At 35.9% G+C, this 144179-nt stretch overlaps 1 protein-coding gene across 1 annotated transcript; it reads right to left on the bottom strand.

Annotated features, from left to right (window-relative positions):
• Window positions 1-24489: 24489 nt before the first annotated feature.
• LOC139703066 (zinc finger protein 420-like) lies at window positions 24490-143839 on the bottom strand. The gene is given in 5 exon segments (XM_071605980.1): window positions 24490-26192; window positions 68154-68159; window positions 130591-131051; window positions 137107-137228; window positions 143798-143839. Coding segments are annotated over 5 exon segments (2334 nt in total).
• Window positions 143840-144179: the final 340 nt, after the last annotated feature.

Here is a 144179-nt window from a genome sequence, read left to right as displayed (position 1 = left end):
TCCTGTGTGCACATCTGCCTTGAATCTCCTTAATTCCAGCAACATGATGAGCAAAACTCTGGACAATATTTGGACAAATGAATGGCAGCTATTTTTCAGAAATAGACGTGAGATTTATCAGTTGCTTTTGTATATTGGCAGAGTAGTAAATACAGCTTAGCATTCACTTATACTTGTGCTATTCATATTATGCTATTTAAAGTTTCTCATGAGAAAAGCCACTAGAAGAGAAAAGGTTTTTTTTTTTTTTTTTTTTTTTTTTTTTTTTGTAAAGAAATAAGAAGACACAGAAGTGCTTCTTCACAGATGCCAAGATGTCATTACTGGGAAACCCAAGGAGAATTACAGGGCAGTCTGTCCCCCTAGTTGATGTAGTTATTTAAAATTCAAGTCCTGCTTCCCTTCCCCAAAACTTTGGCTTTTCTGTGTCATCTTTTTTGTGTGTTTCAGTGACTAGAGAAGAAGATAGGTTCACAGTGATATGTTTATGCTAAAGACAAAAAAGAAACAAAACAAATCAAACAAACAACAACTGAGTTTTTGAAAACTTCAGAAATTTAAGTACAATGATCAGGGTAGGATGGGATTCCACTGACCAAAATGTACCTTTAAACAAAATCAGATTCAGACATTTTCACTGTGACAGAAATTGGAAAGGGTATATATATATATATATATATATATATATATATATATATATATATATATATATAATTCAGGTATATATATATATTCAGATATATATATATATATATATATATATATATATATATATATATTCAAGTATATATATTCAAGTATATATATATATATATATATATATATATTCAAGTATATATATATATATATATATTCAAGTATATATATATATATATTCAAGTATATATAAATTCAAATATATGTATATTCAAATATATATATATATATATATATATATATTCATATATATATATATATATATATATATATATATATATACACATACATACACATATGAAACTAATACATAAAGAACTAATGAACACTATTCTTCCTCCAAGCTTGGAAATTGTATTCTTGGGTATTTCTAATCCAGAAATAGGAAACTACTAGCATGATCATTTGATTTTCAAAAATGTTCAGTGTGCTTCCAAATCTTTTAATCATGATTCTCTCTTTTATCATTTTCTAACCGAGAGAGTTCAGGATCATGTAATTTTTAATTTTTTGAGTTAAATTTGATCCAAACACTTCATGAGAAATTTAAGTAGTTTATAGCATTGTGACATTGCTCTCTATAAAATGAAGTTTTGAACATAGAATCTTATTTCCTTCTAAAAATTTAAATTCTTATAATTAATTAAGTTATAGAATTCACCTCAATAATATTTCTGTTTCATTTATGAATATCACAGAAGCAAATTTATAAGTAAAAAATTGCTAAATTAGAGCTGGGGTTATGGCTCAGTGGTAGCGCACTTGCCTAGCATGTGTGAGGTCCTGCGTTCAATCCTCAACACCACATGAAAATAAATAAAATACAGGTTTATAAAATATTAAGTTAAAACTCATGTTCTCCTTTATTTTATATATATATAAAATATATAAACAATATATATATATATATATATATATATATATATATATATATATATATACATATATATATATATATATAAACAATATATATATTTGTATATATATATACAAATAAGTAATGTTTGAAATCTCTAGATGACATTCCATATATAATTTATATCATTAGAAGTCATTAAACTTAGAACAAATGGGAAACTAAAATTAATCAACATTCCCTATTTTTAAAAAATGACTTATCTTTTGAGGATACAACTTAAAGAAGCAAACATTGTTAAAAGAAATTATCATCATTGTACCATACAGAACACAGTCCTCAGGGCTAAGTAGAACTGTTGGAGCTGATGTCTCTCTTCTGCAGCTACAAGTAACCTCACTAGTATGCTAAAATTTCCTCCTTCCACAGCCTTTCCATGACACAACTGCACATTACTTCTGAATCTGAGAATGGAGAGGCACTCATCCAGATGGATGAGGCCAGGGAAGATGTGGTGCAAGTAATAGCGTAAAGAGTTGCAGGTTTTAAGGAAAGGACATCTTTAAATTCTGTCTCTGCAGGCCTGTAATTTTAATGTCTATAAAAGATGACAAATATCCCCCTGGAAAACACAGAACTGTGGCTTTCCCAGTGGAACATGTTAGCTATCTCTTAATAAAAACTGTAACCTTTACAGGTAATATTTCACATGGTTGGCTCTGGGGTAGTTTGAAAGCTGCAGAAAAAAAATTATATGGAATGCCAAAGCATAAGACCTCCAAAGCCATGTGCAAAATAAATATAAAATAGGAGAAAATCATAAATAGTTGAACAAGCATATGTGTGATAAGGCAAGACTCATTTGGGGGAGGAGGAAGCCCAGGACTTCATGTGCTGTGGAAAATTTTATCCCCTAGGCCTGCCCCCATCTTTACCAGCACCTCACTTTTGCTGAGGTTGGCTTTGAACTCACAATCCTTCTGCTTCAGTCTCCTAAGCTGATGGGATTGCAGACATTTGCCAATGCACCCAGCTTGAATATATTTTTAACTTCTCACAACATCTATTTATTTATCTGTAAGATGGGGTTGATGCCACTTGTTTCCCAAGACTATGATAATAAATAAATGAAGTCATAGATAGTTGGCACTTGGTGCATAGTGAGTGCTCCATAAGTCAGGGGGAGTACAGGACTTTGTATCTTTTGCTTTGTGGGCACCCAGCTTTAGCTTTTTTGGCAAAGCCCTGAACAACTTACCAAAACCCTGTTTAAAAAAAAAAAAAGGACTGGTGATGAAGATATGGCTTAATGTTGAAGCATGCTGAATTTCAGTCACTGATACCAAAACAAGTCATTTTTATTAGGACATTATAATTATTTTAATAGTATATTCATAGTGACACATACATGTATGGGCATAACATCATCGATCAGTCTCTTTTCTCAGTTCCTGAATTATCTATCTTATCCTCTCTTCCATCAGTCTAAACTCAACTATTCTCCCTTCAATTTTTGTAAGATCCACTTTTTTTTCATTTCATTTTTCCTTTTACCTTTCACATATGAGAGAATACACTTGACAGTGGACTTTCAGAGTCTAATTTATTTTATTTAGTGTGATGTTCTCCAAGTTCATTCATTTCTCACAAATGATATAATTCCATTCTTGTTGGTGGCTGAGTAGAGTGAGTAAACTTGTGAAAAGATGTATAGATGCTATTTTCAGGGGATGTCACCTGCCAGCACACAGGACCTTCCATGTCCAAGCTCAGACTGCCATGGTGTCAGCCAGAGAATGAAGATGCAGGAAGCAAAAGGTCTCATGTGAACCATTTGAGGACCTCCTATCTCTGGCTTTGACTGCTTGTACATGCCCTAACCAGCTTGGTAACTTCCAGCATGTCCTTCATTGTCTGAATTGATGATGAATCTATATCAGTGGTCTATTTTCAGTACAATATTATTCTCAAGAGAAGTGAGTTGATGTGAAGGTAAAATCTCCTGATTCTCCAGGTCAGATATAGGATACGGCTCCTTTCCATAATTCTTTCCCTTTTGTCTATTCATGAAACTGTCTTTATCAGCTTAGTCCTCTCTTCATGTGGCACCTTTGTATTCATCCTGGCCCTGAGCTCTGGTTGAGGGCAGGTAATCTGGAGTCAGAGCAGACCTGAGACCACTGGCCAGGTAAATTTCATTATTTTTTTTTCTTTACTTTCAGGGATTCATGTTTCCCATGTTGTGAAGTGGGTTTGACAGCTATATTGGTGACACTTAATGGCATCAAGAGCCATTGATGACCATATACTGGACTATTGTGTTTGGGACTTTTATATCTTCTCCCTTCACTGGCAATAAGAACTCCATGAGCAGAAGCCATGTTTACACCCACCTTGCAGGATAGGGATACTGAGCTGTGTAGAGTTAACTTGCTTAAGGTCACACAGCTAGCAAATGGTAGCTTCATTATAGCTGTGGGAACAGAGGGGAAAATGCATAAATGAGCATCATAAAGTGATAGCAAGTAATGTTCAGGTCATAGAGCAGGAAGAGGAGGTGCAGGTGTAATGGAAGGCCTGGCTATAACCAGGATACAGGCAGGGCCCCTGAGGAGGTGAGAGCAGAGGCTAGAGTACAGGGTAGAAGCAGGCTTCTCTCCTATATTAAAGAGATGGCTCAGCGAGTAACACCACAGGATGCCGGGGCCTACCTGACTGCTCACTTGTAGAAATGAAGCCAAGTATGTGGTTTCCAAATTTGACATGTAGAAATGCAGAATATGAGGAGGGGGCTTGGTGGAAAACCTCAAGCTCTTTGCTGTTGTATGTACCTGTACATAGACGCACACATGGAGGGATGTCCAGAGAGTTGATAACCTGTGTAAAATTCAGAGAAGTGTTCATATTGGAGAAACCATTGAAAAGAGCATTATCACTTGAAATATATATTTAGTCTGTTTGAATTGCTCTAAGAAAGTACTAGAAACTACATACCTTACAAGCAAAAGAATTTTATCTGTGAACTTCTGAAAGCTCAGATGCCCAAGATCAAGTTTTCACATGTTTATAGACTATTGAGAACCTGCTTTTTTTATAGACAGCTCTAGTTGGAAGGTTTATGTCCCCTCGAGTACCTTGGTTGAACTCCTCTCATTAAGGTGATGCTATTAGGAATTGAGTCTTTGGGGAGGTGATGAGGTCCTGGGGATGGAGACTTCATCAATGAAATGAATGTTCTTATGAACAGGTGCAACAGGCTAGCTGGCTTCTTCCACCACATGAGGACACAGCCAGAAGCTTCCATCCATTAGGAATGTTCTCACAAGCCATTGAATTGCCTTGGTTCTTGATCTTACAAACTGTGAAAAATGACTGTCTGTGGCTGATAAACCACCCAGGCTACCATAATTTATTATACCAGCTTGATGAGAGTAAGGAAGTGCACCATCTGTGTCCTCACAGGATGAGGTGAGAAGTTTCTTTGTGGCTCATTTTAATAAAGGACAATAATTTTATTCCATGATTCTATCCACATGACTTAATAACTTGGAAGACCCCACCTTTGTCTGCCTAGGCTACCATAACATTCAAATATGTACTCACACAGGGTCTAGGACTGGTCACTTTTCCCCAAGTGTGTATAGCCAAGCTTCTGAAATCTGGACCTGAAAGTAAGTCTCAAGTTCTCTCTGTGTTCTTGGCATTAAACTGTCAAAGAATTCTTCAGTGTGTATTAATAGTCATATCTGTGTATCCAGCAGGCTGCTCATTATAGATAAGAAGTGGCCCCTGCCCTTGTAAACTCCAGCCTAATGGAGAAAGCATAAAACCCATGTGGTCCATTGCTGTGCTGACACTAAACATTGCATATGAATCCTGGCATCCTTTATTGCCAATTACTGACCAGTAAAGTTTACACCACAACAAGAGTTGCTACTTTAGGTAAAAATTTTGTTCACATTACAGAAAAAGGTTCTGGAAATCATTCAAGCTTAAGAAATTAATTATTCACAGAATAATATGGTTCATGTTTGGGTGGTCAGACTCTTGCCTGTCTGTCGGGCTTGATTTTTGTTCTTTAATTTAATTCTATGTTTTGAACATGGTTGTTGTTTATGTGACTCAAATATAAACCCATGTTAAAATACACTGAAATATCACCTATACTCCATCCCCACTAATCTTTTTTTCCATTGCCCCTCATGAACATATGTTTTAATTTATTTCTAGTATATATTCTTACTGTTTCTTTTTCTGGTAGGAGACAATAATAATAATATGTTATTATGTAAATTTCTTTCTTACCCAAAAGAGAGTGCTCCTCTATATCCTGTCTGCACTTTATTTTTCACTCAATGAAACAACCTGGAAAACACTCCACATATGCAAAAATCTTAACTTTCCATGGTGTAGATGGACCAAAGTTGGAACTAACCAAATGATGGACATTTGGGCTACTTCTGAACTTAATTTCCTAACAATATTTCTGTACTGAATAGATCTGGGCATCTATTTTATATTCTTGCAAATGTACCTTCAGCTTTCAGCCCTACAAGAAATATTGATTTATCAATGCCTAATTTTTCTATAATTTCAAATAATAAAGCCCAATTAGCTGGAGGATTGCAACATTTTTCTTTCTCCCAGCAGGTATATGAGTTCCTGTTTTCTGTAGATGCCCCAGTAGACAGAGGCCACATTTTGGATATTCTGTGCACTATCACAGTGTGCTTGTAATTTTTTCTGTCTTTTCCAGAGGGAACCATTTCCTATTTCTGTTATTTTTTTTCCTTTTTACTTATGATTGATGCCATGTCATGGTTACAGAAGAAAACAGCAGTGTCCTACCCTTAATAAACCCATAGCTTGATGAGAATCCAATGCTGAAACCAATAATTTCTTCCTAGTATGATGATCACCAAGAACACAATGCATTTTGGTAGTTTGTGTCTTCCAACAAATTATTCTATGTAATCTAAGTCCTTATACCTATGGGTTCAGAGTTTTAAACATTGTTTATTTATTTTAATGTTCAGGTATTAATAGTGATAACATCATTTATTTTTTAGTTAGAGGTTCATCTATTTATTGACTTTTAGAAAGAACTGAGGACATGAGCCCTAGAAGAAAGACTTCCTGGAACACCCCCAATATTGAAAATAAATGCCTTATAAAGTAATACATTGTTACAATTGTTCAGAATACAGTAACAAATATAAGATCATGTGAGGTCACATTGACTATGACAGTAGAAGAGAATGAGAAGCAAGCCTTCAAGAACATGTAGAATACTCACAAGTCACAAGGAATCACAGGCTCTGATGTGAGAATATATGGTTGAACTTTGCCAAGCAGGAGTTTCTGGGGCTGAGGGTGATGAGAACACTCAGCAGGCGGGTGGTACACATGGAGAAGCCCCCCCAAAACCCGTGAGAGTAGATTATTAATTGATAATTTATGTCATCTCCAAAATTCTGAGACACAAATATCTGTAACTATGAACCCCATAATTATCAGCATCCATAGGTGCATTAGGGCCAAGATACCAATGGTAAAGCTTATGGGCTAGATCTTGTGCTAGAAAAAGAATGTGAAGTTGTAAAACAAAATGATGGTGTTAGCTGAAATCTTAAGATGAACTTTCTTATACAAATAAAATAGTGGGTATGATTTGTTGGTCTTTTTAATCTTTTTAAACATTCCAGGTAAATAGTATATATTCACCTTGCACATATGTTATAATCATGACCAGAAAAATTACCTTAAGTGACCAAAGTCCAGCTATCAAATATCAGTATAAATATATTATTATTGTTTTCTCCTCAGACATCTGGAATAAAGGTGGTAATTAAAGTCAGAGTTCAGATAGACTCAAAGTTATTCCATTGTAAGATTTTTAATTAAATAATAAGAATTTGACCCAAGCCTAAAAGATGAATCTCCATAAGAGTCCCAATATTCATCTGCTTGAAGTAAGCAATGTATTTCTTCACTAAAGAGACCCACGCATAAACTTGATACAGAAAATTTGATGTTTATCTGATGGAATATTTTTATAAGAGGCATGTTGTGTTTTAAGTAAAGTGTCTTAAAGAGTATGTGTGTATTTTAAATTGTTTCCAACCACATATTGAAAAATAGCAGTCATCGTGGCTAGAATTCTGGCCCAGTGGTAGAATGTTTGCCTAGCACATGTGAGGCACTGTGTTAAATCATAAGCACCAAATCAAAATAAAATAATAAAATAAAGTATAAACAAGTTTGGAAAAAAACAGTCATCAAAAAATCATGTGGATGAGATTAAATCATTCTAAGACTCTTTAGGCCATGTAGATCTAAAAGACATGAAAGTAAGAGAGACCAGAAAAATGAAACATTCATAAACAGAGGATACCATTTAAAAATCCTAGGTGATGTAGATATCTGGTTAAAACTTCGAAAGGTTGGTTTCTGTTTATCTTAATTTTTAACTGGAATCTACTGTTTGTATTTGGATATGAGTCCCATTATTATAACTCAATATTTATTTTGGGGAAATAAATGCCACTAGTAGGAAAATAAAATATTATCCTCAATTAATAATTATGGAAATTGGCACAATTCTCTGCATTCACTCATTCAGTGATTTGAACTTGTCTACACAATAAGTGTGGGAAAAGAATAGAAAGATATAAATCAAATGTCCATATGTGTTCAAGATTTTATGGGTCATATTTGGTTTCTAGGAGTATGTTTTGTTACATCTATGTTTATATAAATGGCATATGCTAATTCTTATAAATTTATTTATAAGTGAATATTATATATATATATATATATATATATATATATATATATATATATATATATATATATAAAGTTTAAATAGATCCATATCACCATGGAATAAACAACTTTTAAAATTATATTAGTATTGGCACAGTGCCATAGGTCTGTCCTCCCAGTGGATGTGGAGACTAAGGCCAGAGTATTGGAAGTTAAAAGCCAGCCTCATTTACTTAGTGAGGTCCTGAGAAACTCTTTAACCCTTTCTCAAAATAATAAAAAACGAGAAAGAAAAAAAGGGGGGACTGAGGCACAGAGGCACACACCTGTAATCCCAGTGGCTCAGGAGCTTGAGGCAAGAGAATCATGAATTGAAAGTCAGCCTCAACAATAATGATAACTAAGCAAATTAGTGAGACTCTGTCTCTAAACAAAATACAAAATGGGGCTGGTGATGTTGCTTAGTGGGAGAGTATCCAAGTGTTCAATCCCAGTAGGGCCAAATCAAATAAATAAATAAAAAGTGCTGGGGATGAGGCATGGACTGTGGTTCAGTGGTAGCACAATTGCCTGGCATATGTGAGGTACTGGGTTTGATTCTCAGAACTACATATAAATAAACAAAATAAAAATCTCTCAACAAAGAAAAAATATTTTTAAAAAAGACTGGTGATGTATCTCAGTGGGTAACCACCCAAATGCACTCACCCTCTACCCCTTCTCCACCTGGAATGCCCAACCCAACACATATGAAAGAACAATATATCAGCCTGGCCACCTATCCAGCAGTTCTCTTTTAACATCCCATAAGAACCCATTCCTCACTTGATGCCCATTCTTCCATACCACTATGAAACCCTGCACTGGCTCTGCACATCGCCACCCCAGCATAACTGGTTGCTAATGGCCAGGTGCAGGTATCCTTCATTCATTCCACTGGAAACTTATATATATATATATATATATATATATATATATATATATATATATATATATATATATATATGTATATATATATATATATATGTATATATATATATATATATATATATATATATATATATATATATATATTTATTTATTTATTTTTTTTTTTTAAATGGGTTGCTAACATTTCAAAATGACAGGTTTAGGGCTCAAGGTACAGCTCAGTAGTAAAACAAGTGTTTCACATGTGCCTGGCTCTGGGTTTTAACCTCAGCACCTAAGAAAGAAAAAGGAAAAAAAAAAAGCCATGTAGGCCTGGTGGCACATGCCTATAATTCTGGTAGCTATGGAGGTTGAGGCAGGAGGCTCACAAGTCCAAGACAGCTTCAGCAATGTAGTGAGCCCTAAAAAATCTTAGAGAGACACTGTCTATAAAAAATAAAAGGTGTTGGGGATGGTTGCTCAGTGTTTAAGCAATCCTAGATTCAGTCAAAACAACCAAAACCAAAATTAAACCCAAACTAAAAGTAGAAAACAAACTGCATTCAGCAATATCCTTTCAGGTAGGAGTCTCTATGATTCTCTGCTGGCCAATGAGATATCATTGGAAGCAACTGAGCCTCTAGCTCTTTCTTTTTTTTCTTCTTTTTCCCCTGATAGCTGTATTTAAATGATGGCAGATTGAAAAACAGAAAGGGTCCTCGGGCACAATGACATGGCTGGATAGTCATAAAAGCCCAGACTATTAACAACTGGACTTTTTGATTTTCATGTAAAAGGATTTTTATTTCAGTATTTGATGGGTATATTTTTCTAGTAGTAGAAAGAAAGATGCACTGATTTTCCTCCTAGTTCTACTTTCTATTTACTGTTCTCAGGTTCAGGAACAATATAGGCCAAGAGAACCAGACATCTTTGTCACCAATTCTTTTTCATGTCTCTGGAGATGGAATAGAATTACAACACAAAACCTCCACAGTACCTAATCTGAGCCCTTGGAGCAGAGTTAGGCCTGGATCTCCAGGATCCCTCACCTGCCCCAGAATGTTCACAGAGAGTGAGTATTTTTTCTCTTGATGCCAACACTCAAGTTCAAAATCTCAGGGATCCTGAGAACTGTCTCCACAACAGGCAAACACTGGTCCCAATCTCAATTCCTGCACTGATAGGCCACTGGGAAAGTGACTTTTAGCAAGCTTTACTGTTCCCATTTTTGAAGTGAGTCTGCTCCAAAAAACACTAAAATATAAATGAACACAGAAGGAAGAATCCAAGATCCAAGGTCTGAAGATGGACCATGCCTCCAGATAAACCTAGGATTTGAAAAAAAATTTTCCAATTAAAGTGAGGTGGCAGGTAAAGTATTGACCTTGACAAAACATTAGCCTGACAGCAAAATGTCAGGTGTGGGCATGGACATATGTATGAGACATTGACTCCTTTTCACAGCCTCCACAACAGGTAAAAGTAAATGCTAAAATTGTACTATGCAATATAAGAATAAAGAACCACAATTTTCTTTTTCTTTTTAAATTTTTTCTTTTCTCTCTTTTTTTTTTTGTACAGGATTTGAACCTAGGGGCACATAACCACTGAGCCTCACCCTCACCTTTTATTTTTAATGGTTTTTTTTTTTTTTTTTAACTTTTGAGACACATTGTTAACCACAATTTGGGGTGATCATATCAAACAAGCACTTTGGTAACAAAATAAATATGTTATGTTAGCAACTACTTCTCTTTTACCATTTTTTTCTTACATTCAAGTGAAAATGCTTTATTTTCACATTTAATCACCTTTTTTATGATTTTTAATCTATTATTTTATTTATTTATTTTTATATGGTGTTAACGGTATAACCCAGTGCCTCACATGTGCTAGGCAAGCACTCTCCTACTGAGCCACAATTTAATCTCATTTTAATCAAATTCTTTTCTTTCTTTCTACCCATACTTCCTTTTTTTATTCACCCTCCCATCTATGTGAGTATAAAGGCCTGGGAAATGATACTGCCTAAGGGTAATTCTGTGTTTGAGGCACTGGGTTTTGGCAAGATTCCTACCCCTTGCTCAGTTTTGCAGTATTCTGCTGTATATTTAATTTCTTTATAAGAGCCTTTAACATTTTTGTAGAACAATGCAATCAGTTTCCCAAAATATGACACTATTTTTTCAAGTTTGGGGGAAATTGAATAACATGATTGATTGGCGAGATGAGAAAAGCACTGGTCATAGTGTGATTGTGTGATTCTGAGAGAACACAAATTTTTTTGTAAGGTTACACATGATGTTCTTACCTAGAATGTTCTTCCATTTGCTCTTTAGCAAATTTGTACTCATCCTTCAATACCTAGTTGAATGTGAAAAATTTGAACTCCCAGCCAATACCTATACCCAGCCAACCAGACCCCTTCTCTGAAGACGTAGAATCTAAGCAGTGACAAAGCAACAGCAGAAAGATTTACAGTGTGTTCATATAGCCACAGGGCCAGAGAGAACTATAAAGGGGTTTTTGGACACTGAGATCACCTGGCAAAATCCAGCTCCTTGTTTTATTGAACTTTGCCATCAGGTTCCCTTGACCTACCCAATGTCATCTAGTGCATTTTTTTTACTAAAGCACCCAGTTAAATTTCTGCATTTTTAAAAGAATTAAAGCAGCCAGTTCAGTTTCTGCACTTTGAAGCCCAATTCCCCAACTGCTGCCCTAGCTCTACAACATTGAGTCAGGCTGTCAGAATAAACTATAATTATACAGAAGTCACTATAAAGAGGCTTTTTCTTCTGAGACTGAACCTTGAGAAAGATGGCCATGGTCAGACTTCATGTACTTTCTCATTCTGAGATGCCCCAGGCTGGCTGGAGAAGAGATCATGATGACTCCTGTTTGCCAAGTAGCTGTACCCATCCTGAAGTGAAAGGTAAGAGAAGGTGCTGAAGGCCATAGATCTAAAGAAAAGCAGAAGGTCATGTCCTTTGAAAACATGCTCTTTTAATTCTGGTTGGGCTCTTACACATATAGGGCAGGGACCTTGCTAGTTGCTTGCCAATGCCTCTTCTGCATCCATAATACTCAGACAGTGCTAAAAACCTGCTCACCTTTATGCAAATAAAATATTATCATCATCGGAATTTTGTAAATGGAGATACTCTGACTCAGGTTACCAAAGTGATTCAAGGTCAAACATTGAAGATGTGGGGATCCAAACGTGATCAGAGCCCAAAGTTAATTGTCCCTTAGACTCAGTGATGTCACAACCATGGGCATCTCTGCAATATTCCTTTCATTCATTTCAGACAGAGTTTTTAAGGAGCCATGGAGAGGCCAGGAGACACAGGTTGGCTGGTTTAGGAGTGAACTTGGTGGAAAAGCATGGATAATGAAGAGCAGAACCATTTGCTATGCTAGGGTGGATGTTGGTGGAATTGGGACAAGCCAGACTGTGAAAGGATCCAGAGCTAGAGGGAAAATCTGCAATCCCAGAGTGTTAAATAGGTCAGTGGAGGATGAGTCAAGTGGACAGAATGCAGAGGATCAAGTGGGGGGAGTGGGCGTGGCTCTGCAGAACAGTGCACGTAAGAGACCAGATGTTGGGTGGAGCCTATGAAAGAAAGTGGAGAGGACCTAGTGGGGCTTAAGTGTTGGGCAGAGCTGGTGAGGCAGAGTCAGGCAGAGTTAGTTGAGCCCAACCCATAAAAGTGGGGTCAAGATTTCACTTGAAGTTTTGACTGGGAAGTTTAAGACACATGACCATGAGTCCATGGATGACTTTTACACTGTTGTCATAATCATGATTATGGAAAAAAATGAATATAGGGTGAGAAGAGGGAAAAGAAGAGGGAGCAAGAAAGAAATGAAATATTTTGGGGCCAAAAAATACACCTTCCTCAATTAAGTGTAAGTGAATCCAAACCAGGCCTGGTCCTCAGATGTTTAGAAGAGGGATGGGCCATTTCTCCACAGACCAGTTTCTTAGCTAAGCCATGCTGAGACTGGTAGCAATGTGCCCAAGATGCTCCCAGCTATGGTGTGCCATGTATCTCTGGAAGTTACAACTTAAGGTAAGTATCCTCTTGAATTTTCAAGGTTAAATTAAAGCAGCCACCCCATTGGGGCACATTGGTCCAGGAGCTGAGCTTCATGCTGGCACAGACTATTGGTCATGGCAGACATGACCCACACTCCCCTTGTATTTTCTGGCCAGTAGAGGTAACAGCCCCAACAAGGAAGGGGACCACAGCTCTAGTTTCATCCCAGTGTTAACAAGCAGCATGTCAAAATATGGCCTTACACAGTGCTGATGAAGGAACTCCCTGTGGGATCCTGCTGAAAAAGGTGGGAAGCAAGAAGAGAGACAGAGAAACAGACACAGGGAACTGTGGCCATGGCACTTGGCAGGCACAAGTGGCCTTGAGTTCTCTTACAATACTGGAGAAGGAGAAAGATGTAAAAGGTTAACCTGTGAATAGTCATCCTGAATTGTAAACCCCCTGAGTTCAGGGTCAGGGCTCAACCCCAAGCAACACTGACACATTCATTCTCATAGGAATTTCCATTCCAATCCTTAAAAATAAAAATAAAAAAATCCTCAAGTCCACATGCACTCGGCAAAATACAGTGTCATTCTTCTTGGTGTGGCACCTCCTATGAAAGCAGGACAGGTTTGGCACCTGGATGAGCTTCCTAGCATAAATTCTTAGGGACAGCTGTATAGGGCATGCAGGCCAGAGTTGGGTACCCCAGGCCACTCTGAGGCACTTATTTGAAACAGGGGTTATACTTCAGTCATATATTTCTATATTTGTATGCACTAGCCCAGAAGTTCACTAGGGCCACTATAGTTGTATATGTGTTGAAACATATTGCTCAAGAAATGCAGCATCAACTAGCATCATAGTAATCTCATCACATATGCAATTAACTATTTTTTTAACATAACATTATCTGAATTAAACCATCAGTATTTTTAAACCACCATTCTCAGGTCTGCATGAGAGCTTGTAGAAGCGTTGCACCATAGATACCCAGCCATATTGCTATCTTGGATGTTTGGTTTCCTTAGAGTTTTTAGCTATTCTTAAAATAATCTGTAAAATATAAACATCTTACCCAAAATAATAAAACAAGAAGTGAGTATAGAGGAAGTATTTTTGGTTGGGGAATCATTTCTGTTCTCTCCCATCCCTTTTTAACAAGACCACACTTTTTTGGAATTCTAGGTTTTTGTGAGAATATGTGTCCTTAAATTGTTTGGACCTCTGCTCCTTAGACTCTTTGTGTCTCTCACCCATATTCAGCTGTCTTTCTGGTGTAGCTGTACTGAGTTTCAGCATGCGGGATGCATTAACCCCCTAAGGATGACCCTTACCAGGCCTGACAGAGGAGCCAGACTGAAACCCAGTTATGAAACAGGGCTGAGCAGAAGAGCGCTGAGTGGCCAACTGTGAAAGAAAAGAATTCAAGCCACAACTTGCCTTCTTGAAGACACAATAACTTCATATTGCTTTCTGAGACAGAGGAAATGTACTTTATGTGCAGCCTTCTGGTTTAAGAAGTCACATGAAGCCTTCTCCACCCACAGGATGAAAAGTCTTGGAGTCTTCAGGATGAGGGCAAGGTGTGGTGGGGCTCTCTAGATCCTTTTGTTTTCCCAAGTTTTTTTTTTTTTTTTTTTTTTTTTTTTTTTTTTTTTTTTTTTTTTCTATTTCTATAGGATCATTAGCTTCTAGGAGGTCATGTGCTTCATCAGTTAGGTGAGAGAAAGTCATTATGACTACATGGCTGTTCCACAGAGACTGAACAATTAGAAATAGTAGTTTGCACACTCTGTTCTTAGAGAAAGGAAGTCAATGTCATTTGGGATAGAAATAATCTCAGTTGAATAAAAGAAAACCTTGTGCAAGGAATCAGGGGATATTGATCAAATACAGCTGTTTGTGCAAGATCGTTAGACCAGGTCTCTGAGGACTAACTTTTTTCTCTTAACAATGACTGGTTTTTGTTCTTACTCTCAAAGGCCCTTCTTGGTTTGGGGGTTAGTGACCTCTGTGTCTTCCCCTGAAAACTGGTCTAAGACAGACATTTGTGCATCAGGTAGGCAGAAGAAAAGTGGGAAAAGATGTGCATGGCCTAGCACTGCCTGGCTTCCTGGATACACCATGCAAACCTGGTGACTTCTTCCAAGGGCACTTAAAGAAATAATCACACTAAAGGTAAAATGGGAGTTATAATATGATACAATGTTCACGCAAAAGACTGCTGGAAGAAACCAAGGCCTCTGAATAAATTTATACAGCTATAAATGTATGTGTTCAGAAACTAGGGTTGCAGTGGCCAGAATCGAGGGCCTGAGGATGAGGTGTGGAGACTTGGCCATATTTGGGGTAGGATAACCTGGCATCCTGGTTTAGAGGACCTGGTACTTACTTAGCCTTGTTCTTAGAGTGAGAGAAAATTGCAGGAATGGAAAACTGCATGTGAAGGAGGAGCATAGGGGTCATTTGTGTTCTGGTGTGACGTGGTAGCTCTAATTTTCCAAATTGATTCTGAAGACCCCACCTCAGATGTGGGATGATATTGAATGGTGAACAGATGACTCGCCTTTCATTTAATTATTTTATCGAATTTTAAAGCTATTTTTTCTTTGAGGCAAGCATTACTATTTAAAACTGCCACAAACACTTAAGGTTTTGAGGACATTTCTGTAAGTATAACAGGCAAGTTGACTTAAGAAAAATAAGTGGACAAAAACAATATAATGCAAAAATTGAAAAGGTGATATGGAGATATATATATATATATATATATATATATATATATATATATATATATATGTGTGTGTGTGTGTGTGTGTGTGTTTGTGTGTGTGTGTGTGTGTGTGTGTGTATCAACCACTAGAAGATATTGCTTGGCAGGAAACCTCCCAAACTCAGGAACAAACTTACCAGTACAGGGCCTATGTGAAGTTCTATCAGGGAATCTTTATCATTCCTGCTTCTCCTCTTCCTCCTCTATGTCAATGATAATCTTCTTGTACTTGATGGAGACTAGCCTTGAACTGGGAGGTCAAGACTGATTCAAAACTGTCTTGATTTGTCTTCATATTCAGATCTACCACTTTCAAGGCCAGTGTCCTTCAACAGGAAGTTTAACCCTTCTCACCTCTGGTTTCCTTATCTATGAAGTGGGGATATTCTGAGCCCTGAGTGCTTGAACGTGTGATGAACTAACATAGATTCTCAGCTCCACAGTATAGACAATGGCTTCCCTGGAGATCAGAAGGGAGTCTGATGTGTTATTTGTCTGTAGTGTCTGTTTATCTTCTTCCAGAAATTGCTTGTTTTTTTTTTTTGTTTTTTGTTTTTTTTTTTTTTTCCTGCGAATCTGCTTTACCATTCCATTCCATTTGGGGTGAGTCAGACAGGTTATCCAGACCAGGAAGTCATAGCACAAAGCCCCATGAACAAGAGGCTCTTAACCTGCCAACTTGGTTTGAGCTGGTCTGTACATACTGTTCCAGAGGGCCAAAAATAACTGTAGAAAGTGAGCATGGAAAGCTTATCATCAACTAAGGCTACAAGGGAGGCCAGAAAATGAAATGGGAAGTGAGAGATGAAACAAACTGATTCCTGAAATCAACTGTGCCTCAGTCAGAACTACCCACAGATATTTTACTTATAAAAGAAGACAAATTTGGGGCCAGGTGTAGTAGCACATGCCTGTAATCCAAGTGGCTCTGGAGGCTGAGGAAGGAGCATCCTGAGTTCAAAGCCAGCTTCAGAAATAACATGGTATTAAGCAACTCTGTCTCTAAATAAAATACAAAATAGGGCTGGGGATGTTGCTCAGTGGATAAATTAACTCTGAAAGTGTTTGTTTGTTTGTTTTACTGTATTATGTATACATGTTTATAAGTGGGCATACATTTATAACCAATAATTTGTTTCTAGTTTCAGGCAAATTATTTTTTTAGGTCTTAAATGCATATTAAAAACCACATCAACTGAGATACAATTCTTGAGTGAGTAGAACAGGTAGAGTCAGGTTATTAATTCCAGTTTCTTGAGTGTCCCTTGAGCAGGTATAAATTCTGATTGGCTCCATGTACTAGTGGTTTGAATAGGCTGAAAAGAATTTGTGGGTGGACATCAGATAACTGCTTATTTCTAAACTAAGAGTGGTTTATTGAGCCAAGCATTTACCAGAGCCCCTTATGCTGGAGATGCAGGATGGAACTGATTCTCTGATGAAATTCTTCTGGTTGTCCAGTGCACAGACTTACCATTTGTTTTGGTGAGTTTCTAAACATAAAACACCTCACATGCAAATCTTTATGAGAAAGTGATGAAAATGCAGATGTATCTTGTGGAGACATTTCATACCTTGCCTCACATAATGTGGATGATGACCATCCTAACCTCATTGGTTATTTGGATGCAGCAGTGGGAACCAAAGGTATTTGCTACACAGAAACTGGGCTCAACCTTATCTTCTGGTGGTCCTAACCACTAGAGTGTGAGTAAATATACAGTCAAACCACTTAGCTTTATCTTAGCTGATCTTAGCTCTATCTTTTGGCTTTTCCTGAAGGAGCTGGAGATGACAGCTCTGAAAATCTTGAAAGTGTAGTTGGAGCAAGCTTAATGTAGATCAAGAGAACTTTTTGAATGTTTAATGATACAAGGTTGGTGACTTCATGTAAACTGAGACAGTAAGAAGGCCCCCCTTCAAATTCTAATTCTTGTAACTAAGTCAGAAAGATTTCAGAGATTTCACTCTAAAAAACAGGCATGACTTTATTGAAGGGATAAACAAGGAAAAGGGACACTCTCATAGTAGATAATGGGTAATCTAAGAGGGGAGAAAGACAGTATGCCTTTCATGCAATCCACTTTTGTTGGGTATCCCAGAAAATTTTCCAAAGAGTCCCATCCAGGTCTACTACTTGACTTTGAACTGACAGCTGGATGACATCCGACTGTCAATTCCCCACTGCTATGATAACTTTAGGTCACCTTGGCCAATGCAACTGATTCTCATTGTATTCTTAACAATAAATTGTTGCAGATTTTAGAGCTAGGAAAAAATATTTTTATCTCTCTGTATTTCAGAATCTGGTATGTGGAAAGACTCATAAAAATCCCCTTCTTAAGGGTAACATGGATTCCACTTATGGACAATAATTTATACCAGATTTTCTCCTGAATATAACAGAGTTTACTGAGAAATGTGATATACTCTGTCCACTTAAGGCAGGCAGGGTTGCAGGTTAATTTTTTTCATGAAAAGGAAAGCATGTAGGGGTCAGCACAGTGACCCCCACTTTATAGAATTATTCCTTGAACCTCATGCTCTCACCCCTCACATCTGTCCCCTATCATTTAGCAAAAAGTAGTTTAGCCTAAGTCATACTATTGTTGATCCTGGGTCCCAAAGGCTGGGCTCCAGACAAACATCAGTTTTACTAGAGAACTGGATAGAAATGTAGATTCTTATGTTGCACCTGATCCTTATATGAGACTCAGAGTGGCTCACAAATCTTAATTTTTATGATCTATTCATTTGAATGGTTGGGGCTTACAACCTGTGCCCTGATTTGGTCTCTCCTCCAAGAACATTTTTTTTTTTTCACGACTTTAAAAAAAAAAAGTTATTATGACCTCACTAACTTACACCTGCATCCAAATTTGTCTAGTTTCAGCCCTGGTGGACAGACTCTGAAATCCAAGGGGCTGGACACATGGATCTCTACTGCTGAGATGTTCAGGGTATCCTGTTGCAATGATCCCATTAGGAACTTCAACCACAAAACCCACAGCTAATATTCAAATCCCTGTAAACGTTTTAATCTTTATTTCTCTTCCACAGATTAAAGCAATATCCAATCTCTTGTTTTAAAACTCTAAAGAGGACTGCATTTGTGACTCAGTGGAAGAGTGTTCTCATAGCATGCATGAGGCACTGGGTTTGATACTCAGCACCATAATATTTTCTTCTCCTGAAAAGTATACTCTGGTTTTATGAACACTCAGAATATATGACCTGCCTTTTTTTGATGCTTTAAAGTGTTTATAAGTAAAGTAACTGAGAAGGTGGGAAGTTACCTCGAATGTGAATCTTGGGTCCAAGCCTAGCTCTACTCCAGACAATTGTGGGCTATATCTGCTAATGTACCTCTTCTGCAACTCAAGTTTGCAACAATGGCAGAAGAGACTGCATGCAACAGGAAGAGTGACTACAAAATTCCCACATCCCAGGTGCAGTACCTCTTCTTCCCTCCCACCTCTGGCAGCCCTTTGTGTTCCCCAGCTCTAAGATGGGGAGGGCCTAACAGAAAGCAGGGTCGTGGGAGCCTCCCCATGACCAAGACCCAGTGGAACAAGTTACAGATGTAGTTGTCCTGGCCATTTTAAGGAGCTTTATAGATTTGGCATTGTTGTAATAGTGCTTTGGGTTTGATTTAATCATGTAAGGGAGATGCACATAAACACATGCACTGTCATAGATACAGTTTTGTATAAGCAGTAGTGCAGAGCCATTTGAGAAGCTCCAGGATTGGTCAGGAGATGAGGGTTTGGGAGGAGATGGAGAACATGGGAAAGAGACTTTCTTCTATTTGTGCAGGATGAAAAGATGAGAAAGCATAAGTGGATTTAGGATTAGTATGTTATTAAAATTTCAGTGAGATTTAGGGGGCATGAGCCATCTCTGGTATTCTGGTACCTGGACATGCCATGATTAAATCAGACAAAGACTGACCTTGGATGCTGGGAGCCCAATAGGAAGGATATTGGTGGTATGGAAATTATATTACTTAAATTGCACATGAACAACTTGGGAAGATGCTGACTATCTCTAAGAATTAGCTCTCTCCAGAAAGTCATGACTGGGTGAAGTGGTCCATGCCTGGGTAAGGTGGTCCATGCCTATAAATCAAGTGATTCGGGGGACTGAAGCTGGTGGATTGTAAGTTCAAGGTCAGCCTGAACAATTAATGAGACCCTGACTCACAGTAAAATTAAAAAAAAAAAAAAAACACATCTAGGGATCTTCTTCAGGCATAGTAGAACACATGTTGAATGCTCTTGAGTTAAATCCCTATTACCTTCCTCTTACCCCAACATACACACACCCACCCACACACACACATACACAGTCTAAGAATTTATCCCCTTCATGGTCAGCAAAGCCCCATTATCAAAGCAAGGGAGTCCCAAATGTGAAAGACTGTGGTAACATAAATACTTTCTGTTTCAGAAAAAAAGGAAACGACTGTGTAGGTGCTTTAGGGCTTTTTCTCTGCTCCCTCAGGCAAGGGCCTGTGTTTGTAATCATTATTATTTTTTTTTTACTTAATGGGTCCTATGCAGCCTTGTGGGTGACTGCAGAACAGCAGGACTTGTTTTTTTTTTTTTTTTTTTTTTTTAATTTTTTAATATTTATTTTTTTAGTTTTCGGCAGACACAACATCTTTGTTTGTATGTGGTGCTGAGGATAGAACCTGGGCCACGTGCATGCCAGGCAAGCGCGCTACCGCTTAAGCCACATCCCCAGCCCGGACTCTTTGTTTTAATAGAGTATCTTCCAGTGAGGCATAAAGCTTGGCCAGCAGAGCAGAGAATTCTGAAGCCTGTCAACAGTCTCTCCTCTGTCCTTTGATCCTCAATTTTTTACCAGATGATATCAGCCTGGGTATAGCTCAAGATGTTTGGGACAAGAGAGAAGAGGAGAGTGCTCTGGCTTTGAAACTTACTGGAGCTTTTATTCTCTGGGATGGCACCTTGGAAGGGGAAAGTGAAACACTGCACAGAAAACTCTGGAATATGCAGGATCAGAAGTCAAAGGTTTTTCTTGTAGATGGCAAGATAATGTTCCAGGCACCAGCTCCAGCATGGGGCTTCAGATTCTGATGGCCTGAATATTAATTTTTTTTGTGTGTGTGTGCATGTGTGTGTGTGTGTGTGTGTATGTGTTTGTGTGTGCACATGAATGCAGGTGAAGTCCTCAATGATTCACTATGCATTCTTGGAATAGAAGAGGTGGAAAGACTACTTCCTCAATGGGGTTTCTGCTAAGGAAGTATCTTGCCTGCTGTTCAAGTAGGGGCCTCTGGCTCGATATTGACAACTGATCTGAGACTGGTAATGTCTGGGAAGGATGGTAGAACCCTTTGACAGAGAGTCAGTAGCACCACAATCAGGCCCAAATTAATAATTCTCCTACCTGCAGGCTTTGGGTTTATTCTGATAATATTCTGTGTATATACTTCTACTCATTCTTTTGATTCTTTCCTCCCTTCCTCACTACTGGGAGACAATCATTGTGCTCAAAACGCTGGGGAGAAAATAATAAATTAAAAAAAAACATTTTTTTTTTCAGTATGATCTGCCCACGGTTCCTGAGACTCAGCATGGTTAAACTTAGAGACCTAAGACTTGTTTTTGGTAAGGGGCTTGCCCATTATGATGATGTTTAGTAATCCTATTCCCTACCTTAACAATAAAAAAATGCCTCTAGAAGGACCAATATCCACTTGGTGTAACCACTGCCATGGCTGAAAACTACTGAGCACTGAGAGACAAAGCTAAGTTCACACCTGCAGTGGAGTTTGCATGAATATCTCTGTGCCTTCTTGGGGTGTGTTTAAATTGGAGTAGGGTCTACCTAAGTTCCTAAGCTTTGCCACATTATTGATATTTATATGGTTTCTCCCCAGTATGAATTCTCTGGTGTTGAGTAAGGCATAATCTTTTATTAAAAGCTTTACCACCTTCTCTACATTTGTATGGGTTTTCTCCAGTATGAATTCTCTGGTGTTGAGTAAGGCATGATTTTTGAGTCTAAATTACTGTAATTTTCGGGGGTTTAGTATACACCTGTTGTGAGATAATAATTGATCACAGGCTACCAAATGAAACCCCCAACAACAGAGTAACCATCTTAAATTATGGGATTTTCATGGAGGTATTTCTGTGACAGCAAAAGTCAGTGGAGGTATCTGTGCTTTATAGCACTATGGTGATCACTAACTAACTATAGCTATTATCATTTTTTTTAAAAAAAAAGGCTTTTTAAATAATGCAATTTTTCATATTTATCCACAGGAAAAACTGAGTCTGATGAACACAAAACCTGAGTCTCTTTTTTTTTTTTTTTGTACCTGGAATCAAACAAAAATTCTCTCTACCACTAAGCCACATCCCCAAATCTTTTTATTTTTTTTTATTTAGAGTTAAAATATTCCTAAGTAACTTAGATTCTTGTGAAATTGCTGAGGCTGGTTTTGAAACTGTGATCCTCCTTTCTCAGCCTCCCTTGCTGCTTGGATGAAAAGTGTGTACCTCTGTGTCCAGCTGAAGTCTGAGTCTTCCAGATTCCTGAGAGCAACTGAAGTACTGCAGTGGAAGAGATTTCCTCATACTTTATTGACTGTTAAAAGCATCATTCCCTGTGAAGAGGCACCTTGAGGAGCTGAGGATGGGTCCAGGTAAAGACGTAAAGATGTAACTTTCTGAGCTTTCACAGTGTGGCTTGGGACAGACCTGCCATTTCCTGGGTGACACAACTGTATCCTTGCAAGTGTTACTGGAAGGATACACTCATCAGTTCAAATACTTTTCATTGACACCATTTTTTAACCAATCTTTTTTATTTGCAAATGTAACAAAATTATTGATTTAAAAATTGTGCAGGTCTGTGGTTTTCTTTTAGGAGAAAAAAAAATGCAACTATGTTTCAGCAGGTACTCTCTCAAAGTTCTCCAAAACAGATGTCATATATATGCAAGCGGAGCCACACATTGGTACAAAGACACACAGTGCTTCCTCTGGTCTATCTAATAAATGCTATAGTATGTTTAGGGGTGGGAAAAAGTAGTATGCTTCTTTCTCTTTTGTGCAAACCATCTGGAGGCTCAGGGGCTCAAAATCATGAATGGAGGCTCAGGGCCCTCACGGATTATGGACAGGCCTCCTGCTGTCTATTTAGTGTGAGCATTCACACCAATTACAAGTGTGGATTTAACCACAACATGTGTTGCATTACGCTGTTCAATATCTTTGTTTCTCAGCCACCTGGTTTTGATCTTGAAAACTCTGCATTTGGTATAGAAAGCTAAGATGTATCATGCAGGACATTTTAAAAGCAAGAATCTGATCCCTGAAGTGTGACAAAAAATATATTTGAAGGCTTTTTATAGATATGAAAACCTGAGTAAAATTTGATAACTAACTACAGGGCAAAAAACATTGACTTCTGGATGCAGTGATGCATGCCTGTCATCCAAGCAGTGCAGGAGGCTGAAACAGGAGATTCCCAAGTTCAAATCCAGCCTTAGTAGAAAAATTGAGGCCCTAAGCAACTCAGTGAAATTGTGTCTCTAAATAAATACAAAACAGTTCTGGGATGTGGCTTAGTGGTTAAGTGCCCCTGAATTCAAACCTCCGTATACCCCCCAAATAAAATAAAATAAATAAAACATTGACAAAGGAACATGCTGTTCATCAGAGGTTATCGGGAAAACACTGATGTGATCTTAGACTTCAGGCATATTTATTAATATGTTGATTTGGTGAAAAAGAGGCCTTTAAGTCCAGAGATACCTTCAGAAAAAAAAAAGGTGAATTAAATTCAATCAATACAGAGAAATTGAGGCAAGGACAAGTGAACATGGAGAGTTCGACAGAAGGAAAGAGGGCCAAGGATCCAACCATGCTTCCTGCCCACTTCCATGGGCCCCTGAGTAATGGCCAGTTGGGCAAGGGTTGGGGTTTCATGGAGTCAGAACTGTGGAGCTATCTCTGGGCAATTGTAATTTTTCTTTCCAGCATGAAATTTCTGGTGACTAATGAGGTGTGATTTTACAACAAATGACATTTACAGTCTATAAATTTGTGAGAATTGTCTCAAGTATGAATGATCTGCTTCTTGTTAACACTTGAAGCATACTTAAAACTTTGCCACATTCTTAACATTTGTAAACAACAATACTTTTCATAATAGAAAGCTTTGCCACATTCTTTGCATTTGTATGGTTTCTCTCCACTATGAATTCTCTGGTGTTGAGAAATGTGTGATCTTTGATAAAGAGCCTTGCCATATTCTTTACACTTCTATGGCTTTTCCCCAGCATTAATTCTCTGGTGTCAAATAAGGCATTATCTTTGATTAAAACCTTTGCCACATTATTTGCATTTGTATGGCTTTTCTCCCATATGAAATCTCTGGTGTCGACTAAGGAGTGACCTTCAATTAGAAGCTTTGCCACATTGTTGATATTTGTATGGTTTCTCCCCAGTATGAATTCTCTGGTGTTGAGTAAGGCATAATATTTTATTAAAAGCTTTGCCACATTCTTTACATTTGTATGGCTTTTCTCCAGTATGAATTCTCTGGTGTTGAGTAAGGCATGATTTTCCAGTGAAAGTTTTTCCACATTCTTTGCATTTGTATGGCTTTTCTCCAGTATGAATTCTCTGGTGTTGAGTAAGGTGGGATATTTGATTAAAAGCTTTTCCACATTCTTTGCATTTGTATGGCTTTTCTCCAGTATGAATTCTCTGGTGTTGAGTAAGGTGTGATTTTTTATTAAAAGCTTTGCCACATTCTCTACATTTGTATGGCTTTTCTCCAGTATGAATTCTCTGGTGTTGAGTAAGGCATGATTTTCCAGTGAAAGTTTTTCCACATTCTTTGCATTTGTATGGCTTTTCTCCAGTATGAATTCTCTGGTGTTGAGTAAGGTGGGATATTTGATTAAAAGCTTTTCCACATTCTTTGCATTTGTATGGCTTTTCTCCAGTATGAATTCTCTGGTGTTGAGTAAGGTGTGATCTTTGATTAAAAGCTTTGCCACATTCTCTACATTTGTATGGTTTTTTCCCTGTATGAATTCTCTGGTGTTGAGTAAGACGTGATTTTTTATTGAAAGCTTTGCCACATTCTTTACATTTGTATGGCTTTTCTCCAGTATGAATTCTCTGGTGTTGAGTAAGGTGTGAATTTTTATTAAAAGCTTTTCCACATTCTTTGCATTTGTATGGGTTTTGTCCAGTATGAATTCTCTGGTGTTGAGTAAGGTGTGATTTTTTATTAAAAGCTTTGCCACATTCTCTACATTTGTATGGCTTTTCTCCAGTATGAATTCTCTGGTGTTGAGTAAGGCATGATTTTCCAGTGAAAGTTTTTCCACATTCTTTGCATTTGTATGGCTTTTCTCCAGTATGAATTCTCTGGTGTTGAGTAAGGTGGGATATTTGATTAAAAGCTTTTCCACATTCTTTGCATTTGTATGGCTTTTCTCCAGTATGAATTCTCTGGTGTTGAGTAAGGTGTGAATTTTTATTAAAAGCTTTTCCACATTCTTTGCATTTGTATGGCTTTTCTCCAGTATGAATTCTCTGGTGTTGAGTAAGGTGTGATCTTTGATTAAAAGCTTTGCCACATTCTCTACATTTGTATGGAGTTTTTCCTGTATGAATTCTCTGGTGTTGAGTAAGGCATGATTTTCCAGTGAAAGTTTTTCCACATTCTTTGCATTTGTATGGCTTTTCTCCAGTATGAATTCTCTGGTGTTGAGTAAGGTGGGATATTTGATTAAAAGCTTTTCCACATTCTTTGCATTTGTATGGCTTTTCTCCAGTATGAATTCTCTGGTGTTGAGTAAGGTGTGATCTTTGATTAAAAGCTTTGCCACATTCTCTACATTTGTATGGTTTTTTCACTGTATGAATTCTCTGGTGTTGAGTAAGGTGTGAATTTTTATTAAAAGCTTTTCCACATTCTTTGCATTTGTATGGCTTTTCTCCAGTATGAATTCTCTGGTGTTGAGTAAGGTGGGATCTTTGATTAAAAGCTTTGCCACATTCTCTACATTTGTATGGAGTTTTTCCTGTATGAATTCTCTGGTGTTGAGTAAGGCATGATTTTTGATTGAGAGATTTGCCACATTCTTTACATTTGTATGGCTTTTCTCCAGTATAAATTTTCTGGTGTTCTGTAAGGTGTGATTTTTGTTTAAGAGCTTTGACACTTTCTTTACATTTCCAGATTTTCACTCCAGTATAATTACTGTAGTGTTTTAAAAGGTTTAAGCAACACTTAAAAACATTTTCACATTTCTTCAATTTGTAAGGTGTATCTCCATTGTAAAGCCTATGGTTTTTAGTAACGGATGGAATTTGAGTAAAATATTTTTCACTTTCTTCACTAATGGAGGATTTTTCACTGCTCTGATAAACAATTGAGGAATGTTTAAATGCTTTTACATGTTTTTTCATCTTGTAGGGCTTCCCACAAATATTAATTCTCTGGAGTTCAGGAATTCGTGTAGTTTTATTAAAAGTGCTTTCACATACCTTATATCTGTAATTCACCTCTTGATTATGAAAGCTTGGATAAATAAGTTTTGGGCACGGATTAGAATCTTTTTCACTTTTATCATTGTAGAGCTCTTTTAAATGATCACATGAGTGTCTTCTAGAATTTAAAAAAGAAGGAAATTTTAATGACTTTCACAGAATTTACATTATTTTACACCAAATCTAATATACTGCTAATTACGTAGGGTAGAGATTGTCTATAGGTCCTGAAAGATCTATCATAAATGTAGAGGTCTCTCCAAGTATCTACATCTACTTTTAAATTAAGCAATAGTAGGTAAGTACAAATATTTCCCACATTCATTATAATTCCATGCATTGCCACAAGGAGAAACTGTTCATTGCATCATTTTAGACTACTAAAACTCAGAAATTTCTTCTTCTCTTTCTCCTCCTCCTCATTCTTATTCTATCTTGTCTACAAAAATATTTGTGGGTATTTACAAAATGGTGCATTTCAAATTATTCCAGTGACTAACTAAAGCATGAAATAGACTACATAGAAAATTTTTCATTTTTTAGAGGAAGGGTGTAATTACAAAATGCTATGCAAGTATATTTAAAAGCACACAAGTGTCCTCAAATGTGACTGCCATGTATTGTTGTCTCTCTCCAGCTTAGCCAATGCCCCATATCCCTACCGTTCCTCTTTGCCTCCAAAACCCTCTTGTCTGGTTTTAATTTGTGGGGAATCCTGCAGGCACTGGGACAAAATCATGGCCCTGATGTGCCAGAGCATTTTTCATTATGCCAAAGAGCAAACTGCATCTGAACTGTTCAACTTTCCAGCAAAAATATCTATCACTGAGGGTGTTGATGTAACTAGCTTGCTGAAATCAGTTAGAGAATACTTTTGAATTGTTGAAAAAATATTCCTTGAGATGCATAGATGAGTAGTGCCAGGGCCTCAGAAAAATATAATGGCAACAGGATTTAGTTCACTGGGTACATGTATAGGATCAAGGACGTCTCTGGATCTCACACTTGGAAAGTTTTTTCCATTCCACCTACAACCACAGAATGCATAGATCGTTTGGGATATTCACTTGGAGTTTGGTCAAAAATCCCTGTTGCTATGAAAGATGAAGCAGTGCATCTCAGATGGAGCTGCTGAAAGATATGTATGAACTGTGCATGAATTTAAAAAAAAAAAAAAAGCATGAAAGCCATTAGGGAAAAAGTCTGGTATCTGGGAACTCACAGTTGAAATTCAGCTGGTTTGACACTATCCAGTACATATTGTATGCTACCTAGTTTCATCTAAATTCAGCATGGCACTGGAGATGTTTTCATCCATTGGAGCCACATAGCCACATAGCATCACAGATATGGGTGAGACTTGCGAGAATGCCAATCTGAAGAAAGACTCTTCCTGTTGAAATCTCATTCCAACCTCTGATGTACACTCCCTTAAAAAAATGGAAAAATTATCTAGTCATTGTTTTTTAGATCCTGTGTGTTCTAGAGAATCTATAAGGTACTTTACCTCTTTTCACATAAGTTATGATACTGTCTCATATTCCTTTACTATTTATTTCATGTATTCATTTTATTCATCACTTTCCAAGAAGGAAATGACTCAGGTGGAATGTTTGAGGTCCCATTACATGGAGTGATCACACTAACTTGTGAGCCATACATAGATAGGTAACTATACAAAGACTGCTTCAAGTTGAATTAAAATTATAAATGAATATTTACAAGCACCCTTGACTCAAACCATCGATTTTCATGGAGAAGGGTCAACAAAAATTGTATTCTGAAACAGTAGACAGAAACATGGAATGACAAAGACATTATAGATCTTAGTTCCCTAAGGAGGAGAAATTTCATTGTAAGACATGCCCCATTCAAATGTGGTCTTACCTCACCAATGTGGCTGTTTTAATTTTCTTAAAAGTTTTACAATTACAAGATTTAGTCCTTCAGTGTTCTTCATTAGCTTCACACCTTCCTTATTGCTTATGCAACAGGCATATTTCTACTCCTCAGCATGAGCCCAGAAGAGTGCCAGAAGCCTTACACTGTTCTCATAATTTCCTCATGTCTGCTTTTGGGGTTTGATGCATCCCTGCAAGCCGTTTGGGCTTTGGGTTTTCTGGGAGACTGTTTTAGAAGGACCTGAGTCTTTCTTTTGTTTCAATTGCTGTACATGAAAGATGAGATGTATGCTCATTTGATGTGTTTTAGAAGGACCTAACTGCTTCTCTTCACATTTATTAATTATTATTGCATTTAAAAAGCAATGCCTACCAAACTTTTACCTTAAGCATATTTAATTACCCAATAGTTCTTTTCAACAGAAAGTTTTAGTGAGGCTTATTGTAGCATTTCCATTTCTCCTCAATCTGCGTATTTTTCTTGTCTCTAAGTAAAAATACTACATATGTGTTTAAATAATGAGACAACTTGTCTATACTGTGTAGAAAATCACTTCCTTATTACTTCATAAAACTGATGAAAATATTGCAATTTTGTATTAGTGATCTGTAGACTGTTATCTAATGTGCAATGACATAGAGATTATTAAAAATTAAAATAAAACTGATTAATAAGCATTTTATTACTATTTAGATTTTTTTTCAATAAAATGCCCATTTCTATTCTAATTTTATTTGTAAAGCTGAGTAAATTGGTTGAATCATTATTTTCCTGAAGGTATTTTAAAGATTCAGCTTTATAATGGCCTGTAAACTTTGAGTATATATGTACTTTGATACATGTTTTTGCATTTGAAAATACTGTACATTGTAAGTACTTTTACACAAAATACTGAGTAATAAATATTTTACAATTACAATAATGTACTTAAAAGTTTTAACCAAACAAAAAGTGGCTGGCACAAGTTGAGGAGTCAGTCTTCTTAGATGTTTGTAATAATAAAACCTGATGAATTTGTAATTTTCTGTGTAAATAATTTTTCATGATTTTTTCTCTTTATTAAAATTTTTCTGAACTTCCCTCTCTTTTAATTTCTATTTCTTGTTTAAAATTAAGTATTAACTGTCTCGGTATCCATACCTGCTCTTTATCAAATTTTGCAAAAAATATTTTATTTTTTGTTCTTCTGAAAATTCTTGGTTTGGATTAGAAGTCATACCTGAAAAAAATTAAAATAGCAAGTTATTCTACTTACAATACTATGGTGAATATACTCTGCAAATGTATAAAACCTTATCAAAGTGTGGGGGGCATATAGCAACAGAGCAGTATGATTCAAGGCCATTATTACTCAAGAAATATATAGAATTTACTACAATATGATGACAAAAGCTGTGAGAACTTTGAAAATCATCTTAAGAATTTGTAGCACCACAGATGAGGACAACATTCAAACTGGCTGATGTTATTACAATCACAGCCCTTCATTTCAATATATTTGAACTCCTTCTGTGACTAAAATTTTGCAGGAAATAAATTTCTTATTAAGTTTTTTTTTTTTAATCTTTTTGGGGAATATTTCTTATGATTAAATACAGTGATATTCTATCACTAAACTACATTCATAGACCTTTCTATGTTTATACTTTCTTTTGAGACAGTTTATTACAACAATGCTAAAATTTATTTCAAACTGCATTTCACTGCCTTAGATTTCCAATTATATGGAATTACATTTATATATCATTGCACATGACCTATTTTTGTTTACATTGTAACTTCCAAATATTTTCCAAAATGACTATAATGATCTAGTTTAACAGATTTTAAATAGAAAAATCCCAATGTAAATAATAGCTCACACAATAAAGGGTATAATCAACTCAAGCAAACAAACAATTGAGAGATGGAAAATTGATGTTGTTAATTATCTAAGCAATGCCCAATAACCACTTGAAAGATCTTTATTAAACTAAATAACAATGTAGAAAATTGAAAAAAATTCAGAAAAAAAAGCAACAGAAAAAGTAGAAATTATATCCTAGAAATATTCTTTAAAAAAAAGTCTCAGGATGGGGATACATTTTAGATGGTAGATTGATTGCCTCACATGCAAAATGTTGGGCTTTATCCCTAGCACCCCCGCCAACACACAAACAGGCTCATAAATTAAAAATTTGAAGAAGAAAATATATCAAAGGCTAGAATTAATTAAAAGACACAGGTAGTGCTGGACATAGTAGGGCATGACTTTAATCCCAGAATATCAGGAGGCTGAGACAGGAGTATCACAAGTTCAAAGACAGACTTAGCAATGGTGAGGCACTAAGCACCTCAGTGAGACCCTGTCTCTAGATGAAATACACAATAGTGCTGGTGATGTGACTCAATGGTTGAGTGCCCCTGAGTTAAGTTCCCTATAAATAAATAAATAAAAGAAAAAAGCTAATAAATTTATAATCAAATTTTTAAAACTTTTCAAGAAAAAAATGTTATAACTAAGAAAAAGAGAAATTTTATTTACAAAGATATTCTTTAATGATTAAAAGTTGATTGCTTTGCAGAAGACTTCCAGAATTGGGATATATACGTATGTATGTTGAAAAAAAAAAGAAAATATAAACCTAGAATATTTTATCTACCAATACCATTTTTTGAACTTTAACAAAAATACATGCTTTCAAGATATGAAAATATTCAAAAATTGCTTTACTGCTTGACCTGCTGTAAGAGAAAGAATCAGTAGAATATTTCCAATAAAATAAATCTGCACAACAGAAATTATATAAAATTTGGATAGATTTGGTGGAAAAGGAAAATATATACAAATATATATTTTATTTTACTTTCATTGTTTTACAGAAAATATTTCATTCTACTAAAGAATGTGGAAAATTAAAGCATAAAAATTATCATAAATTTTTGTTAATTAGTATAAATTAGAAAAGCAGGTGTGACATCAATTACAAATCATGGCAACACATGTAACACATGTAAAGACACTAATTGTTTTAGGAAACCAAAGTTAATTCAGATTAAAATGTAGTGCAAACTAAGAACTTTACTCTTTTAATTATTTTTTCTTTAGTTATACATTACAGTAGAATGTATCTTTACATATCATAGATTCATAAATTATAACAACCTATCGTTTTGGTGGTAAATTATGTGGAGTTACATTGGTTGTATATTCATTTAAGAATATAAGAATGTTATTTCCAATTTTTTCTACTGTTTTTAAACACTTAAATAATTCCAAAGTAATGTAAAATAAACATCAAAGATAAAAAATAGGAAAAAATAAAATACAACCATAAAAATGCATGAACTACAAATTAAGGCAGTTTTTAATACTAGAAAAAATTATAAGAAATCAACAAAACTTGAAAACTATAGAAGTAAGTTTTTTCTCATCAGTAATTTAAGTATCAATACACTATTTTGAAAAAAAAAAAAACTAATCAAAACACTATATGACTAACCTAAAAACTATGTTAACTATGTCAGATATAAATCTACAAAAGATTCCCATTAAACATAAGTCACAAAAAGACTAAAAACAAAAGGATAAAACAAATATTTCATTCTAAATTGTTGATAATACTTATATAAATAAGAGACAAAGTAGAATATTATATAAAAATAAATATGGCAAATCCCTGGAATACAATCATAGTGAATGTATTTGTAACTCAAATAATGTTTTCCATATACAGAAAGAAAACACAGACCAAATTCACCATCATAGAAACCAACAAAGTAATAATAGGAGACATCAATCCCCAATTAATGCAAAGAATAAAAAATAGCATTCCATTATTACCCAAGGAATTAAAAAACCTTCAAAAACATTAAAAACCATTTTGGTTTACAGAGGCAATATTCCCTATAGTCTATGGAATATTATTCCAAAGAGATCAGGTTAAAAGCACAAAACAAATGTTAACAGATATTACCATATTGAAGTTGCATTGTAATATAACATAATAAGTTGGAAATCAAAAGCAAAAGTGATATTTAAAATTTATAAATATGAATTTAAAGCTAAATTCAGCAATTAAGCAAGGCCCTAAGCAATTTATCTAGACATTGTAACAAAATGAAATATAAAAATAGCTGCCAGCCAGGTGTGATAACCCACACTTGTAATTCAAGCAGCTTGGGAGTCTGAGACAGCAGGATTCTGAGATCAAATCTAGCCTCATCAAAAGTAAGGTACTAAGCAACTGAAGGAGACCATGTTTCTAAATTAAATATAAAATAGGGCTTGGGATGGATCTCAATGGGCAAGTGCCCCGAGGGTCAATCCCCAGTACCCTTCCCCAAAAAGGAGTGTGAATGTGGCTCAGTGGTTAAACACCTCTTCTACAGAAAAAAAGCCTATAGCACCCAGTGTCATGTATGAAGTCCATGTAATACCAATCAAAAAAATCAATATTATTTTTACATGTACAAAATAAGTTATTTGAACAATTCTAGGTAATATCCTGGGTGCATACATAACTACACATATTAAAATTAAAAAAAAAATGCTTCCTTATATAAAAATAATAAAAGTTACAATATTCAATAGATTTATGTTAACTTGAGATTAAATGAGAAAGCCATGAGTAATAAAACTGAAAGTACATCAATTAGCCCTCAAATTGATGGTCAAATCAAAATACATTTAGGGACCCATTCTCATTAAAACAACATTCAATTGAGACCAATGTGGCAAGCCAATAAAATTACATTTCACATGATTACATGTAGGCGATTTGGAATGAAATATGAAAAGTTTTAAGACTTTACAAAGATAAGAAATTATATAATATCTACAATGATCAGATTTTAACTTTTAAGATAGTATATAAAGTGAAATAGTAATTCACACACACACACACACACACACACACACACACAAATACAAGGTAATTCTACATATGAGAGATATCTACTGTAGCCAAATATAGAGACCAAAAAGAATAGCATCAGGGATGAAAAGGTGAGACAAAGGAGTACTTGTTTAGAGGAAAAATGAACTATGTTTTATGTGATATATACTTTCTAAAAAAAAAAAAAATCTTACAAAACAATTTAAATAAACACTATTGACCAGTAAATTCAAAATATATAAGACAGTGATTTCAGAAAAGTTATACAGTGTACAGTTTTGATCACAATTAAAAATTTGACAAATACAGAAAAGATAAACAGAATTGTAAACATCTTTATGGTACCTGAAAAATGATAAAGTCTTACTCCTAGACAAAAGAACAGAATCATACATAGAGAGAATGAATATGCCATTAATTCTAGCTACTTGAAAGAAAGGCTGAGGCATGGAAATAGAATTTCAGCTTCATCCACTTAGCAAGTGTCTATTGTAAACTAAAAATTCAAAAGGGGGAAATGATGTAGCTCAATATTATAAGAACCTGAGTTCAATTCGCATTGTGTGTGTGTGTGTGTGTGTGTGTGTGTGTGTGTACACACATAGATACATTATATGATTAAGCACAAGAACTGAGTATAAACAATCAAGGTACTATATAAAAATCATATATAAAATAGGGTAATATTTATACATGTAAGTAAAAGCATAGAAAAATTCATTGAAAATTGGCACATGGTTCACGTGCAGTTTAACTTCAACTAATGTTTTCCTAAAGTGACAAATCATGATAATTTCTATTTAATTATATAGATATAGAAATAAAAACAATATCACTCATGTGATAATACCTAATGAACAACACTGAAGCTCTCTATTGAGTGAAACTCAAAAAAAAAAAAAAAAAAAAAAAAAAACCCACAAGAATTCAAAAAAATGTAACCAACAAAATTCTGGATAATTGTATTATAATAGAAATATTTCTTTTAACTTTTTTGTAGTGATAGGTGAACAGAATGCATTCATTATATGTGTTTATTTTTATGTAGTGCTAAGGATCAAACACAGTACCTCACATATGTGAGGAAAGCCCTCTGCCACTAAACTGCAGCCCCAGCTCTGAAAATTCTTCCTTAAACCACATTGATCAGCAATACTTACCTAACCACTAGGAGCAGGTATTGTGAAATACTGCTATTCATTACATGGCAGAAAAATTTCACAGAATATCCAATATAAGCATTCATATAAAGCTCTGATGAGAAAATTTTGAATGAATAAATATTTAAATTATATTAAAGAAACTCTCCTATAATATTAATATATTACAATAGTTTTACCTAGAAATATTTCGAAATGAGCAAATTTTCTAGAGATCCCCCAAATACCAATAAATGTCAGGTTGTAAATATCCTCACAGGCATTTTGGAATACTCTGTAGGGATTCTGATTGTGGAAATATACAGAGAAGCATTCCTCTGGCGAGCAAACTCCCAGGGATTACAGGCACTCTTACCTTAGAATGCCCTGCGATATCCCCAGGAACTATTAAAATAATAAAATACATGTGCAATGTCAAGCTGTTATGGCAATTCCCTGCTTGAAAAGGCTCTGTACTAGAGTGTTATCAGCCTAAAACATGATCTCTGGCACACAGCTCCTGGGAATAAAGGAACTTTCTTTATAGATAAACACAGTGTTTCACTGAGCCTAAACATGTCCACATAACAATAGGTTTATACAATGGACATTCTTGAGAGCTACACAAAACTCCTAACATTACACAGTTTGTATATAACTGAGGAATAAGCTTGGCATCTTGGCCTCCTTGTCATTATGCCACCTTCCCTGCCTCTTGTCTCTGTCTTTTTTTTTTTACAATGCTTTGTTAATTTGAATGTAGGGAGATCACTGGAGAACAAGAAGGAGCTTAAATAATTGATATGTATGGTAAACATAGAGTATGGAATATGGAATGCTCTTTAATGATTGCAACAGAAATAAACCTAGGCTTGAAAAAATTAATTGTGTCAGAAATTAGCTTATCAATTCACATTTTAAAATGTAAATTCCTCTTTGACATTTGATCCGCTCATCTATATTCTTTGCTTCATTGATTTCTACCCACTTTGATATATGTCTACTGTCAGTTTTCTCTTCAAATACCAAGATTATTTCTTTGGGGACAGAAAGGTCACCAAAGATAACTTACAGACAGCAAGACATTTTTGATGGAAAATGGAATATGTCACATTTTGTTATTTTCTTGGTAACTAGAGAAGGCTTTTTAATGTTGTCCTCAGTAGAAAAAAAAAATAAAGAGAAAACACCCTATAAGATTCTACACAATTATTTTCCCAATCTTTTTTTTTTTTTTTCAGGAAAAAACACTAAAATACTTTGAAACCATTTTTATTCTCTGCATTGTGAGCACTACTTAGAAATGATAAGTTAAACATAAAGAAAAGTCTTTAACATTCTTTTCTACATAAACAAATGACCAATCTTTGTCCTAAAAACAACAAACTAACACTTTTTCAAGCAAAATAGAAGCTTGCATAAGATACTCTATACAGATAAAAAATTAAATATTGGTTTTGAATTAGAAGTTCTGAATGAAATTTAGGCTCACCAATAAAGAGCAGGTTTCTACAGATCTCTAACATCACATCTCTATATAAAATCTGCTGAGAAGGGTCCAGGCATTTCCATTCCTCTTCTGAAAAATCAATGACCACATCCCTTAATGTTAATGGTTCCTGAAATAAAAATGAGTAAATACATATCACATAATTTATATGATTAATGGCATAGTATTTAATTTCATATAAATTTTAATGAGAGTTAAAAGATGTGGCTTTCACATATAGTAGTGATGTCAACCATTCAATAAGATACATTTTTTTGTGGCACTTGGGATTGAACCCAAGGCCTTGAGCATGAAAGGCAAGCACTTTACCAACTGAGCTATATCCCCAGCATCAATAATTTGTTATAAGCCGAAAAATTGGTGTATAATTTTGATATAATGAAACCCAGGGAGTAGCCCATGTGAAGCAAAACACTGAAGCAATAAAGTGGGAAAAAACCAACATAATTCCAAAGGATAAATAATAGTTGCAATTAGTTATTGAATATTCAAAAGAAGCACATCCAAACAAAGCAATTATACTTGAGACATGCATAGTAAAATTATAAGTAATGACTATCCTCATACAACTGTGGTCACCACAGTGTGTAGAAGACATAAGAGATCACTAAAGACACACCAAACTTTCAACAGTCCACATATTAATTTCAATGGTTACCTCCAAAGTTGTGTATCTTCTCATTAATTAAATTTACTATAAATCTATACTGTATTTAAAAAAGTACTTTTACTCCTGCAGACCACAACATCACAACTCACTTCTAAAACAAAAGAAAAAAAATTTTCAACTATCAAACTATTACAAAACAATTTGGTCAAATTGAATTACATGGCACAAAGTTATAACAAAAAAAAATAAAAATAAAAAAGCAAATTAAGTGAATAGACTGTTAATCTCTCAGTTCATAAAGAAACTGACACATCAGGTTTAACATTCCCAGATTTGTAAAACCACTCTCACTGTGAAACTGTACCCTCACTTGGCTCATTTCAAAGTAGAAAGAGAGAGATTACTAAGCAGTTAAGAAAAAATTCTGAAAGGTTCTGGCACCATAAACCTTCTCTGACAGCATGGAAATACTCCTCTTTCCAGGGTCTCAATTTTCACTACTGAACCTACAAATACATGAAGTTAATTTAACATTCTGATCTGTGATGTCTTTCTTCTGAAAGAGCATTTTTTTTTAAATTAGAGATTTAATCCAGGGCACTCTACCCCTGAAATGCATTTCACGAAGTTTTTTTTTTTTTTTTTTTTAAATTGTGATAAATGGGCTTACAAATTTGCTTAGGGTCTCTAAATTACTGAGCCTGGACTCAAACTTACTTTCCTCCTACATCAGTTTCCACATCACTATGATTACAGGTTTGTGCCACTACTCCTGACTCTGCAACCCCTTTTGATACCAAATGTGCAAACTTGCACAACAACCAATAATTCAACAACTAGTAGTTCAATAATTCTGATACCATCTAGTACAGATCCCACAAGTTTGGTGTTCACTACTATCAAATTTTACTAACTGAGGTGCCAGTTTCAATCCCCAGAATAGAACAATATTTATATTTATGATTCATTTCCTATAAATTAGGGGTCTCTACATCTACTCACTCAAGTTACTTATTCTGATAAAAAGGAACACACTTATGTATGCCAGTTTCTCATAAATTATATAAATCTGGAAGCTGACAATTGAAACCTTGCAAAGAACATAAAAAATGTGAGAGGAAAATGGGACACTTATATAAGCCATTTTAGGAAATAACTGGTTGAATTTTTATATTCTGCTACAGAAGTGCCCCTTTCCCGATATGATTTAGAAGATCCTCACTGTTTTAAATATGGTGATTCAGATACTCATTCTGAATATTCCCATTGTTTTCCATTAAAAAAAATATTTAATTGAACACTTTTACATTCAGGGGTAAGAACAAATATTAAAAAAAAAAAAGCAGGTTGGTATTCTCTAGGTAATTTCCTTTATGTGAAACCCTTAGAATATTGAGCCATCTCATGTCAGCCCAAACCAACATACAAACAAATTTCTTAAAACTCCTAAGTATTCATTGGATTCAGGGTAAAGGATTCTTCATTTTGAATTTTGATTTTTTTTTTTTTTTTTGTACAGGGGTATTCTACAACTAAGATATATTCTAGGCCTTTTAACTTTTTTTTATACTAAGCTTCAGCTTTGATCTTTCTTCCTCAACCTCCAGGTTGTTGTGATTGTTGGTATGTCCTAATATGCCCAGAAAGATATGAATGTTCTAACCTCCTTTGGTCCATTTTTATTTCACCTTATTTATTTGCTATGTCTTCTAAAAAGAAACCCTTGACAGCCTAAGATTTTGAATGCATTCCTATCTTATGTTTGATGAATTTGAAGTATTGCAATGTAGATTTAGAAAAACAAAAAGCTGCTTATTACCTATCTATCTCTGAATTTTTGCAACCTGACATTCTAGAAATAGCTCCACAGCAATGAAAATTATAGCCACAGATACAATTCAGATCTTACTTAACCTTCAATAATATTCTTTTACAGGCTCAAAAAATTACCTTAGTTTGAATACAATTTTATTTGAAATTTTTTTTTCTGAATCCTTGGTATAGTTTATTCTCCTTTCAAATTCTGGCACCTTTTAATCAATCTTTTCTAGATGAGTAAAAGGGAGGACAAAAATAATATTTGTCTTTCTTTTCAGTTACAAAATCAATGAATCTGAGAAGCAATGTGTTTCTGGGGAGCTGAAACTAACATTTGGTAAAAATAATTAATATTCCAATATTTGATCTGTTTACATGAAACCTATAAAGGATATTTCTGTAATCTCTAGAGTATCTAGAGTATTCAGCTAGTCTAAAAATGTGCTCCATTCTCTGAGCCAAGCTGCTCTGTAGGAAGAAAGGGTTACACACCGGTTGGTATTCACGAGGTAATTCAACAAACATGGGACCTGTGGGCACCTTGGGTCAGCTTCATGTAATTTTTACACCATGGCCACTCAAATACATGGCAGATACTGAGGAGACATCACACTCTAAAGTTTTTTAAGGGGACCCTAAACCTGCCATCTATGCTTATGAAAGACAAATAAATAAAAGGTTCAAAGATTCTTTTAATTTTAATACTAAGGATTAAACTCAGCAGTGTCTACACACTGAGCAACATCCCCCTCTCCTTGTTATTTTTTATTCCCAATACATTGACCCTCTCACTTCAGCCTGCTAAAATGCTGAGATTATGAACATGCATCTTCTCATCTGGCATTAGGTACAAATACTTTTTAAAGAGTTTTATGTTATAACCACAAGTTCCTCTCATGTAAAAGTACAACCACACACATGCGCGCGCACACACACACACACACACACACACACACACTTTTTAAAATTTCATCCAAAACTAAGAGGAAAAGATGAATTAAAACTATGTGCTATTTAAAATGTTCCATGGAACCATACTTCATAATATAGTGAATTAGCTGAAAAAAGATGACATTTAGGAAAATCATGCTTACCACACATTTGGAAAACACACTTGAAAATCGGTGCCACCTGGTAAGGAAAGAGAAACTGAAAACTCCTGGACCACAATTCCTTCCAAATATAAATTATAAATAATTTTGACATTAGTCAAAATTATCATGTCCTGATCCTGTCTTTAACCTTCACTCTGAAGCAGTGTAGGCAAGAAAGTACAGAGTTGGTTTCAGGCCAGGCAGAGGTCACCAATCTGGCACAGGACAAAAAGTAGAATCCTGACTGTCAACCCAATTCTGAGGGCCAGAGGTGGGAGTATATTGAGCTCTATCAAATTTCGAGTAAGGTTAGAAGATTACAAAGGTGACCTCTGGAAAGTTCACGTTCCCACAATTAGTTCTGACTACTTTTACTCAGCTCATTTCTTCTGTTTTAATAATGGCCAGCCCTGCAGACTTATCATTTTTAAAAATACTCTAGACCCTGAAAGTCATAGGAAGAAGGACTGTGACAGAGCCACCCAGGCATCACAAAAACTGGAGATGGATCAAAAAGTTTGCCTGAGACCAGGATGATTTGTCTCACAGACTTTGAATCCTACACTCTATTCTTTGGTTGTTGCTCTAATTCAATAATTATCACCCCAATCACTTCTGATTTAATAATTTTTACCTAAATAGAAAAAATTCCAAGCTCAGACCCCTCTGCCTCTGAGTATAAGGTGAACCAATTTTAAATCAGCCCATAGTACCTCAAAATAGCAAAATATTAATTATATTCCTTCTCAGAGAGACCTTTCTATGTGCAAGAAGACCTGGATATATAAGGGGACATAAGTATTTAATGTTGAATATAATGTTATATCAATTATTGGTAACAATAATGCCAATGACGGATTCACAAATGCAAATAATATACTGAGAATTACTTTACATTTTTTTTGTTATCATAACCTTCATACTCTGGCTAAATGAGGCTTGTTTGTTTGGTTGGTTCCAGGGATAGACACCAGTGATGCATTACTGAGAAACATCTCCAGTTGTCTTCAAAATTTATTTTTTTTCCCAGAATCTCACTAAGACTTTGATTCTGGCACTAAGCTTGTGATTAACTTTCTTTAGTTTCCTGAGTCACCAACATTAAAAGTACACAACAACACACCCATTTTATGTTCTGAAATTTTGATGTAGCTAGATTTTTTTAAAAAGTAGACAATCTTCTATAGCATCATGGTTGAAAGAAATAAAATGATAAATATATGTGCAACTGAACTTTTAGAGGTCATAAGTAAAACAAAATTAATAATTATAATAATTTATAAATAAATTTCTATAAATTCTTATAATTTATGTCATCACAAATAATTGGTACTTTACAATAATGTAAATTATGAAATAATTTTAAAATTTTATTACATAATAAAATTATGATTATAATTTCTAAGAAAACTATTTTATTTTTAACCCACTATATCCACAATTTTATTATTCTAATATAAAAACAATAAAAATTGTTAGCTAACTACATCTATTTTTCATTAAACTTTCAAACCTTATACTTATTTCTACTTCTAATACTTCTCAATGTAAATCAGCCACATTCCAAAAACTCATTAGCCACATGTGGCAAATGGCTGCCACATCACAAGCGTATATCTGAGTGGTGTGGTTTCTTGGACTGTAGAAAATTGAATAACTGAAACCCTCCTTTATTATTAGAGGTGAGAAAAAAAATGTCTTTTTTAACAATATTTCTCCTTTAAACCAAATGAGAAAGAAATTATATTTTTAGACCCAGGAGTGTGCTATAAGATGAGAGTTGCCTAAGGTGGGCCATTCTTCTAAACTGATAATTGTTAAGGTCAGTAGGCTTTTCATATATTAAACAGCAAACAAAGAATGATGCAAATCCGAGGGGAAGTGTCCCCGTGTCTTCATTTCTGTCTACACCTTGAGATTAAAAGTTAGTTGTAAACAAAAATATTAAAACATTTTTTTTTAATTTTACCATTGGGCCTTCATCCTAATGATCCAGCTATGGTTGTCTGGTTTATCTTTTGTTGTAGAGTATACTGTGAGTTAAAGTATGAATAACACTTTCATGTCTACATGCATTTTGGCATTACTGAAAATCATTTTATAGGACTTTCAACATTAAATCAAGAAAAGTGAATTCAGTGCTTCTAACATGCCTACATCTATGCAGTTAACTTGAAATTACTGTTTTGAATTCTGGCTTCATGTTTCTATTAAATTTATTTAAGTTATCAAGTATTATCAAGCTATCAAGTATTACAAACTACCAGAAAACTTACAAATTCATGATTTAAATGAACAGTTTATGACTAAGCCAAATGTAGACTGGGTTAATCTGGGCTTTTGTGATTTCAGCAGAAATTTTTACAGGCATATGCTCTGCTATTTGACATCGTTACCCTGTTCCTGGAGGAGAGATGGCTGTCCATTGTTGTGTTTTCATTCTCATCCTCAAGGACTCTTCTCCTTCATAAGCTTAATATGATCTTCTTCTTCTTAAGATGGTGGGGTTTACAAAAATAAAAACGGGAAGAATTCAAGACACTTTAGGTCTAAGCACAATACCAGTACATTTCAATATTCTCTCTCTCTTACTGGCTGTAATATAATAGCCATTTTTTATTTATATATTGGCAACGAGATACTGTCTCTTGATAAAAATCGCTATAAAAGAGTATTGCCAATTTGCTGGGATACAGGGAAGGATATGGAACTGGAGATACTTTGCATTTTATACTTTTTTTTCTTTTCTTTCAGAGAATATTTATATGTTTATTCTAAATTTATAAAATTTTATCATACCACAGATACTAAGAGGCTAGTCATGTTTTGAACTCAGAATCACAACTGCCTGCCTCAAAAACTCAAAGATTTTCCTAGGCTACAATAATCATGCAACTTTTCTAGGGCTCTTGATATAGTTAAATTGGTATAGTGCTTGCTGTGAATGCAAAAGACCCTAGGTTGAATCCCCAGCACCCCCCAAAAAAATTATAAAACTTGTCTAGGAATTTAGTAACTGAAGAATTACTCCTCTGTTATAGAAGCATAATTCTTTCCAGCTTCATATCCTTTACTACTTTTTACTATTCAAACACTTTCAAGAACACTCAAGTTTTTTTTTTTTGTTTGTTTGTTTTGTTTTGTTTTGTTTTGTTTTTTAATAGGGAATAATTTGGGTAAATTAATTTGGACAATGTTTTGAAAATAAAGCTAAATGATTTTTATTTCTCATCATGAAATAAATAGTAAAAACTATGCATAATGCCCAGTATACCTTCAACTTAGTTTGTTCCTTTTGTTTTGTGTTCATAGTCTACTTATGATTTTTAACCTAGGCTAAATCTAGACATTCTTTTCATGAAACAGCCTCTTGATATGAAAGCAAGAGAACAAGATCTACTAAAAAAATATTTTTTTTCCAACAGCAGTTTGATTAAACACCTGAAGATATAAGAAAATCATCCTTTTAATTATTTTTCAATATTGCAAATCTGTTTTCTATAAACCCCACATGAAAGCCTGTTGCAGTAATTCAATCGCAGGTCAGCATGAGAAATAAAGAAGAAGCAGTGCAAGCAAAGCAGCAGAAGAAACAAAAAGTCCTTTATTGTATATAGTAATCTTTTTATAGTATTGTGAACAAAGAAGGCAGCCTTTCCACAGCAATAAATCAGGTCTTCCAGCTGATTAAACATAGCATACAGAAGTTTTACTTTCTAATCAGAAGTGACCCACTTCTCATGGCTAAACTATTCCTGGCCTGGAGCATGCTGAGTTCTGCTCTTTGTTAAGAACAGATAAAAAATTTTTCTTAGCGCCCTCCTAGCCCACTTGGCAGAACATCCCATTTGCAGGCAAGTCCTCTCAAGGACAGTAGACACCTCCTTTTCAAGCATGTCCACTGTTACCTTATCTAACTTTTGAAGGAACCTCTTGTTTGTGAGTAAGCCCCAACAAAGACAAAAAAAAAAAAAAAAAAACATCTCGTATGCAAGCATGAAAGGCTGAAGTAAAGAAATCCACACAGCACACAAGGAAACCACACAGAGCTAATGCATTTTCAACTGGGAACCAGTGAGGAGCCCTTCTCCTTGTATATTTATTTTTGGTGAGGTCATATGTCCATATCTTGAATGTCAAATAAATAAATTATGTAGTTTTAACAAATAGAATTATAAAAACCTTCAATGCTGAAGTACAGAATATTTACATCACCCCCCCCCAAAAAAAAAAAAAAAAAACATTTTCTTTCACATGCAACTCTTTGTTCCCAGAAAGATGTTAGTGTAATGCATTATAGAACTACATTTTTATTTTGCCTAACATTATGCAATATGATTCAAATACAGCTGCTGAACTATACAGTATCTGTGAGAGTCAATAGGCATGTGTGCATCAGTAAAGTGTTCCTTTGTATTGATGACTGCTTATATACTTTATGGATTTACTACAAGTTGTTAATTTTAACATTCAAGAATTTTGAGTTATTTCTTATTTTGGACCATTAGAACTAGTGAGGCTATCAGTAATTTGTAAATAATTATTAAACTCAGTTTATTTTTTCCTAGTATTTCAATGACACTATATATTGTTTTTACTGGTTGCTATGAAAATTATAATTTCCATCTTATTATTTCAATTTAATAAGAGTCAATATTATATGAGTTTTCTAAATACAAAATAAAAATCTTACAACCGACTGTTTATTTTCTTGTAGTCTTTGTGCAACTGCTATAAATATTTGTGTACACATTAAACATCTCAAAATACACTGTATAATTTTTGTATAAAATAATCATAGATTATTATAAAACAAAGAGAAACAAATATCAATCATAAGATTGCTAATATATGCTAGCTATGATGACACACATCTATAATAATTCCAGTGACTTGGAACAATGAGACAACAAGATAACAAGTACAAATATTACCTCTTTTACTTAGCAAGTCTCTAAGTCACTCAGCAAAATACTGTTTCTAATAAAAATACAAAAAGAAAATGGGATCTCAGGATGTGGCTCAGTGCTTAAGTGTACCTAGGTACAATCAATGTTACTAAAAAAAAAAAGATTTGTAATATATAAATCTTAGGCAGTGTGGTAAATCTTTGAAAATAATGTAACAAATACAGAATTTAATAGATAAAATGGATAAATTAAATTATGAAATGTTATTAGTCACATTTTGGCTACAATATTAGTAGATATGTAGGTTTTGGTAAATTTTCTTTTCTATGTGCCATATATTTCTAGATATAAATTTTGAATGTCATGATTTATAGGCTGAGATACCATTTAAACAACAGGATACATTATTCTTTATATTGATTATTTTATGTTCTATAAGATTCTTTGCTCTCAGCTTTTTAAAGTTTCAGGAAAGTGAATTCAAAAATGGTTTCAAAGTCATCAAACACTATATAATATGGAGTATAGAGATTCTTTAATACCCCTGATGAAAACTCTAAGACACGTTAAAGATGAGAAAACAGTTTAATGTGAACATTCTGAATTTAAGTCTTCACTCTCAAATTTTTATCTACACAATGAAAGCACACTTTAGATAACATTCAGTCAGAAATTCACCACATTATACACATTAATCAGAAGTCCAGATGCATATGCTTTGTTGACTTTTCCATTTCATCTACTTTTTCTAGTTTTACACTCTTCATTTTTGGTGACCTTGAATGTATCTACTTTTTAAGCTCTGTTATTACACATTTGGGGAAAGAATAAAATTAAAACAGCAAGCTACACAAGAAAGCTACTTTTTATGTACCTTACTTTCACCATGTTAAGAACATTGGTGAGAATCTCAGAAACCTACAATTCAGAAACAAACAACAACAAAAAAAAAAAAAAAAAAAAAAAAAACAAGACCACCAAACAGACACAAGTACATCCATCATCCATTCAGTGAAATAAACATGAAACAGTAAATTATTTGTTCTCAATTAAGTAGATTACAGAAGCAATAAAGAATTCCTCCAATCTGTAAAAATTAAATCGTATTTTCAGGAAGATTTTCTGAATCAGCCCTGTACTTTTAAGCACTGCAAAAAATAAAATATATTCAAAAGTATTTTAGAACAAAATATTTTATAACGAGTAAATAATGAGAAGTTATATAAAAGATAGAATACTTCCTAAAGTCACAACTGCAGTAAGAAGAAAAAAATTAAATACTGATAAATTTGAAGAATTTGCCTTACCAAGCTGTTTCTGTTTCTGAAAATATGGTAGGCAGCTTTCAATTATAATTTGTAAATATATGCACAACCTGGACAACCAGTATTTATATTTTATACCTATCACTTAAGTATGATTCAGTTTGGTCACACCATCAAGTAAACTTGCAAAACATCCCCAGATTCCCATTGCTGCTAATGGAAATAATCAAAAATATAACAGCTTAAAATAGTATGGATGTTTCTATGATCATGACAGAAAATTAATATCAAAGTATTAGCAAAGCCATACTCTTTCTAGAAACTCTGGAAGAAAAACATTCTATCATTTAGTGGCTATTGGTATTTTTTCTGTGGTTACAAATATTTCCCTTTTCCTTATAGCAATACAGTCTTCAAGAGAGAAAATCATATATATATATATATATATATATATATATATATATATATATATATATATATATATATAGAGAGAGAGAGAGAGAGAGAGAGAGAGAGAGAATGGTGCTGTCATACAATTTACAACATTCAAGCCTCATAGAATCTGAGAACTATAACAACATAAAAGGTAGATTCTCCATTGAGCTTATTTTTATTCATGCACAGAGTATTTGACAGAATCACACAAAAGAAAATTTCATGCACAGTGGATGAAGAGAGGGGACACAGAGCCAGGAGAATGTAGCAAGACAGGTTAATTATGCACACAAGTGAGTGTGATGGATAAAAATGTGACATCATACACTGTCTCTGGATGCAGATCAGAGGAAAGAGCCATGTCCAGAGTGGAGGTCTTATTTATTTTTTTCTTGGACCCTGGAAACTCTCTGAACCCCACAGTGCTTTGGATTATTCCAACTACTACTCTATTGATACTTTGTGTCTGTCCTTGGTCATCTTCTTAAAATAAATGTGCATGGTACTTAATGGAATACTGAGAAAGGAGATACTACATCAGTGATCTCTGTCACTCAATTTTTAAGAACGTTTCCTGAAAATTTCCATGGATTTATGTATCTGGAGACCAACTTTTAATATAGAATGAGGAACAGTCAGTGATCAAAGCTAAAATATAAAGTGGGAGAAAATTCTTGCAAAGTGTATATGTAGTAAAAAGTTGATGACAGAATGAAAGTGGTTTATATTTGTGAGAAAAGAAGGCATACCAAAAGAGTATGTTACAGTCAACATATTTCTAAATTCACTTAATAAAAGAGGAAATATTCCACAATCACATGAATTTACAAAAAGGGGTATAAATCAATACTACTGAGACAAGTTAACAAAAAAAAAAGGAAATTCATTATTGCATACGAACCAGGAAGGAAAACATTAACTAGAAAGGAAAAAAATGAAATTAAAAACATGTTAATTTACTGGAACTGTCAAACTCTATTCTTTGCCATGCAAAGTTTTAGAGCCTTGTGGAAAATTGATTTAGTACTGCCTACATAGGTACACCTTAATGAGTCATCAGTTGTACTCTTGGACACTAAAATATTCTGAATATTCAAACAGGTAGCTGCCACTGCTGCTTTCACCATGAAAATAGACTTCATCTGCCACCATCTTCAACTGTCCAGATTCCCTAAGTCAGGACCCTGGTTACCAAGATTCTAATTCCCAGTCCCACAACAAAGTCAGAGTAAAGCATAAGGAATGTGGCATAGTTGGGAAACAAGGATCTGAACGTGGACACAATGGAAGAAAGTCAAAGTGGAATGAGTAGAAGAAAAAGTGGTGAAGAAGTAAAAGAATGGATCTGAGGAGGAAGAAGAAACTGCTAACTGTATATTAGATGAGAAACAAGTGGGAGAAGAAAGGAAATATTGTGGCAGTATAATACTTACCCCAGTAGCCTTATATTTGGCAATTCCTAAAAACCAGAACTTAATGGTATAATCAAACAAGGGAAGCCATACAACTGGCTTCCTGCTCTTAGAGCTCTACCAGAGATGTCACACTCTTTTTCTTTCAAGACATCTAATTCCTTCCACTTCAGGCACTGCTCATCCAATTTAAATCTGTTATTGCTCCACTTTTAAACGTGTTCCATCTGAGCTCCCTCAGGTTGCCTCCAGTAGCTCACACATAAACTTTTTTATTCTTCAACCCATAGCACCGATACTTATACTCTGGTAAACCCTCATAACTAAACTGTAAATGCTCCATCCCTGAAATTTTGAGCAACCCCTCTTTTTTCTGATTCCTGGATCATGCTCTGGTTTGCTCCACCAACAAAGAATCAAGCATAATTGGTGTAAGATTTTGTTTCCTACACAAAGAGCTACATATTTCACTCATTTTTGTGTAATTAAATAAATAAATTTTCCCACTCTTTTTAGAATAATACTTTAAAAAAGAACTATTTGGAGAAAAATAGTTGAAGTTACCACTAGGGTGACTATAGAGTATAGTGAAAGAAAGAGGACATGAAGCTGTTCTTTGTAGCATCATTGATGTTCTATTTCTTAATAGAAATAGTAGATACATAGTATGTTCCACTTGTAATAATTCATTGATCTATAGAGTTTTGATGCTAAACAAATATTTGCATTGTTAAATAAGATCAAGTTAATTTCATAAAAGATGATGGGGAAGAGCATAAGGGAGAGACTAAAAAATTAGGGTATTAGAAATTACACTATTAAATGATTATTTCAAAATAAAAGTAAGATTTTTTTAGCTAAATATTGTGTACAATATTTTGAGAAAGGCAATTTTTCTAGGTAGAGAGTAGATGGAAAATACTAACAAATGAGTAATATTTAAACATATTAACAGTGAAATAGCGTAGAAAGTTTCAGTAATTTCAAATGTTGTATTGAGAACACAACTAAAATTAAAAGAGCTCTGGTAAATTTTATGAGTAAAATCTTTATGTCATTTATATATTATATACTTGTAAAATGTATGGTATGTCTAATGATGCCTCATTTAATGATGTGGATACATTATGGAAAATGAACCATAAGATGATTCTGTTATTTTGCTACTGATGCAGGGTACTTACATAATTCTAAATGGTATAGGCCACTACAAACCTAGGCTATAATTTAGCCATTAAAGTACTATGCAAATGACAGTAGATGGCACCACCTCCAGGAATGAATGAGGCCAGAAGAAGTCAAGATAGGCAGGTTCTTGGGTACATTTACTTCACTTTTTTTTTTTTAAAGGTGATTAGAGTTGAGTACAGATAACAGCTTTTTTAAAAGGCAAGTTTTTCCAAAAGTTATGGAGTCTAGCCATGCAGTATGATATTTAAGTTAACCCTTTAATTTAAGATCATATCAATATATGAATTATATGCATAAATATTGTTAATTATTGGAAGCCATATAATGGGCAATACTTTTTTTTTTAAACTTTTCTGATCTATTTTCTAAAAAGGTAGTTAGAGCTCTCACCTGGGAAGTACCCCCTTAATGTCAAATGCAAATAATATGTTAGGCACAGGTGTAGTTTTTAACTATTTTAGTATATACAATAAAAAAAGACATAGTTGAAATTTATTTTAATCACAAGACTGAATATATCAAGAGTACTATTATTATGTGACAAATATATAATTACTAATAAAGAATGTATGTATTTAAAACTACATCCTCACAACTCCCTGTATTTTAAGGCTCTAGAACATCTTAATTCATAGTGGTTACATTCAATTTTGAGAATATGGCTCCTCTGACCTTGGAAAATTAAAGAGCCTGGACTTCTTTATTCTATGCACGAGGTGGGAGAATACACTTTTTGATCAATGTTTTTCCCCAAAACCGAACAGCAAAAGTGGCACTACCCTCAGAAAGAGAAGGAAGACCAAACAAACAGGGTCCAAAATATAATGATTTTATTTCTGTCTGATGCTGAACACAAACGTATTTGCAATTCAGATGTCAGACAGCATAAAAGAGAAGAGAGAGTTCCAAGAGTTGCATGACTCATTTTGGTATATCTTTTCACAGCCTTGACTCTAAAACTCAAATATATTAAAGACAAGCATCTTATTTTGCAACTTAGCCTTTGACCTAATGACTAGGATGTGATAATGTTTCCTCATTTGGTATGAGGTACTGTGAGAGTTTTAGCACCAATCTGATGTATCATGTCTGCATAAGCTATTAGCACCTCAATAATCATTCCAGACTTAAATTAGGGAAAAAAGAAAACAGTACCAATAAGGCAACTGCTGTTTTCCACAGAATTTTCTCAAAGTATGTGACAGAATCCTGGTTTCCAATTATAATTGATGGATGAGTCACTCTAGAGCTTATTAGATCATGATTGGTCTTCTTATTAATTCATGCTGGTCTTATCTGTTTTTGTTTCTGGTAGAAACAGTTACCTGATGACTGCTTAACTTCAGAGGGTTAGCTATCATCCTCACCAGAAGCACCTTAATTCTCTGCTTTGATAATTCCTCCTCTAATGTTGGCTTGTTATTTTGGACACAACAGGATTTGAAAAGCAAAATCAAAAGAAATAAAGACCTTTTGAGTGTAGGTATCATACTATTCACTTTCATCATTACTGGTTCCAATGAGCCACAATAAATTAAAAAAAATGCCAGGCTCAGTGGTGCATGACCATAATCCAAGTGGCTTAGGAAACTGAGGCAGCAGGATTGTTAAAAAAAAGTTTAAACTGAGCCTCAGCAATGTCAAGGAACTAAGAAACTCAGTAAACCCTGTTTATAATAAAATACAAAATAGTTCTTAGGATGTGGCTTGGTAGCCAAGTGCTGCTGAGGTCAATCCCTAGTACTCCAAACCCCCACAAAAAAAAGGAAGGAAGGAAGGAAGGAAGGAAGGAAAGAAAGAAAGAAAGAAAGAAAGAAAGAAAGAAAGAAAGAAAAAGAAAAGTAAGAAATATTAGATCTAAGGACGTAGAAACAGATTCTGCATTTTAAGAGGTTAAGATAAAAAACACAATACCTAGTTTATAAATACAGAAAAGAAGAAAAAAATGCTTATATCATCCACTCTATATCATACTACCCTATTTTATACATGAAGCTTATATAATGATTTGAAGAAAAGAAATGTGTTCAAATATCCACAGCTATTAAGCAGACTAGGTAGAATTCAGAATCAACTATGTATGACTCCAAATCCCAAAGATTTCCACTAGACTGCATACTAAATGAAAATTCTCTTACTCTTTGAGGTTTTGGTAGAGACATACCAAAAAGGCAGGATCTGTGTCCATATTATGTACATCACTGATGGAAATACTATACTCAAGTGTGTTCTTCTGAAGCTTCTAGAAAGGACATGGAATAATTTTGAGTAATGGCTGATGTCTCAATTTAGAAAATCAATAATCAACAATACATTTTTATGAAAATACTACAATGCATTTGCATTTCACAGGCATGGTGATAAAATATTCTTTAGAAATTCTAGAAAGAGAATACTTCATCTGTGTCCCAAAAGTGCTAAAAATGAAAATGTGAAAACCCATAAAAGAGAGTATAGAAGAACCCAACACTTTTAAACAACTTACCAAAGAATTCACTAGAACTCTCTGATGAGATTATTATCTGGGCTTTTCTATATAAGAACATGAAGCCTCATGGAACTTGTGTCAATGCAAAATAATTTTTAAATGACATCAATGGGAAGTACACTCCATGATTATGATATAAATGCATTGATAGGATACCATCTTAAATTTAATTGCAAGAATTATTCTAAATATTTAATGGAGAGAAATCCAAATATTAGTTTTAGTTTAAAAAATATGAATACAAATTAATGGAAAACAATTAATAATTTAAATTAAAAAATCAATCCTATAACACACCTGATGTAAGTAAAACCACCCCTGTCACAAAAGTGGTCCCTGGTATAGAGATGAAAATTCAGTTCAAGCTATCAACTAAAGAGGCCACATTTATCCTAAAGTTTGTTGATTACTAACATTTCTGTTAAGAGGTGAGAATAATTTCCAATACTACAGGTGAACAATATTGCATCTGTGTCAAATACTAAAACTAATCAAGAATGGTGACACAAACCTAAAATTCCAGTTGCTCAAGAGGCTGAGATAGAAAAAACAATAAGTTCAAAGACAGTATCAGCAACTTAGTGAGGCTCTAAACAACTTTGAGAAATTCTGTCTCTAAATAAAACTAAAAAGGTATACTATAGGGATGTGGATCAATGGTGCAGTGCCCCTGGGCTCAACCCCAGGTAGGAAAAAAAGGGGGTTTTCTTCTTCTTCTTCTTCTTCTTCTTCTTCTTCTTCTTCTTCTTCTTCTTCTTCTTCTTCTTCTTCTTCTTCTTCTTCTTCTTCTTCTTTTTTTGAAATATTGTGCTTCAATTTTTCTCACTAGTTGTTCTTGTTTATGTCTCATAAAATTAAGTAAAAATTATCTATTGTTACCTAGTGTATCTTATTGATATTGACATATCCTATCACCTTAAGCATTATAATTATTTGAATATTCAGGTAGTATATATATGATCAAGATCAGACAATACAACAATGAAAAAAACTGAAAGTGTATAAGTAATCTCGACACTTCTGGTCAATTTAATTTTGACAATTTTGTCAGAAAAATTAAATGGAGAATAAGTAGTCTCTGCCTTAAACAAGATTGATATAAATGCATATTTATGTCTCAAATTATGTTATTGGATTTTAGATAAGATTATGTACAATATTTAACATGAAATGTATCTTACACTAGAATATGAGTTAAAACTATAAAAATTAAGAAAGAAAACAATTACATATTTATAAATCAGATTTAGCTGTGAAGTCTTAGTTAAGCTTCCAAAGTAAAAATAAGAAATAAGAAATTGGACTTGAAAAAACTTCTGTACAAAAAATAACCTCAACATGAAAGTGAAGACATAATTATGAAGTTTTCCTTTTTGTTTTCAAAGAACTATTTTTTCCAGTTTTTAACCCTGGCTAGAGAGCAGTCAATCTTCCTTATTAAGAAGCTTTTTGAGCCCACAGCCCAAATATACATATATAAAATTTTTAGGCTCTCACACTCCAGTTCCAAATGCACCCTTCAAAATTACCCCACAATATGATACTAAACCATTGAAAGATGTTATACATCCAGAGACCCCCAAATTTTTCAAGCTGTTAAGTCAATGATAAGTCCTAAAATCTAGATGACTTCATAGCACTTCAAATGTACAAATTTCTGTCACAGTTCTAATTTGGTTTTGTGAGACTCTTGAATAAACCACTATGTGTTTATTTTTGACTATCATTCATATAGGAATATTTATTGCTGGACTATTCATAAGAACCAAAATGTAAAATCAATGCAAGGTAAATGGAAACATGTAAATCCTCACAGTAGAATATTACTCAGCAATAATATCTTTGTGTTACTAGGAATTGAACTCTGGGCCTCACACAGGCTAGGAAAGCACTCTACCTCTGATCTATTATCCTAGCCATATTAAGCAAGTATGTTTCATGAGAGCACTAAATGTTACAATGAATGTGTACATGGAAACCTTAAGCTAATTGAAAGTAAGCAGAAAAACTGTAATGTGTTTTACAATTAATATTATATTTAATTTTCAGAGCAAGTAAATTCATGAAGCAAAAACACATATTAGTCATTGCCAAGAGTTTGTGAAAAAGAACAAAAAGAAAAAAAACTGCTAGTGGGCACTAGTTTCTTTTCATCTAAAATAGTTCCTGATACTAAATGTTGGGAATGGTATACATGTGAATATACTAAATAATAAAGAATTGTACCCTGAAAAGATTTATAAAGTTAATTTTACATTCACATGTGCTTTGCAGGAATGAATAGATAAATAATTTATGGAATGCATAAAGCAGTCAGAATTCCAGCCAGCAAAATAGAAAAATAAAAATGTAACTGATTACTGTTCAAAAAAACACTGATTTTTCATTATGAGATCCACTTACATTTATGTGAATATACTGTGGCTTTTTTGTTTTCTTTTTTACTTTATAATTTATAATAAGTATATAAGAAAACTATGTCTATACATCAAACACTATTGTAAAGTTGTTTAGTTTTTAATATTCTTATGTAAATAAATATTCATTTTTTGTGAGTGTGTGTGTGCATGCACCAATGGAGAGCAAAACCAAGATCTTGCACAGGCGTGGCAGGTGTTTCACTGTTTTACCACAACCCATGTACAAATGTACATTTTTAATCTTGGTGTTCTCTCTCTCTCTCTCTCTCTCTCTCTCTCTCTCTCTCTCTCTCTCTTTTTCTCTTTCTCTGCCCCTCACTCTCTATCTTTCTCTCACTCTCTCTGTTTTATATTTTTGGACACAGATGGCACCTTGGGGTCATTTACCACTGCACTACATCAAGTCCTTTTGATTATTTTTCACAGTGGCAGAGAGTTTTTCTAAATGTATTAGGCTGGACTCCAATTCATAATCCTCCTGCCTCAGCTTTCAGTCCTGGAATTACAGGCATGTCTTGCCATATCTCTCTATTTATCTCTTTTTTGAAAGGATATCTAATGCCAATTTTAAAGTTTGTATTATATATATTTCTTTTTGCTAAAATGAACATTAATTATGTTCTAAATAACATTCTGCTAATACTCTATTAATTATTGTTGCTGTTTTAAGAGTGAGTAAAAATTTTTTAAGAGGAAGAGAGAGAGAGAGAGAGAGAGAGAGAGAGAGAGAGAGAGAGAGAATTTTTTTTTTTTTAATATTTATCTTTTAGTTTTTGGCAGACACAACATCTTTTGTTTATATGTGGTGCTGAGGATTGAACCCAGGCCGCACACATGCCAGGCGAGTGCACTACCACTTGAGCCATATCCCCAGCCCAAATAAAAATTTTACATGATTAACTACTATCTTCTAATACTTCACATGTATGCTTTCTTGTATTGCCTATTTTATATAGAATATAAACTGAATCTCCCTGCTGATTAGTGGGCTCAGTTTCACACAATCCTCAGTTCTCTGGGCTCCTCAGCCTCCTCACTCCTGCTTTTGTTCTAGTTCAGTGTTGGCAATCTCTCTTACCTATGGTCTTGCATATGTCCTAGGTCTTATGCTAACATAGCAAGGCACAAGTCTGTGTTAAAACAAACAAACAAACAAAAATTATCTATATTTCATGGCCATGTTTTCAGACAGAAGAAACTATGCATAGGGACAGTCAGATTTATGAAAAAGGAGTTACAAGGCATTTACTAAAAGACAAAACGAAACCTGAGAAATAAGATCCTGAGTATAAAATTCCCTGACATATTATTTACACATAAGTTATATGAGTAATTCAGAAAGATGCAAATTACACAATTTATCATACATCTGTAAAACTGGCAATTTTGGAGGCTGAAGCCAGAGGATTACAAATACAGAGCCACCTAAGCAAGGTTATTCTATTTCCAATTGTGCTCTCTTAAAATCTAATTACTGTTGGGGGACAGTGGAACACTACTGTATTCACAGAAATGCTGAAGGTTGAGTCAGGAGGATTTCAAGTTTGAGTCCAACTTCAGCAACTTAGTGAGGCCCTATGCAACATAGAGAGACCATGTCTTAAAATTTAAAATTCTCAGGCTGTGACTCATTGGTAAAGTATCAATGGGGTCACCAAAACACCTAAAATAACTAATATTTGAAATTTACTAAAAATGAATTAATTATCTAATAGTTCTTTAAATTACAAAATCAGCACCTAGTTCTTAGGTGAGAAAAATCTGGCCTACATGTTGTTTAGCCTCAATTTAAATTTCTACTTGAAGGAGACAACTTATAGTTGCAAATCAAAGGTACATGATATATACTGTAAATAACTGAAGAATTGTAATCCCCTGAGACCAGGACATATACATTACTTTTAGTTCATTATCGAGTTTCATGAAGCCTAATTATTATAATAGTATGGGTTTAATAACCAGTGTTATTAACAAATATTAATTTAGTAGTAAAATGAAAAACTAATTTGAAGTATGTATCTTGCTTCAGATATATATATATATATATATATATATATATATATATATATATATATATATATATATATAATGCATGCTGTGGATGGACTTTTGTTTTTTATTTATTTATGTAATTTGCAGTAATTTCTGATTTTTAATATGGCTAAAAATTTTAAGTCACTTATTGGAATGAAATAACCAGAAATTATTTCATACAATTATGGATTATTTAAATATAAGACTTTCACAGTGTGAGTGAATGTGAGTATACAAATTTTTATCAAAGTGATGAAATAGCCATACTTCCTATAAAAGTCTAAGAGAAAATTACTCCCAGCATTTTCTCAAATCTCATGGCTTCTAGTATTCTTTAGCTTGTAACCACAAATGCTTCTCTTCTGAGTTGGTAGAGTACTCAAAACACATAAGACAGATAAGCCTTCTCACAGGGAACATGACAGTACCACAGAAGGGAACTACCCTCAATTCCCACAGGTTCTGAGAACCATATTATATGATATGGAATACCCTCCAATAGATTGATTATTCCAAACATTGTTTGCAAAGAGAGAGAAAAGTCAGTTCATTGAACAAAATGAGTAAAGTGGGTCTATGCCTCTGCAGATTAGAATAAGTTGTAAAAGAGTCACAAAAGTGAGTTCAGGAGTAGGCATTACAAGACATGCATGAAAAAATCCTGAAAACAAAAGAAAACAAAAATTCAGAAAGCACTTTACCCACCTAAGCTCATTTGAGAGAATCAAATTCAGATGAACAGCAGAGGAAAGAGGCATATCCAAAGGGATATCTATTTTTACTATTTTTTTATTATTGTCCCCCACAATTATAGAGTTATGAATCACCTCAATTACTACTTCTTTCTCTATTGGGTGTTAACAATACCTTGTACATAAAACTCATGTGGCACACTGAATTCACCCGTGCATTTATGAGCTTATCATTTATCTTTTTCTCTATATAACTGTATATGTATGTGTATATTTTATCCCACATTTCCAAGATTCTGCCATTAAAATTTTTTTGATACCTCCTCCATGAAATGCATTTTTGTCATTTCAGTTCAGTACATCTAAATATTCTATTCCATGTAGTTGGGAAAGATGGGGCAATTGCAAGGTCTTTCCTATTTGACTAATTATCTACGAGAATTAAAGATCAACATTGGTGCCTCCAGAGAATTTAATTCTCATTCACCTATCTTATACATAGTGTTTTTTATGCAAGCAGCATTAATTGTATTTAAAGGTGAGTAAAAGATTCTGAGATGTACATGGTGCTTTAGAAGTCCCAAAATCCCTAGGATGGTGGTTCTGACACCGCCTTAACACTGAAGCATCTTGATTGAATTTCACCTTGGACACTGGTACTATGCTTCCACTGAAAGTGATTCATTAGTTATGAATATTGTTCTTTTTCTTCCCTCAATACTCTTGGAAATGAGGAGATTCATGATAGGCTTATAATCATAATTTTCAACACACTTATCATAGACCCATTTGATAACAAGAGACTCACATATCTAAGAAGAAGAAAGAAGATATTTACCAATCCTAAAGAGGTAACAGAATAAACTCTGGAAATAAAATAGTAGTCATCTAATAAATTTGTTTCTAAAATATTTTAGTTGGTAATATATTACTGCATTAAAAAAGAGTGATGTAAATGCAATTTTAATTATTAGAGTTGTGACTGATTATTTTAAAAAGAGTATCAAAAGCTGTGTGAAGTGCTGCATGCCTAAAATCCTGGAGTCTTCTGAGGCTGTTGGTTTAAGATCTCTAGTTCAAAGCTAGCCATACTCAGAAACTTAGTGAGGCTCTAAGAAACTCTGAAAAACCCTTTTCCTATATAAAATATTTTATAAAGGTCTGAGGATGTTTCTTAGCAGAAAATCATTCCTGGGTTTAATCTGTAATATGAGAGAGAGAGAGAGAGGGAGAGAAAGAGAGAGAGAGAGAGAGAGAGAGAGAGAGAGAGAGAGAGAGAGAGAGAGAGAGAAGGTAATCAGTGAAACTTTCAGGGTCAAGGATTTAAATAATTTAAAAACAATAGTGGGTTTGTTGATGAAAACTCATCTATGTTTATTAAATGAAGCATTTGGAAATTAGTATGTTCTCAAACATATACAAGTGAGAGAGGCGTTCTATTTTAAGGTGTAAATAGGAACAAAGAGGAGATTTGACACAGCTTTTAATTGACCCAGAGGCCCATTTTAGTTTGTGATTGGAATTATGCTCAGGAGATAGATCCTTAAGCTGTTTGAAATAATGTGTTTTTATCAAGTATTTATAAAACAAGATTAAGATCTAATATAAATCAGGCTTGGCAAGGAGGAAATTCAGATAATGAGTATACAAATAAACACATAAACCAATATTAGAGAAGTTATCATTCAGGGTATTTATACCATTATATAATCACCAAGAATGTAAAAACAATGACAAGAAAAAGTGAGTAAATAAAGAAACAAATAAATAATTGATTGAATGAATGAATGAATAACTAAAAACTACAAAGATGTAATGTGACTGGAATTGTAAAGGAGAGCTTGTAGCCTTGAAAAAGTGTAAAAGTATTTGGATATGATGTTCTACTACTTACTGAGGCATACCTTATGAACTATCAATTCCACTTCTAGATGGGAAGAGTTAAAAACAGAACCCATACACCTGGCTCTCTCACTTGGGAACACTGCAACAATTACCTTTTTCTTTCTCCCCAAATTTTATTTCTGCTTCCAATATAATTTCAAGAAATTTATTTCTACTACCCCTGTATCCTCATGATGCCATTGTAGATTTGTAGCATCTGAACCCTTCTGCTGCTCAAGATTTTTTTGTTGTTGTTGTTTTGTTTTGTTTTTTTCATTGATCTATTTCTCCATACCCCCATATATTCCACAATTTTTAAAGTGTTTATTTTCAGATGTAGTTGGACACAATACCTTTATTTTATTTATTTATTTTTATGTGGTGCTCATGATCAAACACCGGGCCTCTTATGTGCTAGGTCAGAACTCTAGAGCAGAGCTAAAACCCCAGCCCCTCCACCAATACTATAAAAAATAATATCACCTACATACTTAGCATCCATCAGTCGTACATCCTGCTCCATCCATTTCCTGCCTTGTGCGTGAATAATTTTGAGATCCTTTCCATTCAGACATCAATCGTCCAGAGTGCTCAGAATTGGTGGTAAAATATGCAGAATATTAGAGGTCAATCAAACAAATTAAATCTTTATATAGTGGGATGCACCTAAAGCTGAGGATAAAAAGAAAATCTACAGAATTCACTAGTCTAAAATTCATGAAAATCAATAATTTTGAAGACAATTTCATGAAAACGAGAGTAAAGAGCAGAACATACTAAGCAAAAGCAAAATTTTCACACCACATAAAATGTACATCTGCATAGTGTGTCATGTATGGGTACTTCCAAAATACAAATTAAATTTAAAGAGATATGATTAATTTGAGATATAGCAATAAAACATTTATTGTATATAATAGTAATATATATATGTACCTGTACCAAATATGCCTCACTTAATGATAGGTATACATTGCAAGAAATGCACTCTAAACATTTTTATTTTTTTAAAAATTATCATACTTATTTTTTAAATGTCTTAGTGAATACTGACATCTATAATTTTGTATTACCAAATGTTTAGGCTACATATTATATTTACTTTAAGTACATCACTGAACAACAGATGGATTTTACCAGACATTGTTGTACACTATGAACTTACAGAAATAAGTAGATACCTTATAATAATATGAATAAATAGATGTGTGTAAGTAACACAGAATCTTTATTAAGAAAAAGAAAATGAAAAAAAGCCAAACAAACAACAAAAAAAACTTGAAATTTAGAGAAAGTTTGCAGTGCTTTGCAGAAATAGAAATATGACATTCTTTAAAAAAATCATTGGGACAAGGAGTTATTTTGGGGGAAAAATATATTATATGCTTTCTTAATACCAGAAAAAATCATTTCCAGAAGTATTATATATTTCAACATAAAAATAAAATATAGTTGTGGATGGTATTACACATATAATCTCAATGACTTGGGAGGTAGAGGCTGAAGAACCAAAAGTTCAAAGAAAGCCTCATCAACATAGGAAGGCCATGACCACCATGAGGAAGTTTCTGTCTCAAAATAAAATAATGAATTGCCTGGGTATATGGCTGTGGCTTAAGGGGATACCACCCCTAGATTCAATAACCCATATATATTTGTCAAAAGTTACTATAGCAAGGGATTTATGCTAGGTGTGGTGGCACATGCCTGCAACCCCAAAACTCTGAAGACTGAGGCAGGAAGATTGTGAGTTCAATGCCAGCCTCACCCAAAAGAGTCACTGAGAAACTCAGTGAAACCCTGTCACTAGATATTATATAAAATAATACTGGGGATGCGATTCATTTGTCAGTTACCCCTGTATTCAATTCCCAGCATGAATAAAAGTGTTTTGTGTTGAAAATGTCATAATATTTGCCTGTAATGCCATCTATTTGGGAGACTAAGGCAGAAAGGTTAAAATTTTAAGATCAGCCTGGGCCATTTGCCAACAACCATTCTCTATAAAAGATTAAAAAAAATGCCTAGGGATGTTGATGAGTGTCATGGCAGCTTTGGTTTAAATCTCAACAAGCAAGAAACAAAGCAGTTATTTATTTTTAAAAAAATAATAAAAAATGTTAAAAAATTATAAATTGGGCAACATTAAGAATATTTTTTTTTTCAGTCTGGGATGTGGCTCAAGCGGTAGCACACTCATCTGGCATGCGTGTGGCCTGGGTTCGATCCTCAGCACCACATACAAACAAAGATGTTGTGTCCACTGAAAACTAAAAACTAAATATCAAAATTCTAAAAAAAAAAAATTTCAATAAATAGTATAAAGATGGGCTGGGATTCTGGATCAACCTGGCACATGTGAGGTCCTTGGTTCCATCCTCAGCACATCATATCAATAAATAAATAACATAAGGGTATTATGTCCAGCCACAACTAAATGATAAAATAATTTTAACAAAAGGTAAAAAGAGAAGTGACAAAATGGGAGAACTAATGACCTCACATAAAATTAAGCATGTTTAATAAAAAAGGAAATGACACTTTTGGTAGAAGAAATGTTCAAAACTTAAAACCTCTCCACATCTTAACAAATTAGAAAAGTACAAACTAAATTCTGATACCAAAAAAAAAAAAAAAAAAAAAAAAATTACACAATATTGATGAGGATAAGAAACAAATTCTCTTGAATTAGAGAAGGAATATAAATTGCTATTATGTTTTGTGTAAAGTGTTTATTTAATATATATTATACTCCTCAACCAGTAGCACAGCCTACAGAAATTACTGTGCTTCTGAACCCTGATAATATATAGTTACACAATATAATAAGGCTACAGCTATGTTAGTCCATGAACATGAAACCAGAAAAATAGGTGAAAAGAGGAGGTACATTCAAAATGAAACATATATAAAGTTTGAAAAAAATTGCTTTCTTGGGATCAGACACATTTTTAGTTTCATTGAAGTGGCACCCACTTTTTCCACAGAAAAGACTTAACTGGGCTTCTCCAGAAATATTCACCATGGCTGATTTTTGTTCTATCAGCAAAAGAGTCTATAAAAGAGTTCAATGTAAATAAAAGTTCAATTTTCATGTTGCCCTGTTTTAATTGGCCATTGGCTGGGAAGAAATCAGCACTCCAGTTGCTGGACACCCACTTACTAGTTTCTCACAAACATGTATCCAGTAAAGTAGTTTGTAAAAAAAAAAATGTGTAAACAAGGCCTCTTGGCTGCTAGCTGGGACTTCACACAGATTTTTACATTTCTAAGATAAGAGAAGTTACCAATTGTGCTCCCTGGGAATAGCTGGCTGGGAGAAGAAAGAAAGTGGAGAAGAAGCTCTCCCCTTCTCAGGTGCTGTCCTTGAAGCGCTAACTTGCTCAGAACAGTGAAAGAAAAAAACTTCTTTTATGTGAACCTCTACAGACTTTGAACTTCTGCAGACTGTGAATTTCTGAGCCCCTCCCCTTATATGCTTGGTATAAAACTTTGAAACTACCCAAACTTGCAGTTCAGGTGATTGTTTGATTATAGAAAAAGCTATGCCTTTTTAACCTGGTTGCAGACAAATAAAACTGTTTCCTGCTATCTTCAGTGCCTTGCCTCACCTGTCTCTACAACATAATTACATCTAGTTTCATTGACAGAACAAAATATTACATAAGTATTACATACAGGTGATATCTGTGTAATACATGACATGTATTGAGGTTTCCAAGGAAAATATGTGCAATTTATCAGAAAATAAAAATTTACAGAGGACATAAACTGCTTCATTACACACACCATGTTTGTAAATAAAACTCATAATTACAAAGAAAACCATTTATCTCAGTTTAATGAATAATATTTTTCCATTAAAATTTGAGTATGCATAAATTGTTTTTCTGAAATATATCTAGGAAAAATATGTAAAATAGCCAAAAAGCTTCCATTTTTAAGACCAAATAAAGTTGCTATTGCTTTGTGACATTAATGTGTATCATGAAACTGTATAGTAATAATACAACAAGTGAATCATAAATTAACCAAATCTGAATTTATATATATATATATATATATATATATATATATATATATATATATATATATATATATATATTTATATATGTCATTTTTTGGCATTGGAGAGCAATAGGAAGGCCTAAATAAAAACTATCAATATAAAAAATAACATTAAACATGAATTTTGAAATTATCCTATATGGAATTGGAATTTGGGACTAGTAGCACAATTTACTAGTAGAGTGTGTATGTGCAGAATGTGCAAGGTACTCGGCTCCAAACTTAGAAATACAATAAAAGGCATATGTTAGTGGGGGGAATGATGTTGAAAATAAGGCAGAATATTAAAATTCTGGAGTTTTCCTTCATCTAAAAATACAGTTAATAAAAAGCTACTCATGTTCTGAGTGTCTCTTACACAAAGTTATAAATGAATAGAGAGACTTAAATACATTCAGCAATTTAGGAAATATTTACTTTCAATCAGAATGAAAATCTGGGATACACTGAGTACTAGCCCTGTCTTGAGCAAATTACCGCATTTGAGAACAAATCCTCAATGGCCAATATCACTGACAGTAAACAGAAATGTGGGAATAGTGATACAGAAGCATCTAAGCCACAGAATTTATGGTGATTTCTAGGGGCCATGAAAGCCTCTGCAAGTGTTTTATCAACTGAGATCAAGGTCAATTATCAAAGATGTTAGTTTATCTCAAGAAGACATTTGCGAACATATTTTCCCAATTGCTGTTGCTGTAAGAGGATATTCTCAATAGGTTGTAATGTATATGTAATGGGGGGAAATACAATAAACCACTGGTACCCTTAGTAAGATTTTAGCTCTTCATGAGCCCAGGCCCAACCCTGCTAACTCCAGTAATAAAGCCAGAACTACCAATTGCTCCTAGAAGGAGTTTGCTTGTACACTGAATTTCTCAACTTAAACATCTTTTGTTTAACATCAAGTTACTATGTCCTGAACTTCTAAGCTCTGGAAGCAAGAGTGACTGAGCATGTGCAAATATACATAGATTAAAAACCAATAAATTACATTGTATTTCTCTCACCTTTATGGACTATGATAAGCAATAGTAGAATTTAGAAACTATAAATCCCTGTTTATTCAAATAAATCTTTACAGAACACTCCTACACTGGCTACTTCACATAAACTTGCCTCAGGAATTTAACACATGAATTCAATCAATTTCCTGTGCCCTTTGCAGGGCTCTTAGAATGTCTTTAGATAAAATATGAGAGCCAGGTATGGTGGCAGAGGCCTGTAATTCAGAGGTTTATAATTGTGATTTAAAAGACAGTCTCAGCATCTTAGCAAGCCTCTAAGTAACTTAGTGAGACATTGTATGAAAATAAAACATAAAAAGGACTGGGGAAGTAGCTCATTGGTAAGCACTCCTAGGTTCATTTCCCAGCACCAAACCAACTAAGGTAAACAAATTTCTGAAAGATTACAATTATGCCAGTGTACATATACATGTAAAAATATTGGTGAAAATATAAAATCAATGAATATATTTTTTGAAAAAAAAATGTTAAGTTTCTCCAAATGCTCAAGAAAAAAATAACATATAATCCACTAATAATGATTTTGGGTAGCAGAGCAAGGCTTCACATGCCTGTACTCTCAGTTGCTCAGGGGGATAAGAAAAGAGAATCGTAAGTTCAAGACCAGTCTTAAAAATTTGGCAAGGTCATAAACAAATGAGTGAGATACTGTCTCAAAAAGGGAAACAGTGACAAAGTGCCCATGGGTTAATCTAGACTGACTCAATAAATAAAAATAATAATAATAAATCTGGGTAAAAAGTGCCATACAACACAGTAATAATATTTCTGGGCATACATCTAAAAGGATTGGAAAACTTTTCTCAAACAAATAACTGCAATTCCATTTTCATTGTAGCTTTATTCACAATATCTAATATTAAAAAAAAAAAAAATGAAATGCCAGCCAGACATGGTGGGAAATGCCTGCAATCCCGGGGGCTTGGAAGTCTGAGGCAGAGGATGGAGAGTTCAAAGCAGCCTCAGTGATGGTAAGGCACTAAGCAACTCTTTCCAAAGAAAATGTAAAATAGGGCTGGGGATGTGGCTAAGTGGTGGAGTGCCTTTGAGTTTAATTCCTAATATGCACCCCTAAATTGAACTTCCTTTTAGATGAAAGGAACATCAGAAGATTCCTTCCAGCTTCACAACATCCAACTACTCCCCCTAGATGCTACACTCTTATAGTTCAAACTGATCTCTAGAAGGCAAGACTCAGATATTGATATTTTCTAAATAGGCCAAGAGATATTGGTATCTGTGGACACCTTATGTCAGACTGTTCTAAAACTAAGGACTGGGAAAATATGGGAGGTTGGAATGAGAACACAACACATAGTTAAGTTCTTCAAAGGGAAATCTTAACCCAGACACTATGATATCTAAAACCACAGTTGGAGATAAGATTAGATGCTTGGCTTCACTGATTTCTGGGTTATTAACTCAATCCAAATAGATATTGAAAATATATTAAGTCTACTGGTTAATGTCTATGTAATACAGGTTATTAAAAATATACCAGGTTAGGGCTGGGGTTTCGGCCCAGTGGCAGAGTGCTTATGCTTGCCTAGCATGTGTGAGGTACTGGGTTTGATCCTAAGATCCATATATCAATAAGTAAAATAAAAGTCCATTGACAACTAAAAAATTTAAATATATATATATATATATATATATACCAGGTTACTCAAATGGCTTTTGATGTTCAGATTTACTATGTATTCTAGCCCTTGTGATTAAACTTCTTTGTAGTTTAAATCAAGTCCAGTCCCATTGTTATTTTCTTATACACTAGGACAAAGATGTTTGCTGGAAATGTTTGGAATGCTTCTAAAACTCATGTTAATAAAGTGGTATTACATATAAGGGGACCCCAATTAAGGTTCCATTACATTAAAAAGGAAAAAGACAGTGAAGATGGCCTTAGCCTTGAGCTTAAGAAACTCCATTTTAAAAACTCCAGTTTGAAACCTTCAGTTTGACCAGGCACACCCACAGAGTCCTCCAGTATGGCCAAAAAAAGTTACTTCCACTCAACCTGATTAACAGAGTGAAATATCTGGCAGGATGTACTTGCCTGTAAGAGGGAAAGAAAAGCAGATCAGGCTGGAGACCACAAACCTGAAGTTTGTGACTCCAGGGTAAATGATAACAATGAGAAATCCTGAGATAGCTAATAAGAATTGAAAGAGGGGTTAAAAGCCCCCAAATTTAGTACAAATAATAGAAATAATGAGCAGTAATTTAGCCAGCTGAAACAAGAATGCACTCAAGCTGAAGAGCCTGATGAGGACCTGACATCCCATCACTTGTCATTGTTCTTCTGATCCTCTGCATGATTTTCTCATCTCTCAAACTCTACCACTTCTTATTAACTTTTATGAAAGCCACAACTTCTCCATAGGTCCTCTCCTCAACCTGTTGTCACTCCAAGCCAGCTTCTGGACCTGGTCACCATAGTCTGAGTGAGTGTGCATATGATGGACTAAAAGCCTAAGGCTTAAGAATTTTGATCTGACATTTAAACTTAGAACACAGAGGGAATGTCTGTCACTAGCCTGCATGATAAAGTGAGTTTTGCAGTGTTTAGAATTAATCTAGAATTGTTAGCAGTAAAGAAATCAACCTAATCTTTTTTTTTTTTTTTTTTTCCTGTGAATGGATTATGTCTATTGCAGTGCCTAGCATTCAGGATTGTTATTTTCTTGAGTAAGAACCTACAGATTATAGTTGTATTGAGCAATTTGAGTGAATAAAGCATGGAAAGGGGCAGAAGCACGTGGACATTTTTTATTCTTCCCCTCAACTGCATAAGTCCCAACTTTGTCCCTTAGTGACACAAACACATTGACTATATTATTTTATTTAGAAAATAAGGCATTATTGTAATGCCATCTAATTTTCCCTGCTTTCTTCTAATGTGAAAGACTCACAAGGATAAAGCAAAATCTTTTAAAACTGCCCTCCAGTTCTTAAAAAAAAATACAAATAAGGCATCCCTATAACATGAAACATGGGAAAAATAATTATAGTTAGACCGGGACGCAAGAAAAGACCATTGACTCCAATTAAAATCAAATTAAAGTAAGCTAATTATTTCAACCGGCCAGGCTGCCTCTCCCTCCCAAAATGGTGGGAACAAGACAGCACCCCAACTTTCCTGCAGCCCAGCTTTATAGCCCAGAAAGTTACACAAAGGGGGGTTACAGATAACAGAACTCTGACAAGCATCTCACTAATGATAGTTTACATTTTTTTGCTGGCCCCAACATCAGAATTTATGAGGACCATTAGAGCCTCAGAGAGGGTTGGTGTCTGGCCAGGGAAGGCCAAGATTTGTGAGGCATCACTAAAGTTTCAGAGAGGGTTGCTATCTGGTCAGAGAGCCAGGCATGGGTGAGTTCAAGACAAGGGCAGGCATTCCAAGCAGGTTCAGAATTTGCAGTAATTTATAGTAAAGCTGAAATTATCTTTTCATGGTTTTGTGGTGAGATGCCCAATTTTAAGAAAAGATCAGGTTGGGTCTATCATTATGTTGAAATTGAAATTTTGAGATGAAAGTAAATTTCCCTTTTAATCAATTTTCTCTGGGATCTTGTCTCACAAATTTTGAAGAATAAAATCTATGGACACTCAGGGAATGAAAGAGTAAAAAAATATATATATGATGCATTTTAGCAAGAAGAAATAGAACTCTCACAATATGAGAGAGGGTATGATAGCAGAAAAATCCATTTTTGTGTTCCAGCTTCAAAGTTTATATATGGTGTATGGCAGATCATGGGGAAAAATCTATTTAAAATGAGTGTTGAAAAAGGTATCCTGATTACTAACTGGGTTCATATTTGTCCTTTTTGTGTCCCATCCTCTTTCCAGTGACTTCCAACTGGGTTCACCCCAAGGACAAAGAATTTAGTAGAAAGCATTCCCACAAGTGAGTCTCAAGGTTTTTTAATTTGAATAGGCCTTAATGGTGCTCATTAACATATTTGTCCATTACCCTCCAGGTGTGGTTAAATAAGATGTCCATTATACAGCTGCCTGGTCATTTTACTATTTTATTTTTTCTCAATCAAGGTGAACAGGGAACCCTGACTTTGAGAATGTGAAGAGAGCTGGAAATCTGGAACTTAATCTCAGACCTATAAATAGCTAAACTCTCAGATAGCCATTCTGGATTTGAGATACTTCTTAGTCTACATTTAGAAAGCTCAGGAGGCATGAGGATGGTGAGTTCAAAACCAGCCTGAGCAACTTAGTGAGGTTCTAAGAAACTCAGTGAGACCCTGTCTCTACATAAAAATATAAAATGAGGTTGAGAATGTGGGTCAGTAGATAAACACTCCTGGGAATAATTCCTGGTCTAAAATAAACAAACATATAAACAACAACAACAAACACTCAGGAGGACCAAGAACAGGGGTCCCTAAAAAAGCCACAGCTTCTCTCATGCAGGAACACATCTAATGAAGTTGGGGTTTTCTTCTGATGATTATCCAAGTCTTCACCACACAAACTGGGGACCTGCTGAGCTAATGGCACACAGATGCCCACATAGGAGTTTAGGAAGGCCCTGAAAACACCATACAATTATGGAACAAAAGACTTGAGGTCTCAAATACTGATTTAAGCTCCACTAGACTAGTCAGAGAAAACTGAAGGCTGAGCTGCCAAGGAGAGACCCGATAGCCACCAGACTCTGGAGACAATTATGAGGAGTTTCCAGCCACCATTGCCAGTCCCACTAGCTTCAAACAGCCTCCCTACCCAGTCTCAAAATAAGAACACACACTTACCATTGCCTGGCCTTCAGGATGCTTAGTGCTCCCCATACAGTTTTTTTCCAGCTCCAGTGTAGTACAGAAACCTGGAAGCATAGAAATGGATTCAATGAATGGCAGACTCCAAAAACAAAAGGAATAGAAGACTGTGGAAGCCTGCCCCCTCATCACTGGCTGTGTCTTGATTGGACAGTTCTCACCCAAGAGACAGATTGGAAAGGGCTTCAGGAACTTCCTCAAAAATTGAGCCTGGTAGAGATACTACTAGTTACTGGTGATAAGTCTTACTTTTCCACATGTTGAAGTTTGAGCATTAGAGAAGCATGCTGAGGCAAGCATATGAAGCAGGGTTTACTTAGAAAAGGGTAACATAGACTTCTCCCACAAGGGAGAAGGGGGCCATAGCTGGTATCAGGGTATTCCAAGAGGCAAAGTGTTCTGCCCTTTTTATATGTCCTAGGCTTCCTTTGTTCTCCTGCATTTACCCCCTTACCTTTCTTCTTCCTGGGGACATGTGTAGGCTCAGAAAGGCTTGGTAGGATGGCCTAAAGTTGGGAAATAGGTGGGCTTAAGGGGGAAGGGCAGGATGGAGTACAAGGACACATTAACAATCTTACAGCTCTCTGTAGGGAGGGGAAATTCCTGGGACAGGTTACCTTGGCAACAAGTTGGAGCAGGGGAAGGTTCTTGATAATATCCCTCAGGGGACAGTCTCCAACTTCCCAGATTCACTCAAAATTGGCTTCCTAGATTTAACCTGATTTATTTACCTATCTATACTGACTGCCTGTCTAATTCAGTAGGCCTACTATTTGAGTGACAGTAAATTTCATCCAGATCAAAATCAAATAAGGACACAAAGACAGGTTTTTGGCTGCTCTGTTTTTGTGGATCAAACCCTGGGGATCTACCACATGTAGGGATGCATGCCTGTAATCCCAGCAACTGAAGAGGCTGAGGCAGGAGGACAGTGAGTTAAAAGCCAGCCTCAGCAATTGCAAGGCACTAAGAACCTACTGAGATGATGTATTTAAATAAAATAAAAATAGGGCTGTGAATGTGGTCTTAGTGGTCATGTGCCTCTGAGTTCAATTGTCAGTAGAAAAAAAAAAAAAACACTGGAGATCAGACCCATGGGTATTATTCACTACAGAGTCTCAGGACCATGGATGAATGGATTGATGGATGGATAGAAACATAGATAGAGTCCTGGGGAAGGGTCTCAAATTCTCCTGTGATGGCTTTTCAAGTAACTCATATTACAATATTACAGGAATGCTCCACAGCCTTGGAATCTTTTTTATTATTATTTATTTTTATTTTTATTTTTTTTTTCTGTGAATTGCATTAAGTGCCTCAGGATAAAATTATTTCATGGCAGAGTTTACTCCCAATATTTAGATCCAGCCCAGATAGAAGTGCATTTATATAAAAATTAAATATCACAACTAATTTAAAATTTTATTTAATATTTCAGTTCTCTGGCCTTATGAGAAAAGAGCTTGAGACTTCAACTCATAAGTAATTCCCTGAGGCTGCATTGTCCCTACTCCCCTACAAAAATGGGGCAAAAATAAAATTTTAAAGTTTCTAGTTTAAAAAAAAATAAACAAGAGGTGAATGGTGCCAGGTATCTAGATCTCTTGGTATTCCAGAACCTAGAGTATAAGGAATTAAAAAATAAATTATCTGCAATTTTGCCTTGAGCATAATAATAGAATTATGATGTCTGTTTTTTCTTTGGTATGGGTTACTATGAGAATATTAGCACAAACCACAGACATTTATGTCTATATATTTTTTTCTATAATTCAATACAGCCCATCAATAGAGTCAACTTCAAATTTAAATGAAGAAAAATTTAAATATTATTGCCAGGGTCCAGCCATAACAGAAATCCAGGGGTCCTGAATTATGAGTGCCATTGGGTACTGAAGGATAAGTGGCCTCAGCAAAAGAAGAGGAGACAGGATGACAGGTTGCAAATTACAAGCAGCCTTCAGAAGGATCTGATGCCCATAGAGGGGCCATTATTTTTATACCTTTTTTTACAGGTATTTATTTATGTAGCTAAAATAACATCAAAGCCCCAAACTTCTTTCATTTACATAATTTTCAAGAGTTGCCATAATTTCAGACATATATTAACTTCATAAGATATTGAACACATTGTTTAAAATATGTTCCTGTAAACTTTGCCAATCATGATTAAGTTTTTACATATTCACTTCAATCACTAAGTAGTAGACTATGCAACTTGACTACCTGTATCTTGACCTATTATTAACTGTTAACTTTAAAGCATACCTATGATTTTTGGTAAGCTTTTTGTTTCTAAACTAAAGTCCTAACAATACACACTTAAAACAGTGAAAGCCTATTACCTAAAAGCCTACTACTCTGAACTGACTATAAAATATATCTATATAAAATTTTATGTTATTCTGTTTTTCTAAAGTAATTTTCTTTTTGCATGTGACCTATTAAATTGCTTTTTTAAAAGAGTTTCTTTGACCCTTCATCAAATTATGAATTCATATGTCTTTATAATCTTTAATTAAATGCCAGGCTCTGCACTTCAACTCATTTGCTATTAGTATTAACTATGTGTTTCATATTTTCATCATGCATTCCTGTGTAGGGCAAAGAAGGCTCTGTTCATGAAGGGAATGTATGTTGAACAAGTTGTGGGTTTAGAATGAGGGGATAAGTGTAAATTGTTAAGCTTTTCTAAGGAACATTTATTTGTGTAAGGGTAAAAGAAATTGAAGTTAAAGCATAAAAGTTAAAGGGTAAAAGACCAAGTGTTGTAAAAGTTTCTAAGCTGCAAGGTCTAAGTTAAAATGTAAAGGAGGTATTGTTAGGTTTCTATGCTACCTGCAAAACCTGAAATTTCTGTAGCTGTTAAGACAATGCTTAGAACCGCCCAGTAAACATTTCCCCTGATTGTCTGGTTGTTTAATAACTGAAGGGGTCTGTGTGGTTGCATGTAGGTCTTGCAGGGCCTGAACCAATCAGTTTGAATGTGTACTCTCCTTAGGAATGACCTATCACTCCAGCCTGACCTGTTCCCGCTGATGAATGAACTAATCATGTTTAGGAGTTGTTGTTCAATTTTCCCGCGCCTCATGATGATTTGTTCTGATGTATACAAAGCCCTCCGCCCTCCCCAAAAAGTGTACTTAAGCAGTGCTCAGCCCCTGCTCGGGGCTCTGGGCTGCTTTCCCTTCTTGAGTGGGCATGGAGCCCCAGCATGCTGGTTCAATTAATCCCCTTCTGCCAATTGCATGAGTGGTCACTTGGTGGTCTCTTTCTCCGACGTTTCACGGGACCCTTACAATTTGCAGTCTTTTCCCTGTGAATTTCTTAAAACATAACACTATCTTTTGTGTTGTAAGAGACACTAAAATACATCTCAGGACATATCTTATTTGTATCCTTAATCTCATTCTGGGATTTTTCCTGCAATCTCAGGCAACATGTTCTTTTATTATTGATTGTTGTATGCCCTATTATTTATCTTATGTGTATCATAAAACAAAACACTTAACATTCCATATGGTTCTGGTTTCCAGGTGGTGCAGCCCTGTCACAGCATCCCCCACACTGTGACCCTGTCAGAGAGCAGGTGCAGGAACACCTTCACCATACTATCTATAAGATACCAGCTATTATCCACATAGAAACTAGCTGGTATCTTATGATTGAATCATGACATCCAGCCAATAGTGAGTGGATTATTTATCTGTCATTGGATAACAAGTCATTCTAAAATGTATTCACTCACTGGACCCCTGAGCCAAATCCCCAGCCGTATTTTGTATTTTATTTAGAGAAAGATTTCACTGAGTTGCTTAGCACCTCATCTTTTCTGAAGCTGGAATTGAATTCATTATCCTCCTGCTTAAGCCTTCTAAGATACTGGGATTACAGAAGTCCACCATTGCACTCAGCACTGTTCACATATTTAATGCTAGAATTCCCTCTTTGCCTTGTCAACTGTTTTCTTTTTTCTATTGTACATTTCAAATGAATGCAGTATTTCTATTTTTTCTCCAAGAACTGGATGTCAGATTAAAGATTTTGGTTTGTCTTTGTGAGCATTTCACATGGGAGAAAAGCATACAAGTGTAACTTGACAGTTTGAAAAATAAGAACAATTTGTCTCTGCTCTCTGTTTTCCCAGGTACAGACACCTTATCACAATATCTGATTTGAAATTCCTACTTTAAGAACTTCCAGTGTGATGTGTTCTCATTCTAACATCTTATATTGTGCTACTTATAGGTTTCATAACTGCTTAACAAAAGGTTTGAACAGCCACCATGTCTAAATTATTTTGGAGAGTCTAGTGAATATCATTCCCTGGGTCTTTTCCATTTAGATAAGCAGTATAAACTATGAAGTGAAGGAACTCCAGGGAGTCTCTGATAGCCCTTCAGCTGGCAAGGATCTTTTAGTGATAAACGGCTGGGACATGCTGAAAAATTGAGGTAGAATGAAGACTACCTTCTTAAAATGCAGATTTTTTTTTTCAATCAAGACATAAGTTTCCAAACTTATCAATCAGAGTGGCAGGCAATGAGTTTATTAGAAGTTATGTGAAGGAGGAACAGGGTGACACTGATAGAGGAAAGTGTGTTCTCTCTGAAAAGAAAATAGCACGGCCCTCTTGAACTCCAGTTTTTTTGAAGATCTAAAAAAGATCCCAAAGAGTCCTGCCCAGGTACACTTCTTGACTTTGGACTGACAGCAGGATAATATCAAACTCTCAAGTATCCTCTGCCATGACAACTTTAGGTTAATTAGGCTCATGTTCATCATTTCTTATTGAATTCTTAAGCATAAACACTCATAGATTTCATGGTTAGCAAGAATTATCTTTATTTCTCTGAGTTCCAGAATCTGGTCTATAGCAGGGTCACAAAAGTCTTCACTTCAGGGTAACTTTAGTTGCTCTTATAAACATTATTTTGAAACTGCATTTCTACTGTAGATAACAGTTTGTTAAGGAATGTACCATATCCTGTGCAGTTAAGCCAGAATTTTCTTGTAAAATAAAGCATGGGGTCAACAAGTTGGGCCTATTTATTTATATTACTACATGTTGAAAACAGAGCTAGTCTACCACTGAGCTACATCAGTGTCACCCTTGCCAGAAATAAGGTTGCATGGAGATGCAAATCTCTCAATCAGGCAAAGGCAGTATCTAATTAACATCACATTCTGGAGCTAAAAATCATAGAAGAGGGTTCCTTTCAAATGTGCTATGCCACCTTTTTATTAGATGTGGTTTATTTACTACTTTCACTAATTCCAGGAAACCCCATTGAAATCACAAATTTTATTTACCTTCCAGTCCTCAGAGGGCCAAGTTCTTCTCATGTAGATCCTCAGCACCACATAAAAGTAAATAAATAAATTAAAGGTATTGTGTCCATCTAAAAAAACTAACACCGGAAAACTGGGCACACAGGTGCAAGCCTATAATCCCAGCTGCTCCGGAGACAGAGGCAGTAGAATCATAAGTTCAAGGCCAACTTCAGCAACTGAGACCCTGCCCCAAAATAAAAAGGGCTGGGGATGTAGTTCAGTGGCAGAGCATCCCTGAGTTCAATCCCTGCCACTGCAAAAAAGCAAAAGAAAGTGACAAAAAAGTAACACTTAGGATTTGGTCTCAGGAATTTTTCCACAGATTTCAACAAAGTAAGGTACCTCAGATATTAGTTTCTCCTAGTTCCTCTTTTTTTTAATCTTTATTTATTTATTTTTATGTGGTGCTAAGGATCAAACCTAGTGCCTCATATGTGTGAGGGAAGCACTCTACCACTGAGCTACAGCACACTTCTCTGTGCCTCAATATTGTTATGTCTCAGGGATGAAACAATTTAAATCACAATCTTCAAAGAACACTATTTTATGTATAAAAATTTTAAAATATGGCAAAAGAAATAATTAAATCACATGCAGACAGTAAATGAGGAAAAGAAGTAATGAAGAAAGAGCAGAAAGATCAATAAATAAACAACAGAAAAAATAGAGAAAAGAGAGAAAAATAAACTAATTAAGTGCTGGTTCTTGGGCTGGTGTATAACTCAGTAGTACAGTGCATGCTTACCATGTGTAAGGCCCTGACTTGATCCCAAGCACAAAAAAAAAAAAAAAAAAAAAAAAAAAAAAAAAAAAAAAAAAAAAAAAAAAAAAACTGGTTCTTTGAGAAGAAGGAAAAAATGTGGAAACCTCCATCAACCTAAATGAAGAGAACAAATTTCTAGAAAGATACCACCAAACTCACCTACAATGAAAACCTGAATTGAATTGTCACAGGTTTATATTTAAGAGAATTTGTAGTTTGAAAATCTTCCCTTAATTTTTTTTTTTTTTTTTCAGATCCAGATAGTTTCACTAGAAAATTCCAACAAACATGTAGGGAAAAAAATTATACCAATTCTATAAAAAAACTGAACAGGAGGAAATACTTCCTAACTTATTCTGAGACCAGCATTAACCTGCCATCAAAGCCAGACAATGACATTACAAGAGGTTGTGATACCCTTCATGAACACAGGTGCAAAATCCTATACAAAATTGTGGGGGGGGGTTGGGGGTTGTAAAAAGGGATAGAACCCAGGGCTTCACACATGCTAAGCTAATGCTCTAATGTGGCTAGGCTAATGCCACATCCTCAGTCTTTTTTATTTTGCTACAGGGTCTCACTGATTTACCCAGCCTAGCCTTAAACTTGTGACCCTGCTGCCTCAGAGTAGCTGGGATTATAAGTGTATGCCACTACATCCAGTTCTCAAGCAAACTTTTAATGAATTAATTATAATAATATATAAAATGAATAATACCTCATGACTAAATGAGATTTAAGCTAATATTGCAAAGCTGGTTTGCCATCCAAAACACAATGCATATCATTATATTAGCAAACAAATAATAACAATCCAATACCCATTCTGAGTTCAAAAACAACAACAATAAAAACCTTAGGAATAGAACAGTCTCATTCTGATAAGAGGAATCCACAAAAAACAAACAAACAAAAAAACCCTACAGTTAACAGCACACATAAAAAAAAAAAAAAGATTGAATGTTTTTCTTTTAATATAAGGTACAAGACAAGGACAACCACTCCCTTCATTTCTATGCAACAATATACCAGGAATTCTGCTTAGTTTAATAAGGAAAGAAAAAAAATTGACATTCAAGTGAGAAAGGAAGAATTCAAACTATATTTTTAAATGACGAGATTATCTATATAGAAAATCCAATGAAATATACCCCCAAAAATCTACTGCTAGAAGGTGAGTTTGGCAAAGCTGCATGATACGAGAGCTAGATACAAAACTGAACTGTTTTTCTATGCTAGTAATGAAAAATTTTATATTGAATTTTTTAAACATACTATAATAACACCAAAAATGTCAAATATTTAAGACAAATTTGAAAGAGATATGCAAGTCTTCTACTTTAAAACATTTCTGAGAGAAATTAAAGAAAATCTAAACAAATAGGAAGAAATAACATGTTCATTTGTTACAAGACTCAATGATGTTAAGAAGTCAATTCTCTCCAAGTTGATTCATAGATCCAATATCTCAGAATCCCAGCAGGCTGTTTTGTATAAACAGGTAAGCTGAATATAAACTTCCAATGCATATGCAAAGGACCCATAACAGTCCAAATAACTTTGCAAAAGAAAAAATATGGAAGAAAAACACTATTACAAAGGTAAAGTAATTCAGACAATGCGGTACTGATATAAAGATAAACAAGTAGATCATGATACAAAATAGAGGCCAAAATAGACCCATGTACACAAAAAACTGATTTTGGCAATGGTACAAAGGCAATTCAGCAAAGAGACAATGTTCATTTTTAAAAAAATGTTGCTGGAACTAAACACCCATATACAAAAACTGATGAATTTTGACCCCTACCTTGCACCACATACAGAAATTAACTCAAAATGGGTCATATACATATGTGTAAAACCTAAAACAATAAACCTCCTCAAGGAAACAGGAGCTAACTTCTGTGACTTGGGGTTAGGCAAAGAGTTCTTAGATATGATATCAAAAGTGCATTATAGAACAATTCATAAATTGAATTTCAGCAAAATTGAGAACATCAGTTCTTTGAAAGACACTGCTAGGGGAATGTAAAACATGTCAGACTGGGACAAAATATCATAAATCTAATAAAGAATTTGTATCTAGAATATATAAAGAACTTTTAAAACTTAATAAGAAAAACAAATACCTCAATAAATAATAACACAAGATTTGATACTTTACCAAGGAATGGCAAATAAGCACATGAAAATATGCTCAACATCATCATCAGCCAATAGGAAAATGCAAATTAAAATCACAATGAGAGGCTGGGGTTGTGACTCAGTGGCATAGCACTTGCCTTGCACATGTAAGTAACTGGGTTCAACCCTTAGAACTGCATAAAAATAAATAAATAAATAAAGGCATTGTGTATATATACAACTAAAAAAGTTCTTAAAAATCACATTGAGGTAATACTATGTATCTTTTAAAGGACTAAGATTTAAAAAGACTACCACAGTAAGAATTTAAGATAGAGACTTGGCACAACTGATTCCTCATTCACTGCTGGTAGGAATGTAAAAGGAAACAACAACTTGGAATATAGTTTGGCAGTTTAAAAAATTAAAAATACACCTACCACATGATCTACTCATCTCACTTCTGGGTATTTACCAAAGAGAAAAGAGAGCCTAAGTCCACACAAAGATCTGTAATACAGTTGTTCAGATGGGTTTTAGTTCTAAGAGCCAAATGCTGGAAAAACCCAAATGGCTGTCAGTGGTGAACAGGCACATCCATACAATGAAATACTTTGAGCACTTAAAGGAACAAACTACTGATACAATCTGAAACAGAGACAAATCTCAAAATAATTACACTGAGTGAAAGAGCAAAAGGGAGAGAGAGAGAGAGAGAGAGAGAGAGAGAGAGAGAGAGAGAGAGAGAACATGTGATATAATTCCATTTATATAAAACCCTAGAATAAGCAAATTAACCTACAGTGACAGCAGATCAGTAGGTTGGTGGTTGCCTGAAGAAAGGGACAGAGGACCTTGAGGATAGAAGAACAAAGAAATTTGGGGTGGTGATGGATCTGTTCATTCTCCTTATTGTGATGATGGTTTCTTGGGTGTGCACATGTGTCAGAACTGATTAAATCATACACTTTAAACATGAAGTTTATTGTATGTCAATTAGACTTCAATAAAACTATCTTTAAAAAGAGCTACCTAAATTTTATAATATCAATTTTAAATTGCCCTTTTCCATCAGCATACCAAAAATCTTTCACTGTAGCAAACTTACTCATGTAACTGCTTCAAATACACTTTTCCTTTGACATTTACTCTACATAAACACAACTGTAGAAGTAAATTACTGGCTGGGGATGTGGCTCAAGTGGTAACGTGCTTGCCTGGCATGCACGGGGCATTGGGTTCAATCCTCAGCACCACATAAAAATACAATATTGTGTCCACTGAAAACTAAAAAAGAAATATTAATAAAATGTATGTCTCTCTCTCTCTCTCTCTCTCTCTCTCTCTCTCTCTCTCTCTCTCTCTCTCTCTCCCTCCCTCCCTCCCTCCCTCTCTCCCTCTCCCTCACCCCCCTCTCTCTCTTAAAAAAAAGTAAATTACTATTGGATAGAAAAGTTAACAAATTGGTCTCCCTGTATTGCACAGTTGTCTATTTACTGGCTTCAAATGAATTCTGAATGTTTAGCTAAACTACCAGTACTGAAGGCTCAGTCACTGAGTACTGAAAACATTACTTTTGCAAGATGCCCTAAAAAATTCATTAATTCAAATAAATGTTTACTGCACATGTGCTTTCTGTATGTCACTGTTGAAAGGGCTGGATTTCATGCAGAATGGACAGTACCAAACTACAAAGTTATTCCATGTCTTCTTTTGGAATAATTTGTAAGGTTTAGAAACACTTAAATCACATGATTAAAGAATAGCAATGGAAACAGGCCACAGACAGCCAAGAACAGTGACTCTCCTAATTAAAGGTTAAAATAATAAATTTCAATGGTAATATGACTGAAGAAATGTATTCTAACAGCTTAATTCCAATATTACAAGTATTTCTCATATCTTAAGTGAACTCAGAACAAAGATTACAAATTACTTCCACACATGGTGAGTATGAAGTCTGCCTGCTCTAAGAGGTCATTCTGGCTTAGAAATATGAAAGGATGTGAAAATACAGACCACAAATGATTTTTTAATGCCAATAACAAATAGGAAGTTTTAAGTGAATTCTCTAACATCTAGTATCAAAGATAATACTCTGTAGCAGCATATTCTTCATTACTGAGTTCAGCTAACTGGACCAAGAATGGAAATTACTATATCTTATAGAAGATACAAGCTTAATTATTCATCACAAATAAAATCATCCATAGCTCTGCCACAATATACAAGATATTTTACAGCTTAGCAAGGGAATCCATTTGTAAACCTTCCACTATCTTTTTCCCTTGCAATGATACTACCCTTTAAGGTTATTTCTCTAAAAGAACCCAGCATCTGCTCCATTTGTATACAATGAATTGAAGCATTTTCTACTGTCATGTATAACTGATCATAACTAATGAATAATTAAAAAAAAAGAATCCAAGAAACCCATGCCAGGTACACAAAAATCTATAAAAATCACTTGTTAGCAATAACTATGGATTGCATGTGCTTCTGATTCACTTAGAAAGTCACTCCTCTTCTAAATTTCTTCAGGTTTTTCAGAACTGTCATGTTTTGTGTTCTCAAAGATAGAGTTTTGCTAAACTTTTAGTAAATATTGACTGACATGATTCCTCTGCATGTGTTCTAAACACATCATACCCAAATTCATATCTACATTAAACACTACTAATCCTGAGTGTTCAGTAACCATGGAATGCAGAACTCGAGTTCTGAAAGCACAATATCCAAGTATTCTCATCTTCATGGAGAAGCAATATCCACTAAACAAAAGATGAGACAAACCATAGTATTCAGTTGTTGCATCTTCTATTTATTGATTTTTGGAGCTTTACAAATGAAAATGGTTGGCTTTAGGTAAATTGGTGAAAAAAAGCAAAGACATTTAACCACTTTTAATTAAAATTATGAAACTTTACATCTCACCTCAGATACTGATTTTAATTAAAATTGTGAAATAACACCTGCTACAGCTTGAGTTCCATTGAAGCTAAGAGCCAATTTTTGGTTCCTCATGATACGTCCAATGTCAATTACTGCCCTCCTGTTGCATTTTACCTTGAAGAAAAACACTGTTTCATGGAGTAAGATCTACTTGTAATTTGTAATGTGCTTGGCACTGTGCTTACCAGTTTATATGCAGCAGCTGTGCTCATCATCAAAACAATGCTACAACGGATAATATTGTAGAAAGGTAGAGTGTAATTGACCTTAAATAACTTGTCCAAGGTCACTGAGCTACTTCCCATTACTGACAACACAGAGTATATCTTAAACCTTTTAACAAGAGGGCCCCAAATTGGACCAAACCTGCCAGAGAAATTGGATTCATCCCATCATGAGTAACTCCCATTTAATCTCAGTACAGTTATTTTTCTCTAATTCACCTTAATCTGACCATCTGCCTTGTCATGGAGGAGAAACAACATAGTGGCAGAGCTGGGTGTGTGCAACAATTTATCTTCCAAGCTTTGGCTTTCAGCTAGCCTTTATTTTTATATCTTGGAAAGTTAGGCAAGATCAAGATCCTTAGTAAAATGATATCTATAGAGTGGCCTTACCAGCAATATTATTATTAATCCTGACCATGTTTAAAGTGACATTAAATATTCAAGACAATTCTGATCTTAACTGTAGCAGTGTTTATCACATAAGCAAATGATTCGTGCCATGTTATAACAAATAAGATACATAAATGAGTAATTTATACTTCATTCCTCCAAAAATGACTTTATATTTCATTAATGAAAACATAGAACAGTGATTTGTTTGCGGAACTGAGTATTAAACCCAAGGCCTCACACATGTGAGGGAAGCCACATCCCCAGCCAAGAATGCTTGTTTTTGAATGATGCTGTTGGCGTAACAGTGTAGTGCCAGTCGAGCCTTCCACTGTCCTCTGACAAAAATTTCTATTTAACTGCTAAACACACTGATGTTTAATGGATAACATCAAGAAAAGAAGTTTACAGAAACCACATAAATTCCACCCTTTTAAAATTGTGGTACGCTATTGTGTTCTCTTTGAGATGCATAAAGAAATTTAAATTCACTCTTCACTAGCAATAGGAACAAGAACCAGTTAAACAGCCTCTACTGTTCTTTGTCCATTAAGAAAGATTGTTCAACAAGGTTGGTGGAACAAACCTGTAATCCCAATGTCTTGTAAACCTGAAGCAGGAGGGCTTCAAGATCAAACCCAGCCTTAGCAATTTAGTGAGGCTCTAAGCAACTTAACAAAACTCTGTATCAAGAAAAAAAAAAAAAAAAAAAAACAGTTGGGGATGTGGCTCAGTGGTTGAGCACTGTGGGCTCAATTCCTAGTACAAAAAAAGGCAGAAAACAAAAAACTCAATAAGCTGCACTGTATAAAATGAATTTAATTACTTTTTCTAGGAGCTGATAAGGGTACCTCTGAAAATCCATGCTAGGCTCTGGAAAGTTATAGCAAAGAAAATAACCAGTCTCTAGAGGGGAATAGTCACAAAAACATAACATCTGGACAGTCACATCCAAAAGAAAGTTGGTCTAAAGGTGAACTCTGATAACTTTCTGCATTCTAGTCTACTCACTTGTGAACCTTGATCATGCACAGAAATGCTGTCATCCCGGGCTATCCAGGCCACAAACTTCTGAAGTATTCTCAACTTTCCTGTTCAGATCTTAACAATTGTCCAAGCCAGCTTTAATTACCAAAGAGAAACAGATGGTTCTGCTCCACAATCCCTCCCCTTTTCTTGGAATGCTAGTGATGATGGCAGGAAGCTCCCAGAAAAGCTTCTGCCTGAGCAGGGGCCACAATACCCAAGGCTAAGAGTGCTCTTGAGTGCTGTGGTTGTGGCTCAGTGTTAGAGCACTTGCCTAGCATGTATAAGGCACTGGGTTTGATTCTCAGCATCACATAAAAGTAAAAAGAAAATACAGTTCATCAACAAGTAAAGAAAATAATATAATTTTTTTTAAAAAAAGAGTGCTCTTAGGATTTTAAAAAGCACAGCTGGGAGGAGATTCTCTTTCCTTCTTCTTGTGGGAGAGCCTGAGAATGGCCCCCTGCTCTGTCACTTTTTACCCACAAAGGCCTAAATCATGCTGGCTTCTGTGACATTTCATTCCTTTGAATCTTTCTTCAGAAATCTTCCTTCTTCAATAATCCTCCTTTTAATTTACGATGGTTGATTGCAACCAAGCATCCCAACTTGCACCTTCTAAACATTTCCAGACTGTTTATCCACCTCTATCATCTGTGCCTTAGCTCAGGTTCTCATTGGTTCTCATCTGGACTAGTCCAACAGCCCCACAAGTCTCCTATCTCTAGTCCTCACAACCATCATCTATGGTACAGTTAACAGAAGAGACCATGTTACTCACATACACCCAAACTCATCAATGGCTCTCCATTATTAAAGAAACATCTAAATTCCTTAACAGGACTCACCCCACTCTCTATACACAATCTTCTCTCCATCCAAATAGCTGTTCCTCTTTGACTCACATTTTAGCTCTGATTACCCATAACTGCTTGGGTTTGGGCTGGAACTCAGATACACACACACACCATACTGAATTAATTAGTAAGTAGGAAGTTCCCATTCTTGAAAACCTGGAGAAGTCAAAGAAAGTGGCTTTCTTCAGGCTTGCTTCTAGGTATCAAATTCATCACATTGATATTTACATTTCATTACATCAATATCCCTAAATATTGCTGTTATAGATAACTGGTGCCAAGGTACACAACACACACAACGGCAAGTGTCTGAAAGAAAGAATCATATACTATAACAAAAGGTTCTGATCAGCTACACATCTCTGCAGACAGAGTACCAGCACTGACTCCCTGTGAGGCTTTCTCACCCAGACAGTGCCCCTCCTCCTCCACTGGTGCCACTACACTCCATAGAAATCAGTAGCCTGGCACATGACCTCTTGTTTTTTAAGGACAGGACAATGTTCCCAGCATCCCTGGATCTCCAAGCCCAGTCAAGTCCTCAGAATACATTAGACATTTATAAATGTTTACAGAATAATATGTGCATTCTAAGCTAAGCAGAACACTCAAAGACATTTTCTGATTTTAAAAAAAAGTCCACTGGATATCAGGTTTGAAAACTTGGGCTTCACCCATTAAATTTGAAGAAAATATTTGAAAACACAAAATGTTTTCTAATATCTCTAACCTATTTTGTAGTTAAAGAAATGATCATTGTTTCTGTAGAAAAAAAAATTCAATAGGAGATGTTGAGAAATAAGGTCAGTTTTTTTTTTTACTTATAGAAAATTTCAGAGAAAACTGCATAAGCAGTCAAAAAACTGGTAAATTGGACTCCAACAAAAAAATCTATTTGCTTCATAAGAAGTGAAAAGACTATAGAATAAGAAAAATTTTATACTTCTCATATCTCATAAGAGTACATTTGTGCAGAATACATAAGAACTATTACAAATGAGCAAGAAAAGGACAGCTCAATTTTAAAATGGGCAAAGAATCTGAATAGGCATTTGTCTAACAAAGATAAATAATGGCTAACAAGTACATGAAGATATTCAATGTCATTAGTTATCAGGGAAATGCAAATCAAAACCACAATGAGATACCACTTCATATCCATTAGGATGATTACTATGGAAAAATACCATGGCAAACTGTTGCCAAGGATATGGAGAAATGAAATCTTCAAACGTTGCTGATGGGAATGTAAAATGGTAGAGTCACTTTATAAAACAGTCTGGCAGAGTTACTTATGGTCCATAAATTTCACACCTAAATATCTACCCAAAGAAAACATAAGTCAACTCAAAAACACAAATATTCACAGCAGCATGATCATAAGAACCAAAAGTGCAAGTCACCCAAATATCCATCAACTGATAAATGGATAAACAAACTGCAGTGTATCCATATAACAGAACACTATTTAGCAATAAAAAAGGAATAAAGTTCTGATATGTGGTATCTCAAAAATAGGCTAAGAAGCCAGACACAAAGGGCCATATTTTGAATGATTTCATTTATATAACATATCCAGAACAAGTAAATCCACAAAGAGAAAAAGGAGGTTCATAGCTACATGAAGCAAGTGTGAGTGGAGAGTGACAGCTAAAGGGTATGGGTTTTCTTTGGAGATGACAAAAGTGTTTCAGAATTAGACAGCAAGATAGGCACACAACTACATGAATATACTAAAACTCAGTGAATTGCACTTTTCAGTAGTGATCTTGATGGTAATGTGAATTATATATCAATAAAACTGTTATTTTTTAAAATGGTTGCACAAAGTCATATAGTAACACCTCTGCATAAGGGTCTGGTTGAATCACACTGCCTGTGACAGAATATTCTGTCATAAAAACACACAATCTGTTAAAATGGGGAAATAATCTATTTTCCTACCAATAAATCCCTATTGAAACCAACCATAAAACCAGATCCAAAGTAAAAAGAGCAAAGAACAAAAGAGCATGCAATTCCCAATTAGCTGGCAGGTTACAGAATGAAACTAACCAAACACTACAAAAGAAAAAAAAATGTTTATTAGAACTGCCCATTTCTTTTCAATTACATGGATTTAAACAAGTCAAAATCCTTTACATTTATAAGAAAATCTTCCAGATTCTTTATTAGCACATAGCAAGGAAAAACAAGCATTCTCTCCTATAGCCAAATTAACAATCCACAGAACGTCTGTTTGTACTTGGCAGCATGAACCTTTCATTTTGGAGTTCTGCTAAATTAAACAAGCCTATGTTATATTGAACACAATAAGCCAGAAACCCTGGCATGCACCTAGACTTCATTAGTTAATGCTGAAGTACATTAAAAATAAAGAGGATAGTATTAATAATGGCAGTGGTGATGACAGAATAAAGTTATTGTCAGTCTTTTCAACACTTCCATTATCTAGACTACAACCATGGAATCATTCAAACAACTTTCTACTTCTTTTTCTTTTTTTGTGGAACTGAGGATTGAACCACACAGAGATGTACTACCTCTGGGCTACATCCCCAGACCTTTTTATTTTAATACAAGTTCTCACTAAGTTGCTGAAGCTAGCCTTTTACTCTCTATCTTCCTGTTGCAGCCTCTGAAGTCACATAGAACTTTCTAAGATTCTACCAATACCCTTATCTGTATGCATAAGAAAGCACTGGACCTTAGAGATAGAGAGAACTGAATTCAAGGGATAGTTTTTTTGTTTGTTTGATTTTGTTTTTTTTTTTATACCTGCTAGCTACATGTCCAAGGACAAACTTCACAATTTTACTGAGTCCTTATTGTATTGAGAACAAAATGAAGTAATGCACACAAAGAACACAGTGCAATGCTCAATCCACAGCCCAGCACAAATATCCTAATTGTTCACAACTCTTCACAGCAAATACTCATTTCAGAACTTATATCAGAGTAGGGATGATTAACATTGGCCATCCTTCTAACTTGTGGACATCTAAAGATCTATGAAGATTTCACATTGAATGAATAATCTTTCTCCTTCATCCACCTCCCACATAGGTTTTTGAAAAAGCTGTCAATAAAGACTCTTTTAAACATTTTAGATCAGGGCATGACACAAAGCATTCATTCACATAACAGGTATTTTGAGAGCACTGAACTGAGAGAGAGAGAAAGAGAGACATGGAGAGAAACAATCTCTATTAGAAAGAAATGACTATTTTGCAGTGCGATAATTGGTAACATTTCCATAAAGACTGATACAATCTGATTATAATTCCCAAGTGTCAGTTATCTGTTCTTAAGGTGAAAGAAAAAGGAAGTGGGATGGTTTCAAGCACCAAGAAAAGATGTGGGAATATATCCTTTCCCATTGACAGCAATTAATGTTTGAGTGATGGCTGCTAGAATGTTCAGACTGAAAAACTTTCTTATATTAGAACAGACTGAAATATATCTAAAACAAAACACATGGGGTTTAACATACACAAGCACAAGCTTTACCTAGGTGTCCTCTCTAAACAAACCAAATAAGGAAAATCTTGTGTGAAATTTCAATTGCATTGCTATAGATAAGGTGGGGGAAGGGGATAGTGGTTTTCAGCCATATTCCCATGCTTGATGTCTATTTAAAGACACCATCTAGACTCTGTAGGAATAGACTCACTCTGCCTAGCTCCACACAAATTTGCATCATGCCACACACTGTAAAAAACTTTCAGTGTTAGAAGAGAAAAAAAAAATTCTTAGAGGGATGGGAATTTCTCAGAACTTTGGAATATCCCTAAGGAGTTTCACTAAGCTCTGAGCTCATTATGAACCTTGTGCCCCAAAGCTGCTGCTCTTCCCTCCCTTTTCTAAAACTCCACCCATAAGACTTTGAGTTAACAGTGACACTGGGGGAGACCTGGTCAGTTGCAGAGTTTACAGAAGGAAGCCCTGAACAGCTCTCATCTACACTGTACATCAGCACTTGGCATCTCTCCTCCCACTGCAGCTTAGTACTACCACCCTGATTTCAAAGCTGTTTCATCTCAAAGAGTACAAATTCTCAAATTGTGCACAGGAAGACTGAACTTCTCTATCTACCCAACTTTCCAATCAAATGATCACTTACTATGCCAGTCTAAACTAAGATTTTTGCCTAATATAGGAATAAACTGTTTCAAATACACAAAATCCAATCCATTTAATATGTAATAAAGTCTTTTATTGGTAGTTGTAGATGGACATAATAGCTTTATTTATTTATTTATTTATTTATTTATTTATTTATTTATTTATTTATTGTGGTGCTAAGGATCTAACACACTGCCTCACACATGCCAAGCAGGTGCTCTACCACTGAGCCATAATCCCAGCCCTGTAATTATGTCTTAATATCTATTTAAATGTAGTATAAAAATTTTAACAAATGCAAGTAACAGGAGAAATTAAAAAAATAAAGGATTAAGGTGGACACAATACTTTTATTTTATTTTTATGTGGTGCTGAGAATCAAACCCTGTGCCTCATACATGCCAGATTAGCATGCTATGACTTGAGCCACATCCCCAACCATCAAGTTTTCAAATATTAATAATAAGTTAAAATCAAGGCAAAAGACCTAAAAACAACTCAATATGTTTATTTTCATTACATTTAATGCCTAAGAATATCTCACACATAAGAATCACAAGTATGTTCTTAAGGAAGATAATTCTTTATGTTGATAAGAATATTGAATAAAAGAAGTCTTTGAATAACACACTGTTTTCTTCAGTAGTTGGGTACAGTGGAACACACTTGTAATCCCAGCAACTCAGGGGACTGAGGCAAGAGGATCAAAAGTTCAAGGACAGCCTCAGCAACTTAGTAAGGCCCTGTCTCAAAATAAAATAAAATAAAAGGTTCTGGGGATCTTATTTACCAGTGAAGTGCCACTGGGTTCAATCCCCAGTACCAATAAAAAACATGTTACCTCAAAAATGTTCTTTTTTTTTCCTATTGGATTAGCAAAGATTAAAAAGATTAACAAAACTTGGTATGAGCAAGGGTTTTGACATAGTATTCTCATGAACATTGAGGGGGGGATAGTTTTTACAGATAACAGCTTAGTCATATTTATCAATATTTAAAATGTATAATGTTTGACCTGGCAGTTATACCTCTAAGAAGATAAATGAATAAGGATACTATCATCAACATTCCATTATTCACAAGAAAGAAAAACAAGTAACAATCTAAATGGTTATCAAAGGAGTAGATACATAAAGTATGATGCCTCTAAATGATGGACAGCTAGAGCTAGGGTTGTATCTCAGTGGTAGGGCACTTTCCTGGCATGTGTGAAGCACAGGGTTTAATTCTTAGCACCATATATGTAAATGAAGATCCATTGACAACTACAAAAAATGTTTAAAAAAACTAGGCAGCCAGTAAAATGATCACAGATGATTATGCACATCACTTTCAACTCAAAAATAGAGATATATAAAACACATTAAAAATGACCACAGAGCTTCATATAGAGAGACTGATGTTTATTTAACGTCCTATATATACTTTCATATACATCAATAAGTTTCCAAAAGTGTGTTAATGGTGGCCATTTCTTTGTGTAGGAGATGAGGACTTACTTTTGTCATTATGTTGATTTATATGGGTAGAAATTTTTCTAAATATTATAATAAAAAATCACAACAAACTTTTAAGATAAAGAAGTGCCTCTATATCACCAAAATTACTTCAAATCTTTTCAACTTCCTCTTTAAAGAAAATAATTCATTGAATGTTGCAAGTAGATGTAATACAGGATCTCCTTCTCAAAACCACACTTTAAAATGACAAGATAATAGAAATTAAAACATTAGAGTCAAAGAGATAAGGAAAAGCAAACATCATTATTCAAACAGCCCATATTCCTGGCATTCACCTTACCACCCATAGGTTCTATGAACTCAAACACTCCTAAAACAATATCCCTTTTACACCTTAATGAACCAGCCTAAACAAATAATAATTAAAGAATTTTTAAAATGTAAAATCATAAAACACTTACCACAGTAAAAATATTTAATTATTTTCCTGCCTTACATTCTTTCTTATCACCTTCATTAGGAACCTGAAAGAAGAAAAGTAAAGTAAAGTTTATTTTCTATCAAACACATGTCAGCATCAAAGGCAGTTAGAGAAAGCCTCCTGGAGAATGTGAACATCTGAGATCAATCAGAACAAAACAGAAGTTAACAGAATAGGACAATTGGGAAGTAAAGTTGGGCACTATTACAAATCTAACCTATGTAAATGATTGCATTCAGTGCATATGTCTGGGGCACCATGGCACGCTCATCACCTGCACCTGGACCCCACCTCTTTCAATTGCCTGTGACTAAGGGCAAGTCATGTCAGCCCCCCTCTTTGAGCCTGTTCCTTATATGTATAATAACAATGCCCATAAGGAAGATTTCTAAGGAATATGAAGGATAATCCACATCAGAGGTTCTAAAATATTTCTTAGAACAAACTTTCATTGTTTTAACTCTTATAGCCTCTTGCAGAATTAAAATATCTGCCACTCACCACATCCACTCCTATTATTTATTGTATTTCTTATTACTCTTATTGAAAATAGGCATAGTCTTTGTATTCTACAAAGACTAATGTGTAATGGGTGAGATGAGCTACCCAGACATGTAAGGCAAAAGTCCAAAGTGAATTCTTCATTTGTTTGTTCAACAAACATCTCAATGTGAACTTTGTCAGTTATTTTTCTGGGTTCTGGCATTCTCTCCTATACAGAACAGACCCAGTTTCTCTCAAGGAGTGTCTTATCTACCAAGGCTCACACCACAACACAGGAAAGCTGCCTGAAGTGACAGACACTGGTTTTTACTGGGCTGGGGGTATAACATATCTTAAGTGGCAGAATTGGGTGTGGAAGATTCTGGGTGAAAAGGATGGCATCATAGGAAACACGGGGCCTTTGGGGAATGCTGAGTAGCACTGTTATTAGGGTGCACACAAGAGAGCAATAAACAGGAGGGCCTTGAAGACAAGACTGTTTGTTTCCTTTCTGAAATGCACTGATTATCTTCAAACTGAAAACTGAGAAAAATCTTAGCTTTAACTTCAACTCCAATATCTTTTTATTGTCTTTCTTTTCTTTCTCTCTTTAAAAGTGAGAGAAGTACAAGCAGGAAAAAGAACCACCCCCTCAGCACATGGTGGTGGTGGTGGAAGAGACAGTGATTAGTTCCACACATTTTTGCCTTTAATTTTCCCAATATTCTTATAAAGACAGTATTGTTCTTCTCACAGATTAGGAAGCTGAAGTTTGGAGAAGTTAAATAGATTTCAAATGTATACATTTAATCTGATTTTTATTTCTTTTATGTTTTTGTTTTTCTAGAACTAGACAAAACAGTTCTAAAGTACTCATGGAAAGATAAACAAGCAAGAATTGCCAAGAATATGAAAAGCAAGAAGGGGAAACTAGTTAGTTTTAAAAGATATTAAAACTTTTATAAAACCAATAATGTGATACTGGTACATGAAGAAAAAGACGAATAGCATACAAACTCAGAGACACTCCAGTACATCCAAAAGTTAACAATACAATAAGAGTGTTCAAAGAAGGACTCTAAAACCAACAGATGAAAATAACAGGCACACAGAAAAAGATAAAGTTAAACCTACACATCATTCTGAACACCAGAATAAATCCTAGTTTGAACATTTAAATGTAAAAATGATGCCATAAAAGTACTAAAAGAAACCATGGGCAAATTCTAAAAATCTTGGAAGTCAAATGTAGTGGCACATGCCTATAATCCCAACATCTCTGGAGGCTGAGAAAAGAGGATCTCAAATTCAAAGCCAGCCTCAGCAACAATGAGGCACTAAGCAACTCAGTGAGACCCTGTCTCTAAATAAAATATAAAATAGGGCTGGGTATGGCTCTGTGCCCCTGATTTCAATCCCTGGTACTCACCACCCCCCCAAAAAAAAAGAAGGATAAAGAAATGTGTATCTTTATTTTGCAAGTCATCTTTGAATAGTTTTTGGTGCTAAAAATTAACCAATAAATTGACATTTTTATATATTTCCTATTTCATTGCCTCTGAGATGCCATCACTTTTAAGACACTTGAACATTCTTATTCTATGTACCACTGAGAAGAAAAAACTGCCATGTGGTTACAACATGCCAATTTTAAGATTCCATCAATCTCAGTTGTACATCTTAAAAATCAATGAAATTCCTTAATTATAAACCACAGAATTGTATGGTAAATTATTTGTTTTCCTCCTAGCTAACTCTTATGTCTCTCAAATGTAAAACACCAATAATGGCATGAATGTTTTGTCCATTGAAAACATATCCTCTCTGCTTAGAAACTGAAACATTTTCAAAATCATTTAATTTGTTTTTTATTTAGTTTATTTAGGGACATGTGAATATGAAAAAAGTAATGATTTTTAACAGTATTTTTAATAGTACTGACCTCTTTTACTCTGGAACATTTTACTTGCTCAAAGTAATAAAAATTAATTATTTCCCACTTGGCTGACTTCTCATGTCAAAGAGATTCAATATATCACTAGACAATTGAAGATATATCCTCTTCCAAGACGTCTTTACTTACATGTTTGTTTTCACAGCATGTTTGGAAAGTAATAAGCAACAAACACCTTACAAGATTTTTTAAAAATCAAAATATCCTTTTTAGAGTTAAACAAGTTGAAGCATTTTTTTTACACTGTAGCTGGTTTAGGCTAAACTTTATTTTAATTTTTCTATATCATAAATAACAGTGTGTCAAATGAAAAGATAAATTTTAATTAGTCATACCATGAAGACTGATATATGTACATCTATCTACACTTTCCAAATTTGCGAATATGAACACCAGTAAGTAAAAAGGGTTATTTTAAAAGTGATTACAGCTGGGCATGGTGCTGCTTGCTTTGCTTGTAATTCCAACAATTTGGAAGGCTGAAGCAGGAGGATCCCAAGTTTGAGACTGCTTCAACAGCTTCAGAAGATCCCATTTCAAGAAGGGGAAAAAGGGCTGGAACTCAGTGGTAAAGTGCCTATGGGGTCAATCCAATCCCTATAAGTAACCCAGCCCCTAAGTGATGACACGAATGTATATTCTACTCAACTCAGACCTGCTATAGTACACACTGCTGTCATTTCCCAACTATTTTCTCACATCAAACTGCTAAAATGATTCTAGTGTTTAGTTGTCAATATTTCTAATGTGAATTCCCATCAAACACAGACACAATTTTGTGACAGGAAATAATCTTGCCTCCCAAGATTCTAGAATAATTGACAAAAGTGTCACTAACCAAGACCATGTCTTTGTTATATGTCAGACACTTTAGAAAAAAAGATAATTTTCCCAGAAAAAAAGTTGTTTGTCACCCCTTTCTTGTTAAAATTAAGTAGATAATGGATATGTTCTTACTAGTATTCTCAAAGAGTCAGAAATGTCCTTAAGAAAAATTTTTAGTTATCAAAGAGTTTGGGGGACACCCTGGGGCATTTAGTGTTTAGGGGCCAGGATCTAGGCTTCACACAAAGAATGTGGGATGGATCTGTATCATCAAGATTTATCCTGGTCACAAGAATTTTGATCTTAAAATGGTTTAATCAAGCCCACTTTAAATGAGCATTTCTATAAGACACAATATTTAAAAGTTATTATAGGAAACCCCACAGCTTGCCTCTAATTATGTAAGTCAAAGTAATAACGGATGCTTCAGGAGAATAAGGAAACTGAAAATTTGTGCTCATTTCTTCACACTACACATTAACTCAACATAAATTTAAAATTATAACGAGTATACATAGATTAGTATATTTGCTAACAGTATGAGATGGCATATACATCTCACCGTAATGAATCCAAAAATTTCAATCTTGTTAATATTTTACTGTTATTACTAGCAACTGAAGGAATTCATTAGTGTTCCTTCAAGTAGCAGTACCTCAAAGCACAAGACACAAAGGATGTGCTGCAACATGGTGTGAAAAGGGATCCATGGAAGGGCCATAGTATGACCTGTGGGTAGACTGAGGCAGCCTGTAACTTACCTTGGCATGTCATCCCTATTATGTTGGTGGTGGCAACTTAGTAGTGACTTAGAACAAAGCAGCCCATGCGGGAAAGGAACATCAATCAGATGCTGGTGGAAATGCCAGTCAATCAGCCAGATCTTCTGACTAATGCCTGTCAATCAGCAGGACTCCCTGGCCAATCCTGGAGTTCAGCCAACTCCCCTGACCAACTCCAAAGGGGCAAGGGCCCTAAAAACACCTTTTCCTGTCCTAAGCCTTTCCCTTCCTGCTGTAAGCCCCATAAAAGTCCAGTGCAGTTGAGCTTCCACGCGGTTTTTCCTCAGACCCTTCTCCTGTCCAGTCTGTGGGTCTTACCGAGTTCCGAGTGGGAGTGATATCTCAATAAAGCCTTGTTCAGCGGTCCTTTTAAATCTGCCTCCTTTGGTTGCTGCCCACCTTGCCTGATCTGATAAGCCCTACTTCAATCTAACCTCTCCTTTTTATTAGCTTAAACAAGGTTATCCCAACACTGTTTTCTCCCTATTTTCCATCTTCCTCTCCCTCTTTGATTTTCTTGTTTGAAGTAGATCCTAATACTTTTATAAACCAACTCAAACTCCTTCATTAGCAGTAGGTGCAAGCACTTGAATGCATGCTGTCTTCCACCACACCTGAAAGTTCTGGTTATAAGTGAGACAGCACTGCATGTCATACATTGTTCTCCCATTATTTTTATTTTACATGTAAGTGAAAGTATCATACCCACCTTCACTTATGTGTGTAGGTAGGTTCTGTTATTTACCAACCTCACTGCTCAGTACTAAAGTGGGCTTGACAAACGCTCAACAACAAAGAGAGGGGCCTTAGTTCTCTGGGTGATAACCAACTGTTCCAGTCTAGAATCACGTGCTTCAATGGGAATCAAACTTTCCTTTGCCTGAGGCAAGCCTTGGACTAGTGACCCCACCCCTAGTGTACAAAGGTCACTCTAAGCACACCTCTACTCTCTCACTCAGGGCCAAATGATAATTAAGGGGTGAAAGACCTTCCAGGAATCAGACAAAAGGCATGGAGAAAGCCTGTCCCAAGGAACTCACATACCATGCTGCATCCAATTTCAGAGTGGGTCCCAGACACACCCTCTGCAGTCCCACCAGGACCCCAGGAAACCAGCTACAAGCGCTGGGAGAAGGACCGGAGGCAAGAAAGGGGCACAGGCCTGGGCGAGTGTTGGAAGCCCCATCCCACCACATCCCAGCAGTGCAACTTTGGGCAAGGCACTGCACCTCTCTGTGCAGCCGGAGCATGAAGTGCACAAGTTAAGTGCACAGTTTGCCCTGGCACACAGCAAAGTGGAGCGGCCATGCCCAGCAGTGCCAACACCGTGGTCCTGGGAGATTGAGGTGGGACCGGGGTCGCACTGAGGGCAAGGTCTGGCCAGGACAACTGGCCTACAGCTCAGCCGCCCTGAACCGTCTGGGATGGCGCAGGCTGGTGGCAACGCTGCAGCCGCCAGGCGTGCTGGACTGCCTCCTATGACACTGGCCTCCCCCCTCACCCCTGCCCCCAAGGGCCGACACGGAGCCCACAGCCAGACGCTCACCTCACATGCTGCCTCCTCCGCTGCTGCTAAGCAGCATGGTGAGATCTCGCGAGACTTTGGTCCTCCCCTCGTTACTCAGCCCTCACCTCTGCACAAACCTGGCCAGGAACTAGCTTGGCCCCTCCCCTTTACACCGCCCACCAAGCCTGACAGTCAGGACTAGCCATTCCTGTGACCTTCTATCCATATCCCCGCCCCTGAATTCACTCCACCCACTCCGTGACCCCAAAGGTTTAAAACCCAGGTGCTAGGCAACACCTCGTCTCTTGTGGCCCTCAGGGTGTTTTTGTGCATGCACCCGCCCAGGCCCTGGACTTGGGAGCCTCAGCCCCGGCTTGGACCACAGTAAAAGTAGCATTCATAGCAGCTGAGAACTTTAAGGACACCTCTTGGGTCCTCACAACTGCCCTAAGAGAGTATTACCGTCCTCCCTATTTCACAGAGGAAAAATTGGTGTGGCAAGATTAAGCAATGTGCTCCAAGTCACACAGCTAGGAAGTGGCCAGAGCCCACATTGGAATCTGGGCTCCTCTGGTGCCCAAACCAGTGCCCTCCATGACAACCCCCAGGCTCTGTCAATGCTTGCACCAAGGGCACTGCCTCTTAGCCCCAGTCTTCACTCCCCACCCCATCCCTGGCCCCAATATTCACCAAGGTGAAAAGAGACATGCCTAGGAGGTCATCTGCTACAATACCCTTGGTGTTGATAAAATTGTTATGAAAAAAATGTTTAAGCTTCACTGCATGAATTTCCGAAGGCCTCCTTGTGACATTTCTTGGGCAGGACCTAGAAAATGATGAGACTGTATTGAATTCTGTAGTCCTCTTGGGTGTCATTTTGCTGAAATAATGTATGATGGAATGGCATACAGAACATAGAATATATATATGATATTAGGGAGAAGACACATGGGAATTCTTCCCAGGGGAAATCATAATAATTGTTTCTAATGAAGAGGAGCTAACATTTGTTGAAGGCACATATTCTTCTAGTCCTGGAGATGAAAAAAACTAGCATAAGTGTTCATAGTTAGTCAGAATTTGAACCTGAGTCTGAGTTTGATCCTGTTTCACAAGACAGCATAGTCTACTTCTTCTGGGTCAGGTTCTGTAAAATCATGAGCCTCTAAGGTCAGTTTACCCCTTTGTTGGGGTCTTCCTGGGCTACAGCAGCTTACATGATAGTTATGTCTGTTAGAAAATGCAGGTCCACTCACCCTCCAAGATTGTCCACTCTCCAGGAAATAATTCTGCTCTATGATCCAGAGCATATGAATCCCCTTCTACATATCAACCCGGCCCAATCCACCAGCTGAAGGAGTGGGTAAGGAGGCAAAAATCACATCAAAGGGGCAGCTACAAGGTGCCTAGCACAGCTCCAAGTGCTGTCCACTCACTAACTCATTTAGTCTGATAATATTGTATCAGTTAGCACAAGCAACATTGGGCTGAAGGCAGCAGGAGTTGAAGCAAGCGAAGGATCCTGGCACCTTCGCTCCAGGGAAGCAAGGGAGAAGTAGTTGTTAGCTCATCTGGCAAAGCCTACACGTGGTTTGGGGCATTTTTCTTTGAAGCTTAGCCTCAATTTTCTCCAGCCCTACCAATGATTCTTTGGGATGCCTGACATCCTCTAGTGCACTACCCTTTCCACTTATAGCAGCTAGTATTTCTACCCAAGAACACTGGCCTCTGATAAGCCAAAGCCCATTAGAGCACAGAATATTTTGGGGAAGCTTGCTAGAGACAGTGGTAAGATAAACTTTGTCTGCTTTAAGAGAGAGCCCCGGGCAGATGAGCTGGCACATGTCTGTATTCCCAGCTACTTGGAAGGCTTGACTAGGAGGATGGCAAGTTTAAAGTTAGCCTATGCAACTTAGTGAGACCGTATCTCAATATAAATGTTTTTCAAAAGGGCTGGGGATGTAGCTTAGTGTTAGAGTGCACAGGCAAGTTCCTGGTTCAATCCCCTACTGCAAAATGATGATAGGTAGGTAGGTAGGTAGATAGATAGATAGATAGATAGATAGATAGATAGATAGATAGATAGATAGAGAAAACCTACAGGAAGCCTGTACATCCTCTTTCCTTAGCTAATTCATGTGTTTAAACCAACTCTACTTGGCTTCTCTGTTTCTTACAGCCCAAATATTCACACTGGGTCAGGCAGGAAGGCAGCAATTTACGGGGGATAAACATGCATCCTCCCTGCCACCTGGAGCCACCACAATTCCTGTGCAACCTCCTAAAGTAGCCCTCTCCCCACCAGTCCTACTCAGGTAAGTGCTGTCTGGTTCTAAGCACTTGATGTGAGAAAAAACCTCCTTCCTTGGGCTCTCACATCCTTTGATTATCTTTTTGATGGGTATAAATGGTCTTTTACTTGCCCAGCTCACACATCAGGTTAGTGGCAGAGCTGAAGGTCTGGACACCATCCAGATTCCAGGCTTTTAACCACCAAGTTTAAAGCCATATGCCATCTAGCCTCATTAAATTAAGAAAAAAAAAGCAAAACAAATAATAATAATAATAATAATAATAATAATAATAATAATAATGCCCTGAGCCAAACCAAAAAAAAAAAAAAAAAAAAAAAAATCTCAAATTCCACTCCATATTTTCTATTTGGCCATGAACACAGTTCGTAAGTATTGCTGTGAAATAAAGTTGATGGTGCCAATTTTGTAGAGCCTGCTAATCTTTTGCACTGCTCACCAATAACTTCTGGCTTTCCACCTTCTGGGAACTTGCAGGATTGCACTTCCAGGTCATGTGACCAGTCCTGACCAAAGAGTGTGCACAGAAGGAGTTTGTGCCATTTCTGGGTGGAGAATTTAATGCTAGTGAGAGAGGAGCCTGAGGTATGTCTCTCTGATAGGAAAAACAATAATGCCCATCATGGTGTTTTCTCCATTGAACAGAGCCCTCAACCAAAGTATCATGGTTGCATAATGTGAGCAAAACACAGAACTTTTTGATTTTAAGCCATTGAAATCTGGGGGTGAATAACTATCATGGCATGCTGTAGTCTATCCTGACTGATTCAGCTGGCCTCCTATATCCATAGTTCAACCAGTTGAGGATCAAAAACTTTCTTTAAAAAAACTGCTTTGAGGGCTGGGGCTATAGCTCAGTGGCAGAGTGCTTGCCTAGCATGTGTGAGGCACAGGGTTTGATCCTTATACTGTATAAAATAAACAAATACAATAAAGGCATGCTGTTCATCAACAACTATAAAAATTAAAAATATATATCTATATTTTTAAAATACTACATTTATGGGATGGAGTGGTGGCTCAGTGGTAGAGCAATTGCTGAGCATATGTGAGGCACTGCGTGTGATCCTCAGTTCCACATTTTTAAAAAATTAGATAAAACAAACAAAATAAAGGTATTGTGTCCATATGTAACTAAAATATTTTAAAAACTGCATTTATACTGAACATGTATAAACATTTCTTCGTGTCATTATTTCCTAAACAATACAGTATAACAACTATTTTCAAAGTATTTACAATGTACTATGTTTATAAGTAATTTAGAGGTGATTCAAAATGTACCAAAATATTTATAGGTTATACAAATATTATGCCACTTTTTATCAAGAGATGAACATCCATGGATTTTGAAGTCCAGGAGAGGTCCTGAAACCAGACTCTCAAGGATACCGAGGGACAACTGTACATAAATTATGACTGTTTACTCATTGATTCAAACATTTTTCTGCCAAGCTGGTCGAGAGTAAAAGCTCAAGCCACAGTCCTAAAGGTCCTAGTTTAATACATATGGGATGGGGAACACACCTGTGCAGCTGTCTGGTACTCCCAAGTGATTCTAATGGTCTAGCAACACTGAGATTCCTGCATGGCTACATCTTGTGATGATAGATTAAAATATGGTGCCTAACCTTTAGGGCTACCTGGATTGGGAGAACAAGCCCAGAGCCAGAAAAATTACACTACTAACAGGGTAAATGATCTGAAATATGTAAAAATAAGTAAGAATATATAAGCAATTGATGAACAATAAAGCTTTACATGTAATAGAAAGTAGATATGCTTCATGGCAAATCCATTCATCACATGTAATAGAAAGTAGATATGCTTCTTGGGAAATCCATTCATCAACTCTGTGACCCCAGACCAGTAACCCAAGCTGTCAGTTTAACATGTAGACTATTGTCTGTCATTATGCTTCCAGTTATGTAAAACAAAGCTTAGAAAACCTCTAAAGATGTGGCCCAGGGTCAAAATAGTTAGCACATGGCTGAATTGAACTCTAGATCCAGGCTTTTATCTATCTAGCGTCCAAGGCCTTGGCTGTTTCATTTAAGGCCCCTGCTTCTCTTCCAGTTTTCTCTCTTTTTTCCCCTTTACCTTGAACCATGTATTCTGGCTGCATTAACTGCCTATCACTGCAGGCCATCACCATGCTACTTACTGCACAGTACAGTGCTTTGGCTCCTGCTGTCATGTCTGTCCAGAGTGCCTTACTTCAATCCTCACAACTTTGTTTCTGAAACCCAGCCATGTCATTGAATACTTGGTTGGGTGGCCCCATCCTTGGTGCTATGACTGCCCCAGACAGCACGTTCCTTTACTGGCTGACTGAGCACCTCCATCATTAGATTGCAGTTGGGTTTCAGTTTCCTTTCTCTGAGACATGTAACTACCATTGGGGACACTGTGTTAAAGCCCCAGCCATGGCCCTATGAATGCTTACCTCAGCTAAATCAAATCCCTACAACCCACACGACAGATCCTTCCAACAAGACCACACAGTGAAATATTTATGAAAGACTTTTGTTTTCTTGTAGTTTTGTGACTGCTGTACAATTCTCCACCTTTGTGAATCTCAGTTGTCAGGTGTAAAATAAACTAAAGGGAGTACCTGCCTCATGGTTGTGAGAATTTATTAAGATGTAAACTTAAGTGCCTTGCCTGGTTCATAAGGGAGACATGAGCTAAATCCCAACCGCCTTGGTTGTTATGAGTATCTTCTTATTAAACCACTGCTATTATCCCTACTCAACATGCCCCAAAGACATCATCATTAATATTATCACTCATACATCCCACCAAGTCTAAGTTACTGTGCTAAACTTTCCTTCCTAGAATGTATAGTATTCTCAGAATCCTCAAAATGAGTTCTTCACAGTCTTGTGATGGTTCGGTGTCCCAATCATGAATTATCTCCCTGGTACCTCCAGGAAGCTGCCCAGTGCATCCTCAGGATGCTGCTAAACAGTTCCATTCAGGCTCTTTGGATATGGCTAAGAAAACATAGGTTCTCCTTAGGCTCCCACTTTCACTGACATTCTCCCCACTATGGGTGTTTCCAATTCATTTATGGTCAGCCCAGGCCACTGTGGAGGTGACCCCCACCTCTCCCTGCAGGAGGGTCAGGATGGCACACAAACAGGCCTGTGGGCTTCTGGAATCATTGATAACTCTAAAAGGAATAATACCTGCACCAAGCTTATTTTCCTTCTTACTAGAATGAACTCAAAGTATGGGGATTTCAGTTGGGAATAAAAATGCCCTCAGAGTGATCTAATCTCATTTCCCTTCCCTCCTCATCTTTCACATATCTGAAACACAGTAGGCAAAATTGGGGTTTTGGTGAGACATTCCAGTTGAGGTTGCCTGTTTAATGAGTCTGGGCTCTTATAAAAGGACAGGAAAACAGATCATTTCCCCACACCCCAAATGTCATCAGAATAGGCAATCTATGAGGAAAACCAAAGCTAAAGCCACAAAAATAAAGAAAAATGTAAGTTTGGCTTTTCTGATTAAAAAGATTCTGAGGACCCAAGTTGGATGAGCAGTGTTTGCTGAGACCCCACACTGAGATGAACACTCAGGGGGTCGGTGGAAAAGGAAATAGACTCCAATTTTTAGGAAGAAAATGAAGCAGCAGGTATGTTGGGATTGTTGGAATGAGAAGAGTATAGAAATCAATGAAGAGATGAAGAGATGGCCCAAGAAGCACATTGCCTCCAGGGAAGCCAGTGGCAAAAGTGAGAGGGCCTCAGAGTGGGAAGTTTCTCCAGAGAGCTGGAGTAAGAAATAGCATTTTTTTCCAGAACCATGTTGACATAAACCTGCTTAAATAAATTTTTATTCACATCTCATCTGACTCATTTTGCTGAAAAAAATAACCTTACATTCCACATCCTGGGCTGACCCTCCTGCACCCCACTGCCAATAAACCATAAAGAGTGTGATTAGTTCTTTTTGCTTAAAGAAGGACCATTAAATCAGTTGGCTTCTCTTTTGTGTAGCTTCTGACAGCAATATCTAGCAAACTATCTTGTGTTCTCATATCAGCCATTTCTAGGGGAGAAAAAAAGTTGGGGAGACATGATCAAGGAACATTTATCAAAATTTAGCAATATGTAAGCAACAGCATTCCAATTTAAAAAAAAAAAAGAAAAGGAAGGACAAATTCCACAGTTACAAGTAAGGAAAGAGGACATTAGCTGGTTGTGGAAATGCAGGCCTGTGATTCTAACTACTCAGGAAGCTGAGGCAGCAAGATAGAAAGAGGCAACTTAGTGAGACCCTGTCCCACAATAAAGTAAAAAGGGCTGGGGATGTAGCCCAGTGGTAGAGTACCTCTGAGTACAATCCCCTGTACATAAAAAAGAAAGAAAAGGAAAAAGATGGCATTAGGATGAACACTGTGGTGATGAATTGAAATCAGTAGTATTATAATTAACTAAAGATTTTTGATGAAAGGAAAAAGAAAATAAAGAAAAAGAGATGTATGTTTATGCATACATTTATAGCCATAACATAGTTCCAAATTCTGAACACTAAGAGGACTTAGAACTCTTATTCCATAGAAATCAGCAGGACAGATCTCCTCTCAGATCTGACTTCTAAATACCATTCTCCAATAAAAGAGACTTGGGCTCTTGAAGAAATTGTTGCTTCCAGAGCTGGAGCAGGGAAAATATAAAATAATTCCAGAACCCGTTGTGGTGCCAGAAGATAGAGAGCTGCTTAATAAGGGGTAGGGGCTTATTTTTTTTAAATAATTGATACATTATAATTATATATCTCAGGAGGATTCATTGAGATATATTTGTAATGCATGCAGCATAACTTGGTCAATATGATAGGGGCTTATTAAAAGGATACAGGATCCAATCTGAAAGAGTTCCCAACAGCCAAAGTTGGAATAGTTTGAGCAACTAAATAATGATAGTATTGGATTATAAGTGATAGAATTAAATAGAAAACCATGAGTCCTTATGAGTAAACACCAAACCCAAGAGGAGAGACCTTGTGTTTGGTGTTTACTTATGGTGAAATTCAAATAAAAAATAAAAAAATAAAAGATTAGAGAAAGAGAGTGTTATTTCCTTAAAGAGAATTACAGTTTATAAATAAAGAAAGGATGAGGGAAATGAAAATAAAATCAACTTTAGGAGACCATAATAATAATTGTTATGGGTAAGATCTATGAATGAATGCCAAAATTTAAGTGAGCAAAAGCAAAGTTTTTTTTTTTTTTTTTCCTCTAGTAATGGGAATTTAACCCAGGGCCTCACCCATGATAGGCCAGTGTTCTACCACTGAGCCACATCCCCTAAGTGAGTAAAAATTGGGAGAGAAATAAGATATTCTCAAGGTATCTCCCCCAAGATATTTATTAATCACAAAGAGAGAGACAGTAAGTTTATAGTATGAAATCCAAGAAGCATCACATTAATCAAATGATTGAAATTAACATTACTCCTTACCAGTCATGTTGATGCATCCCCCTTCCTACCAAAAAATCCCTTAAGGACCTCTCACCTCTGTGACATCTCCCTACAAAATACATAACATTGCCCAGTCATAAGTAAACACCAAACCCAAGAGGAGAGACCTTGTGCAAAACATCTGACCAGCATCTTTCAAAAGGGTCATGGTCATCTGTCATAAAAGAATAGGAGAGACTGAGGCATTTCCACAGACTTGAAGAGACTAAGGAGTCATTATGACTAAATGCAACATAAGATCCCAGACAGAAACAGGACCTTAAAGGAAAATTTGTGAAATTCAAATAAAGTCTACAGTTTAGTTGATAGTTTTGTACCCAGGTTGATGTCTTTGTTTTGATCATTATACTATAGTCATTTATTTATGTATTTGTATTGGGGATTGAAGCAAGGGAGACACTGAGAGACATCAATAGTCCTTTTTATTTGTTTATTTGTCTCTCCACTGAGAGACATCAACAGTCCTTTTTATTTGTTTATTTATTTATTTATCGATCTTTCTATCTATTAATTTATTTATTTTGCAATACAATTCTTTATACATCATTATACAATAATTTATCATATCTCTGATTATATATAAGGTATGTTGATACCAAATTCCCATTTTAATACAGGTATTTCGTATAATGATGAGGGTCTCCTTTCACCATCCATGCTATTCCCCTTCTCCCTCTTTTATTCTCTCACCCCTATTCCCTATCTAGAGGTAATCTCCCTCCCTGACTCTCCCTCCCAACCCCATTTTGAGTCACCCCCCCCTTATATCAGAGAAGCCATTTGGCATTTGATTTTTTTGGGATTGGCTAACTTCACTTAGCATGATCTTCTCTAATGCCATCCATTTCCCTGCAAATGCCATGATCTTATTCTTTTTTTATTGCTGAGTAATATCCCACTGTATATAAATGCAACATTTTTTTTATCCCTTCATCCACTGAAGGACATTTATGTTGGCTCCACAGTTTAGCTATTTTGAATTCTATTGCTATAAACTTTATGTGGCTGTGTTCCTCTAATATGCTGTTTTTAGGTCCTTTGGGTATAGTCCAAGAGAAATAGCTAGGTCAAATGGTGGTTCTTTATTTTATTTTTGAGACATGGTCTTGCTAAGTTGCTTAGGGCTTCTCTTACTTGCTGAGGCTGGCCTCAAGCTTGCAATCCAACTGCCTCAGCCTCCTGAGTTGCTGGGATTACAGGCATGCACCATTGTGCCCAGCCTACTTAATCTGTTTTAGAGTCAATATTAGAGAAAACTGGGTGAAGGGACTGTGGGAATATTCTGTGGTTTTGTAGAGGGGGAAGGAAACTTCCAACAGCACCAGGACAAAACCCTTGATTAATAATGATAGTAACCAAGTGGTGAGCTCCACGCCAGCATTTTGTGTTAGGTCTATGTGAGGGCATGTGACATACTTCACATGCCCTCACATAGACCTAACCTAAATAAATAAATAAATATTTATTTATTTGGGTACATTGCAAATAAATCTTTCTGCTGCTCCTTTTCTCTTGCAAAACCTGATGTGAGGGCAGGAGACCAAATCAGAGGGTGTTTCTCAGCAGAGCTAGATCACTAGAAGAAAGAGATGCAAAGAGAAGTCCAGAGCAGACTTTGAAATTAGGGAGCTGAAAAGAACAAATTGTTCTGATAAAAAAAAAAAAAAAAAAAAAAAAAAAAAAAAGTGGAGGAGAATATTGAGGACGGGCAGGGAATATAATAGGTGAAGAGGGACGGATGTTCAGGGAGATTTGAAGGAAGATTCCTAACATTGATATATAAGTTTTTTGCATAAAAACTCTTTACATATCCCCAGACCCTTGTAATGTCTGCTACACACACAACCCTAGTATGTGTGTCCATGGGTCTCTGTGTATCTATAAATTTGTGTGTGTGTGTGTGTGTGTGTGTGTGTGTGTGTGCGTGTATGACTAAGTATGTGAGAGTCTATAAGAATGTATTTCTATGTTTCTGTGTGTCTGTGAGGAAGTCCATGTCTCTGTGTGTGTGTATTTGTGTGTCTTTATTTCTATGTGTTTGGGTCCATCCATAAGAGTGCATCTGTGTGTGTGTATGTTTGTCTGAGCCTGTATGTCTTATGTGTATGTGTGTGTGTGTGTGTGTGTGTGTGTGTGTGATGAAAATCCCAGAAAAAAAGACTGATTTCTTGTAACAGTGAATTCACATAAAAAGCCGCAGGATTCAGAGGACCAACAAGATGTCAGCCAAGAGAAGAAGAAATGCTGGTGGTGGTGGTGTTTCAAGTCAGTAATAGCTAAAGACTTCAGAGGGCAGGAAAACCTAACTTACCTTACTCTGTGTTATCTCTATTTTGCAGCTGGGGAAACTGAGTCTCACAGCAGCACTTTGATGAGACTGAAGAGAAGCAGCCAGATGCTGAGTCATCAGAGGCCTCTGGGTGAATTGAACACAGTGAACTGCAGTGAGGAAAATCAGCACCCTATCTGTTTGCTTTCAGTCTTTCTGATGAGAAAGTCTCTTGGGCATAGTCCGTCTGCAACACCTCTCTCTCACTGCTAGTGTCTCTTTATTATCAGTCAACACCTGCTAGGAGCATCACAATCTCAGGATACAACCAAAAGTATTCTCCCATGAATGTACAAAATGACGCCTCTGCAGATATGTGATGTCACAATCATAGCACACCCTGCCACACCCCCCCCCTCAAAAAAAAAAAAAAAAAAAAAAGAGAACAAGTCTGGTTGGATTCTTAGATAACTTGGCTGTCTTATATACATAAACTTAATGACAGGAGTGATACTACTTTTTTCCATTTAGGAGACATTTTAATTTTGTTAATAATATTTGGAATAAAACATGAAGCATTCAATTCATTAGAAACCATTTAATATCTGAAGGCTTCCTGAGCTCCTAAAAAAAATTTTAAAAATAAACAATTTAAATGTAGATGGACACAATAACTTTTTTAAAATTTAATTTTTATGCGGTGCTTATAATTGAACCCAGTACCAAACATATGCTAGGCAAATGCTCTACTACTGAACTACAGTTCACTAAAAAACCTTTTGAGATTCGTGCCATGAGAAGTAAATTAAAGAGAGTTTCTGTTTGCTTGCTTAATTTTTATTTTGGAAATATTCAAGGCTAGAGAAGAGTTACAAGAACAGCACAATAATCATTTATACACTAGATTTGACAGCTTATATTTCCTCCTGATTTACCTTCTAAGCTCTTGTGTGTGCATGCCTCTCTGTCTGTGCATATTTATATGTGTATAGGTATGTATTTACACATATGCATAACACACACACACACACACACACACACACACAGTTTTCGTTTTTTTTTTTTTTTTTTAAATACATTTGAGTTTCCAATATTAGGATCTTTACTTCTAAATATTTCATGTATTTTATAAGACCAGGGACATTCTTTGTATAACCACAATATGGTTACCATATTCAGGAAATGTAATATGAACATCATGTCATTATCCAATATACAATCTATATTCAAAGTCTGCTGGTTGTCCCAAAGAAGTCATTTCAATATTTTTTTTTCTGATCCAAAATCAATTAGGAACCAAACTACATGTATTTTTCATTTAACCTGTAATAGTTCCTCAGTCTTTCTTAATCCTTATGACTTTGTTAACAGTCTGTTTTTAACAAAGGAAAGCAAGCTTCAGGTTAAATGAAAAATATATGTAGTCTGATTCCTAATTGATTTTGGATCAGGAAAAAAATATTAAAATGACTTCTTGGACAACCAGCAGAGTCTTGGTCTCACCACAATATATAGCTATAATGCCATAGGCTTTAGTTTTCTGAGTATTTATCTTCCAATTATTATCTATTTATGGCAAGTGACATGAGTTTCTTATTTAGGGGAGTAATGCATGATATCTTTTAAAATTTCATTTTAAAAGTGAATTAATTTCAAGAAAAATACTAGGTTAAATTAAAAAGCAGGCATGTAAATCAGTCATATTTTCTAAGCCTCAGCACTTTTAGCATTCAAGGCCACAGAATTCTGTGTCATGGGGTGTCCTTTACATTGTAGGATGTCCTGCAGTTTCCCTGGCTAATATCTACTAGAAGCCAGTAGCATTCCCCCACTCTCTAGTAATGACAGCCAAATATGCCTGCAAATATTGCCAAATATCACCTTGGAGGCAAACTCTGCCAACTAAGAGCCAATGACCTAACCTAAGCTGTGAGCAGAAGGTGAATGGCAGCAACTCACAGATCCTGAAGAAAAGTACTTGCTTATGTCCAGTTCAGTTCAAGCCATGTTGATCAAGAGCTGGCCACATGTCTAGCCCTGTGTGAAGCCCTGGAGAGATAGATGGGCAGGACACAGTCCAGTTCTTCAGAAGATGCTCTGAGTTAAGCAGGAGGCAGAGAGTGTGCAAAAGGCAAAAATAAATAAATAAATAAATAAATAAATAAATAAATAAATAAATAAATAAATAAATAAATAAAATAAACCAAGAGGAAGATGCTGTGAAAAACTATACCACTACCTGGAATTAGGTCTCCTTATTAAGGCTTCTGACTCTCAAAACAGCTCTTCTGACCCAATAATTCTTTTTATAACATGAATCAGATCATGCCAGTCCTCTGATGAAAAGCTCCCACCTTCCCATTACACTTAGAACCAAATAACTTTCAAACTCCTTGTGGGACCTGCACCATCTAGCTCCTGTCTCCCTTTTGGCCTTCATTTTGTTTGCTCTATATTGGTCTTGGGCTGCAACTAACCTGCACTTCTCTCCCCTGAAATCTCCCCATAATCATTTCCAAACAAAGGTCTTTGCATTGTGATGTTTTCTATGTGGAAAATTGTTCCTAGTATTTGCAGGGCTGTCTCCCAGTCACAGAGGTTCAAATGTCGCTTCCCCTTACTACTTTCTGCACTGTAGCCCTCTATCCCATTACCCTATGTAAATTTCTTCCATGGTACTTTCTGCAGTAGGCACTGTTGGTCAGTGGACCTGACCTCCATTGTCACTGCCCTTCTCCTTTTTGGCTAGCTTGGCAGAGGTGGCCATCTGACTCAGATTTGGCCCATGAGAGATGCAGAAATTTGCTGCCCCTGCATGATACAGATGCTATCTCTGCCTCTTTACATCCTGCTGAACTACAGGAATGAGGACAGGAGAGGAGATGTCTGACCATTGCAGGACCCCAGGGAGGATGCAAATGTCAGTGCCACATAGCCAGTACCAGCATCCTCCTATCTTCTGCTCCAGGGAGAAGATCAAAGGCCTGAGGTGTAAGCCATGGTAATCAGGTTATCTGGCACTTGCCTCCAAAAGCATGCTTAACTAACATACTATTTGAAATTACTGTGAACTTTGTTGCTTGCTTTAATATATGTGTATGCATTTAATAAATATGTGTATATGAATTTTAATTGGCACATAATTGTCCATTTTTACAGGATCTAGTGTGATATTTTCATACATGTATACAATGCATGGTGATCAGGTCAGGGCAATTGGCATTTCCATCATCTCAAACATTTATTATTTCGTTGTGTTGGGAGCATTACAAATCCCCTCTAGTGGCTATTTTGAAATATACAATTGAATGTGGTCAAGCAGAGATAATCGATCATGTTCTAAAATATTAGAAGTGACTGTTCCTATCCTGCAAGCCTGTGCCCATTAACCATCCTCTCTCCTTCATTGCCCCAAGTTATTTGGCTTTTGCCTATATTTCGCTCCCACGCAGGATAAGAAAGGCCTGTCTTACCTATTCACTGCTACATCTTTGGCCCCTGGGCACAGAGCTAACTCAGGATAGAGTTCCATAGCTACTGACTTATCTGTTATCTAATTCACCTGATGTATAAAATAAGAATCCTCACAGCACCTTGAAATATTGTGAGGACTGCATGAGCTAATCTGCATAAGCACTTAGAGCAGCACCTGGCACCCTATCACTGCTCAAAGAATTGTTAGTATTTGTTGACTTAATGGACTAATTAATGTATGTAAGAAAGTGTTCTTTCTCTGCTTGATTTCGTAGCCATGTCCTTTGGCTCCCTCCTTCTTTTAAATCAAAGCAATGTTTACTTGGCACTGACAAGTCAGGCTATTGATTAAGAAACATGACTACATAATAAGAAGAAATTTATAACTCTTACTGTGAGCTGCTGGATTAGCACCTGCTGGAGGTGGAGAAAGGACGGACATTGCACGCAAAAAATGGGTGCATAAAGCCCAGGCCATAAAATGCTGGAAATAAAATTCAATATGTAGTTTTGCTGTTGCACACTGTGGGAATGGTAGAACCCTACTCTGCCAATAAGTACTCGAGAAAAGCCACTTGGAGGTCAAGTGAAGGTTATAGGGTCAGAGATTCAAACATGTACTGGGGGAGGCTAAAATCCATCTAAACCCAAGAGGTATATTTATTTATTCACTCAACAGAATATTAAGCACCGACTCTGTGTGGTATAGACGGGGATCTGGCAGAGACACAATAAGGGGATTCCCACGGACTTCACAGTCTTTCTTTCATAATAGACTTGTCACTAAGTAGACACTAATCCAAAATTTTAAATCCCATTTGGCTTAGTTCATGATCAGTATTACTGCCACTAACTAATAGTTCCAGTACTTACTCTGTGTACTAGGCACTAGGCACTAGTGTAGTAGGCACTCTGCTGAGGGCCACTTACTAGGAACCTAGCCTGCATCTATTTCCTTCTTTCTTACTAGAAGAAAAACTCACTTTTATTTAGGGTGGCACCAAAGAACACATATTCCTCCAAAACTGGCACTTAAAGTTTGTCACTAGCATCCAAACACACGTGTGAGTGGGACTTAGAGATGTTATTTCACCTCAGGAGTCAGTGAGGTGGGGGTTAATGTTATTCTCATTTTACAGCCAAGCACACTGAGGTTTAGAGAGTTTACATGAAATGTCAAAAGTCATGCAGGTTCCTGCTGGTGAAGGTTGGATGTGAATCCAATCAATCTGTTCTTTTGGTCTATTCTTGTTTGAATAGATAGCACATATTTGCACAATTCCACTTAGTCCTCTCAAGAACCTTGATGGGCAGGGTAACAGGTAAAATTTTCTGATACCTGCCACCAAATGTTCTCTGATCATCTGGAGGCTTCCCTTGGGTCACCTCTCTGCCAGCTCCAAAGGCTAGCCCCTCTCCAGTTCAGTGGAGCCTGGAGTGTGAAAGAAGGTGAGACAGGTGGAGAAGTGGTCAGTTTTTAGATGTCCATCTAGGCAGAAATCCTAGCAAAAGATTGCAGATAGAGGGCATAGAAAAGTCCAAAACATAGAAGATTTGGCATCATTTCCTATATGAAATTTTGAGTAGGGACAATGTCAAAATAAAATCAACATACAAATGGTTAGGCAGAAGCAGGGTTTGGAGTTTGCATCCAGAAGCTTCTATAAAGTTCCATGTGTCTGAAGAGGGATACAGAAAAGAAACTGATTGTGGTAGTGAGACTAATGGGAGTTTCTGTGGGAGGGGTGAAGTGGCACTGGATTGAGAGTTACAGGTGACCAGAGATGACCAAGGGGAAATGGACAGGGCAACAAGTTTTCTAGCAGAAAATAAGCACCAGAAAAGTAGGGCTGGTTAACTGGAAGGTGCCTGGAGTGGAATGAGTGGACCGAGTGGACCACCACTATTTAGGAGTCCAGCAGTTTTAGGTCCTGCAACTGTAGCCTTCTGAGCCAGTGACAGAGGGCAAGGAGGTCACTGTCCAGAGGCTGGTGAGGACTTACAGAGCAGTAGTTTGAGGTCTTGGATTCCCTTCCACAACCCCACACCACCTTGATGAAACAGAGAGGAAGGAATTCTGAGACAATAAAGTCTTTTGGTGAACAACCTTTCAAACCAAGAGAACATGGGTCATGGAGCAGCCATTTGCAGGCAAGTTCTAGTTGCTCACAACAGAGGGTTGAGTCTGGGAGGAATACTGGGGGAGTCACAGACCTCCAGAAGCAGCTTAGCTCCACAAACCCAAGCTGCAGGGAGAGTGTGCTTCTGATGGGTTCTGCTATGGCAGATACTGCCTTCCTCCAGGTCTCCCAGACAAACAAAGTGGAAGGCACCATGGAAACACACACTGTCTCTGGGCCTCAGCATCTTCACATTTCCAATGAGAAAAAGGTCACCTCCCCATGTTAACAGGATGGAGGAGGGGCAGAGCCATGAAGCAGTTTGGCGAAGGTCACCGTCTAGACAGGGAACCTCCATGCTCATCTTCCCTTCCATATTGCTGGCTTCCCATGAACACTTCCCATGGACAGTTGTGGCTGGAGCCAGCTGGGACCTGGTGGGGACTCAATGACTGGTAAGTGATTGACAAGCCTCATTTTAATGCTCAAGTTTTATCATGTCACCAGGAGGTGTTCATGGATACTTAGTTGATTGATTGAATGAATGAATGATTAAGTCAGGGTCTATGGGAGTCATGGAAATCAATGATGTCAAGTGAGGCTCTAATATGCTTTTGGTGAGATTGCCTAAGTAGCAAAGGCAGTCATTTTTCAGTCTCATTTTGAATGTCACCTTCTGCAGGGGGACTCCCCTGATACCCTCATCAGGTTTAAGTTCCCACTCTGTGCTCTTCTCTACCCACCCACATATACTAGGTGGTTCATTGTGTTTTTCACTTGATCTTGAGTTCTTAGAGATAAGGTTACATCTCATATAATCTTCTTGCATCCCTAGCACAGTGTCTGGACAAAGGAAACAACAAGAACAATTTTTTGAATGTTTTCAGGTACCAGGCATTCTGCTAAGTTCTTTAGCTACCAATATGCTTGACTACCTGAATATCAGGTGCCAAGGTGATATTACCATGCCATTGTGCAGGTAAGAACACTGAGGCTCAGAAGAGGTAAGAAGCCTGATGTTTCTTCCTGCTTTCTTCATCCTTCTCTACAGAACTGCCTGGCCTAATTCTTGAGGTTTGAGAGCAATATGAAAATCCCAGTGATGAGTCAACCTGTCTATCTAGCTGGGTGGGTGGATAGAAATATAGAACAATGAAGAGACAGCACATGTTAGCAGCTGGCAAAATGGAGCAAATCTTTGGCACACATTTCCCATTCAGGGTTTTAGCTTGGATGCTGCTTCCTTCTAGGTGGTGGCAAAAGCCACTTAGCCTGCGTGTCCAAGAACATCAATACTTGGCAGATTCTCTACTCATCTGAACTGCAAAAGGCAGGAATTCAAAAGCATGGAACAGCTCATTTCTCCCTCCTTTCTTTTCTTAAAGATTCACTGCAAATTTGAGGGCAGGGTGACATATTTATGTGTATAGTTTGTGGCCACAATCCTGACTTCTATCTTAGCTCTAACACTGATGTGCCATGTACTCTGGTACAAGTGATTTAACTTCCCAGAAGTATAATTTCCCATTGTTTAAGAGGGATTGTGTATAGATGCCCAACCCCACCAGTGCTTTGTAAAGTATAAAATCAAAATGTTGAGTGGTAGTGTCAGCACAACAATGACAATGGTTGAGGAGGATGTGGAGAAATTGGAAGCTTTATCCCCTGTTGGTAGTAATGCAGAAAGATGAATGCACTTGAAAACAACATGTAGGTTCATCAAAGAATTAATAACAGAACTTCCATGGTATCCAGCACTCCCATTTCTGGATATGTGTTTTGAAGAACTGAAAGAAAATTGTACACCTGTGTTTATAGTATCATTTTTCAAAATAGCCGAGGTATGGAACCAACACAAATTTCTACCTATAGACAAATAAGGAAAGAAAATGTGGTATGTATATACAATAAAACATTATGCAACCTCAGAAAGGAGGAAATCCTGTCACATACCACAATTTTTATGTACACAGAGGTCACTATGCTGAGAGAAAAAAAAAAAGCCAGATGCAAAAATACCAATATGTACTATATAGGCATCTGTATGTATCTTAAGTAGTCAAATTCCTACAACAGAAAGGATTGTAGCAGCCAGGGAATGGAGGAGAGGGCAAATGGAGAGCTGTTGAATGAATGGAGGTTTCAGTTTTGCAAGAGAAAGAATTTCTAGAGATCTGTTCCACAACAATGTGAATATAGTTAACACTATGAACTGGTCACTTTAAAGATGGCTATGTTGGGAAATTTGATGTGGTTTTAACCACAATTAAAAATAATGAAAATATTTCTTTATCTTTCAGATTTGCAAAAATTAAATGCCTGGCAACAGAGTGAGTTGGATATATTGAAGAGAAATGGAAACATCTCTACTCTGTGGAGATAGCAGTGAAATCAATGTGACTATTCTAAGGGACAATTGACAATTAGATACACAGATTGTAAAATCAGCAATTTCTCTTCTCATTATTTATCCTAGGGCAGGTACAAAGATTTTTATTGTCATAAGAGCAAAAGTTGGAGACAATCTAAATGACCATTGATAGGGAAAAAATAAAGAAAATTGGCATGTACTCACAAAATAATGAAGGAATCAGACTATACCAATGTAGATCTCAAAAACATAATATTGAGTAAAAAAGTGGGTTATACAATAACACAGAAAGCATGCCATTCAAAAGAGTACAAAATGCTAATAAGCATTTTCTGTGTATAGAAATAAAAATGAGGCAATGGACAAAATAGTTAATCAGAAGATAAAACTTATGAATTTCTAGTGTACCAGTCTTGAGATGCTCCCAGTGATCTATGATACTTATGCCTCTGTGGAGATCCTTTTACAATGAGTAGGGCTCAACTGTATCCTATCATTCCACAGAATCCTAATAGGATTCTATGAAAGTGGCTTCCAAGGCTAAATATAAGAAATGCTACTTTCTCCTTGATCTCTGGTTTTCCCTATTGCTCATTATGTAGGAAGTCAGCCACCACACTGTGAAGATACTCAGGTAGATTGTGCATAGGCCTGGAAGATAAAGTACTGAGTGCTCCTGCCAACTAACAGCACCACCTTGAGCCTCCTTAGAAGTGCATGCACAAGTATCAGTCAAGCGTTCAGATGACTGCAACCCATGAGACAGAATGAATCAGAAACACCCACCTAAGTCACTATTGAGTTTCTGAACCTAGAAACTGTGGTATAACAAAGGTGCATTTTTTAGGACTTAGAGTTTGAGGGTGATTTGTTACACAGCAATAGGTAACCAATACATATATGGATGCCTTCTAAGGCCCTGTGTCTGCAGCCTGCTTTCTATCTGTACTGGTATGTGTCAAAAAGATGTTAAAGAAACATTAGTATCAAGCTGAATATTTCCTTCTTCAAGTGCCCAGAAGAATGGACTGTTCTCCAAGTCCTATTTCTGTATTGACATGAAGTCCTCTTCACCAGTAGCAGCAGCCCATGCTTTAGGCAATGCTCATCTGGTCTGCTATGCTCTAAATTGTGTGCCATTAACATTCAGATGTTAAAGTCAGGACCCCAATATCTCATAATTTGGAAATAGGGTCTTTAAAGAGATAATTAAAGTAAAATGAGGTCATCAGGATGGGCCCAATACAAATGGTGTCTGTATAAGAAAAGATTAGGGGGCTGGGGTTATGGCTCAGTGGTAGAGTGCTTGCCTCACATGTGCAAGACCCTGGGTTCAATACTCAGCATTCAATCAATCAATAAAGTTAAAAAAAAGAAAAAAAAAAAAAAAAAGATTAGTGTACACAGGTACACTTCAAGGGAAAACCATCTGAATACAGGGAAGTTGTTTACAGCACCTGTAAGTACAGTGAGAGGCCTCGGGAGAAACCAACACTGCTGACCCCTAAGTCTGGGACTTCAGGCTTCCATAACAGTGAGAAAATAAATTTTTCTTGTGTAAGCCACCCAGTTTGTAGTTGTTTGTTATGGCATCCCAAAAAATGAATGCACATCCAACATCCTTGCTTCTCATGTGATGACCTTAGGTCCAGAGTTAGAAGTGACTTAGCTAAAGAAACAGAGAAAACAGAAATCAGAAGCACAGAGAGCCCATATTTCCTAGCTCAAGGTTGACTCCTCCACTAGGTGAACCCAAGGCCCCAACGGTGGAGAAGATATCTCAGGAAACACTGTTAGCACCAATTGAGCTCCTCGTTTGTTCCTATTCTTGATGGCAAAAATGGTTCCAGATGCTGAAGCTGGTGGGTACCCTATGGGCACATGATGTGGACTAACCTTGTTAAACACAGTCAGAATCCCATAGAGAAAATTAAGGGGAAAAGTAAGACAAAGTCATGGAAGAAATAGAGAAGGAGAAACTGAGTTTTTCTTTCTTTCTGTCATGAATTATAGCAGCAGAAATGAAAGAAATAAGGAGAGAGAGTGGACACTAACTTCCAGCTGCATAGGTAAGTCTCCACAGGTTCTGAGATTCTCTGGACACAGCAAAACACCCATGTGCATAGTCCTGTGACAAGTTCTGGTTTTACTTTGTGCTTCTTGCAGCTTCCAATCAGGTCTTCAGGTACAAGCCTTCTTGCAGAAATAGCACTGTGTTTGCCCATTTGTCCAGTTGGAGGAGCCAGCCTCCATCTCCTCACTTTTTGGTAGAATAGCAATGCTGAATGATGCCAACAACATCTCACCACCTTTTTTTTCTGGCCTGGAAAAGGCAACTCCTCGTCTGGCATGCATGGATTACTAATTAAATAGTAATAGTGGACAACAGCCAATCTGGGCAAATAAGAAGGTATATTGGGAGACTAGGGTGAGCAAGTACACACCTGGACTGTTTGATAAAGGCCATTTGTAGCTCCCAGGAGGCTGGATGGTGAGTTTGAAATGAGCAAATGCCCTTCAGTAAGAACCCAGACTCCTTTGCCTGACAAGTGTGCAAAGAGGCCTCAGACCCATCCTAGGCCAGAATACTTGATGAGATGATTATGGGGTCCAGGCTGAAGTTGAGGATTATGCTCAGCTGGGTGAACCCTTCCTCTCCCTGGTTCATCTCTTTGTACCTTCTGGGACAGTATCTCATTACCAAAAGCATAATATGCCCAGAGAACACTTCCCTGTCAAGCACTGAGATCCCTCATTTCTTGACTTGGAGATGGTGAAGATGGTGGGAGAGCAGAGAGTGGGGCCGTGGTTGTGCTCACCAGTATGTGGCCCAGGGCACTCACTTCAGTACTCTGAGCTTGTTTTAATATTATAAACAGTGTGTAGAAATAGCCTAGTACAAGGCTGGTGTGATATTCAGATGAATATCTTTTCCCCCCACATCCTCATCAACAGTTATTTTAATTTCTCTTCAAAATAGCTGCCATGATGACTGGAGTGAGATGATATCTTAGAGTAGTTTTGATTTGCATTTCTCTAATTGCTAGAGATGATAAATATTTTTTTTAGATATTTTTTGATTGATTGTATATCCTCTTCTGAGAAGTATCTGTTCAGGTCCTTGGCCCATTTTTTGATTGGGTTATGATTTTTTTTGGTGCTTAGCTTTTTGAGTTCTTTATATATCCTCAAGATTAGTGTTCTATCTGATGTGTGAGAGGTAAAGATTTGCTCCCAGGATGTAGGCTCTCTATTCACCTCACATATTGTGTCTTTTGCTGAGAAGAAACTTTTTAGTTGGATTCCATCCCATTTGTTGATTCTTGGTTTTAATTCTTGTGCTATAGGAATCTTATTAAGGAAGTTGGGGCGTAATCACACATGATGGAGATCAGGACCTACTTTTTCTTCTATTAGATGCACAGTCTGTGGTTTATTTCCTAGGTCCTTGATCCACTTTGAGTTAAGTTTCATGCATGGTGAGAGACAGGAGTCTAATTTCATTTTGTTGCATATGGATTTCCAGTTTTCCCAGCACCATTTGTTGAATATGCAATCTTTTCTCCAGTGCATGCTTTGGGCAACTTTGTCTAATATAAGATAATTGTAATTTTGTGTGTTAGTCTCTGTGTCCTCTATTCTGTACCATTGGTCTACCAGTCTGTTTTGGTGCTAATACCATGCTGGTTTTGTTACTGTTTCTCTGTAGTATAGTTTAAGTTCTGGTATATTGATGCCACCTGCTTCACTCTTCCTGCTAAGGATTGCTATGGCTATTCTTGGTGTCTTAATATACCACATGAATTTCATGGTTGCTATGAATGATTCTCTATGAGGAATGCCATTGTTATTTTGATCAGAATTGCAATGAACATGTGTAGTGCTTTCAGTAGTATGGTCATTTTGATAGTAGTAATTCTGCCTATTCAAGAAAAAGGTAGATCTTTGCATCTTTTAAGGTCTTCTTTGATTTATCTCTTTATGGTTATGTAGTTTTCACTGTATGATCTTTCACCTCTTTAGTTAACTTGATTCCCAAGTATTTTTTTTTGTGTGTGTGTGTGGTGGTTATTGTAAATGGAGTAGTTTGCCTCATTTCCTTCTCAGAGGATTTGTCACCAATATACAGAAATGCCTTTGATTTATGTGTATTGATTTTATACCCTGCTACTTTGCTGAGTTCATTCTAGAAATTTTCTGGTGGAGCTTTTTGGTCTTCTAGGTATAGAATCATATGTTCAGCAAATAGTGCTAATTTAAGTTCTTCTTTTGCCTAATTTCTCTGGCCAGTGTTTCAAAAACTGTGGTGAAATATGGCATCCCTGTATTGTTCCAGTTTTTAGAGAGAATGCCTTAATTTTTCTCCATTTAGAATGATGTTGGCTTGGGGCTTAGTGTAGATAGCCTTTATAATGTTGAGATATGTTCCTGTTACCCTAGTTTTTCTAGTGTTTTGAGCATTAAAGGATGCTGTGTTTTGTCAAATGCTTTTTCTGCATCTATTGAAATGATCATATGATTCTTATTTTTTTCTAATTTTATTGATGTGATGAATTATATTTATTGATTTCTGTATGTTGAACCAACCTTGCATCCCTGGGATGAATCCCACTTGGTCATGGTGCACAATATTTTTGATATGTTTTTGCATTTTATTTGCCAGAATTTTGCTGGGAATTTTTGCATCTAAGTTTTCTTTGATGTGTCCTTGCCTGATTTGGGGATCAGGGTGATTTTGGCCTCATAGAATGAGTGTGGAAGTACTCCCTAGTTTTCTATTTCCTGAAATAAATTGAAGCATATTAGTTCTTCTTTAAAAAAACTTGTAGAACTTAGCTGTGTATCCATCTGGCCCTGGGCTTTTCTTGGTTGTTAAGCTTCTGACTGCTTCTACAATTTCCTCACTTGATATTGGTCTGTTTGAATTGGGAAGACATACACAATTTAATCTAGGCAATCATATGTCTTAAGAAATTTGTCAATGTCTTCTATTTTATTGGAGTATATGTTTTCAAAATAATTTCTAATTATCCTCTGCATTTCTGTAGTGTCTGTTGTGACATTGCCTTTTTCATCATGTATGCTAGTCATTTGGGTTCTCTCCTTCTCTTTGTTAGCAAAGCAAAGGGTCTGTCAATTTTATTTTTCAAAGAACCAACTTTTTGTTTGGATTCATTGATTTTAGCTCTAATTTCAATTATTTCTAGGCTTTTACTGTTTTTGATAATCATTTGTTCTTCTTTTTCTAGGATTTTGAGATGTAGTGTGATGTCTCTTATTTGTAGACTTTCTCTTCTTTTGAGGAATGAACTCCATGCAATGAAGTTTCGTGTTGGTACTGCTTTCATTGTGTCCAAAAGATTTTGCTGTTGTGAGTATGTTCTAGTTTACATTCTAAGAATTTTCTAATATCCTCCTTGATGTCTTCTGTAACCCATTGTTCATTCAGTAGCATCTTGTTCAGTCTCCATTGGATGCAGAATTTTGTATTCTTCTCATTTATTTCCAATTTTAATCCATTATGATCTGATAAGATATATGGTAGTACCTCTACTTCTTTATATTTGCTAAGAGTTGCCCCGCAGCATAGTATATGGTTTATTGTTGAGAATTATCCATGCGCTAAGAAAGTGTATCCACTTGATGCTGGTTGATCTCTTCTATATATGTCAGTTAAGTCTCAGTTATTAATTGTGGTATTGAGCTCTATAGTTTATTAAATTTTTGTTTGGAATGTCTGTTCAATGGTGAGAGGTGTGTTAAAGTCACCCAAGATCATTGTGTTGTGGTTAATTTGACTCTTGAGAAGAGGTTTGTTTGATGAACATAGCTGCACCATTGTTTAGGGTGTGTGTGTGTGTGTGTGTGTGTGTGTGTGTGTGTGTGTGTGTGTATTAATGATTGTTAGGTCTGGTTGGTGTAAGATTTCCTTGAGCACTATGAGATGTTCTTCTTTATCCCTTTTGATTAACTTTGGCTTGAAGTCTACTTTATATGATATGAGTATGAACACCCCTGCTTGTTTTTGAGGTTCATGTGAGTGGTATGATTTTTCCCATAGAATGAGTTTCCTGTAGGCAGCATATTGTTGGATCTTTTTTTTTTTTTTTTTTTTTTTTTAAATCCAGTCTACTAACCTATGTCTTGGGTGGTGAGTTTAAGCCACTAACATTTAGGGTTACTATTGAGACGTGATTTGTATTTCCAGCCATATTTGTTTATTTTTACTACATGACTTGAAGTGTTAATTATTTAATTTTTAATGTGTATCTACTATTTGTATTTACATAGGATTCAGCATTGCAATTAAACGTGTAGTCATCAAATCAGCACAATTTCCACCTTCTAAAATAATACTTTGAAGTTTGAAACCTGCAAACTCTTGTTAGAATGTCCACAGTCTAATAATTACTTATACAATTCAAACTATGTACTGTAAAACCTAAGAGTTATTTTTCCCTCTTAACTGCTTTTCAGCACTCCTTGACAACTGTCTCTCTTATAACAGATATAAGAAGCTTTTCTCTTTTGTGGTTCTTTGTGATCATCTTTTTCAGCTTCAACATGAGTGCAAACATACAGGATTTGTGGAATATAAAAAATCACTAAAAAAAGACAATCTCCCATGATAAGTCCAGAAAAAAAGAATATAAATTTATAAATTGTAAACTGTAATCCCAGTGCCTTGGGTGGATGGTGAGTTCAAAGCCAGCAACAGCAAGGCCCTGAGCAACTCAGTGAGAACCTGTCTCTAAATAAAATACAAAATAGGAGTGGGGATGTGGCTTGATGGTTGAGTGCCCCTGAGTTCAATCCCTGGTACACCCCCCAAAAAAATTTAGGGTTCACATTTAATCACCTACTTGCCCTGGGTTCAATCTGTGGTACAAAGAAGCAGGGTTTTAAAAATGCCTTCTCAACAAAAAAAAATGTGAATTTAAAATGAAAAACTGCATTTTATCACTTTTCTGTAACACACAGAATTTGCTTTAATGCATTTTAAACATTTGAATCTTACAAAATCTAAGTCTTCTAACACTCATTAAATGACATATTTTAATCACATGCATCTCAAGGCCATTGGATAAATTTAAGGTCAATGTGGCTGAGGAATCTGCAGTCATACCAACAGGGGTGTGCAGGTGCCATGAATTTGCAGTAATAGTCAAGAACTCATGGATTGATTGTTCATTCACTTGAAACTGTTGGAAAATTGTTTTCTGATGGTAAATTTCTATATCAGTATCAGGAAAAATTTAGACCCTTTCCTGATAGTATGCTTCAAAGAATGGGACACAAATTCATGCAATCCTAAGGAAAACTAACTTCATACATGTAGTGCGAGGAGAAACCACAGTCTGGTCATTCTGGTATTTTCAATTTTAAACCAAATCTTATATACTTGATGTGCATCATTTAGTGATATGATTAAAATTGTGTACATATATCATGGTAGTGTTGTAAAGAAATATCTATAGTAATGTCAATGCTGAGATACCATTGTTGTTAAGAAGCATCCTGGGAATGATTCATAGAAATGACTGAAATCCTGAGCTATGTATGTTCCCAGCTGTGCACATTATGCCTGGCATAACATAGACCAAGAGATCATGAGAAAAGCTCTCTAACATCAGGGAGATAATAAGAAACAAACACCCCTCAAACAAGGGTCTATGGAGGTCCAGGTCCCTATTGTACTGTGCACTAATGTCCTTTATGCACTGGAGAAATCAAGCTGCCCCCCATGGGGGGAATTCTGTGTGGAAGGATGTGTAAATCACAGGTTATCTAACAGATTTCTGAAATAGGTTTCATTTGAAGAATTCACATTTGGTAAAAGGAAGGAAATGCCAAGGGAGGAGATGAGAAAAACAGTTCACACATGAAAAAGAAATTTTCACAAAAAAATTAGTTAGAGCTGATAGTAAAGACTGGGGGACACTTGTGGTTAAGACTCCCTTTAATATCTGGAGCCAGGAAGGAGTCATGCTAGATATGGTGCCATGCTGATGTCACTATAGTCAGGGGGTGGCTGTATGATACATGCACTATCATCTGAGTTCCAACAATCTAGTGAGGACTGCTCAGGCAGTGGACACCAGCTGGTGGTCAGGACACAAGTAGAGAGAATTATAGGAGAAGGACACCCCGCTGCAAGTTTGGGTTCTTTGGACTTTCTGGGTGGGCACATTCCAGGGTGAAAAAGACAATCTCCCATGGTAAGTCCAGAAAAAAACAATATAAATTTAAAAATTGTAAAATATAATCCCAGTGCCTTGTGAGGCTAAGAAAGTAGGATGGCGAGTTCAAATCCAGCAACAGCAAGGCCCTGAGCAACTTGGTGAGATGCTGTCTCTAAATAAAATATAAAATAGGAGTGGGGATGTGGCTCAATGGTTGAGTACCCCTGAGTTTCATCCTTGGTACCCCCCAAAATATTTTAGGGTTCACATTTAAACACTAGGCCTTAGGTCTTTTTTGGTGAGATCTATATATAAATGGCATATGCCAATTCTTATGAAATTATTTTACGTAAGTCAAATGTTATATAAATATTTTTATAGTATAAGCTTAAATAGATCTATATTAGCATGTAAAAAATAACTTAAAATTGTTTTAGGTGAGGCAAAATGCCTAAAATCCCATTGGCTCAGGAATCAGAGGATTGGAATGCCAAAGCTCAGTAACTTAGCAAGATTTTCCTCCAATATAAAAAGTTGCTGGTGAGATAGTTTAATGACTAAGTGCCCTGGGTTCAATCTGTGGTATACAAAAGAAAGAAACAGGGTTTTAAAATTGCCTTGTCTCAACAACAACAAAATGAAAAGACTGTATTTGAAACGAAAAACTGCATTTTATCACTTTTCTGTGACACACAGAATCTGCTTTAATTTGTTTTAAACTTTTGAATCTTACACAATCCAAGTTTTCTAACACTCATTAAATGACATGTTTTAATCATGTGTGTCTCAAGGCCATTGGATGAATTTAAGGTCAGTGTGACTGAGGAATCTGGAGTCATACCTACAGGAGTGTGCAGGTGCCATGAATTTGCAGTAATAGTCACGAACTCATGGATGGGTTGTTCATTGCCTTGAAACTGTTGGAAAATTGTTTGCTGATGATAAATTTCGATAACTGTATCAGGAAAAATTTAGACCCTTTCCTGATAGTATGCTTCAAAGAAAGGGACACAATTTCATGCAATCATAAGGAGAACTAATCTTCATACAGGTAGTGCCAGGAGAAAGTAGTCTGCAGGATGACCAATCTCCAGTTTTGAACTACAATCATATCACTAAATAATGTGCATCAAGTATATATGATTAAAATTGTGTACATATATCATGGTAATAATGAGGAGAACTAATCTTCATACGGGAAAGTGCCAGGAGAAAGCCCAGTCTGGTCATTCTGCTAGCTTCAGTTTTGAACCACAATCATCACTAAATGATGTGCATCAAGTATGATTAAAATTGTGTAAATATATCATGGTAGTGTGTGAAGAGATATCTATAGTAATGTCCCTGCTGAGGTTCCATTGTTGTTAAGAAGCATCCTGGGGAATGGGAATGATTAATAGATGACTGAAATCCTGAGCTATGTACCTTCCCAGTTGTGCACATTATGCCTGGCACAACATAGTCCAGGAGATCATGAGACATAACACAAGCTCTCTGACATCAGGGAGGTAATCTGAGAAACACCCCTCAAAAAAGTGTCTATGGAGTGATGCTTCCAGCTTGGTCCCGGAATGCCCTATCGTACTGGACACTCAAGTCCTTTATGCACTGGAGAAATGAAGCTGCCTCCCAGAGTGGGCATTCTGTGTGGAAGGATGTGTAAATCACAGGGAATCAAACACAGATTTCTGACATAGATTACATTTGAAGAATTCACATATGGTAAGAGGAAGGAAAGGCCAAGTGAGGAGATGAGAAAAAACAGATCACACATGAAAAAGAAATTTTCAAAAAAAAAAAATCAGAAGTTTTGTTTGTTAGAGCTGATAGTAAAGGCTCCCTCTAGTATGTGGATCCAGGAAGGAGTCATGATAGATATGGTGCTGTCACTAAAGTCAGGGGTGGCTGTATGATGCATGCACCATCATCTGTGTTGCAACCATCTAGTGAGGACTGCTAAGGCAGTGGACACGAGCTGGTGCTCAGGACCAGAAGTAGAGAGAATTACAGGAGAAGGACACCCCACTGCAAGTTAGGGTTATTTGTACGCTCTGGGTGGGCACATTCCAGGGTGAAAGTGAGAGGAAGAAACATCTCTTCTCCCATATGCAGTGTGAGCACCATCCTGCTCATAGGGGTGACAGATCCTATTTCCTCGCCCCTTAGCAACTCATGTGCAGACTTACAGCTTGGGATTGTCCTCAACACACAGCTCAGCTTCAGCACTACAGCCAACCCTCCCCATGTCCCCTTGGTATTCAGTAAAGTAAAAACAGACAAAAGGGAGATTGAGAATTGAGACTGGACTTGCTTCAAGCAAGTGGGCTTGGGATTGATGTCAGCCTAGGCAGAAACCTCTTACCTGTGGCTTTTGTGTGCTGGGAATCGATGAAGTGCACTAGGAAGAAATGACTGCCACCTCAGAGAGGTGGCCACCCCAGCACCTCTGCTTCAAAACACACCCTCCAGTAACATGATGAGCAAACCCTGGGCAAGACTTGACTGAACGAATGGCAGCTCTTTGTGAGAAGTAGAGGTGAGAATCATGGGTTGCTTTTGTAAATTGTCAGGGTTTTAAAATATAGCTCAGGGTTCACACTTACATCTATGATATTTTTATTACCATTATTTTAAATTTCTCCTGAGAAAAGCCACTAGAAGAGAAATTGTTCTTTAAAGTCAAGAAAGAAGAAGTTCCAGAGGTTCTTCTTTGTGGGGACAAGTGCATGGAGTACTGCATACAGGGCATAGGTTAAGGGTGTCTACATGGCAGGCCACTCCCCATGCTAGGCGTGTGAGTGGCAAACTGCTTAAACTATTGGCACAGCTCTGAGTATGAGGCCACCTGTTGCAGTCCCACTTGTTGATTGTTCACTGCAAGGACAGTTAGCAGACATTGCATTGGTGGCTGTCTATATTTTGCTTAGGTACTGCCTGAGTACCTATACATGGTAACTGCACAATAAAATCAGACCTGATTCCTGCTTGGTCTCTGGAGGTCTTGATTAGAGAATCCACAGCCAAACTCTCCTCTACCCTTTCTGTGGACCTCCTCAAGGGACAAGAATGCCCATGCACTTCTCTGCAGACCCAAAGCTCCCATTACTGAGAAACTCACGTGGTCCTGCCAGAGGGTCTGTTTCTCTGAGTGATGGTATGATGGAAGAGTTACATCCTGCTTTATCTTGTTCTTTGTGTATTGGTGACAAGAAAAGGAGATAGGATACACAGATAAATGTGATCCTAATGACACAAAAAATTGAATTTTGGAAAAAAAAATCTAAAAGCGACCAGGGCAGGATGGGTTTCAACTGTCCTGAATGTTCCTCTTACACATTTCCATTGTTAAATTTTGCAAAAGTTATTTTTAGTGATTAAAAAAGAAAGGACTAATAGATAAAAATATTTTTTTTCCAAATTCTTGTGAGTTGTATCCACAAGTCTATAATTTGCAACCATGAATTGGAATTTACCAGCACATTAATTTGTTTTTAAAAAATATTTACTGTACTTCCTTCTCATCATGGTCCCTTATTTGACATTTACTAACTGAAAGAAAATTTTTAACCATGCTCATGTTTTTTTTACCTTAGTCAGTAGCAAGGGGACATGAGGACATGAGGTTTTGAATATAGAACCTTATTTCCTTCTAAATATTTCAAAATCTACAATTACTCAAACAACAATGATTGTTCTATGAAATGGCCAAGGCAAGATTATCAATAATAAAAATATTAAAACTTATTAATTCCCTGGCAATAAGTATACAAATTAGTAGTGTTTAAAATCTCTACATGATATAGCATATGTAAGTTGTGTCACATGAAGTTACTAAATTTAAAAAAATGAAAAAGTAAAACTGACATTCCCTGTAAAAATGACTAATTTTAGCAGGATCTCAAAGAAGCAAACATCCTTAGTCAATATCCTCATTGAACCACACAAAACACACAGTCCTCTGGGCTCATTAGGACTGTTGGAGTGAATGTCTCCTCTGAAGCTACTGGGAAATATCACTAGACCAAGTTTTCTTTCCCCATGTCTTTTTTAAAACCCACACTAACTCTTCATCTGAGGACACGCAGGTACTTATTCAGGTGATTAAGCTGGGAAAGACTCTGTGCAGCTGAGCAGAGAACAAACACTTGTAGGCTTTCTGGAAAGGATTTGTTTAAGTCCTCTCTCTGCAGGTTTGTAATTTTAATGTCTGTAGAAAAGCAAGAAGGTCCCAAGAAGGCAAGAACTGTGGCTTCCCAAGGGGGACATGTCATCTGTATCTAAATTTTACTTCTCTGATGGATAAGACCAGTCCTGAGACAGCTGGGCTCCAAACTCTGAGTTTCCTGGACATATCTGGAAAGGGATCTTGATTGAGATCATTTTCTCATCATGTTGATAAGGAAACTTAAATTACTCTAATTCTTGTCCTAAGATCAAATTAGTCCAAATCTCGTCCACAATTTATAATGCCTCTACTTTGGTGTGAGGGACTCCTGGCACCCCCATAGTTTCCCTGTTGCCCTGAAGGATCTCTGCCTAACAGTGTGAACGGCCCCTCTTCCCTAGTTTGCACATGGAGCACCCCTATTTTGGGGTAGTGATGGTTCTCTATGTCATCCTTTCCAAAGTGAGAGTTCTGTGGTTCAAGCCTGAGTGAAATATTAAAATTAATCTAATATAAAATGGAAAAATAGAAAAGTAGAGGTAGAGCTGTAGGTCACATGTTGTAGACCCAGGCATTTGGAATCTAGTGAGAGCCAAGGCAGAGTTTGAGCTGGAGTCCACTCTAAGGATCCTACACGATCAACTCCACCTTCTCTGAGAGAAACCATGTAAAAGTAGGCTCAGTTTCCTTGGTAATATAATATAATATATATACATTAAAACCCTATATGAAAATGGAGCCACATTATCTGTTGTCAAAAGAAAGGACTGTCATTTCAAGTGGACCCACTTACGTTCCAGTTGTAGACATCAGAAGATAATTCTTGATCACCACTCTTATCAACATGTGAAGGGTTAGTACAGGCATGATAATGAATGAAGCATTTGTTCTTTCTAGAGGTAATTAGAATCTTGGACTAAATGGAAATATATAAAAAGAAAACTGTAATATCCACAGGCAGAAATTCCACATGGATGGGCTGAGGGAAGTTGGAAAACTGAAGAAGAAAGTCACAATGATTGCCAAAGCATGAGACCTCCAAAGCCACATGAGAGGGAAACATAAAACAGAAAAAGAGTGCAAGTCATTGAACAAGTATTTCAGCATATGCACAGTTAGGCAAGACATCAAGGGCAGAGAAAAAGCATTCCCTCAGGCAGCTCCCATCCTGGACCAGCCACATTAAAGTTTTGTGCCTTTGACCTGGACTCTGCCTTACTCTATGGCATGGCCCAATGATCACCAAGGTGCCACCTGGAATACTGTCCATCATACACACTCACCTCCTGAGAGGCTTCTGGAATGAGCCATGACAGAGTGTTGGCCAGTACTGCCAACTTTGTGTAGCTAAGAAGAGCTCTTTGGAGAGGTGGAGAATTGCAGACCAAACCTTTGTTGTAATGTGGACTTGCTGTGTAAGTAGGTGCTGTTAAATCCAATCTCTTTGTCTAAGTTGTCCTGATTTTTAATAAAGAGGAAAATAATTTCATCTCTAGTTGTGTGGATTAGGTCAAAATACACTGAACAAGTGGGTTCCAACCAGTTAAAGAAGGCTCTCAGGGAACTGGGCATGGTGGCACATGCCTGTAATCTCAGCAGCTTGGAAGGCTGAGGGAGGAGGATCATGAATTCAGAGCCAGTCTCAGTGAAAGAGATTTACTAAGAAGCTCAGTGAGATCCTGTCTCTAAATAAATTAGGGCAAGGGATTTGGCTCAGTGGTTGAGTGTCCCTGAGTTTAATCTTTGTCGTCCCTCCCTTAAAAAAAAAAAAGAATGTCTGGGGAGTGGGTCTCAGGCTTTGGATTTACAACAGCTTTCATGGAGGTTATATAATGTAGAACTAGTATAGAATAAGTTTTATTGGCCAAGCTCTAGAGTGGATGTGCATGAATTTGAATCCAGGCTTTTATATATTTTATATATATTATACTATTTGATGTTGATCTACTGATGGAATATTTCCTATACAAGGCACGTATGTGCTTTAATTAATCTGCAGCTACATATTGAAAAATAACAATCATCAGAAAATCATGCATGTGAAGCTAGATCATTTCATGACCCTTTAGAACATCTATAAGGCAAGATAGTATGAGAAACAATAAAAATGAAACATTCATGAACTTAGGATGCTATTTAAAAATCTGAGGTGAATGTTGGTCCAGAATCTGACTTCCATAACAAGACCCCTACAGCACAAGAATTAAAAACCAATAATCAATAAATGGGATAGATTCAAGCTAAAAAAGCTCGTTCTCAGCAAAAGAAACAATAATGTGAAGAGAGAACCTACAAATTTGTATAAAGTCTTTACCACACATACGTCAGATAAAGCATTAATCTCTAGGGTATATAAAGAGCTCAAAACTTAAAAAACAACAACAACAACAAAACGCAATTAACAAATGGGCCAAGTAACTGAACAGACACTTTACAGAAGAAATATAATCAATTAAAAATACATGAAAAAACGTTCAACACATCTAGCAATTAGGAAGACTTAAATCAAAATTAGTTGAAGATTTTATCTCACTTAAGTCAGAATGGCAATGATTAATAATACAGGCAACAATAAATGTTGGTGAAGATGTGGGGGAAAAGGAACACTCACACATCATTCATGGCACCGACTGCAAATTTGTGCAAACACCATGGAAAGCAGTATGGAAGAGTCCTTGCAAAACCAGAATGGAAACACCATTTGACCCAGCTAACCCTTAAGGGGACTTAAAAACAGCGTACTACAGGGACACAGCCGCATCGATGTTCATTGCAACACAATTCAAAATAGCTAAACCATAGAACCAAACTAGGTGTCCTTAAACAGATGAATGGATAAATAAAATGTGATTATATATATTCCCCCCACCAAGGGAATATTATTTAGCTTTAAAGATTAAGGAAAATATGGCTTTTGGTGGCAAATGTATGGAGTTGGAGAATACCATGCTAAGTGAAATAAGCCAACAAACACACACACACACATCACAAAGGACAAATATTCTCTCTGACAAGTGGATGCTAACTCACAATGGGGGGTGGGGAAGAATAGTTACTTTAGACTAAGTAGAGAGGAGTGCAGGGAGGGGAGGGGATATGGGGATAGGAAGGATAGTAGAATGAATCACACATTACATATAATATATAATATACACGGATGCTAAACCACTCAAGGGTGGGGGAGAGAATAGAAATTCAGTGGATTAGACAAAGTTGGAATGAAAGGAATAAAAGGGAAATAGGAATAGAAATGACAGTAAAATGAATCAGACACAACTTTTCTATGTTCATATGTAAATACACCACAAGTGAAGGTCCACATCATGTATACCTGAAGAATGGAATGCTAACTAAAATGAGTTTTACTCCATGTATGTGTAATATGTCAAAATTTGCTCTACTGTCATATATACCTAAAAAGAGTAAGAAATTTTAAAATGGTAAGGGAAAATTTGTATACAGAGAAGTTTTGTGATTTAAAAACTTTTTAATAAATGCTAATGTCATTAAGATTAAATAAAAGTATAAAAGAGTACCTTGAGCTCATACAAAATAACAATGGTAAATAGAGTTGCCCAAGTCAGTTTGTGCAACTATCTATTATCACAAAACTTTTGATTTGTGACTCTTATTTGTTTTCCAAAGCAGCACAAGAACAGTACTTACAAGTTGAGCATAGAGAAAATATTACACAGCAATGTTATGAATATTATTAATAGTTCTGTGTGCACTCAAAGCATTCTCAATTTCCATTCCCATGCAATAAAAAAATATGCAGTTGAAAGATACACTAGTTACTGATTAGATTACACATACATGTGTTTGTGACATTAAGTATGTGGGTAGCTGCTCAACATGGCAAGTCAGATCCAATAGATAAGGAAGAGAGTGTTTTTTGAGTAATAATATGAAAGCAAGAGAGAAAGCAAAAGTAACAGACACAGGCAAATGTATTGCCAGATGGGGACTCCCCAGTACATAGATTTTCTGTTTGGGTTTCCTAAACAACTTTTCAGGGTCCTGACTGGGAAGTGCTGGGCAGGGCATACCCTCCACAGGTGAGAGTTTGAAGTCTTGTTCTAACTTATATTTAAAGTGTGGCTGAATAAATAAAAGTTAGAAAAAGGAAAGCTTCATTCTAAGAGCTTGCATGACCTAGTGATCCCCTGAAGAACACTCTGTCAAGAACAGGTCAGATACCAGAGGAGGGAGTGATAGCCTTGAGATAACTAAATAAATTGGGGTTCCAATGACTGCGCCACTGAGCCAGATGCATTGAGATATTGGCGTTCTTTAGCTGTTGCATCAAGAATATGCAGACATCATTCAGGCACATAGAAAGGGAAGATCTTTAGTATTTTCCTAACACCTCTAGTACTGAATCTTCCCTCTGGGCCTTATAGTTAAAACTCTCATATGTAAAATGAAGCCAATTTTCTGTGTAAAATAACATGGAGTGGAGATAAGCATGAAACCTAGAGATTTACATTTTGGAATAAAGAATGGTGTGAATATTATTCTCCTAGAACTTATCATTTCAATATTTATTTTCCCAAATAAAGTTAAATGAAATGTTTGTGGATGGTGTTTTGTTCATATACTCACATATGAAGAGAATATTGTGTTTTTACTTTTTGAACAGGACGTGTAGATTAGAGTCTAGAGATTTATTTCAATCAAAATTGTGTTTCTCTCTGTGTGGTGTCATGGGCTCCTGGAGCTGTAAGATCTGAAGAGGGACAGGGTTAGTTTATAGTATCTTATATTTACTGGTTTGCAGAGGGGTCTGGGATACCATGACACATGCTATCTATCATATAATCCAATAAGTATAACAAATATTATATTGTAAGTTATTAAGTAGAACAAAAGGTCTATAAAGCGAAAATATATAATAAAATAAAAAAAAATGTGTGGGCATAAATGTTCCTATAGTATATCTGTTTCTTTTTACAGTCATCATTTTACATGTATCTGGTTACACTTTTCTACTGGGTATCCAAGACTAAAGAGGTGGTCCAATATTGGGATGCTTTTCCTACACTTGAGGTCAGTCTAGTCTCCTCAGTGATGTCATGGAATTCATGAGCAACTGCATGGTTTCTTCAGTCCCTGTGGACCACGTGGTTTCCCCAGGAAACATTGAGACTATTTCCCCCTTCAGCAACCCTCTTTTTTTTTTACCTGAATATGCACGTTGGCTCCTAGTCTCTTGGGTCTTTTTTAACTCCATCATTGGGAGCTTGTATAACTCTCCAGAGTTGTAGATCCCTTAGGGAGTACTGCAACACTACCAGGTGAAATGTTAAAGTTGTAATTCAAACTAGGGATATCTGGGCATTATTTTAGTATTCCTAGGTCCTTCCTGTAACTTAATTTTTGCATAATTACAAACAAAGAGTGTATAATTTACATAAATAATATTCCCCAAATAAAACTTGATTAAACATATGAAATAATTAATGGAGACGTTATAGCATTATTTACCCAAGGGAATGTTTTGCTATATTTGATCCATTAGCAAAGTGAATAGTGGGAGATGTGTGATCTAATAACATCATTAAATGCATGACAAGGTTAACATTAAGAAATTCACACTTTATTTAGTAATAAGTTGCATCCATATTGCAAATATAAGTAAAAATGCTCTGTAAAATGGGCATGGTGGTCCATGCCTATAACCCGAGGGACATGAGAAGCATTGCAAGTTAAAAGCCAGGCTCAATAACTTGGTGAGGCCCTAAACAACTTAGCAAACCCTATCTCTAAATAAGAATGAAAATAAAATCTGGGGATTCAGTTTACTGATTAAGTGTCCCTAAGTTTAAGAACAAAAATAAAAACTAAAAATTTAAATTTCATATAAACCTTAAAAGACTTCTGTAATAATCAACTATGAGAATTATGTTTCCTCCAGTTGTGAAAAATGAGAATATTTAGTAAGTTTTGATTTATAGTAAAATTATATCCTTTTAGGGATGCACTATTCTATACTTGTATTTCCTTATGTATACAATATCACCTCAAGATGTTAAGAAAAGTTTCAGCAAATGTCAAAAGCAATTATCCATTTTCTACATTTAAATGATTTTTTTCCCTCCTAGGTCCCAAATACTTCAAAGGAGGGGCTATAGATAAGAAATTTACTACAAATTTTTATACTTGTCAAGATTTTCTTTGGAAATAGTTTGCTATTATCTAAGGTATATACTTTGGACATATGGTATTCCAAATTTGGTACAGGTATGAGGTAAGAAATTGAAAAATGTCTAAAATTTGAATACACTCTTGGACACATTCTTTGGGTTTCTATATGCTATAAATACTCCAGTGTTTTAAAAATGTTTGATCAATGTCCAAAAGCTTTGCAAAAAATTTTCCACATGTCCACTCACTTGTATGAATTCTGAGGTGCTGCATAAGGTGTGAACAAGTGTTGGAGAATCTGTAACCTATTTTACACTTGTATAATTTCTGTGCTATCATATCTCTGGTGTGAAATAGTGTGGAACTACTGTGAAATAAGGGTTGATGCATCCTTAAAGACACCAATGCAATGATTTCATTGTAAAACTTCTCTCCAGTATAAAATCTATAATGTTTACTAAGATGTGATCTTCAATTTTAAAACCTTTGCCATTCTTCTCATTTATAGGAGTTGTCTCTAGGATGAGTTTTCTGGTGTCGAGTAAGTGATGATTTTTGATTGAAATACCTGCCACATTCTTCACATTTGTAGGGCTTCTCTCCAGTATGAATCCTCTTGTGGCGACTAAGGTGTGAGATGGTATTAAAAGCTTTGCCACATTCTCTACATTTGTAGGGCTTCTCTCCAGTATGAATCCTTTTGTGATAGTTACTGTGTTAGATGCTATTAAAAGCTTTGCCGCATTCTTAACATTTGTGGGGCATCTCTCCAGTATGAATCCTCTTGTGGCAACTCAGTTGTGAGACAGTATTAAAAGCTTTTCCACATTCTGAACATTTGTAGGGCTTCTCTCCAGTATGAATCCTTTTGTGACAATCAAGATATGAGAAGCTATTAAAAGCTTTTCCACATTCTTTACATTTGTAGGGCTTTTCTCCAGTGTGGATTCTCTGGTGCTGAGTAAGTGATGATCTTTGCCTAAAAGTTTTGCCACATTCTTCACATTTGTAGGGCTTCTCTCCAGTATGAATCCTCTTGTGGCAACTAAGATGTGAGATGCTATTAAAAGCTTTGCCACATTCTCAACATTTGCAGGACTTCTCTCCAGTATGAATCCTTTTGTGATAATTATGGTATGAGATGGTATTAAAAGCTTTGCCACATTCTTTACAGTTGTAGGGCTTCTCTCCAGTGTGGATTCACTGGTGCTGTGTAAGTGACGCTTTTTGACTAAAACTCTTGCCACACACTTTACATTTGTAGGGCTTCTCTCCAGTATGAATCCTGTGGTGATTTTTAAGGCTTGGTTTTTGACTAAAAGCTTCACAAAATTGTTTACATATGTGGGACATCTCCCCAGGGTGTGTCCACTGGTGACAAATAAGATTGGAGCTTTTATTTAAAGTTTTGTCACATTCTTTGCATGGCATATCTCCTGTACGAACACTGTGATGTTGAGTAAAGTTTTTGAGTGTGTTGCATTCTTCACATTGGTAGGTCTTCTCTACAGAATAAATTTTTTGGTGTTGAGTAAGATTTGAATAATCTTTTAAGGCTTTGCTACACTTTTTACATTTACAAGTCTTTTCTTCAGTATAAATCCCCTGATGCTTAATAAGTTGTAACCTTTCACTAAACTTTTTTTTTTTTTTTTTTTTTTTTTTTTTTGCTTTCTTTTAAATTTATAGGGTTTATCATTGTCATAGTATCTGCTTTGTTTACAGAATATATGAAAGCACTGTCTTGCTCAACATCTTCTAAACTTATAGTGCTCTCCTTCTCTATAAATTCTCTTGTATTGAGCAAGCTCTGCACTGTGATTAAGAGCCCTTTCACATACCTTACACTTGCATGTTTTGTCTTAACTATGAATATTTAAATGAGTACTAAAGCAAGACTTTCACCCATTTTTAATTTTGGTAAATTTTCTTGAGAAAATGACTAGGAGTTTCTCTATATTCATAATTTTATCACCAATGTAAATATCCTGGTTATTACTCAGGGTAGAGACATGGCTAATGGTGTTACTTTATAGCATTATATATATATAGTGCACTTTCCAGAAATCTGAATCAGAATTGTCATTGAGCAATAGTGGGGAAGTAGGAACTTTTCTACAATTCTTAATATTGTCTACTTGGGCACAAGGATAAATTACTGTTTTCTTGCAGAAAAAATGTACATTTTGTAAAGAAACTCTCAATAGTATCACTTTTAAAAATCTGTCTTAAATATCTTCTCTGTGCAAATGTTTGACTGGAAGTTTAACTTATAATTGGCCAAGATAAAAACTGATGCATGGACCATATTTCTTTTCAAATTTTCCACATTTCCTTTCAGAGGAAATATAGTCTTTAAAATGGCTGTGGATATATTCTTAAAAACATAAAAATCTTGGGCTGGGGATGTGGTTCAAGTGGTAGTGCACTCTCCTGGCATGCGTGCGGCCCAGGTTCGATCCTCAGCACCACATAAAAAACAAAGATGTTGTATCTGCCGAAAACTAAAAAAATAAATATTAAAATTCTCTCTCTCTCTCTCTCTCTCTCTCTCTCTCTCTCTCTCTCTCTCTTTAAAAAAACATAAAAATCTCCTCAAAAGTAAGAGGAATAAATTGAATTTTTTTCAGACATTAATTGTTCCTGGTGTCTTTTGACCATACAATTTTTATCATTAATAGGGACTACTAATTGGTGTTGTCTATTGTAATATGATTTTTGAACTTTACTCTCACCTATATCTCCCCATTGTTTTCTTAGTTGTAAATAGTCAAGGTCAGATTTTCCATATCTTCCCTCTCTCTCTTTTATTCCCTGCTCTGGTAAAATTTCCCAAGGATGATGAGAAGTCATGGCTGAAATAAATAAAAATAACAATCATGTTTACTTACTCTACTGGGCTGAGTATATTTTGCAAACATAGGAAATTACAGCAAAAAAGGAATATTAGCAGGGGAATGGATTATTAAATCCAAGTCCATCATTACTGCAGAAATATATAAATATTCAAATAAAAATGTACACAGAAAATTACCTTGAGAACTTTCCAAATCATCTTAGTGTTCACAGTAGCCAAGATGAGTACCTTACTATGGAGAGTAATATAGTAGAGGAAGATAAATTGTGTTACACAGCCTTTTCTCCTTTACAATATATTTCAAAAATCTACCAACTTTCTTCTGTTTCATTAAAAAAATAAAAGTATGAAACATGTAAATATTTGGGGACTGTTCAAAAAGGGGTTCCTGCTTACCAACAACAACAACAAAAAAAAAAAAAAAATGGCTAAATCAACTTTTATGAATTACTCAAAGGGAATAGCAAATTATCATTTCAAAGATGTTTACTGAAGTAAACCAACACACAAAAAGATAGAATAAAAGTTAGTCAAGAATTGTTAATAGTAATAAGCAGAAAATATGTGTTTAAAGTCTTTCTTTAGAAAATGTCTGAAAGAGACAGGGGTGGTTGTACACAGCAACATAGGAGGTTGAGCCAGAGAATCAAAATTTCAAGGCCAGTCAAAGTAAAAAATGCAAAGTGCTAAATCACCTTTAAGTTCTATTTCCGGTACTAATAAACACATCTAAGAAAATATGAAAAATAAAACTTCCAAGTAGCTCAATTATCTCCAAGTTGCAGGTTTTAATCCAAGTTTTAAAACTCATAATATTGAGAGCATCCAAGAGAAAAGCATGGGTCACCTAGAAATGTGTAACTACATATTTGTGAAATCCTTAGTCGAAACTTCACAACACAGAAAGGAATTCAGGGCTACTTTCAAGGGATGAAAGAATAAAATTATCAACCAAGACATAATATTCACAGCTACCATCTTTCAAAAGAGAAGGAAAATTAAGACTTTAAAGATATAGAAATGCACACACTACTCATCAACACTAGATCTGTTATCCACAAAGTATGAAATGTAATCCTTCTTACTAAAATGTAAGTGTGCAGAGCAACACAAGTTATATGAAATTCTAAATATTTCTTGGCACAAACAAGTCTACTTTATTTTAATGATGGGTCTCAAAACATGTAATTTTGAATAGAATTTGAAAGACAAAATCATAAAAACAAAACTGTTAATAGGCATATATACCTGTAACAATCATATAATTTTGAAAGGACACATAAATATATTCAATTTTTAATAAAGTGAAGTCAAGTTAATACTCATACAAAGTATGAGTAGGAGATTCTTCATTTATAGACTTTTTTTTTGGTTGGCAAATGTAAGATTACAAAATCTGATCAAAGCAACCTTGGCTATCTGAATTAACTCTAAAAATTACAACTGTAAGTAGTCCACAGGATACTCTAAGTCTAAGGACACACACATGCTGAAAGCAAAGGGTTATTAGAATGACACATACAAAAGTGACTGAACAAAACCTGGGCTGTCTAAATTATAGTACACAAAACATAGTTTAAGACAGTTACAGGACATAGAAGACATTTTAAATTTAAAAAAAAACCTTTAAGAGGCAAAATAGAGAAAAGGAACCTTTCCCTAGTTTCTGAATTAAGAGTAAATACATTTGCAATGAACATCCTACTCCCCAAACACACAAAGAAAACACTGAGAGAGTTGAATGAAAACCAAGAATCACTGTCATCCTAGGAGACATCAATCCCCACTTACCGAAAAGGGAAATACAGTGAAGCAAAATGGTAATTGCAAAGCATAAGAATTTGAAAATATTTTGAAACTATTGTTGACTTATAGAATTCCTGTTCTTAATCACAAATGGGATATTATGCTGGATAGACCAATTTTATGTATTAAAACAAAGGTTAATAAATATTTAATGATAGTTATTTTGTAACTAACAGGGAATAAAAATTTGAAGTCAAAAGTGATAGGGATGTTCAAAACTCAAAAAATATGTGTCAGTTGATTGAACACTCTTGGGCATGCTGTTTTTCAAGAATTGAAAGATTACTTTAAGTAGTATAAACATCTTTTAATTTTAGAGGCTCCAGGTAATATTCAAACTCCCATTGTTAAATTTTTTTGCAGAGAAATGTGTCCTTTAAACTGTATGAATATCCCCCAAAATGCAAATAAAATTAGAGAAATATTTCCCTGCTAAAAAATATACTAAAGTTACAGCATTCAATTATAAATGTAGACATGGAGTCAGGTAGACAGAGTTCTGAGTGAGTGTCATAATAAGCCCTCACATCAATAGCAATTATAAACATTGCACACCAGTGTTGTTACAATGTTATTCACCAGAGCCATTATGGGGGATGCAAAGCAAATATCCCTTGAAAAGAACAAATGAGCCAATTTAGAATATAAAACTATAGAACTTTGAAGTGAAAGAATTTATTCTAATTACATATCTTACAAAATGTATGTACACTAGTTTAACTGAAATATGTCACAGAAAGAGTACTGCAGAATTATATGAATAGGACATCTATAAACTAAAAAAGAAGATTTCTGAAAAAAAGGGAATGGTTTTGTGATGGGGAGACAGAAATGAGCCCTTGCTTCCTAGGAACTGATTTTTTTTTGAGATGTAAATTTTTAGAGATACATTGCATAACAGTTTGAATTAATGTTACTGAATATTTAAAATTTTGGAGACAGTAAGTTTTATTTTGTGGTTTTGATTATAATGAAAATTAAAAAAAAAAACACATAAAAGATAACTGCAACATTTTTCAAACTACATTTAAAATAATGTGGTCTTTGTTTTATAAATAATAACAAACTCATCAGTATACAAATGATGGGCATGCATGTAATCTCAGCTACTAGGAAGTCTGAGGCAGGGGAATTGCAAATTCAAGACATCCTCAATAACTTAGTGAGAATCTCTCTACAACTATGAGTGAAAATGAGCTTGGGGTGTAGTTTAGCATTAGAGTATCACTGCCATCAATCCCCATTACATTTACATATAGAAAACTTCAATTTCCACGTACATGGGCAGAATGAAAAGCCAATCAAGATAAAATACAAAAGTCATAGACAAAAGAGGCTTAATATTTATACAAGCAAAAGCACATATAACATTTTCGGCAATTCAAACAAGAGTCATGCATATCTTAATTTGTGAAGCAATTAACTTATATGAGGAATCCCAGTGTATAACATGGATCCTACTGTACACAATGAAAAAATAAGAAAAAACCAACCAACCAAACTGTAAATAACCAGAGATGTATTATTTTACAAATCCTCTTATTCAACTACAACTTACACCATCTCTCAAAAGAGCAGTCTTTGTCCATCTTGACTTTCATTCCATGGAAGATAATTTCACAGAAAATCCATTACACATATTTAGAAAGAACTCTGATAAGGAAGTTTTAGTGAAAAAAAATGTACAAATAAGATTAGAGAAACTGACTTATGATAGTAATGTATTACAATGGGCTGACCTAGAGATCTCCATAAATGTACAAAACTTTCCTGCAAATACTGGAAAAGGGGCTGGAGTTGTAGAGTAGTGGTAGAGCACTTGCCTAGCACATATAAGGCCCTGGGTTCGATCCTCAGCACCACATATGAATAAATGGGAAATTCATTAACAACTAAAAAATATTTTAAAAGTTATGGAAGAGCCGTCAGATAATATTGACACTAACATGGTAAGGGGAGGTTTTTCTTGTTAATTTGAATGTATGGAGACATTACTGGAAGAAAAGCAGGAGCCTAGATAATTTTAAAGCACAAAACACAGAACAGGTTCTTCTATGATAATAAGAGAAAGAAATGAAAGCTTCTCAAAAATGTTTTCTGCTGTATAGCATCTCAATCAACCTTTTTGAATTTAGGCTTCCTCCTCTACCTCAACTATGTCCTCTGCTATATGTGGGTCACAATATTTGACATCACTGCATTCCTCTAAGTCAACCATATGAGAAGTGAAGAATATATATCATGCCAACAAAGGAAAACATTAAGGATAAAAAGAAACATTAACATTTCCTTGTCAGCACCAAGAACTACCCCATCTTTTTTATTGAAAGCATGAATCTGAAACTCATTCTTATGGTGAAGTTCCCAAAAGATATACTTCAAGGGAAAAAAAATTGAATAATGATAATTAGGAATTTTGAAAGAAAGTTATGCTCACCCACAAAGACCAGGTTGCTGCAGGTCTATATAAATTCTATATAAATTCTGCTGAGCAGGATCCAGGCATTCCCATTCCTCCTCAGAGAAATCAATGGCCACATCCTCGAATGTCAATGGCTCCTGAAATAAAAATTGTTAGATCAATAGAACATGGACCAAACCATTATTCAGTTTTTAATTTGAATTAAGAGTTAGTAGAACTGATTGTCGTGTAGGAGAGTGACTTTAATTATGTAATAAGATACTTTCCATTATCTAATTCAGAGGAAAATACATAAGTCCAAAAACAGTATGTATATTCCACATCAGAGTGAAGTGAAGGATATATACCATAATCCAAGCACTAAATAAAAGCCCAACTCCTAACTCTTCTGCCATCAGTGAATGAAATTTAGGGGACATTCCAGATGCTTATAAGACTTGTCAGAGATATTCTCATAAGGTGATTGTGCCCAAGGGAGAGAAAAAGAGTGGTAAAAAAGCTTTTGAAAAAAGTCTGGTAGTTATTCTCTCTGCTTTGTATCTATGAGATAGATTGAGCTCCTGAATATAATTAGTTTCAGGTATGATCCATGACACACTCCCAATGTGTAAAATATTCATAAAATATTAATGTTTGGAGACGTGTAAAGTGACACTTCCACCTCACGAAAAGACAGACTTGAAATATTTCAAGTTCTATAAGCAGTTCAATGAGTGAATAAATTTGGTACAATAGAGGCCCAGACAGCAGCACATATGTGTTCAAAAGTCTGAGACAAAGAAGTGGTTAATAAAAAATACCTTTTAATATAATTATAATAGAAAAAAAATGGTAACAATAGGTTACTTAAAACTCATGTAACCAAAGATATATAATCAAGGAAAATGATGGTTTTGAGAAACACATAATAAAATTATTACTCATAAAAGAGGCACAGGACTGTCATCATCTCTGTGTGCAAAAGGAAGATGAGATTAGTAAGACACACCAGAAGTGTTCACACGGGTTTTCCACGTGTGGATGGATCCTAATTAAACATAGCTACTTTATTGCAAGAATTACCTTGACACACAGCATAACCACCCCATCTACACAAATAACCAATTAAAAATCTTCAATAGCAAATTATTTAAATATTTGAGCCAATTGGAATTGTATGGTATCAAGTTTCATGAAAGGAACAATAGCAAGACAAATCAGGTTAGTAGATGATTATAGTCACTGTTCACAAAATGCAAAAAAATAAAAATCCTGACATGTTAGAATAAATATATTTTCCAAACTGTGGAGCACCCTCACTGCAACACTGTAGCCTTTTGTGACTCATCCCTAAGCAGTGAATGAGGCAATCCTGGGCAGCTAAGAAAATAATTCTGTAAAGACTATACACCTCGGATCCCTTTTGCAAAGAAAGGAAATGGTTAGTCTTCCAGAGTCACAATTCTCCCCAGTTAACAGACACATAGTTGGAGTCAGTTTAAAATCCTCACCTACAATGTCCTTTAAAATTTATTTTTCTAAAAGAAAACGTGTGAATTTGTGGAAAATCAAATTGGGGTTGTGGCTCGGTGGCAGAGCACTTGCCTAGCATGCGTGAGGCACCAGGTCTGATCCTCAGCACCACATATAAATAAAGAATAAACGTACATCAACAACTAAAAAATACTTTTTAAAAAATAACATATTTTTGATACTTTGGCAAAAATGTCACTAGTTCAGGTCTCAAACTTCCAGTCTTTCACATAATTCTGATGCCACTTATAAGTCCCAGAATGTCATCTACACTGCTGATCAACTTTCTGTAAATTGGGGGGCCCTACAATTATCCAACATAGAAAGGAGCATTCAATATTAAGATATTAGTTACCTAAAACTCTAATAAATGAATTAAACACAACCACAATAAAATCCTATCAACCTGTTGCACAAATATAAAAAATTGCTTCTAAAGGCTATGTGGAGAAGGCAGGCATACAGAGTGGTCAACGATTCTGTAGAATAAGTTGACAGGAGTGAAATATATTATTCTGAGATTTACTATGAACTTACAGTAACCCAAAAGGTGAGATATGAGGCAAGGAGTATACAAACAGATTAGTAAAAGAGAACTGAAAACCTAGAAATAAACTCAAAAAACACACAAGAGAAGTCATGACTTCACTGGAGATGATACGAACTTTTTAATGAATTATGAACATCTTGGCATCTGTATGCAAAGAAATGAATTAGACACAGAAATTACAACTAAGATATCATCTCACTCCAGTCACAATGGCAGCTATTATGAAGACAAACAACAATACTGTTGGTGAGGATGTGGGGAAACATGCACACTCATACATTGCTGGTGGGAATGCAAATTGGTGTAGCCAATATGGAAAGCAGTAAGATTCCTTGGAAAGTTGGGAATGGAACAACCATTTGACCTAGCTATCCCTCTTCTAGGACTGTATCCAAAGGACATAAAAACAGCACACTTCAGGGACCACAGCCACATCAATGTTTATAGCAGCACAATTCACAATAGCTAAACTGTGGTACCAACCTAGATGCCCTTCAGTGGATGCATCAATAAAGAAAATGTGGTACATATACACCATGGAATATTACTCAGCAGTAAAAAAATAAAATCATGATATTTTCAGGTAAATGGATGGAGTTAGAGAAGATAATGCTAAGTGAAGTTAGTCAATCCCAAAAAGACAAATGCTAAAACTTTTCTCTGATATAAAGAGGGAAATTCATAGTGGGGATGGAAAGGAGCATGGGAGAAATAGATGAAGTTTAGATAGGGAAGAGGGTGGGAGGGGAACAGAGGAGATAAGGAAGTAGGAAAGACTGTGGAATGAGATGGACATCATTATCCTTAGTACATGTATTAAAACAAATGATATGATTCTACTTTGTGTACAACCAGAGACATGGAAAAAAATGTGCTCTATTAGTATAATATTAGCTGAATTGCATTCTGCGTGATATATCAAATTAGAATAAATAAAATTTAAAAAACTAATTTCTTTTAATCAGTATAAAAAAAATTGAAGAAAATTACAACTGGGTACTTGCACAAGCAAGGCAACTTCCACATCCCTAGCACAAATGTACTAGGGAGCCACATCCCTAGCACAAATGTACCTCAATAACATTGGTTATTTTTTTTGAAAGACTTTCTATTGTCCGTCCTTCATGTCCATTGTTTGTCCCTCCTTCTCATATTCATTGTTTTATACCATTTATTATTATTAATATGATATTTTCTCCTATCTTAAGTAACACTATACTATTATTATTAGTTTCTTTACACAAGCTAAGAACTCCAAGTGGTTGCCCACAACCTTATTCTGTTTTACTCCTATTTTTTGTAGATTTGCCTGTGTGTCAAACCCAAACCTCATTTCCGTGCTGATCAGTGTCATCAATCTCAGCAGGCATTCAGTCCCAGGGGCTTTCTAGTCTCCATACTCTTGTATTAGCCTAGAGTGGATATCCCTCATCCCCACTAGGACATCAGCCCTGCATTTGTACCTACCACACCTAGATACAAGATAGGGCTGGGAAGAAAAAACAGAGAAACAACCCAAGGACAGTAAGTGCTGTGAGAAAAGAGTAAGGTTGCCCATCTATAGGAGCAAACCAAACCCTGGGACACAAGTGGCACATGCAGACACCTGCATGCTATTTTCAGATTTCCCTTAAGAATATCACACATATGTGCTCATGAAAATATCCAATTTACACAATCATTGAAATTTTTTTGTACCAGGAATTGAACCCAGCACTTTTCTATTGAGGCACAACCCCAGCTTTTTAAAATATTTTACTTGGAGATAGGATCTTGTTAAGTTGCTTAGGACACCACTCAACTGCTGAGGCTGGCTTTGAACTCACAATCCTCCTGCCTCACTGGAATCACAGGTGTGAGTCATCAAACTCAGTTATCATCTTTCAGTTTGATCACTGTATTACCACCTCCACTCTTTCAAAATCCAGTGCCAACAGATTTGCCACCATTTTTTATCCAAGTTCCTGAAATCATGTGAAACTGATTATATGTGCCCACATTTACCTTTCTGTTACAAAAATTAGCTGTCATTTTAGAAGAAAAAACTGGCCTGTAGTTAAAGCACAGTATTCAAAAATGGACATAACAAATATCTATGAGATACTTTAACAATATCTAATTACACTTCATTTTCACCTCTTGATGAAACTGTCTCCAAAATAGATCATATCTAAGGTCACAAATGACTTGCTAACAAATATGAACATGGAGACTTCATGCTTTGTATGTTATCAGGCCATTGTAGCCTGAAAGAAGAAATCAACTGAAGGAAAAATGCAAAATAATACAAAAAAGTCAGTCTTATTAAAAACACAAAGGCAAACTATTCCCCAAATCAGTACAAGGGAAGAATAAAGATCAGAAATAAAATTAAGAAAATGGAGAATGAAAGAATAATGCAAATGACGGAAGAAACAGTTTGTTCTTTGAAATGAATAAAATGAAAAAAAAAAAAAAGCCCTTAGACAAGCAAATCAAAAAGAAGGTTGAATTTTTAAAACCAGAGGGAAAAGAGGAGCTCTTACCAAAGAAACCAATGTAATTCAGAAAATTATCAGGGACTATTGTCAAATATTCCAGGGACTACTGGAATATTGAAGTGCATTGGAAAATCTATAAGAAATGATTAAATGCATAAGTGTATATAATCCACCAAAATTGAAGCAAGTAGATTGACAAACCCAAAATAAAAATAAAAAGTGGGACTGGTGTTATGGCTCAGTGGTAGAGCACTTGCCTAGCATATGTGAGGCCTTAGGTTCAATCCTCAGCAACACATTAAAAAATGAATTTTAAAAATAATAAAGGTCTTTCACCGATAGCACAAAAATTAAAACCAAGAATCAACAAGTGGGATAGATTCATCCTAATGATTTTTTTTTTCCTCAGCAAAAGAAATAATCTGAGGTGAACAGGGAGCCTACATCCTGGGAACAGTTTTTTTTTTTTTTTTTTTTTACCTCTCACACATCATATAGAGCTCTACTCTCTAGTGTATATATAAAGAGCTCAACAAGATAATTACCAAAACAAAAATAAATAAATAAATAAATAAATAAATAAATGGGCCAAGGACCTGAACAGACATTTCTAAGAGGATATACAATCAATCAATATATGGAAAAATGCTCATTATCTCTAGCAATCAGATAAATGCAAATCAACACCATCTAAGGTACCATCTCACTCCAGTCAGAATGCTAGCTATTATGAAGACAAAGAGTAAGTGTTGGTGAGGATGTGAGGAAAAGTTACACTCATACATTACTGGTGGGATTGCAAACTAGTGTGGCCAATTTGGAAAGCAGTATGGATATTTTTTGGAAAATTGGAAATGGAACCACCATTTGACCCAGCTATCCCTCTTCTTGGACTATACCTAAAGGACCTAAAAAGAGCATACTACAGGACCACAGCCACATCAATGTTTATAACAGCACAATTCACAATAGCTAAACTGTAGAACCCAACTAGTTGTCCTTCAGGGTATGAATGGATAAAAAAGTGGCATTTATACACAATGAAATATTACTCGGCACTAAAAAAGAACAAAATCATGGTGTTTGCAGGTAAATGGATGACATTGAAGATAATGGTAAGTGAAGTTAGCCAAACCCCCCCCCCTAAAAAAAAAAAAAAATGCCAAATGTTTTCTCTGATATAATGGGGGTGACTCAAATTTGGTTGGGGGGGAAGATTATCTCTAGTTAGGGAATAGTGATGGGAGGGAAAGGGAGGGAGAAGGGGAATAGCAAGGATGGTGGATGGTCATGGTCATCATTATACAAAATGCATGTATGAAGATTTGAATTTGATGTCAGCATACCTTATATGCAAACAGAGATATGACAAATTGTGTTATAAATGTGTATTAAGAATTGTAATGCAAAAAAAAATCAAGAGCTCATGTATAATGGCATAATTTGCTATGAACATACTTTATATACAGAGTTATGGAAAACTGTGTGGTGAATGGATAATTATGTAATACATTCCACTATTGTCATGTAGAAAATAAATAACAAAGGTCCTCCTAAAGAGACCTACAGGATTTCCTTCAGTTGATTATTGACAAAGGTTCCAAAGTATGGAGAGAAGAAATCCTCTTTAAGAAGTTATGCTGGGAAAATGGAATATTCATAGGTCAATGTCAACTGGATTGAAGACCAGAGAATACACCACAGAACTTTAAAATTGATAATATAAAACCTAAGGGAAGCACTGGAGTGGGCAGTTGTGGGGAGCCACTCTGAGCTCCTGTAGCCTCTTCACTTGGCCCTGAGCCCAGGGTATTCTGGTTTGGCTTTGCAAGCGATTTGGTGGCTCCTCCCACTTAATGCATTATGCAGAACAGGGACCTCAGTTTTTGCTGTCCAGGGAGGCTGCTCTGGTGGCCCTGGAGTTGGGCATCACCCATTGGGCCTGGACAGCCCACCTCCTACCTTAAGTGGCCAAAGAAAATTCTATGGAAAAACCTTTGCTGTTCCCCCATGTAAATAAACCAAACCTGGGTTCTCATGCTCTCCTTCCAGTGTGGAAACTTGACCCCTAAGACCCGTCCCATCTCCACTTTCTACAGTAACTTCCTGTGTCATGTGGCTTTGATGCCTTCCTTTGCTTAGCTTTATCTTACAGCCACCTCACTCCACGCAGGGGAACACAGATGCCACTGCCAGTGAGGGCCATGGTGAGAGGCAGTGACCATCTAAAAAATACTCATAGCACAGCAAATAATATCAAGGACCAATACTGCTTATGGCTATGCACAGCAAAGGGGAAAATAACAGCATAAAGAGACAACATACTGAAAGAGAATTTTTTGTCATTTACTATTCTAACAAATGATTAATATATGAAATATCTATATCTATATATCTGAAATATCTCTCTCTCTGAAATCTCTCACTCTCTGAAATCTCTCTCTCTGAAATCTTTCTCTCTCTCTCTCTCTCTCTCTCTCTCTCTCTCTGAAATCTCTCTCTGAAATCCCTCTATCTTCCCCTCTCGGAAATCTCCCTCTGAAATC

This window comes from Marmota flaviventris, chromosome 20 (genome assembly GCF_047511675.1).
Source record: "Marmota flaviventris isolate mMarFla1 chromosome 20, mMarFla1.hap1, whole genome shotgun sequence".
Classification (NCBI taxonomy): Eukaryota; Metazoa; Chordata; class Mammalia; order Rodentia; family Sciuridae; genus Marmota; species Marmota flaviventris.
Note: the sequence above shows the minus strand (reverse complement) of the source record. Positions and strands in the feature narration are given on the sequence as shown.